The sequence below is a fragment of the Idiotropiscis lumnitzeri genome, chromosome 9, assembly GCF_059441095.1.
Source record: "Idiotropiscis lumnitzeri isolate Australia: NSW breed Sydney's pygmy pipehorse chromosome 9, RoL_Ilum_1.0, whole genome shotgun sequence".
In the NCBI taxonomy this organism is placed as follows: domain Eukaryota; kingdom Metazoa; phylum Chordata; class Actinopteri; order Syngnathiformes; family Syngnathidae; genus Idiotropiscis; species Idiotropiscis lumnitzeri.
The window spans coordinates 11,851,891-11,969,634 of NC_142399.1; the positions used below are offsets into that span (position 1 = coordinate 11,851,891).

At 43.0% G+C, this 117,744-nt stretch overlaps 8 protein-coding genes across 19 annotated transcripts; 4 read left to right on the top strand and 4 right to left on the bottom strand.

The window, feature by feature from the left end:
* Positions 1–5,715: 5,715 nt before the first annotated feature.
* Positions 5,716–49,850, bottom strand: srbd1 (S1 RNA binding domain 1). Of its 2 annotated transcripts, none has more exons than XM_088305053.1 (20): positions 49,436–49,850; positions 48,347–48,593; positions 48,065–48,280; positions 46,907–47,073; positions 45,586–45,703; positions 45,373–45,511; positions 44,956–45,052; positions 44,717–44,885; positions 37,781–37,884; positions 37,581–37,688; positions 37,356–37,513; positions 36,058–36,148; positions 35,839–35,946; positions 23,618–23,709; positions 20,082–20,164; positions 11,878–11,984; positions 11,315–11,479; positions 10,824–10,967; positions 6,939–7,123; positions 5,716–6,089 (listed from the first exon to the last, which is right to left on the bottom strand). In XM_088305053.1, the coding sequence occupies exons 1-20, from the start codon at positions 49,498–49,500 to the stop codon at positions 5,797–5,799; spliced, it is 2,856 nt and encodes a 951-aa protein (XP_088161179.1). In that variant the 5' UTR covers positions 49,501–49,850; the 3' UTR covers positions 5,716–5,796. The 2 variants fall into 2 exon arrangements, with proteins under 2 accessions (XP_088161179.1, XP_088161178.1); XM_088305052.1 differs by having other exon boundaries at positions 10,824–10,970.
* A 656-nt stretch (positions 49,851–50,506) lies between these two features.
* LOC148330252 (SLC35A4 upstream open reading frame protein-like) lies at positions 50,507–52,407 on the bottom strand. 2 transcript variants are annotated; one of them, XM_088305045.1, is made up of 3 exons: positions 52,278–52,407; positions 51,771–51,869; positions 50,507–51,323 (listed from the first exon to the last, which is right to left on the bottom strand). In XM_088305045.1, exons 1-3 carry the CDS (start codon positions 52,290–52,292, stop codon positions 51,126–51,128), a joined length of 312 nt encoding a protein of 103 aa, XP_088161171.1. In that variant the 5' UTR covers positions 52,293–52,407; the 3' UTR covers positions 50,507–51,125. The 2 variants fall into 2 exon arrangements, with proteins under 2 accessions (XP_088161171.1, XP_088161168.1); XM_088305042.1 differs by lacking the exon at positions 52,278–52,407 and adding an exon at positions 51,966–52,271.
* A 6,071-nt stretch (positions 52,408–58,478) lies between these two features.
* LOC148330253 (inactive phospholipase D5-like) lies at positions 58,479–75,082 on the top strand. 5 transcript variants are annotated; one of them, XM_088304169.1, is made up of 11 exons: positions 58,482–58,833; positions 64,106–64,242; positions 69,718–69,904; positions 71,520–71,555; positions 71,725–71,833; positions 72,196–72,323; positions 72,618–72,815; positions 73,597–73,733; positions 73,842–74,007; positions 74,076–74,166; positions 74,292–75,082. In XM_088304169.1, exons 1-11 carry the CDS (start codon positions 58,828–58,830, stop codon positions 74,765–74,767), a joined length of 1,671 nt encoding a protein of 556 aa, XP_088160295.1. In that variant the 5' UTR covers positions 58,482–58,827; the 3' UTR covers positions 74,768–75,082. The 5 variants fall into 5 exon arrangements, with proteins under 5 accessions (XP_088160294.1, XP_088160295.1, XP_088160296.1 ...); XM_088304173.1 differs by lacking the exon at positions 58,482–58,833 and adding an exon at positions 62,724–62,786 and having other exon boundaries at positions 69,705–69,904; XM_088304171.1 differs by lacking the exon at positions 58,482–58,833 and adding an exon at positions 62,725–62,786.
* Positions 69,346–81,729, bottom strand: trmt2b (tRNA methyltransferase 2B). Of its 4 annotated transcripts, none has more exons than XR_015845010.1 (4): positions 80,239–81,729; positions 78,298–78,896; positions 72,615–72,856; positions 69,346–69,896 (listed from the first exon to the last, which is right to left on the bottom strand). XR_015845010.1 is itself a non-coding variant. In XM_088304175.1 (4 exons), the coding sequence occupies exons 1-3, from the start codon at positions 81,019–81,021 to the stop codon at positions 73,560–73,562; spliced, it is 1,461 nt and encodes a 486-aa protein (XP_088160301.1). In that variant the 5' UTR covers positions 81,022–81,729; the 3' UTR covers positions 72,932–73,489; position 73,559. The 4 variants fall into 4 exon arrangements, 3 of the variants coding, with proteins under 3 accessions (XP_088160300.1, XP_088160301.1, XP_088160302.1); XM_088304175.1 differs by lacking the exons at positions 69,346–69,896; positions 72,615–72,856 and adding exons at positions 72,932–73,489; positions 73,559–73,638; XM_088304174.1 differs by lacking the exon at positions 69,346–69,896 and having other exon boundaries at positions 72,539–72,856.
* On the top strand, positions 81,205–85,862 carry dnajb12a (DnaJ heat shock protein family (Hsp40) member B12a). Its single transcript, XM_088304177.1, has 9 exons — positions 81,205–81,434; positions 81,571–81,748; positions 82,631–82,776; positions 82,873–83,043; positions 83,123–83,202; positions 83,358–83,467; positions 83,555–83,727; positions 83,796–83,938; positions 85,259–85,862. Exons 1-8 carry the CDS (start codon positions 81,302–81,304, stop codon positions 83,915–83,917), a joined length of 1,113 nt encoding a protein of 370 aa, XP_088160303.1. The 5' UTR covers positions 81,205–81,301; the 3' UTR covers positions 83,918–83,938; positions 85,259–85,862.
* A 557-nt stretch (positions 85,863–86,419) lies between these two features.
* On the bottom strand, positions 86,420–94,983 carry LOC148330256 (DNA damage-inducible transcript 4 protein-like). Its single transcript, XM_088305478.1, has 2 exons — positions 94,706–94,983; positions 86,420–87,115 (listed from the first exon to the last, which is right to left on the bottom strand). The coding sequence occupies exons 1-2, from the start codon at positions 94,863–94,865 to the stop codon at positions 86,601–86,603; spliced, it is 675 nt and encodes a 224-aa protein (XP_088161604.1). The 5' UTR covers positions 94,866–94,983; the 3' UTR covers positions 86,420–86,600.
* A 1,488-nt stretch (positions 94,984–96,471) lies between these two features.
* mcm8 (minichromosome maintenance 8 homologous recombination repair factor) lies at positions 96,472–109,425 on the top strand. Of its 3 annotated transcripts, none has more exons than XM_088305164.1 (21): positions 96,472–96,595; positions 97,599–97,808; positions 98,340–98,405; positions 98,480–98,562; positions 98,624–98,773; positions 99,600–99,697; positions 100,002–100,200; positions 100,281–100,366; positions 101,471–101,616; positions 102,437–102,511; positions 102,580–102,721; positions 103,485–103,515; positions 103,591–103,728; positions 103,809–103,869; positions 104,269–104,361; positions 104,571–104,766; positions 104,843–105,059; positions 106,481–106,690; positions 106,766–106,842; positions 108,229–108,418; positions 108,711–109,425. In XM_088305164.1, exons 2-21 carry the CDS (start codon positions 97,601–97,603, stop codon positions 108,801–108,803), a joined length of 2,559 nt encoding a protein of 852 aa, XP_088161290.1. In that variant the 5' UTR covers positions 96,472–96,595; positions 97,599–97,600; the 3' UTR covers positions 108,804–109,425. The 3 variants fall into 3 exon arrangements, with proteins under 3 accessions (XP_088161290.1, XP_088161291.1, XP_088161294.1); XM_088305165.1 differs by having other exon boundaries at positions 104,269–104,349; XM_088305168.1 differs by lacking the exon at positions 98,340–98,405.
* Positions 109,426–109,581: 156 nt separating this feature from the next.
* On the top strand, positions 109,582–114,499 carry crls1 (cardiolipin synthase 1). The gene is made up of 7 exons (XM_088305169.1): positions 109,582–110,128; positions 111,868–112,005; positions 112,356–112,485; positions 112,589–112,674; positions 112,758–112,826; positions 113,187–113,278; positions 114,111–114,499. The coding sequence occupies exons 1-7, from the start codon at positions 109,742–109,744 to the stop codon at positions 114,202–114,204; spliced, it is 996 nt and encodes a 331-aa protein (XP_088161295.1). The 5' UTR covers positions 109,582–109,741; the 3' UTR covers positions 114,205–114,499.
* The last annotated feature ends 3,245 nt before the right edge of the window (positions 114,500–117,744 follow it).

Sequence of the window (117,744 nt, forward strand, 5' to 3'; positions counted from 1 at the left end):
CAGCAGGAAAAATATTCCTCCTCCATGTCTTTACGAAGATAATTTTTTTTTTACCTTTCGGCTACAAGAATAATTGATGACAAAAAGCATTGCTACATTCTCAATCTTAGCAGAACAATTAAAATGTGTTTGGATCGTATAAAAGACAAGCCGACGCTAGCAGCTAGCGCTTAAACAACTACATGCGACGTGTAATGTGATTTTCTTTTTCTTTTTTACATTAGTTAATAATTGTACCTTATGTAATTGACAGTACAATTTAATTGGGACTTTTCTTTGTACTTTACAGAGTTTGTACTTATTTTGTTCTACCTACGTACAGGAGTACAATTAGAACTTCTACCATTACATATCTGTACTTAGTACAGATCCGCATGTGTGAGAGGACTTTTGCCACCTCTGGTTGTGTTCAGCAAAGTCAGCAGAAATTCCACAGTGACTCCAAAGCACACGGAACAGCTCTGAAATGTATTCATGGAAAAAAAAAAAAAAAAGGAACGGAGCCTAAAGGGATCATAATCTGGAGCTTTTGGTATTGTTTCATCGCTTAGCGGCGTCTAAGTGCAAGTGAATTCCCCCAAAGCTCCAACTTCCTTCCTGCCGCCCGACACAGTGTTGCTGCGTTTTCAGACTGGATGCCCCGCGGGATGAACATGAGATATGCATGTGAGATACGTTCTTCCATTTTGCGTTTATGTGTGTGACACAACCTCTCGACGTAGTGTGGGAGAATTCTCGCCAAGTCTTGTTGAGCCTTGGACGCGTTTCAAGCAACCGCCTGGCGGCCAATCCCCAGAGGGGACAGCCTAACCCAAACAGCAAGCTGTCAATCATGAACAGCCACCTATCGCGGTCACGACCCGGGAACAGGAAGAGGCCTTGCTGTCCCTGAACGGGCTTTGCTGGGCCACTCTGGAGGGAGCCATGTATGTGTGTGAAATGGTGAGAGTGGAGTGGTAGACATTTTTCATGTCGCTTCTGAAGGCGACCAAATAAGATCGGCTTACACTGAGCCCAAAAATGTTCACATCTAGAGTGGGGAGTGACAAATCCTCCCTTATCGAAGCCACATTTCCACAGTGTGCAATAAAATACAACTTTATTAATACAGCGCATTTCAAAACAGCTGGCGCTCTGACAAAGCGTTTTCCATACGGTGTCATACAATTAGCGGGAAATTAGAGCACAAATTAAAACACATATACAGCAGATAACAGAAGAAGAGCAGAACAGCGACAGTCTCGTACTGAACCAAAAGCCAAAGAATAAAAATGTGTCTTCAAATGAGTTTTAAAAGTGGACAGAGAGGGGGCTTGCCTAAAGTTCAATGGGAGCTCATTCCACGGGGAAGGAAGGCAACAGAAAAGGCGCAATCCCACGAATCTGCGCTTAGTCCTCAGCACCCCCAACAGCATTTGGTCGGCAGACCTGAGGCGGCGGGCAGGTGCGTAGTGGAGGAGGAGCTCAGAGAGGTACGCTTGGGGCGAGGCCATTTTAAGATTTGAAGACGAACAGAAGTATCTTGTAGCCAACTCTCAAGTGCACAGGGAGCCAGTGAAGAGAGGCCAAGTGATGCGTCTTCCGAGCTCCAATTAAAAGACGAGTGGAAGCATATTGCAACAGTTGGAGGCGCTTGAGGGACGACTGGCTGACTCCAAAGTAAAGTGCATTACAGTAATCTAGATGTAACCAAGGCATGGATTACTGTTTCTAAGTGCTGCCGGGAAAGAAAGGGCTTCACTTTATCTAGCTGCATCATACAACAGCACTGATTTGTCGATATAATTTAAAATCACTGTTCAATTCAAAACCCAAGTTTGAGACTGTTGGCTTTTGATAAGATGCCAGGGGGCCAGGTCAACAAGATTGAAAGCAGAAGGGCCACTGCGAGAGAACACCATAACTTCTGACTTCTTTTCATTGAAATTGAAGAAATTAAGTGACATCCAGATTTAGATTTCTTCAAGACAGGACAGAAGTGGTCTCACGGAGAAAGCGTCTTTTTGGGTCAGCGGGATATAGCTCTGACTGTCATCCACATTACAATGGAAGGAAATTCCATGTTCCAAGTGATCCATCCCATACTACATTTTAGGATCGTTCTACTCAGGTACCAACTACAGTGATACAGGATCTAGACACTCAGAAATGTGATTGACTGACAGAAGAAGGCAAATCTAGACATCCTTTCTCCACATCGTTTCATTCATTCATCCGTTCTCTCTGGCACATATTCAAATAACTAATTCAGTGCCATGGAGATTTATATTTGTCAAACTGGAATCCAACCATTTACTTACGTCAACTTACATCTGTCAAGCATGTTTTTCAAAATTCCGATGCCAATATTTCTAATCTTTTTAGAGAAAGTGAATATCGGCTCCAAATATCGGTTATTGGCCTCCTCGACCACTAATAATCAGCCCCGAAACAAAAAGAAAACAAAAACCTATCGGTATAGTTCTAGTCTTGAGGGCCAGTGCCCGAATTACCAAGCTCTGCCAGAATAAAAATTCAATTATATTTATTTATAAAATGAGTGGGTCGCATCAGGAAGGGCATCCGGCATGAAAAGTGAGCTGGGAAAAAAAAATCATGTGAGCGAGTCAGTGTGACAAACCTTAACAGGAAAATGCCAAAAGTCACTTTGTTCTTCAAGGTCAAACGTGCTTCTTCGTTAACATGCTGCTAAAACTTCAATCGCTGATCCCCATCTTTGTAGCTGCACATTATCTTGTCTCATTTGTTTACTCTGAACTAATTTGCAAGAGACACTTTGTAAACCGCATCTTTTGATGTCGTGTTTTGGTGCTGATTGAGTGAAAGCGAGAAGGACATGCGCTAGAGGAAAGATGGATGGAATGAGGCAGCAAATCAAAGACTTTCACCAGTTTCCCTCCCCGTGACCTCATCAGTGTGATGGTGGCTTTTATGAGCGTTCCCTCTCAACGCCCACGCACCGCCTCACACGTGCCAGGACGCACACACTCACACTTTCACGAGGCCGGCACACTGCGGAACTTCTGTTTTTTTTTGCCCTCAATTTTTGGTTACAATCAGGATTTCCAACCAAGACATCGCTTAATAACTGGGCAAGACCACAGCTTTGGCACCTGACTGTATGATTCCAACCTAATGGGAACAGTTTGTGGAAGGCCCTCGCCCATCACATTCTAATGTGGAAGAAGCAAGTCGAACGGCTTTGTGGATGAACTAGAAGAGAAACGACGGAGCGTCAGGTTCAACACAAGTGATTTAGAAACAGGCTTTCACTTCTTGGCAAAGTGTCCCGTTACTTTTGTTGATCGCTGTGTAACTCTTAAACGCACTCATTTAAGAAAATGCCGCCGCCCTCACGGCACAAACTCTGTACAAAAAGAACCATTGTGTTTGATTTTGAGGTTCATAAACAAAATCCATGTGTTTTCGCTCCGTGATACAGAGCCATTTTTAGTCAAAAGTGCCGAACATAAAATAACAATTTTATTACACAGAAAGCTCGTGTTTGACACCATTGCCTTTCTACCGCCGGAGATAAGTATCCTAGTGTTGCTTTGCCTGAACGCAGTACGGCGAGTAAACGAAGCATGGGGATGATGTTGAGAACTGCGTTTGTGCCGCACTAATATTCATGTTGGGTGTGACGCAATGTCAAACGAGTCTCGGTTAATATTCTGCCGACAGCACAATGAGGTCCACTGGCTCGAAATCGCACTGACCCCGTTCAAAAGAAACAAATACAGAGTTACAAATTAATTACAAATACAATCAGCGAAACGTTGAGTAGCATTTTAATCATTTGTTTTTAACTGACTGAATGACGCACCTTCCATACTTTGCTTCACGTGAAAACCTGTCTGTGGCACGGAAGGGAAAAAAAAAAGTTTGGCATTGTCTTAAGACGCATGAAACCAAAAGCTTTTGGGGTAAACGACAGCGGAACAGCCCCTGCATGGCCACAAACAACAAAGAGTCCAAAAAGGCCACTTAATGTCGCCAAAACCTCAAGGCACACCTGAGCTCACGCCATATCACAATCAGCGCGTCGAGAAAAACTCAAGAGGGGGCGGCGGCTAACCGGCCGTCAGATTGCTTGTCTCGTCTCCGTGCTCACGTTTAGACAGGGAGGAAAATGAAAGGCAGGGATGATGCTGCGTCCAATTGTGCAAACGCACGTTTGGCCCCGGGACAGGAAGAGTGAACCAAGAGCTCGCCGCAAACAAAACAACACAACTAAATGACAAAGGAAGTCATCGTCAAAACCAAATCCAATACACTCCGAAGTAAAAAGGATTGCACATTATCTTCCCCAGATCATCTCAGAGCAAAGTGTCGCATCCGATTAACCTTGATCAAATATTACTTTGCGTTTGCGTGTGGAAAATGTATTCTATTGGTAGCCCAAGGGGAGGCGGCGGCCAGCCCTTTACCATGATTAGGTATTCCGCTTTCGGTCTCAAGTTCGGCACAGGGGACCCGGGGCTTTCTCAGAACCTGTATTATATTTTCCCATCTACTATTTACTGTGGGGTTTTATAAAAACAAACAAATTAGATAATGTGAATGGGGAGTCTGGGATTAATTTTGAAGCAGCTGATTAGCGTGTGCGTGTGTGTCCTGGGATAATGATGTCTGGGACCAAGCCGAAAAAGCCTTCAGGCTACCAAATAGACGCACTCCCAGATTGTACCCAACACCCCTCCACCCTCTGGCACATGCTACGAATCTTCTTTGTGTTCCCTTAGAGGAGGGGAGGTCAACTTACGGCCCGGGGGCCATTTGAGGCCACGTGAGAGCATTTGAACCGGCACAGAATCTGAGAAATTTGAGGAGCCGTGAATAAAAAGCCAGAAAAGACTCAAAACACAAATAGAGCCATAATATACAACAAGAGACGCATTTAAAAAATGTCTTGCATTTTTCTTAAATACAGTGTGGAATAAGGCCTTTGTTGTCATTTTGATATAATTTGATCAATAAAGGTGAAAAAACACACACAAAAAGATCATCTAATTTTGCAATTTTCTCATGATGCCTAGCCTTCATGTGTGTAAATTTCACCCAAGTTGAAACAGCTACGCTTAAACTCCTATTTTCAAAATGTTATGGATAATTTAACATTTTAGGCATTCACAGAAAAGGCAATCCTAACTGTTTTTCACAAATGGTGGTGGCCCACAGAAATTCACTTTTTGTATCCAAGCTGGAATTCAAAACTTGCTAACAGCCTCAATGTCACACACTTCACCTTTAAAGAAAGCTTTAAGAACCTTATTATCATTCTTATTAATTTTATTTAGATATTATTTACAGGCTAGAACAGTAATACATTTTGCGATAATTTGCAAACTAATTATAAATGTGACAATTTGCTTTACAAGTTGGATAAAGAATGAAGTCTCATTTCTTGGCTCGAATTAAAATTGACAATTACTATTTTAACAAATTTTGCAATATTTGTCAAACTCCTGTCATTACAAATTATTTTTTTAACAAAGAAAATATAGCAATGTTTTGTTTTGTTACTAAATTAGTTGCATTTTCAATATTTTCAAACAGCTGATTCAAGTGACACTTCTACAGATAATAATTTAGTAAAATGTGTAACACTAAAGACACAAAAAAATTGTCCCTATCCCTGTTTTTAATCCAAGTCATTTTTGAGGTTTGGATTCACATACATTTTGTGGAAAAAGTAGATCACCACAGTACTCAGACAAACAAGACTGTCTTATTTATTGGAGGAACAAACTCTTCCAGAAAACATCATTTGGAAAAAAAAACTAAAATTGAAAGTCATTGCAGCACTCTGATCAGGTCCAGGCTTATGCGTCCCCTCTGAGTGTCCACATTTAACACCCGCACCTCCACCCTCTCCCCGGGTCCTAACGCCAGACTGCGGCGCCGCTGGCTAACGGGCAATTTGTCCAACGTAATTTTGCTCTTATGGATGAGTCCCGAGCGGCCCACGCCAATGTCTACGAAAGCCCCGAATAGACACGCGTTATTCACCCGGCCCGTCAGGACTGTGCCCACCTGTAGGTCGTGAATGGATACTATGCCGCGCTTAAAGTCCTCCTGCCCAAAATCTGAGGATGGCAAAGACAGAAGATGACATTATATCAGTTGGCTTTGTTCACGGCTAAGGAAAAGCGACGCAGGGAAAAATAAGAGGCAGGACGTGAAACGAGCGAAGGATTACATTTCGGGAAGTAACCAAATACACGTCTTTGCATACTTGCACATTTTTTTGCCAAGCCTCTTTCCATGTGATATCTTTCTTCCTTTCTGTCAAATTAAAACAAACATTGCAGGCAAGGAAACCGCCAGGGCCAATTATCCCGAACAACATCGGTAGCCTCGGCCCGTCTGTTTACTCAGCTGAGCACGACGTGGTGCTGCCGTGCAACACAAGATACTTGATGTAACTAAGGGCCTTCATTGTGGAGATTCTGGCAAAGGGGGCGTGGAGAGTCTTTTTACTTTGAAGTGACCAGGAAATCATCAAATATCACTTTTTACATTGTTGAAAGATATTTAATTTGGACTAAGAATAATAGATGGATAATAGTGGAAACTATTCTACAATATTTTGTAAGAATTTGCATAACTTTCTATTGATAGGCATATTATTTAATCACCATCTCAGTAAAGCATTAGGATGTCTTAAAAAGGCTGTGCATAGCATGCCTAACAATCACATTTTAAGAATATATGAAGTTTAAGTGAAGTGTTATGAACTTGGCAAACTGCAACCACTATGAATAAACTTTGAGTTGGACGTGGATCAGGTACCACTTGGGTTTGTTTTTGGGCATATTCGAAGCAAAGCATATCATGCATGTAAATAGGTGTCAATTAAACAAGGTTTTGGTGAATACGAAGTTAAAGTAGGAAGACTACCTCAGGGTGTGAGTGCGTGAGTGAGAAAGACTTACCTTGCCGTATGTCAAAGCCAGGAGGCTGGGTGAGGCCGTCGATGATGAGCCTGAGGGTCTCGGGCGTGGTGCCGACCGTTCTGGACAGCTCGGCGATGCCGCTGCTGGTAACTTTGTGGTCCACGCTCTGTTTGAGATGCGCACTCCCGATCTGGCTGGCACTCCCGCCAACGAGGGAAAGAAACCTGGAGTTGAAGATTAAATATACACTTCATTGAGTCGGGTTGGGAAATCTACTTTTACGATTTACGTCGTGATCAGTGGTGCTGTTGCAGTGACGATATATGATATGCGGGCAGACCAATGTTTAACTCATTCACTACCAGCCGAGTAAAAAAAATAAAATAAATAAATAAAAAAGAAAGTGATCTTTGACGTCTTTATCCGTCAATGGTAGTAAACTAGTTAAAATCCTGTCCAAACACATTCACTGGTTTCAATCAAAATCGGTGTACAAACTAACACTTAAGTCTAATTGCACTACTCTTGTATACGGGTATAGCCTGGAGAAAGGAGAAACGCAGGCCGCGGTGAAGGAGAATTAATACACGCAGACTGCCAATTTCCATTTTTAAATTCCGGTCAAACGCTCTTTGTAGGTCTCTAATGACAATTTATTGGAAGAGGGTGTCTTTGGTTTCTGAGCGAGTCTACATGGTAAAAATGCAAAATAAAAGACACATGGATTGTATTGTCGTGTTCAGGTAAATCCATCCCAGTGGGCTCCAATCGCTGTGAGCTTATCTCCACTTGAGGAGCAAGCCAGGAAAAATCGCCTGTCGTGGGGATGTTGACACCCATTAAAATTTGACCCAAACCTATTAACGTGACTATATTCTGCTGCCAACTCAAACTGGCATGAGAACCAGAGTGGCAAATAAAGCTTACGGAAAAACGTGTGTGTGTGTGTCGAGGCATATATTATTTACAGTACAAGCTTTTCAAAGCTGGTGATAGATGTGAATGCATTAGCCTGTGTGCGTGGACCAGCTGGGTGGTGTCTGTGATGGATGTCGCTCGCTGGGAGCCTGACGCCAAGCAGACTCCCCCCTCAGCTGTCCCACCCACTCGCCACAGTGATGGACTGAACAGGTGGGCATGCACACATAACATTGATTCATAGAAAATGCTGTTCAGAAATGCTTATTTGGCAGCGGCACGGACAGTGCGGATGTAAGAGGACACAGCTTGTGTACAAATATGTTCCAGACAGCTGTGAGACACACGGGGCAAAGGAATACATGTTAAATATGTCCAGATGATTCTTACTACTTTATGGATATTTAAAAAATATATATAATTAAAGTTATTTGATGCATGCTGGCATTGTAGAGGTGGCAGCTTGGTGGTCTTATTCACGGATCACGGTCAAACCAATTTGTACCTATTGTGAGAAGAGGCCAGACAAAGTTCTGAGTCTGCCTCGCGATTCATACTTGTGTATTAAGTCTAAAGAATTAATCAGATTGAAAATCGACGTTACATTATAGGAGAATACGATTTTCAAATCACAAGGGCTGCATCGGAAGGAAAAAAAAAGCATTATTTCAGATGGTCAGCAGCCTTTATTAATTTTTATAGTTACAGTATGTATGTTTTATGTATTGATATAGTGTCCAGATAAGTCCAGTTCTTCCGGGAAGAGCAGTCCACATGATTAAATATAGTTTCATGAAACATTTGAAGTGAGAAAGCCACAGACTTGTTTGCATGAATCTGATGTATGACTTACTGACTTATGCCACAATTGTTGGGTAGAATTTTGTGTTGTCATAGTGAACGCTTCAAAGACTGCAAGTCACACACTTTAGTAAAGTTCACAGCTGTAATTGAAGTAGATATACTGTCTTTCATGGTTCATTTACCTTTATTGTACCATAAGACGAACCTATAACACCAAAGGTTTATGTGTAATAAATCAAATATTTTGTAATATGGATTAATTTATTGCTTGTGTTTGTTCAATAAAACATGGGAAGAGAAAACAATATCAAATTATATTACAATTTTTTTGGGGTCACAATTAGATTGTTTTTCAAAATTGTGCAGCCGTACTCTGTAGCCTTGCGTGGGCTGTGAACAGTAAATGGGGATCTGGTTTCTCTAATGTGATGAACGTGATATTCCTTTCACACCTCACACAGAGATGCGTGCACAGAGACACACACGCACACATTCCTCTGCCATCCTCCCTCCTGTCAGCTTTATATACTATACTGTATTTGGGGATGTGCAGATTCTTGCGCCACTGCACAAACTAATTTACTGCATGCCATTGATAACCTTGACTGAGCATTTGACCAAATAAACACCTACCTCAAACACATTTAAAACCTCCTGTATATCTTCAGGGAAAAAAAATACCCGTCACACCTGGACGCACGAAGGTGGCCTCCAAGCGCCCATCATCCGCAATTGGAGAGCTTGCAGTGCTTTTTAAATGCACCATGAATACCACACGGTTCACTTTACACAGAATTTAAAGCAAATGTAGGGAGCCGCTTCAATGGGATGGGAGTTGGCTGCGTTCTCTCCACCAACGGCGCACACGCTCAGTTCTACCTGCGTGAGTCTAGCAAAAACGAAACAAAGGAAAGAAAACGCTACCTGTGCACACAATAAGACTGCGCTTTGCGCTAGACTTGTGCTGGGCACAATATAGGGACCTGATAGTAGTAGTAACAACGTAGCGGAGTGTCATTGTGTTTGTTGTTTGCACATTAACAGACATAATAATCTGCCAATGAAGCTTCACTATGTGCGGCTGACCTCGTTTCTTGCTGCTGATTTGAATCTATTTAAAAAAAAATCAGGTGTGAGACTCAAATGGTTAGCTTTTGATTAACTTTGGATTTGTATGCTAGCTTCAACTGCACAAGTGAGCAGCGACGCATTACGTCACCAGAGACACAGACAGAAGCGGCGTGTTGTCAAATGTAGATCACAATTATGTATTTTTGTTCGCTTTCAACCTTTTTGAGCAATGTGACCCATGATTTTTATATTTTTAAAATCCAGAATACCATGGGAGGGCCATTTACGAGGTCATGGCGTCACTGTATATTTTCGAGCAAATAACATTCCGGCTGTCACTGCTGACACTCCACAATGTCCGGTTTTACATATGGTGAACTCCTTGTCTTACTAGTTCTACACAAATGTTCCTCGATCTTGCCTTTTCGACTTATTTCTCCATGAAAGTGCTCTTGCTTTTTTGTTTAACATGACATTCTAATACACATCATTTTAAATGAGCTTGATTATCTGTGGGTGAGAAAATAATAATACATAATCTTGTTTAACAATATTGTCAAAATGTGTTTAGATACCTAAAAACATCTAGACGGTACAATAAACGAGGTGGTAAAATGATGGACTTGTATTAATCCTACACGCAAGCTACCTAGAGTTGCACTATGAGCAAATGTTCACAAATACGCAGACAGCCCTTGAGCTGCCATCTTGAACTGAGGCCATTAAAAAGCCACGACGGAGCCTCTAGTGTCAGAACATATGTAGACTAAACACAGCTGAGTGACTACAGCTGTAGCAGAGAGGGCTCCCACACTCGCAACATGAAACGCATGGTTCAATGTGCTTTGGATATAGCCATTATTCCTGTTAGCAATCATTTCTCCCACAAGGACAGAGGCTTACAAAGACGCACAGCGGAGCCCAAAGCCGACACGTCCTCTGTTGCAGAGCGCTTCTGTGAAAATCTAATCAAGAATCCCCACAGTAGAATAAGCAGCGCCATATGAAAAGGCGTCCAAATCGACTCCATCTTAGCCCAAACATGCTTCAGCTGGTGGGAGGACTGCTGCCCAAGCGTGTGTTTGTGTGTGCGCGTGTAGGTGTGCGTGTGTGCGCATGTGTGTGACGTACCTCTGCGCCACATCGTAGGACTCTGGGTGGATGCAGGTCTGGTCCAGAGGATTGAAATGTGTCGTTACAATGACATTGGACTTTCCTTTGACCTTCTTGGCAGCTGGTTTAGCTGGCATATCTGGAGGTGGCGCACACTTGGCGCTGCTGTGACATGGGGACAAAAATGCATGAAATCCAACTAGAAAGCACACATTTGCCACTAGTGCAATGGAGCCTCAGAATAGGAATGCTGAGGCGTGTACAAGTCAGAATTCAGCCAGAACAGAATTCTCATGAAAAAAAAAATATAAAAAGGCTTTAGCGGAGTCATCATGGTCACTTTATCCTTTAGTGTATATTATTAAGATTGTTCCAACTTGTTGTGTTTGCTGATATTTCCATGCAATAGATAGACACAGTGTATGCATGAAGCGCTACCACCATGAGGGAAAATGCTTTGTCTTTACGGGCACTCACTTTCTTTTCCTCCAACACTCATGGGCTTGTACCTGTGAGCAATTTGGTTGATTCTGATGAAGCCGGCGCACTGCTGGAAGCTCTTTGGTCCCATGCCTTTGACCAGTTTGAGCTGCTCCCTATTGAGGAAGGGACCGTTCTGCTCTCTCCACTGAGCAATACTGCGAGCCCTTCCCGTACTTAAGCCTGCTACGTGCCTATAAGACAACAAGAAAAAGATTTGCGCGTTTCATTCTGATCTGAATGAGGTAACACAAAAGAAGCACACAGGCCAACTTGGAGGGGATTTGACCAAGCAATAAATAGAGGCGATTTGGAGCGCCGTGACTCACCCGCTCGCGTCAACACTCGGCATAATGCTTCAGTCATCAACACGTCTGCGAGCACATGCATGCATGCATGCATACGTAGCACGACGTCTGGCTGCGCAGACGAGTAAACAGATGACCTGATGCCTGCCGGCTCGTTTTTGCGCTGCTTGTTTCGATAGTGGCCCACACGTGCCAATATGAGGGGCTGCAGCTTTTTGATGCACATTTGCGTGATTGTGCGTTTTTTGTTGTTGTTGTTTTTTTTTTTCAGTGTGTCCATGTACCTCATCAGAATCTCGGAGCAGATGTTGATGTCGACCCCAACGAAGCTCACACACTCCTGCACCACCCCATCGAGCGCCGCCTTCAAAGTTGTGGATGAAACGTCATGCTGGAAATGCACACACACAAAACCAATGAAATGTTAGCAGGTGAACCGATACGAAAAGAAAGTAAAAAGTGAAATGACAGTAACCCAAAACACTCTTTTGCGCAAACCATTTTTGGATACGCATCTGAAACTTTGTCGGCAAGAAGTCCCCTGGGAGGATTATTAAATTTCATCCTGATAAAGAGATTAGCAACAGCCGAGCCAAAACAAATCCTGCCATAACGAGGGACATTTGACTGACAACGACATGAAAAAGTGATCTGATTGACAGATGGAAAGAACACACAGAGGGTGAAAAGACAGTCCATGTTTAAGTTGGCGACAGTTAAAGATCCTCTCGATGAACTCCTCGTCTCAGCACACGTCTCAGTCAGCCGCCCAACAACAACTTGGGAAGAGCTTCCAAAAAGGCTTGGAATGTTTTCCCTATTAAGGAAGATCGAGAGGCAGGGCCGATTGTATCAAATTTGACGACCACCAAGTGCTGAGGCCAAAATCCAAGGAGGTGGACACTGGACACCGATACCTCGGTACTGCGGGACGATTAGCTGACAACTGAACTACTGTTACCGACTGTGAACGGGATTGAGCCCAGTTGACCCGTAACTCGATCAAGGTTGTAATAAACATTTTCATGTAAACAGATAACAACGAGCCAACAAGTCATCAGGACAGCGAAAGAGAGAAGTACATGGGCTGTTAGTAAAGTCATGAATACTTACAAGGCTGCCGTGCTAGTCATATTTATTTGTCTAAAACTGCCGACACTTTTAGGGTTCTATGAACTTTACATTGTGAAAGCATTGTGCACCAGTTGCGAAATAGAAGATATGATAATAAAAACAAACAAGGGATGATTTACAAAATTACCTTTTGAGAAAGAAATTGTGTCGTTTAACACTTACCGCATTGAAAATTTAGGCCCAATAAGGTTTTTACCAAAATGGGAAACAAGCGGATTGAGCCAACTATGAGCCTCAGGTCATGCAGCCTTCCAAACCCAAACCTTACCAAAATAGATTTTCCTTATTAATGGTGCTCTCTCTAATCAGTTCTGACTTCTGAAATCAGCATTAAAAATCAGTATGAATAAAATAGGAGCAAAATTCAATGCCAATTCAGGCTCGACAAATGTTAGAGGAGGATTAGTTTGTAGATTTGGGTTTCACTGCTGCTCCTCTGTACTGTTCAGGCAAATATCAATTGTTGGGAGAAATGGAATATTATAATAAATACTACATCCTGATTACTTTTCTGCCTAAATGGGTTGCAAAAATAAATAAATAAATAAAATATGCATATTTCACTTCAACTAATGTCAAAACCTCTATTGATTTTCCCAAATACTGAGGAGAATCCATCTGAATTCTTAGTTCAGAATAATCCTGAGATCCAACAGCCGGAGGCATTGTGAAGTGAAGAACGTAAAATGTCGCTTGAAATGACACAACTTTTCTATTTCTCATCAAGAAGAAAATGAATGATTTATGACTCAGCGTGAACGAGCGGATACACAAGGAGGGTGGAGACGAGTGAGAGTCCGGAGTGTCGAGGAGGAAATCACCTGAAATGTTACACCGGGGAAGAATGTTTTCACACGAGAAAAGGTGAAGGAGTAGGAGTCGGTTGTGGGCCTCCACCTGCAGTCAAGGCTCAATAAAGTGTTCTCACAGCCTTAATGGCTCTTTGGGGTAGCACACTTCCCATGACACGGAGAGAAACGTGCCCAATTTCTGAATCGAATGAAACTGCAGTACGTGATTCTTTTTGGGACCGTTGGAGGGCTGAAGCAAAAGCAAACACATGTAGGGAAAAGCACTCACGTGCAACTTCACCACTTTCAACGACGGACAAGAAGGTAAATCAATTTAAAAAAATAAAATCTACCCCAAGCACACCAGACCGGATTTGGCAACCGTTGAAAATTGCTTCCCAAGTACCAGGGTTCTAATACTTTTGGATTATTGTTATTTATTTATTTGAATCAATGTTACCATTTCATTTTTCAAATTCTGTTAGTTTTAATTCATTTTTAGTACAGCTTGAGGCACATTTGATTGAAGACTTTTTAATTGCCTTTGAAATGAAATTTAAGGGCTCCATGCCAACGTTCGCAATGTCCCATGTTGTGCAAAGTCGCCAGAGTACATAAATAAGACGCATCTGCTCCAGAGAGTCACCACTAAAACCACTTTCCTGTTTTGTTGGTTGCGCTATTGTGATTGCGCAATGTTCCTAAGAGAATGATTCAGTAAACAAGTTTTTGGAAGAATGTTAATCTATTTTGGCCATCCTAAAATGCTTTTGGGAGACTGATTAAACACATTTCAATGCCAATTAAGACAATTTTTTGATGATGAATACATTTTCAAACGTTTTAAAGCACCATAGGAACCCTGTATTAGTTTTAGTATGATTATTATTTTTATTTATTTATTTTTTTTAAAACAGGTCACGACTAAACTAAACTACAATCCCCACACAAATGTTCAATCTTCCTTGTTCTGTATGTCCACACAGTAATACAGAAATAAAATTAATCCTGAAAGCTCTTGAATGAACACAAATGACAAAGGTAGGTGCAGGTAGTTCCAGCTAGTTTATAAACGTCAATGTAGTTTCAGTTGGTTGTTGTTTTTTTAAACACTTATTTCTCTTACTTTTTTCTTTCCCACTTTCAGTTTTAGTTTTTTATCTATCCACAATAACCTTGCCAAGCACTGAAAAGGAACTTCAATCCAAGACATAGGTTAATGTCAGGTCGGACCATAGCTTGACAATCCAGTGCATCTGTGGCAGGAAGGTGAAATAATATGCCAAAGCCAGGAGTGGAGAAAAGTTAAACGCGCAGAAAACCGGAAAGTTCTGCCCAATTAAATCCATTCATTCAGTGTTTATGCCATGACAATGGAAGCTCACATGGCACTCGACTCAAGTTTGCAGTCAGTGACAAATGTACACTGCATCGTGTATCGCCAAATCTGTGCACGAAATTTGCAGCTCATCTCCGCCTTTCTTATTGGTTTCAATGTTTTACTTCCTTTTTCACTTCTACATTAACACATCTTAACTGGTACAAAGTGTAGCAAATAGCGTCAGATAAATGGCAGCGGGGAAAAAAAAAAAAAAAAAAAAGAAATCGACATATTTGTGTGTCTCAATAAAGCAGAGCTAAATATTAAGGGAGCACAAGATCCAAGACGGGCTGTCAACAAGCTCAGTTTATATATTTTTTTTGATCAGGAAACTGAAATTACTTTTCATTTTCTCTGTTTATCGATTCATTTTGTAGAAATTAGAAAATAAGTGACGACTTCAAAAACCCCTACTTTCCACCCCCTCCGCTCGCCCCATGCAAGAGTCACTAAAGGTAACGATTACAAACTCCCCATTGTAAATCATTGTACTTTCATTGCTCATTGCTAATTGCTGCCCCGGGAAGTGCTGTGAATTTTGACAACGTACTTTTGTTACCCGTGGGGCTGGGAGGTGTAAACATTGATGCCTGACTGCCTCCTCATACTTAACAAAAGATTAGCGAGGCTAAATGTCCAAAATGTAACCAGTCGAGGTTTGTGTGCACATTCTTGGTCTTGTCCGCTTCAGCCTGTCTAAGTGGAAAAGTGGTCGGGACGTAGGGCTGAACCGAAAATTTACCGTTACCGAAATTTATTACAATGACCGAAATTATTTTGCCCATGTCGGTAAATTCGGTGTTAAAAAAAAAGAAAAGTCTTTTCTGTCGCCGGCAATGTTAATGCCCCTTTAAGACGGCTACGGCGCCTCTAGTCACGTGACTCCACCTGCCTGATCGAGAAAGAAAACAGACGTCGCGGTCGTAGCTGGCGATTCAAATCCAGAAGCTTTTTCACCACCCAGAACACAACCATGCTGTGCTGAAAGTTCAAAGTGAGAAGCAAGGTTCGATCGACAAGTGACAACAGCCCATTAACGGAGGCGACACCATACGAGAGAACGTCTCAGAGGTGGACGCGATAGTCTAGCACATAGCTAAAGATAAAGCTCTTCTAGTTACAGTGGCGCGCACAGGATTTAAACGCTTCAAGAAAGCCGTATTTCCCGATATGGACTACATCGGGCCGGGAGCTTAGACAGGTTTGCATCTACATCCGACTTGTGGTCGGGTCACAACATTGATCCCTGATTGAGCCTGACTGTGCATTACATAGGCGACAAGTGGCGACTGCGCAACAGAGTACTCGAGACGGCACATTTTCCCCGATGATGCACACTTGTTTATTTGGCTTGCATTGGCATTTTCTTTCATTTTATTTAGCATTTTTTTTTGTTTGGCATTATTTACATCATGACAGCATCTTGGCGCAATCTATTTGCAGAAAAAGATTTTGCAAGCGGTACCCTTTTTCTTTGTGACATTGTTCAAGTCATGCAAAGCAAGCTATTTGGAATGTTTATACAAATGATATTTGTACTTTTATTTTTCATTGAAAGTAATGTGTACCAGTTGGTCAATAAAAAAAAACAGTCAATATGCATTTCCTGCATTTATTTAGATTTTAGTCCACGGGGGGAATTTATCGTGCATTTATCGTTATCGAGGTAAAATTGCTCAATTTCTCGCGATATTGATTTGAGGTCATATCGCCTAGCCCTATCGGGACGGTATTTTGGATTTTGTGGAAGTGATCGCATGTGCTCACGCTTGATGTCAATAAATCCAAACTATTGTGCAGAACGCTATTCTTGCTAATAAACAGCAGCTTTCTGCCCATCAGCCTGCTGCTAATAAGTGTCAGTGTAGTGGTTCACATGATGTGGCATCAATTCACCCTCAATACCCAAGTGACAATCAAAGACCACAAATGCAGATAAACAGATACATCGTAAGTGCCACAAATAGCATCTATTCAGCAGATGAATGGGCCATTCTGTGGTGCTAAACCTCAAAACCAGACTTGATCCTCCACCTTGTTTGGATTGGCTAGAAACCAGATGAAGACAGCCAATCAGTGGCAAAGAGTAGAGGCCAGACCTTCTGTCTGCACCTTGAGAGCGTAAACGCCACAGCGTTACCACATCAGATGGGGGGTGGGTGGTTATATGCACAGTATAGCACACCAAATCAAGCTTCTCCAGTGAAAGAGGAGATAAATACATGATCTACAACCACAAATTGGAAATGTATAGGCGCAAGAAAGACAAAGCAAAAAGCAAAGAAAGCAAATGCAGACATCTGAGGCGATGACAGACAACGATGACAGAAGAGCATAACAGCATTCATGGAGGATGAACTTGGCCACTGGAATCCGGCTGCAGTCAGACTGGCCAGTGGCCGCAAACGCCAAGAGCTCGACAACAGTAAGCGTTGTAGGAGACAAATGAAGCATCGAAGAGGCTAGACTTGTGGGACAGTGAGGTTTAGAATATTTGCCAGAATTGGGCCAGGTGCAGAAAGCTAAACGCTGGCATATTCTGTCACCTGGGGCGCTTTATCTAAATGCAGGGGGAGCTTTTCCAGTATTTTTCGTGAGCGCTCAACATTGCAACGTTTCGGGAAGACAAAATGGTGGCCACTTGATCAATTAGTAGTTCAACAATGACCTTTTATTGACTTCTCCTACTTTTGAAGCGTAAACTTAACCCTGACCGTCAACTTGGTTAAGTAACAGTCAATCGACTGCAAGTAAGGAATAACCATTTATAATAACTTCAACACATCTCGCCGCCCCGCTTGTCATGCAATCATTCACATCTGCTGACAAAAGAGAGGAAGTAATTAAAAGTGCCTACGATTGATAAACGTCTCCAAGATTTTTTTCCCATGCTTCAGAACCATCAATCTGTCAGCTCTTCACTCCTCTCACTTGTTAGTCTTCGCTCATCTTCCCCTGTGGGCCAAACCATTCAAGAGTGAGTGACGGCATCCCCAGGTACGCGCAAATGCACACCTGCCCTTTGCACTTGGAACCGTCTTCATATGTAACATGACTTGACTTGTGCTAGATGAAGACCAATTGGAACCACGCCAATCCAAAAGCTGCTTGCAGATGGAGTTCTTCGTTTCGGGAAATTTAGCTTGATTGCTGCGTAAATGAGACTATGAGTGGTTATGCTTCCTGGTTCCAGTACTGAGCCCACAGCATCTACACCACATTGGTGCAATCCCAACCGAGGTAAAACCTAGACTGAGAGGGGAAGATGGTGAAAATAAATGAGGGGGAAGAGTGACAGTTGGCTTAATATCCGGCAGGCAGGCGATGTTTTCTTACGCGGGAGTGTGTGTGTGCGCTACAAGAGAGTGACAGATGAAGAAGTCATCCAAACACCTCACCCTATAAAGCATCTCACTTAAAACCAAGGTTCTGACCAATTAAAGCATAAAATCAGAACACTGTTTTTTTTTTTTTTTAAACTCACTGTGAGCATGTTTTAAAAAAGGCATCCAGCCTATGGCGTGGTGAAAGCGTTCCCACAGCAACAGTTAAGTCCAATCTGATTTGAATGAGCCTCCACTTTCTTAGCCCTCAGCTCATTTCCTCCATTCTCTCAGACCTGTCACTCAGCAGCCCAAGTGGCGGGAGAGGCGAAGAGCGACCCCGCTGTGCCAGCTGGCTAGAGTTACACGTGCCCCCGGTGCATGGGCAATAATCTTTGCGAAATCTCACAGTGTCATGAATCACACATGCAGGAGGACTAACAAATAGAGCAAACAAAAACTTGTGTGGCACTTCCTCACACACAGGCGCACACTCGCGCACACACAGACACACAAAGAGAAATTCGGGGTAGCTGGCAGATTGGAGGGATGCCCCGTCTCGTATCTGTCAGCGCCCGGGGTTTATTTACCTGGTTATATTATCATTTGTTGACCTAGTCACATGATCTGAGGGTGGGAGGTGAGCAACCCCACCGGCACCCTGGAGAGTCATGTGATGAGAGACGCAGGGCCTGTGACCTGACAAAGCCAACACACACAGGCACTTACACAATATGACCTACGCCCTTCTTTCCAATTTCATTCCGCACTGAGTCGGCAGTGCTGCTGTCACTCTTCTTTCGCCACCTGCTGACTTTTCTTAAGGCCCCCCGTTTCAATACGGGTCTTCCCTTTGATCACCAGGGGAAATGATTAACGATGAACTCAGTAAATACAAACAGCTTGTTTTGGTGGAACTACTACTATATTTGTACCACTAATTGGGTGTGTAACAGGACGTGTGTTCACATTCTGATTTTACAATGCGGAACAGAGGTGTACATCGTGGTCACACGCAACATTTTAGTCGAGGGACAAATTGTAACTTAAACAGTGCAGCTCAGCTTTGGACTGACGGTTTGTGAAATCAATTGGCAGTATGTAAATCTGATCCTATTTACACACACACACACGCGCACACACCCCCACACACAAAAAACCTAATGTTGACTAAATAATATTGACTTCTCCTACTTTTGAAGCGTAAACTTAACCCTGACCGTCAACTTGGTTAAGTAACAGTCAATCGACTGCAAGTAAGGAATAACCATTTATAATAACTTCAACACATCTCGCCGCCCCGCTTGTCATGCAATCATTCACATCTGCTGACAAAAGAGAGGAAGTAATTAAAAGTGCCTACGCAACATTTTAGTTGAGGGACAAATTGTAACTTAAACAGTGCAGCTCAGCTTTGGACTGACGGTTTGTGAAATCAATTGGCAGTATGTAAATCTGATCCTATTTACACACACACACACGCACACACCCCCACACACAAAAAACCTAATGTTGACTAAACCCACAGGGAAAAAGGGGGGAAAGGATAAAGTATTTATTTGAGAATCTATGAGTATATTTGCGTTATTGAATGAGAACATCCCAGTAAAACAGGCGGGTTTTGTTCCAAAGTACAGATTGGGATGTCAAGCAAGCGCACAAACAAAAACACACGTCACTCCGGCCCATTAATTGAGTTAGCGGTCAGTGCTAGCGTCATGTGTTGACACAGGCCTCCACTGACTCGATCGACAACCTCGGGTGTCTCTTCTTCTTTTCTTTCCTCCCTGGTGTCCAAGGTCCATTATTACTATTTGTGTTTCCCCAGAAATACTCTTACACACGATGAAGCCTCTTACCTGGTACGTTCCAATGCCTATGTGTTTTGGATCGATCTTCACAAGCTCAGCCAATGGATCCTGGACGCGTCTTCCAATGGACACTGTTCACATACACAGACAAGAAGTCAGGCGTGAAGCCAAAAGCGCATCGTCGGAGACTCAATAAAAGGCCGTGAACTATCAGAAGCAGGTTATTGAATATTCACAGCTGCATTATTTATAATTACTGAAAATGCAAACGCTCTTATTATGGCTCAGACCTGAGGGGGAGGCCAAATCCAATTGTCATTCCAGCAACCCAATAATAATTAAAGTTGGCTTTAAATTAGAGCCCCTGCTGTGTCATTTAGATTTCAGATAGATGTGGAGACACACGCCTTTAGAGTGACAACTGGCCTGCACACACCATTTGTAGTTGTGTGTGCCTGAAGGCGTTAGTTCACCGGGAAAATTTATTTTTCCATGACTATGCCGGCATCGGCCGAGTGACAGGAATAGAAATGAAAACAGTCACAAACACATGTATTAATTTTAACTAACGTGCACGCACAGTAACACATGACATCATAACACCGGACACAACATGAATGGAATGCTAAACACACAAGCAACCATTCATACATTCATTTCAAATAAATGCACCAATTTCATTTTGTGGGCTTTTAAATATGCAAGACAAGTTTTGGGCGGGCATGGTTGCGCCTATCAGGCAGGAGCTGTTTAGTGCAGTTCCAGCATGCACACAGTTAAACCTTTCATGCATGAACCGTAAAACTAGAGAGATATCTGACACCTTTGGGTATATCCAAGAATACTTCATGTTTATGTTATGGAGTATGAAGGTCACGCTGAAAAGTTCCAACAATACATACATTCACAATAAATTTTTACCATTTTTTTTAAATTCAATTCTGAATATTACGAGACGAAGGGTTGCAACTTTGAGACCAATTGCGTAATATTACTGAAAAAAAAAAGCTGAGATTTTATGAAAACGCATTTGTTACTTTCCGACAATAAATGTCACTTCAAGAAAAAAATAAGTTGCAAAAAAGAAATGTAAATTTTCGTATGAAAGGAAGGTAACATTTTGAGAGTAAATTTGGAATTATGCAAGAAATAATGTGTGATTTACTGGAAATAAGTGTGATTTGATGGAAAAAAAATATCCAGAATTCTAAATTTAAGAGGAAAACTTTTTTGCAGTGCCATAACACACATTAGATGAAAATTGTGATTTTATGAGAATGACATTTACAAGAAAAAAAAAAAAAAAAACATTTTCAGAAATGCTTTTTATTTTTAAGAGAACACATTTGTAATCCCGCCCCCACCCCAAAAAAGACTGAGAATAAATTCCTATTGTTATAAGAAAAAAGCCACAGTGGTTGAGTGGTCATCTCCCAACCCAGAGGTTGAGGGTTCAATCCCTGGCTCTTGCGACCATGTCGATGTGTCCTTGAGCAAGATGCAGAACCCCCTTTTTCTCTTGATGCTGTATCATCAGTCGGTGAATGATGAGTCAGTGTGAAGCGTGTTGAGTGCCTTGTAGGTGGAAAACGCAATCCATGTGCAATGAGCCAACGAGTTTAACGTCCATCTCTCAATGGATACATTGAGCGTTGGATAGATGAAACCGTTGGGTTTTTTTTTTTTGTTTTGTTTTGTTTTTGCAAGACATCTTTTAGAGTTTATCTGGCACAGATGAGTGTTGATTAAGGGATCTCATACTGTGATGTCCCTGGCCGAGGACTCAGGAGAGAGGGGGGGGCTGCAGAGTGCATATGAGTATGTCTGGATTCAATGGCTCTCCTCTCCGTTTTTCTCTACTTTGTCGCTGCGGTGGGAGACTGCAGCCTGAGAAAATATTTAGACAGGGATGGAGTTTCAAACCTGCCCTTGGTCGGTGCACCCACCAAACCCTCCTGTCTTCTTCGCTCTGCCGTCCATCTTAACTCCACGCTGCTTATTAAAAGTTTATGAGCACTACAGTTTAGTGTTACTTAGAGCGAGAACAGGGGAGGGAAAAAGGGAAATAAGAGAGGACCACATGTGTTGAGGTCCAAGAAGAAAAGTGATGTTTTGTTTTGTAGTCGTGATTGATCAGCTAATACAATGTCAATGTAGAGTGGGTTAGCTTCCTCTGTCACCTAGGCAACCAGGTAAAGCACCGGGGAGGGAGTTCCTATCGCCATTTAAGAATGTTTCCCACTTCCAGATAAGTCAGCAAAGGCCTGATGGTAATGGTAAATGGTAGGAGTTAAAAATCTCAAATGTTAGCACACTGATAATTGGGCCAAATTGGAACATTTTCCCCACTTTTGCTAAAGTCAGTAAAGGCCTGAGTATCGGATGTTCCTCAAAGATTGTGTTGTGGGACTGACAATCAGAAATGCTAAAAGCCTGTTCAACAAAGTGGGGTGCTAGCATACAGACAACAGGCCCAATTTTTGACGTATTCCCTCCCTTCTCATCAAAGGGCCCAAATGTCGGCTTTTTCTCAAGATTATCCCGTGGCAAATCCCTACGTGTGTGGTCAACACAGAGTTGGGCTGAGCTACACACAGAGACAGAGACGAGATTTTGACACGAAACAGAGCAAGAGACAATGATGATGTTCGCGGAAGCTGGCTTTGTTGGGACACAAATTGAGGAGCAACTGATTGTGTTGAGTGCTTGTGTGATGTATCTCACAATAAAAACACCACAATCAAAATGACAAAGCGAAAGCATACCCAGAAGCAATTATGTTCCTCTAGATCCTCCTACAACTCTTTTTCTTTGAATTCTCTGGGAGTCTGGACGCCTGCGGCATTGTGCAGCCTCGCATAGGTCAATCTTGATATTACGCCAGACTTCAGATTTGGGGAGGGGGATTTACATTGTGAGTGGGGTGATGTGCTGTACCGCTGATCATGAGTCCGCCAAACAGTAGAAAAGGAGCAGATACACACTTGCAGTTTTTTGTCACGTGTGTTGTCCCGCATATTGAAAAATGATAATAATAGTTAAGATTCTAACAATCGGTGTGAGTGTGCGTATGTGCCTGTACCCCGCTTGAGGCGAGACTGAACACAAAAACAGTTCTCTTGCTGACTAGTGAAAATATCGTCTAATACTGCCACAGCCGTCCTTTATCGCACGACGACGGGTGGGAGTGATGGAAGCTCCATGCACATCACCCCTTCGTGGCCGCTTCAAAGAATACCAGAGTGACAGCGGCGGGTTGTCCAAAATGCTGGGAATGGCCGCAAAAAATAAGTGCTGCTGATCACAGGAAACGGGTGAGGAATAATTCAGTCTCGTTTGATTTAAGGATTTTTATAGAGGATGTCTGCTGGAAACATTTGTTCTCTGCAACAGTGTTTCAATGTTGCTGCTGTGCGTTCAGTGATGTAGTACGTGGATGAACGCCACAGAGACATAAGCCCATCTAATAGCAAAGCCAGATATTCACCCGTAAAGTGGCAATAGTCCTGCTAGAGTGGAAATATCATCAAAATGCCACAAAGCATCGTCATCCACCAGCATGGCGGCGAGAGGATGAATATTACCTGCACTTCGGAGGTTTGGGTCCAAATCGGGCATCTCTTTGACCGCCTCGGGGCTCACGCTGTAGATGGATGCGCCGGCTTCATCGGTGATACTTGGTAGGGGATAAACAAGGGGAGTCAAAAGCGGGTACATTAACGGAAAAGGGGGGGGGGATGAGGAACACTACATAATGGTGGCAGGTGGCAAGTCAAACAGGTTCAGCATTTCACTCGAAACTCTGCTGTAAGGGACAAAACAATGCAACTACCTCAATATTAACACCACAATTACATGTTGAGCTACATGTTAAGTAACCACGTACTTGTGGAGTATTTTTATTAGGGCTGCACAATATTGGAAAAATATCTCATATAGCTGTTGACTATAGCGCTATCAATATTATCGCGATATTTAACACCATCCGGTGCCTCAGCAGAGCTCACAAGATCATTAAGGACAATATTCAGCCAAGCTCACAACTCTTCGATCTGTTTCCCTCTGGCAGGCGCTACAGGTGCATCAAAACAAAGACAAACATCCTGAAAAACAGTTTCTTCCCAAGAGCCATCTCCATGCTGAACTCCTGAACACAACCACAACTGAAAACATAATGTGTCACCCACTGCACTTTCCTACATGCTTTTTGTTTTATTTTTATTTATTAGATTTAATCAATTAATTACTTATTTAAATATTTGCGCTGGAGAGGGGAAGCTCTCCAATCTCGTTGTACACTGAGTATAATGACAATAAAGGGCATTCTGGTTCTGATGTCCAACTATCGGATGGCGATGTGCATTTAAGTTTGCATCTGACTGGTCAAATTCAGATAAAAGCAATTCCATAAGAAAACTATTGCACGTCTTTGCGATATGCAAATGCATATTGCATAGCCCATTATCGAAATATCAATATTTTTTTCATATATATTGTGCGGACCTCATTTTTATTAGAATTATTTTTTTAACATTTCGAGAGAAAAAAATTGTTTCTATGACATTTAACGTAAAAATGTTTCATGATGATACACTGGTAGTTTTACAAGGAAAAAGTCAGGACATAAGCATACATTTTTTGTTTCGCATAACATTGTGGACTTGCATTCAAAATTTTCAGGACGAACTACAGCAATTACCTAAACTTTAACACCACATTTGGCACACCTTTTATGAATTCTAAGTACAGCTGTATGTTGACTAAGCACACATTTGTTAGCATTGCATGCTGAGTCAATAACTGCGAGGGAAACAAGGCAGAGATTTAAAAAAAAAAAATGAAATCACTAGTCCAGCAGTGACCATTCTGCTCGTGTGACACTACTGGCATCTAGAGGACATTGGGCTGTACTGCAGGCAAAGAAACATTTTTCGGTGTGATTCAGTTGCGAATGTTTGGCTGAAAAAAGCTGTCGTTTTACTAATACGAATAAAAACACAAAATTAAAGTAAATGTACTTGGGTACATTGTAAACAAAATGTCAGTCCTGCTTTAGTCTCATACCATTTGACAAACTAGAATTAGTATTTATGTATTATTGAAATATAATAGTTCAACCATCCATCCATTATTTGTACCGCTCTCTCCCCACACGAGGGGTGCTGGAGCCTATCCCAGCCGTCTTCGGGCAGTAGGCGGGGGACACCCTGAACTGGTTGCCAGCCAATTGCAGGGCACACAGAGACGAACAACCATCCGCGCTCACACTCATAGCTGGGGGCAATTTAGAGTGTCCATTCGACCTGCCATGCATGTTTTTGGATTGTGGAGGAAACCGGAGTACCCGGAGAAAACCCACGCAGGCACGGGGAGAGCATACAAACGCCACACAGGAAGGCCGGAATCAAACCCACAACCTCTGCACTGTGAGGCCATCGTGCTAACAAGTTGTCCACTGTGCCGCCCTAATATAATAGTTATTAATTAAAAGAAAAAAAAAGAGCACATATACATAATTTTTAAATGACGAGCATGCTTATTCGGTAGAAAGCCTACACATTAATGATAATAAACGTGTAAGGAATTTATATAATACCGACTGAGCTGCACAGTGTCATTATAAAGCAGTGTGAAATATGTGATTATTTTTTTTCACATGACATTCAACTGACGAGTGGTTAGAAAACTATGTGACAGAAAGAAATGTTTCTGTTCAGGTTTGGGGCAGACGACAAAGAAATATATTCTTCTTTGGACTCCAATCTGTTGATTCAAGACTACATCATGGATGTTTGCTACATTATCTATATACTGTACCCTCTACTTTCACGGAAGCAGCACGGCTCACAGTTAGGGGCCTTCCCGTGTGGCGTTTGCATGTTCTCCCCGGAACGATGTCGGGGGCCGACAATTTTTATGAATATGGATGGTCGAGGCCGGAACGGTATAGAGATCGCGGCTGGAGGGCGGGGACTGACCGGCAAAAAAGGGTCAAGTGCCGAGCTCTGCTATTTGATTATAATTTTTTTTTTGCTTAGGCTTTAGTTTGTTTTTCAGCTCGAGGGATACATTTGTGGTCCTACAACAGCACACAAACACAATAAAGCATATGAAGCACAACTTCAGCTGTCATCTCGTTAAGTCCTTAAGATAGAAAAGAAGGCGAAAGAAGAAGGAGGGGGTGTGCCCTGGGGGCTTTCTAACATGATGAGGTCAGTGCCTCCTCTCAGTGTTGCACAATTTAGATTGGGGCCTTCTTATCGCTCGCTCACTCACTCACTCACTCACTCACTCACTCGCGCACTATTACAATTCCCTCCCAGAGGCCTGCAATTTAAAAGCAGCTCATCCTCTCCTATTCATGGTCACCAGCAGCCCCCCCAACTCTGCCCCACTGTTCTTTTTGTCAGATCGCCACCCATCGTGCTGACAGCTGACATATCGCCGCAGTGACACTGCTAACGAGCAGTGGGCACATGACCTTCAAAGGGGTCAAGTCAGAGTTGATCATTAAGCCAACAATACACGCAAGACGTGCACCGAAATGGACGCAGAAAAAAAAAAAAAGAAAAGAAAGACAAGTCACACGCCTGGGTTTTTAACAATCAGCCGCGACACAAAATTATAACGAAACACACGCTTTACACTTTAATACCTTTTGATCACAAGTGCCCAGAATATGGTCGCTAAATTTGGCCACCGAGTCACAAGCGCAGGAAGCTAAACAAAGCAGTCTGTGTGTCACTTTGTGTGAATTTATGTCATTATTTTTGGTTTAAATCATGACTGCACGAGGCTTTTACATCCATTTTAAGGCATTATGCCACGATAGTTGTTTTCCAATCAATAAAAATTAAGGCAGGTGTAAAAAAAAAAAATGCTCATTCACATATTTACAATTTGTTTGTAAAGCATATTATCTGATTTTGACAAGCTTCAAGGAATTTGACCACAATAAAACCTGATACAGAGTCACCGGTTTAATCCACTTCAAAGGCTACGAAGAGCATGCAACGTATAGTTTGTGCAAATACATTCACACAGAACAAGACGAACCACTCAGCAAGCGCTGCACTTTTCCATTTGTTTTATATTTATGGCCTACAAGGGTTTTACAACCTTACTACCGCTTTTTGTTTAGGTTAGTGAGAGACTACAGTTGCCAGAGGAACAAAACACCATCACAAACTAAGGAGCCTCTGTAAGCACAAAGAAGGAGAGCTGCCTGTGACAGAAAGTCCACTAAACTTGGTTAACTGCATCATTGCCTCGTTCCAGCTACAACAAGGCGCAAAGGGTGAAAAGACAACACAAAACATAAGCCCAGTGGAGTCCTGATCACGTCTAAGTGAATTAAGTCCAGCAGGGGGGCCGCTGGGTAACGGCAGAGTCACATATCCAGTTCCAGCTCTGAGCCCTCATGGTCCATGGCATCACTGGCCGCCGTGGCGGCGGGGGCATCGGCCTGGCAGGCAGCAGAAGGTTGTCTGCTAGCCAGCTCCGAGGCCTGCGTGGGTCACACAAAGTCATTAGTTGCCTCTGCTTGGAAAGACATGACTTGGACGCCCTGTGGGGTGTTGGTAGAGGGGGAGGGCCAGCATTTTTTGCACCCCTCACTCCTAACTGTAAACACACGGAAGAAACACGGGTCCGCCTGTGAAGCCGTCCCTTCCCAGGGCAAAGACACAAGCTTGGTTCCCACTATGCTCCTCGATGTGACTGGCGGTCTTAGAGAAAGGCGTGCACGCGGACCGCCTTGGGTCGGACACGCAAAATGACTGACTTCCCCCCCCCCCGCTTGCTGTCCAAATATGCCAAGAGACGGATACACACTTTGATACCTCATTATAGCCTTCGAGCACATACACACACACACTGTAAATTATGAACAGCCCATCAGATCAGTCAGAAAAGACGAGGGGGCAATAATATCACCAACTCAGCTGATACAGAGAATAAAAAGTTAACGGGAAGGAAGCGGGGGAGGGATATCCACACGTCGCTCAAGTTAATGTCCAATGTGTTGTTGATCTACATTGCATGCGCCACATGCAGAAAGCCGCTACATTAGTTAAAAAAAAAAGTGCAGTTTGGCACCGTGGTGATGAAGTGCTGCTTCCACAAGGGAAAATGCAGTTAAACATTGGGGGCAAGCGATGGACAATGCGGTCTGGACAAGGAAGAGTGAACAGTCGTCCTGGATGAGGTCAAAGCGTCTCTGTAAGTCCCCAATCACATTGCGAAAAACAAAACAAAAAAATAATCAAAACAAAAGTTCATTCTTTGCAGCAGTTCAATTCAAAAAGGGAAGCTTATATTCGATAGATTCATGATCACGTTTTTGACCGTTTTGATGTTGATAGATTAACGTTAGCAAAAAAAATAACAATTATCACCTCCAAAAATTTGAACATTACAAAAAAGTTAATACAGAAATTAGGTGGGAATTTGTCTTCTGAAAAGTATATTCCTGTGCGTTTAACGAACCTATTAGAGTTACTCTCACACTTGACACCAAGTACCACCTCAGAAATACTTTGCAGGCACTGCATGAGCAGGCAAATAGAAAAAAAAACGATACGCACGCGCGCACCCTGTGTGGTGATTGGTGAAATAAAAACAATTTGGGACACATTGAGGTTATTTTTTTCTTTGACTGCGTGTCAGGCGAGATACCGGTAAATCTATTCTCGACACCTACTAGTTGGGCCTGAAATACTGACGAGAACTCACAGATGGACTAAACACTCACGAATGCCTACCTCGGTTAATCGCCAACATTCAAATAAATAAAAATAATAAAAATTAATTATTGAATTACTTTTGCAACTGTAATGTACCAGAAAATCAACAAAAATAAATAAAATAAACTGTATAAATGTTTGAAACTCAACATCTATATTTATGTATGTGCATGATTAAATGCAAATATATTGTAGATATAAATTAAAAACAGCTGACCTCTACTTAAATGTACAGTAATGGATTAAAAAAAGGTGAACTGCAACATGCACAGTTTACACTTTATTCTCCACAATTAGTACTTGTATCACACTTTGAGAAGTATAAAGAGTTGCACTTGGTTAAATGAACTGTGTACAGAAAAAAGTACTATATACAACTGAGAAGAGCTAAATGATCCAACAAAAAAAAAAATACATTATAACTGTAATAATTTCAACAAATGCACACTGAAATTAAAATGCGTACCCAAAAAAAAAAAAAAATCTGAAAAAGTAAAACATGGAGCACTATTTCATTGACAATATAAAACACAAAGTAATACCAAATACCTAGATGAATGAAAATATATTTAATGTTATAAACGGTCATTTACAGGACACCTAAATTGCTTTCTATCTGACTCACAAGCTTTTGTGTGACTTGGGCTGGCATCAAGTTGAAGCCGAGGAGGAGCCAATAGCTCACAAATTAACATACCATAATGTCTTCATGGAAAGAACACACAAAACAAACACACACACACACACACACACATGCAAGTTGCTCTGTCCCGGCTGCTCAAACAGCTCGCTTCCATTGTTCAGTCAGCTGCAAAGCTTCACCTCGGGGACACGCATTTGAGCGATGTCTCCTTTCTCCCTCACTCTCAAACACACGCTCACACACACACACACACACTAATACATACATGTCGGCTTTGAAGGCGATGACATTTTTCACAGAGAAAAGCGTCCAAATGGCAGGTGTCAAGGGCCGTCAGTCTCCAGCAACGACGCTAGGAGGCAGGCAGTGAGGGCCACGTGCACTCGCAAGCACACACACACAAACCCCAACTGCCAGTGTGAGGCACATCTGAAAAGAGCAAAGCCTCACAGACACTTCTGTCAATCCTTCTGCAGCAAAGGCCCATCCTGCATGCGCACGGATACACTGAAGCCAAAATATAGAAACGGCATTGGGACTCGGCACATTAACAATGGAGCCCTGAAGGAAGGAGACGGGCAGAAGTTGACCACCAGTGAGGCACGATGGGACAATGCATGTTGCTAGTGGAAAAGGCCGGATGATAAGAAGTATGGAGAACCTGCAAACGAGGTCCTGACACACCAAAAAGGACAAAAACACACTCACAGACAGAAAGTACAAAATTCTGCCGTTACTCTGTGCAAGGTGGATACCGTCAGACGTGAGCACTGCAGCTCAAAAAGGAGGAAAGTGAGTGGTGCTCAGAACAATATGGCTAAGTCTAAGGTCGAGTATAAAAAGATGACGCACAGGAAATCTGCTGTGTTATGATGCAACGTGAAGTGACTCCCCCCCCAGACATTTGGTAAACCCCCTCAATGATCAAAGTCAATGATGTGTCAACAATTGATTTAAATTATTTATAAGGCAGATAACTTGTCTTTACACCCGCTTCCTTCGCGTTTAGTGATATGACCTTTGAGCGTGCCCCATGTGCCCCTTTTGTCAGCATCTGAAATCAATTCCAGCCTCTCCAACTCTTCCTGTGTTAGCATTGCTGCATTGTCTGAGGCCCGGCATGCCTAGACGGGGGTCAGACCACGATGGTGCTGCCACTCGATGTTCATCACTCACTCGACCTGGCCCCTGGTAGCGAACCCAGACGCGGGATTTGACAGAGGATACACACGGTCATAAATACAGCCGGGCTGTCGCTGTCCCGCGAGCCAGTCCAAGTTATCTCATCCCACCGGGAGTGCACTGCAGGGGGAACGCGGTCAAGGGCGTATCGTCAAGACATCCGTGTGTCGCTCTGGGACAAGGGAGCCAATCAAGGAGAGAATGATGACTACTACTTGAAAGAGAGATAGTCTGCCACTTTGGAAAGCGGGCCACTACTTGGGGCAAAGGCATGATTGACTACCACAGTCAAGTCCATCGTAAGCCATACAGAAAATATCAGAGTCGATCAAAGAGATGAGCTGGATCAGCCAAGATTCAAAACCAAAGCACATCCGATGAGTTAGCTGACATTTGGACACAAATGGACATTTCTCCATTTATTTCCAAAGAGCGCATTTCATTTCACAGGCACATTTGCCTTTAGTGGTGACAAAGCAAGTGGTCAAGAAATGAGTCAGCCGGGAGCTGTTGTGTTTGTGTTCAGTGTGTGTATGTATGTGTGTATATCACCACCACTGCCCAGCAGCACCCCTCCCCATAATCTTGCCCTCTCATATCATTAGCATCAGTTCGTTCCGGCCAGACGTTGTCAACTTGTCATTCTTGGTGCACACGGCACGCACACGTTATTGACTAAGTGGGGGTTAGTGCTCATTCTGCAGGAACTCGTTCAAGTCTAATCATGTAATGTAAAGATGCAATCAACCTAATCTGAGGTCTAGTCCATTAACTAAAAAAATGGTAAATGTGATTATTTGAAGGGAGTCATCTGGTAAAAAAAATAATAGCATGCCATACAGTATATCATCATATTGTGGTAGGCTTATTATTCAGATTTGCAGGGTTTTAAGTGCGATTGTGTTTGTGTGTGTGTGTGTCGGGGGGTTCGCTTACTATAGTTTGGGTGAGAGGAGGAGAACACTTTGGACTGGTTTCCAGCTAATTGCAGAGCACGCAGACAACCATACAGGCTCACATTGATTGCTGGACTATTATCTCTTCAAAGAACCCAAAAATGTGGACGTAAGCACGAGGGACAAAACACAAACCTCACATAGGAGGGCCAGAGCCAAACATCAACCCCAAAACTCACCTCACTATTTGGTGGATGTACAAAAGACTATGGCACCCAGAGATAATCCAGAATGTTCACAATTTTATTCTCTTTAACTAGCAAGTAAATTGAATGTCATTTTGTGGCTGGAATCGGAAAAAGACGTATTGTATTGTATTAAATTGAAAGCCCGTGAGACTTTACCTGATTAAAACCACTGTTTTCCACAGCAGGTCACAATTTTAAATGTTAACATCAGTAATCATGCACTCCATTTATTGATAGAGAAAACATGAATACGCTATGAAGAGTAGAATTTGTTTTATGCCATTTTGTGGCTAGGAGCATGTTAAGCAAGTAACTGAAGTACCAGTAAAATTATAAATTTGCAAATAAAATTAAAAAAAAAAAAAAAAAAACACCACAAAACTGTCCTTTTATATCAGTGTTCGCAAGCATATGAGGAACTGATTTTAAAGGCCCTTTAAAAGCACACAATCCAATCGCATGCAATTTCAAGTTAAGGATGGGCGGCAGTCTGACATTTCTGGCCGTCATTCCAGCCGAGCACGAAAGCAGAAGGACAGAGGGAGAGAGATAGGTGGCTGCAAAAGATTAAGTGGGAGGGAGGCGGAAGACCCATGGAAGCCACAATGGGGGACGGAAAACAGACGGCGCAAATCAGGCTGCAGCGTTTCCATGAAATAAGTGTGACGGCAAGGGCTGTCTGTAGCGCATGCCGGCATCGACAGCCATGTACAGTGGATAGGAGAAGTCTGCACACCCCGGTTTGAATGCCACGTTAACATGAGGGGCAAGATAAATCATTTAAATATGACCTAAAACCTTTCCAAGAGTCTGCTGAACTTTGGATGTTCCACTGAGTCCCAATCAAGATCATAAAATATTTCCATCACTAACTTCCTGTCACCTAAATAAGGCAGAGTATTATATTTCATTACCCCAGTTTCGACAAGTATAGATTTAATGTCACGGCCAAGTAACAAAATGTTCCTGAAATAGGGTGACTTAATTATCATGAAGGCGGTCGCGGCAATAGGCAAGACGTCATGCTGCTCATATTACGTTCATACGCAGATAATGAAAGTGTCGTTGACAGCATGTTCGTTGATGTTGTAATGAGGACGGTCAGGGTCGACCGCGGGTCAGCCAGCAGGGGAGGACAAACACGGTACTTAGCGCAGAGGAGCAGTGGGCCCCAATCATTGTCGTCTATTGAGGAACTGTTTGTTGGTCCAAAGTGGCAGGCCAAGCAGCTGGATATATTCAGGGGCTCTTGAATAAAGGACACTGGCACATGCTGGTGTTAACATTACGTATATGGAATATACAATACTGGTATAGTACACTATAAGGACCAAAGTCCAAAGAGCCTTAATCATGCCAAAGTCCCTTCTGAGTTCCAGAAAGTATTTTACTATGCATTTTCTGTGCTTCACACAAACAGTGACGCAATTATGTGCCCGGAGAATATTTCTATCGGCCTTCCATGCATGTTTTTGGAATGTGGGAGGAAACCGGAGTACCCGGAGGAAACCCACGCAGGCACGGGGAGAACATGCAAACTCCACACAGGATGGCCGGAGCCGTGATTGAACCCACGCCCGATGCTGTCTCTCACTGTGAGGCCATCGTGCTAACCAGTCGGCCACCGTGCCGCCCTTCTTGGTTTCAGATTTTGTAAAATACATTTCCCCCCAAAACGAGACTAATACATCGGAGCAACTTGTATGTATTCTTTTCGTCTTCTCGATGCATTTTTTTTTTTTACACACTGGAGCGACTTACCTATATCATTATAAGAAACAGCGGTGTTATTGTTAATTCAGTAAATGAAGAATTCATTGAAGTCATTTATTACGATTTAATTCGAACAAAATATTCACGAAGCATAAGCTTTAGTATGTTTTCTAAACACAGGTGCTGCGACTGTTCGCAAACAGAAGCATAGTTTGTGGAGCGGAGCGATAGCATTTGTTTGAAAATCGTGTTGTAAAAATATCAGTTTTGATATGGATTCATACCCATAATAAAGCCAGAACCACATCAGAAAATTATGAAAAACGCCTTTTAAAGCCTAATAGCACCATTAAACGAATTAACAGGAGAGACATTATAGCTGGAGCAACTCGAAGCAAAAAATATATTTAATGAAAACAATCACATTAATGTCATAAACACCACGCATTCGAGGGGTCTGCTCTTGAAAAAAAACCAATCTTTTAAAAGAAGATAAAAATGTGGACCAATAGAGCAAAGGTGTTGTCGCCGATGAACTCGGGATGATACGCATTCCGCATACGTGGTTCTAGGCTGCGGTCCCGACACTAGCCTCGAGTCAACAAACAGAGCCGCAGCAAGCGCTGCGAGGGCGCTCGCTTGTTATGTTTGGAGAGAACTCCTGCAGTGTTGTACGTGCAAGTGAGGACCGGGCCCGGTTACAGACACAACGTGCACTGCAAAGCATCCCCCTTAATTGGCACAAAGTGAAACAAACTCCAGATGGCTTTAATAGACAATACTCACTATGGGAGTGGGGGTGGAATATTCTGGGCGGGGGGTCGGGGGGGGGCTGCATTCCTATTTGCCTGTGCACCTCCACCCTTTTCTCTCTTTCACCTCCATCTTTTGTTTTTTTTTCAACATTCTTCATCCTTCTGCTCACTCAACCTTTCCAGCCCAGACTTTAACATTCCATTTTAATGATTACATCAATCAGTACATTTTTGATTGACACTGTCAGAGAGCAGAGGTGTGTTTGGCGGTTGTAAAATCTACGAACATTGGCACTTGACCCTATTTTTCCGGTCCATCCCCTGTCCGCAACCTGGATACCCTTCCGTCATCATCCCTCCGTCCGTATTCATAAAGTAAGTAGTCCTCTAACCGTGTCTGTCCTCGTCCTTTTAAAGCGCTCCTGTCCTAACTTTTCATCAGTCCGTCAAACTGATGCTCCCCAAAAATAAGTAAAAATGAATATTGAATATTGGTTTTGATTTTTTTAAATCAATCGTGCCTGATCCCGCGGGCGAGACGCTATTGGCAGAAGTGTTCATGAACATTACATAAAGCTCATTAGCTGGCTAATTTCCTCTTCACATCCACTTACCTTACGAGTAACCACTTCTGGGTTAACAGTTTGACGAACTCACTTATATGCACTAGTCTCTCACAGAGCTAAATCTCACACGTCAGTATTTGACCCGGTTACGGATGATTACGGGACGGACAAAAAAAACACTTCCATGGTTGCTTAGTCCGTCTTTTTTCAAAAATACCCTTCTCTGAAAATCGCATAGAATATATTCGCTTGTTCATGTAGAAGATAATGAACTTTACACTTACTATTTAAACAATGTCAGATATGAGGAAGCATCAATGAGAGGGGAGGCCCTCATTTGTACAAACACATCACCTTCAATAAAGCGCGAGGAATCCATTTACAACATTTTCGTAACCAAAATGTAATTCGTCTGTGACATTGTTTCTCTGCGGTGGTGCTGCTCTTTTGGTTAGCAACAGAGTTAGCCGCCAGGCCAAAATGATCTCAGGAGTGAATGCTTTAGTTCGTGACTAATTTACTAACGGAAATAGACATAAGAAACAGGGAAATATGTTGAATTGAAAAACAGATTTGAAAACCAACTCCAAAAGTTGAATGCAGTGCAACTCACCACCACTAATGTTAAATGAATACATCCCTGAAACTTAGCATCATTATTATTATGATTAGGATTTAAGACAGAACCTTTGAAGCAGCACTCCTTTTGTAGGTGTTTGGCAAGACTACGTCAAATTGAGGTCTTGTTCCTTTTACGCATGGCTCAATCACAATTACATTGCATTTTCCAATGAAAGGGGAAACCTGTTTCCACTGGCGGGATGAAGTTATTTGAGAAGACGGTATAAGAAATGGTTTTGATAAAACTGAACCCCCTGGAGTGTACCTGAGGGACGTTCAAACTGAGATAAGAGACGCAAGCATCAGCAGAGCATGCGTTGTACAGTCACGGCTCTTTGTGCATCCAAATGAGGGTGAAAAATCTCAAAGCAGTTGACACTTTTCAACTTTACGGCGGACTGAACTCCATTTGTGTGCACTTGGGGGTGCGATCTTACCAGTAGGACACATCCAGGGGGTGAAAGTAGCACTTGGTGATGAGGTCAGCGAAGAAGGCCTCTGTCTCACGACATGCCGTCCCATTGCCGATGACGACTCTGCTGCAGCTAGTGTTGACAAGCGGACGGGAACGGAACAGTGAGTAAGCTAGACAATTAAATAAGGACAATCATCTTCCAAGCAAATCTGAAGTAAGTGTCAATAAACTGTGGCAGTACCTGTATTTGATCATAAGGTGACGCAATTTTTCCGCTTCTCTATCATTGCGGCAACCGTGCAGGTAGACAACGTCAGTGTGGAGGATTTGACCTGGGAGCAGAAGAGATTGAAACAAGTGAGAGATAGCAGACAATGCGAGACCAGTTTGCTCCAGGTGACACAAGACTTTGTGCATTTACCCGCATGCCCATATGTCATTTGCCAATGTGCCTCATTTTAAAATGAGGTACATTAGCTGGAAAATTAAATTACAGCACCAAACAATACAATACAACTTTATTTATAAATTAGAACTCAAATTAAAACACATAAAACCATATACAATAGGTACCATAAGAACAGCAGAACAGCAGCAGTCTCACGTTGAGTCGAAAGCTAAAGAATAAAAATGTCTTCAAACGGGTTTTAAAACTGGACAGAGACGGGGCTTCCCCACCATTCAATGGGAGCTCATTCCACAGGGAAGGACCAGCAACAGAAAAGGCGCGATCCCCCCTGAGGCTGCGCTTAGTCCTCAGCACCTCCAACAGCATTTGGTCCGCAGACCTGAGGCGGCGGGCAGGTGCGTAGTGGTGGAGGAGCTCAGAGACGTACGGTGGGGCGAGGCCATTTAAAGACAAACAGAAGTATCTTAAAAGCAAAACTCTAAAGTGCACTGGGAGCCAGTGAAGAGAGGCCAAGATTGGGGTTATGTGATCCATCTTCCCTGTTACAATTAAAAAGGCGAGCAGCAGCATTTTGCACCAGTTGGAGGCGCTTGAGGAAGGACGGGCTGACTCCAAAGTAGAGTGCATTGCAGCAATCTAGCCTTGATATAACAAATACATGGGTTACTCTTCCTAAGTGCTGCTGGGAAAGAAAGGGCTTCACTCTAACCAACAAGCATTTATAAAGGGTGATAAATTTGTTTTCCATTGACAAAGAAAATGTTAGATGGGACCAAACTCTTACTAGAAGTAAGGCATTTATTTGTTTTTCCCCAGCAAAAAATAAATAAATAATAAACGCAGTTAGAGTTCCAGGAATTTTAATGGAGAGGAATTTATTTTTAAACACTTGTGAAGCTTTCTCACCTGTCATTTAACGTGGATGGTGCACGGCGTCAAAGTTTGATCAGCATTTTGAGGATTTGTGAAGTTGGAAAAGATTTGCCAAAATTGGGTAATTGTGTCACTTAAATGACAATACACGAAAAAGGGTCACAATTTTTCCATCGCTCATTTGCTTGGTGTGCGGATCCCATTTGCCAACTGTTGTTTTTTACACGAGAGACCACATCACATCCTCATTCTCTCACCAGTCGGGGAGAGGATTGCCAGCTTGCAGCCGTGTCTGAAGCCGGGGTCCACCCCCATCATGGTGCAGCCTCGGACTGGACACATCAACAAGCGCTGGCGGAGGTTGCGCACAAACATGGCGACCGATTCCTTCTCGGCTGTTTTAGTAAGGCTCGTTCTAAAAACAGACGGGGAAATGAGACACGAATTGAGGGTAAGGATAAAGTTCAAAGAATAGGGCAAACCTGTACGTTCTGGTGAGAAAAGGCACAATGAGTCTTTTGTAAGAGTCCTCTACTGAATGCTTGATGAGCGCTTGAAGCTCTTGCCGAGCATACGTCTTTGGCTTCCACCTGCATTGGAAGTAAGGTTTTGTTTATCATACAAACTAGTGAGTGTGCGAATGTCTGTGTGCGCGCGTGCTAGTCTGCATGGATGTTGTGACCTGTTGTTGATGGACCACGACAAGAAGTTCTTCTTGACCCTGTCAGGGATGTTCACCTTCACTGTCAAAATCTTGAGACTCTCCCCTCGGTTGATGGCCAACGTCTGTGCAGTACATCAAAGAAGATGCGTTCAATTCAAAATACCCTGCTGTGGGAAGGAAACAATGAAATGGTGCATTTCATTTGACTTCTTTTAGGAATGCGGATCATTTAGGCGTGTTGCAAAAATCAAAAATGTGAAGAATTGTGTTCCTCACTCTGTTACCGTAATTTTCTCAAGTAGTCATTGGAATGAATCAAATGAATGCAATCATTTTTTGTTTTTTGCGTAAAATACATTATTCTAAATAACAAGGTTGCGCCACTGGTTCTCAACATGGTTGAGGGCAGGTGATGATGTTGGTCATGAGTTTTTCTCCCTTTACCTTGATCCAAAATTCCAAATTGTTAAGCATTTGCAGTTTTTATTCATTTTCAGCAATGCAACTTATGATGACTTTAAATGATCAACAATTAAAGATTCTTTTAGGGGATTTTATTGGGGGGAATCATTGAAAAAAATTGCAAAATTACTATTGTTACTGACATTCACCCTAATAGAGCTGCCTTTGAATAATGCTCCTTAGATTTTCAATAGCGTTAAGGACGGAGGATGATGATAGTGGCCACACTGAGGTGTTCTCCCCTGATTAAAAAAAAAATAATAATAAAAATAAAAACAAAAGGAAAAAATAGAAGGCAGTAGCTTTTTTGTTCATTTTCCTAAATACTGAGTGCAACTTATTTGACTGTTTTTGCCTAAATTAATGATTTTGGTTTCAATAATACAATGGAATTTAATTTAAAAAAAACACACACACCATGATATCAACAGACTTCACAAAGTTTTCCAGTTGAGTTTTTAATTAAATCATTTTTGTTGCAGTTTTGGACTATTCTGTCATCCAGCATCTTCCTTATAAGGTGGAAGATTCTCAATAGATTAGAAGTCAGGGGAGGATGGTGGCCACACCATCCACTGTTCGCTAAAACTTCAATGATATATCGTCTTGCATGAGAATTACTTCATTAGAAATGATGACAAATTTGAATCCACAGCCACGGAAAACTAAAACACTTCCTACTCTCCACACACACACAATTGAGTGATGAGCCTCCGAGTGTGTCCGGTGGCCAGGCCTGTTGTGCTGTGGCCCCACCCATCTTTGGCTCCCCCCTTCAGAGGAACTGTTACATGCTGTTAAGCAAACAGTAGTAAGTGTCTGACCTTTTCAGCGGGGAACCTTTAGCCCGCCGCGGCGCAAGGCACGAGAAACGAAACGTCAATCTGGAGCCCAAGTGGAAAAACCGAGCTGACAAATGCCACCACTGTGCCACCGTCAGCGGCGAGGACCGCCAGGCCTGCCCCCGCCACCCACGCACGCACGCGCCGTGCCACAACCATTAGACCTCAGCGGCACCCTTGCACTAAAGTGACAACGGCAACATGAAAAACACAGCTAATGGCATGTAAGGGGCGAGCTTGCGCGAATTAGGGTGAAATTTAGATTTCTCCCCGGATGGCATGTTTCCGCTGCGGGCGTCCACTCTGACTGCGATGACATTTCTCAAGTGATATTCATCAAATCGTACACCTCCCGACAGATGCCCAACATCTGCAAAAGCCCGAGAGGTTAAACTAGTTAAACGAACATAGCCTGGGCTAAATCCGTGCACCGTCATTTTTAAACATTTGGAAAACGGACGTATTTAGTCACCCAAAACATTGTCAATCTAGAACGTCTGCCTGACTGACTCCTTCAATTGAACACAGGGGGCCCTGGGAGTCCTTTAAAAAAATCCAAGGTAGGTAGTGAACTGCAATTTTTACTTTTGGTGACCCGGACTACCTAGTAGTGACACACCAAATGTAATAGCTGGTTACCACCCATTTTGACAGTTTCCATTTGAACTACGAGACAGAGCACTGTCTTCCTTTCCAGTTTAGATTTCTGCGACTTTTTTTTTTCTTACACGTTTGACAACCTATCCAATTACTTAAGACACCATCCAATCGAGGCAGACAGAGGCTTGGCTTTATTTGTAGGTGGAGTTTCCTTGGCCTCCGTTGCCAAGCACTATGCAATTCAACGCCTTCGTTGGCTTCCCCCCGTACCCCCTCTAAGTTTCTCTATTATGGCGCACCTGCGGATGGGAAGTGATGGCGCCCTGATGGCTTGCGAAACCTGCAGGAGGGCTCTAATGTTCAACATGCAGTACTCTTGTGTGTCGTATGCTAATTGTTGCCTGTTGGCTGAGTTTTATTTTTCAAATCCATACCGCGCGACCCCCCCAAAGGACTTCAGTCTGGGGATTTTCCCCACCCTCCTCCCTTATGTTCCACTGCCTTATATGCCCATGTGCTTTTTAAACACCATGTCTTTTTTTCACTGTATTTGATGATTACCTGCCCTTGTAGCACTTTGAGATTCTCGCAAATGTAAAGTGCATTATCGATAAAATCCATTATGATTATGTTTTTCTTTTCTTCAGCGAACACCGGGCATCATTATTCTATATCTCTTGGACAGGTTGTGTCTGTTCTAGTTTGTTGCACCCTGTGGTATAATGACAATAAAGTTATTCTGATTATGATTCACTTGGTCCTTGTTTAAGGGGAATGACTCTTCACCTGATCCTTATGTAACAGTCTTGACATAACATCTGATGTGATTTGGTGCAATATAAATTAAATGGACCTGAACTGAATTGCACTAAATTGAATGTAGCTTCTCCAAAACAATCCATGAAAAGTACAAGTGGGTGGCCCAAATGTCTCGCAACAAAATGAGACCACACTTCATTGCCGAGCCCGCATGTTCCTCACTTTCTCCCCAGCTTGGGTCACGAGCTGGAGACGGCGTGTGATACCAGGGGAATGGTGATGCGAGACACAGCGAGAAGTGTGTGTTTGCGCATTAAGTCGGGCCCAGAGTGACAGGTAGCGAAGTAGCGGCCAACGCCTGACAAGAGCAAACAGACAGACAGACCGACCGACCGCCGTCATCACCCGACCGGCAGCGGTAGAAAACCCCCCGCAGGGCAGGGCAGTCGGCCAACCGCTGTCCTCTCGTTATCTGTCTCCTTGTCTCTCTCCGTCTTTCTTTAGAGGAATACTGTCATCAACACATCCATCCACACCATGCATACACACACGCTGACCTGGATGACACAACTGGGACACAAGGCTGTTTCCAAACGCTCGTGCATTCAGTGAGGGTCAGGCAGCGAAGGTCAATAAAGTGTGTTATATCTTTTTTAAGGCCAATACCGATTCTGATATTTGGCGGAATATAATTTCAATAACCAATGACTCGGCCAAATTACTTAAAAAAAAAAGTTTTATAGTTTCCCTTAATGCTTACAACAATAACGTTGTGAAATACAGGCAAGATTTCACTGTTTTGTTTCGCAAAAAAAAAAAAATAACCTGCCTTTTTTTTTTTTTAATCTGGAATGTCATTATCTTTGTCTTGAGTGTTCAGGGGTGTCAAAAAAAGTTACAATTCCAGAAGAACTAATATCACCCAATTAAATCAATCATCTGATTAATTGGTTGGGCCCTCTTGTAAATGGGAGGCAAAGACCAGAACACAAAACATTTTTGCTCAAAACCACTAAATTGGAGACAAAGGCTAACAACCTGAAAGAAAATTTCAGAGGCAAATGGAGAAATTGATTATTTGACACGTAATTATCCTGCGAGGAGCCCATCTTAAATGCCGCTTGTATGTGAAAGGCAGAGCAAAACAAACTTGTTCCACCTGTCCATCAAAGCGGAGTGTTGAATTGATGAAGCAGGTCCATTTATGCCGAGCCCTCTGCAGGCGAGCCCCTGACTGCTGCGCTTAGCTGCCGATTGATCGCAGAGCAAGTGGCATCGCAGCCTGCAAATCCACCCTGGCGTACGCCGGCTGGTTATAGCTATAAGCTAAACGCGCACCCTTCACAAGAAGGCCCTAAAATCAAATCTGATGGGATTACCGCTAAATCCTAGCTCTGCATCTTGACGTGCGTCAAAAGAATTATGCTTCAGGTGGCGCGAGTTCTCAACAGATTGATATTGATTCAGTTATCAAACTGTTCAGTCTTCAAGTGGGAGTCACTGGTGTTGCCTTGAGTTACTATAGACTGAGGAGTAATCAGGGAAATACTTTCAAAGCATAAAAAAAATATATTTTTTAATCATTAACTTTCTGGTCCCATTATTTTTGGAAAGTTTTTTCACCAAATTTTGATTTTACTCTTGTAATCTTTATTGACAAAGTTATAACTATTCTCACAAATATACAAATGGACTTTTTTTCCCCTAAAAGCATGTCCTTATAAGATTACAATTTTTTTCTCACAATGTTATGACACGATTCAGTTACAGAGCAGCTAGAACTTTTGGGGGGAGGTGTTGCTAATGCCTATTCCTGATCGGAAACTTTAAGTGGTGATTACGTACATTGCCGATTGGGATTGCAGACATGTATATTATCTTTCTCTCTCTATTAAGGCTCACCGGTACCAAATAGGCCATGAACAGGTTGGTGAGTCAGCTAATTTCAACTAATTTGAGATACAATGAAATTGAGCCATGAGGTCAGTCATAGAACAGTTTCAAGTCATAAAAAAAGGTACTTGTGAAACTCACTCAATTTCAGACCAAACACTCAACCGGCGCAATTAAATGCAAAACGGATCATAGAAAAGGATGAAGTCATAAAAGTGTTTTTCTTAATAGATTTTGCTAATATCTCAATCAACCGATAAATACCTAATCAAGTAGCAACTCGAAAAATTGACATGATCTGTCTCTTTCTGAAAGCGGCCCAATCCTTCCCTCCAACTCAGGGGAGGCAGTCAACTTGCACCAAATGTGATAAAGCAAACGGTCTTACGCGCACACACGCACCACCTGTCTCCCCACCACCACCCTGCCGACTTGACGGCAAGAAAAGGTTCATTTTAGCCGCGGTCCGACAGCTAGCAGGGTCACTGTGGATTAACGCTCTGTGACAAAAGCGAGTCATCGAATTAAGTGGGCGGGAGAGACGAGGAGCTGAGGGGGGATAAATGACAAACGCGCCTCTACATATGTGCTGTCTTCCTTCCTTTCTTCATTCATTCCCTCCCTCCCTCCGCTCGGGGCAGCAGGAACTGTCAGGGCCGGAGAACGCCTGTCAGTCACGCGCTCTAATCCAATGGCATGTCGACGGGGGACATGTCACATATGTTAAGAGGAAAGAACGAGGGGGACTTGCTGGATGTGTGTGTGCACATGTGTGTGTTCTTTAAAGACTGTAGGGCAGAGCCCGTTTGCCAGAGCGTGTTGGTGTGGCACAGATGCGGGAGCGGCTGACGGGAGTTGTGGTGACATATGAGGCCCGGGACCAACTCTGAGTAACCCACCAGTCACTGGTGGGTGGCGGGGCACGGTGGGGGCGGGGTGAGAGCTGCAGAGCGGGTAAAGAGGCTAACCGCAACTGACGTGGTTTCGTGTTCGTCAGCGTCACGCACGGGGCACAAACACATGCCATGTGTTGCTACGGGTGTATATGACGGAAAAGTCAAAACACTTGCTGCGCATGGAAGCTAATCAGAGCTTTTAAAGTTGATTGGGTTGACACTGTTCATTACTTTACACAAAAACAACGGTACCTAATCAAACTTGCAATATGCTCTACAAGTCATTCAATAACATAAAACGTGCTTTTAAGCCATAAAATTGTTAGCTCAATAGTTTTAATTGAATACCGTTTTAACTAATCCACTTTCTGTCTTTGCTTGCTGTAGAGCAGTGCTTCTCAAATAGAGGGGTGGGCCACCCAGGGGGGGAGCGCGGTGCGATGCTGAGGGGGGCACGTGTGAACATGCTTTTTTTTTTCCCACCGTACTCCAATAAATTGTAATTGCACATCACTCCAGTAGTTGGCAGTGGCGCGTTCCTTGCCCATTGTGCGCAGTGAGTATTATTTATATGGTGTAGATTTGTTTTGCAACAAAAATGCTATTATTTATAGTTGCGGTGGAGAGTGGGTGGTGGTGGTGGGGGGCACGAATTGTTTTCTTCTTGCTAGGGGGGCGTAACGGAAAATGATTGAGAAGCACTGCTGTAGAGGCATTAACAAAAAGCAAACTCGTGGAGGTAATCTTAGATTCTCCATGGGATGTTTCAAGACATTTGCTGTGTCATCTTAGACCAAGAATGACAACGGTTTCATGTGCAAGTTGTATGCAACTTTTGAACTACATTTTTCCAGAAAGCAATACCATTTATGTTTCTGTCAACTTTGGAGGGTCCACCGTACTGTGCATACCACTCCCAGTTGAGATGTGCTGACAAATTACGTCAAACCAAGAAATGCACCTTGTGTGTTTAAAGCAACCACATAATCCATTTATCCTAAGGCTATAAAACAATGCAAAAGACCTTTAACTTGAAAAAGGTTAGCATCAATATTTGCAGTACTAAAAGCAACAGATATTTGAATACAAACAGTAGAGCAACACACGTAGAGAAATAAAAAATACTACTCACAGGCAGGTATTCTTTATCCTCTACAAAAAAAGACTAATATTACAGCATCTTACTGAGTCACTTGTACTTCGTTCCGGTGGTTAAGATGAGCGCACCAAAAGGAGCAGCACAATGAATTGAATTGCAGCATTGAATCATGATGCACAAACAGTGTAGGTCATCATATTCAAATGTAATTATGTTTTTGATTTTTCCTTATTCAAAAACATGCAAAAGGTTTTTGGCCGCGGGAGGATGGAAAGGAATAACGGCATTTCAGCGGTCAAAGATGATTTGGGATATATCAGATATAAGCATGGTCATCGAGCGTATTCAATTCGTACCTCAAAGCTACAAAGAACATTGTCACAATCAAGACTATCTGGCACACCTGGTGAGACTGGATGCGCCGGACTGTGCTGGTGAAGTCAAAGTAGAGGTGGAACTTGTCAACATCCAGCTTTTTGTTTTTCTTGTCGCCCAGGTCTGGCTTCTCTTCTTTCTCCTTGAGGGCAGTCTTGGTCACCGATGAATGGAGGCTGATGTCGTCATTCTCACACCTACAGGTGCAGCGCCATATTCAAAAAGAGGAACGATGAAGGGCTTACGTGTGTGTGGATGTGCTCTCACAATGTTTTCACATGGGCGAGTGTTTCGGGGTCTTTGGCGATGGTGTAGGCTAGAATATGGAGCACGCCTGTTGACACCTCTTCCACAGAGGAGAGACCTGACGTAAAACAACACAAGCAAAAGTGACTTCATGTTCATGTTCCCCAATGGCTCTTTTTCCAGCATCATGCTTTGATTTTGATGTCTCCCAACTTCTGTGTCCATGAGTGAAACTGGTGTCAGTGGCGGTTTTTTCCAAAGTCGCCAGTTACGTGAGGACTTTTGACCAGGATACATGAGCGTGCAAAAATTCTAGCGTGTTTGGGTCTGTCTGCCAAGAGGTGATTCAATTGTCGGATAATAAAAACTGCAATTACAGTACAAGACTCATTTCTGAGTCACTCATACTTGTGGTGTATATGGGTGTGTGTATCGCACCTTCTGTTTCAGGTTGAACCCATGTCCTTAAATCCAGCGTGTGCGGTGCCTCAATCAGGGCAGTGGCAGCTGCCTCGAGGCCCAGTGCTTTGGCCTTGCGCACTTTGGTCACCTTGCATCCTTTCTTGTAAGGAGTGTACTGCAAAAACAAGACAGCTTGACTCTGTGTTTTTTTTTTGTACATTTTTTTCAGTCCTTAGTCAATATTCTGACCACATGATCCAGTTCATCGGCAGACCGGCAGCTCTTCAGGCCTTTTTCAAGTTCAGCAGTCAAAACGCCATCTTTTCTCAGGGTGTTAACCACAGACTGGGTCTTCTTTGCCAAAGCACTACAATAAGATATAGATTAGGTTGCATGAATTGTTAATATTAATATTTGAACATGCAAAGTAGCCATTTAACTCTCAATTGTAATCGTCTCTCTAGCAAGGATGTAACGGTACAGGCATTGCATTCATATATTTCATGAAAACAAATACAGCACAGCTCTCCCTCTGGCTAGCAAAAGTCACAGCCACCAACAGTACTTGATTTTGGTGGTACGTCAGAGCACTTCTCTGCATCACTCATTCACTAAAAATGAGACAAACAATGGATGTTGCATTTGTAAAGAAAAGATTTAAGCTGTTAAATATCACTCAATATTTCATGTGTATTTTACAGTATTTTTGCTTGTTTATTTAAGAATCTTAGTTTGCAGCTATTCCTATACACACTTGTTTTCCTACTCTAAGCACCTTGTTGAACTTTGATATCAAAGACCAAAATAACATTGAAGAGGACCTTTCATTCCATCCACTCCAGAACTCTCCACTGTGTGTGAAGTGAAATTTCCGGAAATAATGTTCATTATGAGCAACTGGTTGTATGCATTGCAACAATGTTGCACATACTTACTCATATACCATAATGTACCTATACAAACATTTAAAGTCGTCGACAGTTGTTGTGGTTAAAAAAATATTAAAATAAATTGAATAAAAAGCCTCCAAATGTGCCTTAACTCAAGAAAGTACGTGTTATACCTCTTGACTTGAATTTAATATATAATATATATTAACATTATAAAGTAATAAAGTAGTAAGTACATTTCTTTTTTGTTGACTCTTGTATATTGAACTTTATGTGGGTGCACCTTTTTGAGTGAACATTGCTCGTGTCGTGACACCTTAAATGATATTATTCAAAAATATGGTTATTTGGCGCCACCTACAGTCACACATAAATTCTGCAGCCTGCATCCAAGTCTATGATTGTCTCAGCCAAGAAGTTTTGCTCCACTTAAATTTAGTTAGATGTAAACACAGTGACAACATCGTAAAAACACAGATATACATATTTAGAATGCATATTCTATAATGGATAACCCATATTTGTCAGAAAATGTAATTAAACAGAATTTCCCATTATAGTTTGATGCCATCAGACGTCATTAGTTCAGGTTGCAAGTTGTTGTTCTGAAGAAATTCTGAAAACAAACAAATGAGGCATGTGCACGCTCAGGCTCGGAGGATGTCGTTGACACTGCTCACCACATCTCTCCGTACACCAGCTGGACATCGCGCACGGCGTCGGCATCCATGTGGTTGATCATCTCCTTGCGGTAGCGCACCATGAAGGGCACCGTGTTCTCCTCGTGCAGCAGCGTGATCACGTTAGCGCACACCCAACGCTCCACGCAAGTCAGTGTAGACAGCACCTGAGCGGACGCGCGCGCATGTCATGGTGTGTTAGTGCACATCAAAATGTTACGATCATCCATTGAGCGGACATATGGAAAATTGAGTTTTAACTGCTCGTGCAATGCATAAAACATTTTTCACTTCCAATCTGATACCGATACGGCAGCCTAGAGTATCGTCCAATTCTGACAGAGAACGATACGATATCAGTAGGAATGATCCATGTAATTTTTCTTTTTGGCACGAATTGTTAGAAGAGACTTGATCAAGTTGTACTGTCAAACCAGATAACAAGAGTCAGCAACGGTAGGTATGAGAAAATACAACCCATTTATTCCAAACATTTGGGTTACATTAATTCAGTGCTTCTCAACTATTGGGGCGGGCTCCCTTGGGGGGGCATGGTGCGATGCTGAGGGGGCGCGTGTGACCCTGGGGAACATGCTTTTTTTTCCCCACCATACTACAATAAAGTGTAATTGCACCTCCACTCCAGTCATTGGCAGTGCCGCTCTCCTTGCCCATTATGCGCAGCGAGTATTAACTCTAGTTTGTAGGTTTTTCTTGTAACAAACTTGCGATTATTTATAGTTGCGGCGGAGAGTGGGTGGTGGGGGGCGGGGCGCAAATTGTTTTCTTCTTTCTGGGCTGGGGGGCGTAACAGAAAATAATTGAGAAGCACTGCATTAATTCAACCTCAATATGCATAATATAATGTACATTCAAAAAGCGGCTCTGGTTAACATGGCGTCGCACATCCATACATTTATTTTTTTACGTCGATGCACATTTTAAGCCGATTAAATCGAATATATATTGCTTTTCAATTATTCTTTACATCGCTCCTGATGAGTATTTGAATTATTGGCAGTTGTTATCATTGTGGAAGTATTAATGGTTTTTAAAAAAAATAAAAAGTAAAATTTCCCCAAACAAATTAAACACACACGTAAATGTTTTGTTTCTTTGCCGATTGCTGAAAACAGAAACAGCGCTGAGACAAAATACCTCAATCGGGTCCCAGTGCATATCGAGTTCCCCTTTCGCCGCGGATTGCGCTTGTTTGGACTGGCGAGCCGATTGGCAGCCTGTCTTCTGCTTCTTTAGCGCAGGCTCCTCAAAGGTGTAGTCGTCATTGTCTTCTTCTTTTTTTGCGGTCAGGCCGGCGAATGACGGGCCTTCTTGGGCCTCCACATCTGATTTTGAGATGGTAAATGACATCCTCTGCATGGGAAAGCAGATTCACAATAAGCAACTAAACAAAACAATGTCTTTTCAGTATGATCATACCTCCTCCTTCGTTTTGACCCTTGGTGCAGCCACTGTCAAGCCCGACTGTACATCTCCAGCCTGTACATTTGCTTTGCTTTTTAGTTTAGGCTGCTTTCGCCCAGGTTTGGGGGTTTGCGCGACACTCTTGGCAGCCTCATTTTTAGCCACTCTGTGTTTGGAGGGTCTCTCCTCACCTGCAGCTGTGACCTTGGGGATTGGCTTTGGCTCAGGGGGTTTCCATTCTTCTTCATTTTCAACGTGGTCACTGTTGGAGGTAAAAAAAAAATATTTATTGATTTGTCTTTGCTACTTAACACTTGACTTTATGTTGATCAACATGGAGAACAGCAAGCTTGCAAAGAGAGAAGGAAAACTTAAAAGTTTGACCATTAAGGTGGCTTAGCACAAAACTTTAGCAAAAATGCAACAACATTAAATGATGTTAAACATCCTCCATTCTGCTTCATTGTCACAATTACGACTCAGCACAGTGATCTACTCATTGGGGTAAATTTTGAGAAAAAAAAAAAAAACGTGCTTTCGGGCTGGTCGAGTTATCGCTTTTGATCAATTTGAGTTTGTCAGGATGACTTTTTTTAATAGTTCTGTGCACGTTCCGACTTGTGTGCACGGCGTACACTAACAACATTGGTCTTGAGCATTTTCACAAACACAATACACTAAAAGACAGACAACATGAGCGGAATCATTTTCTTCCAAATGTTTCCAGAGACATGGTGGCCATTTAGACAATCCAAAAGTGGAGCCCATCCCAGCTATCTCGGGGCAGTAGGCGGGGGACACCCTGAACTGGTTGCCAGCCGAACAACCATTCGCGCTCACACTCATTCCTAGGGGCAATTTAAAGTGTTCAATCGGCCTGCCATGCATGTTTTTGGAATGTGGGAGGAAACCGGAGTACCCGCAGGAAACCGGAGTACCCGCAGGAAACCCACGCAAGCACGGGGAGAACATGCAAACTCCACACAGGATGGCCGGAGCCGGGATTGAACCCACGACCGATGCTATCTCTCACTGTGAGGCCATCGTGCTAACCAGTCGGCCACCGTGCCGGAAATATGAACATGTTAACACCTAAATGCTCACCTGTCCTGGTCTGAAAACAAATCCACGTAGCTCACTTTGGCAGTGGTTCTTGCTCTTCGACTCATCTCTCACAGAGGATTGATTTCATATTAAAAAAAAACGACCTTTGGTACTTATGGCAGTGAACAACAGGCCAAATAATGATTATAAATTATTTTGTTTTGTTTGTTTTTGCTAGCTGGCTCGAGGCTAGTGTTGCTCTCATTCGCTAAATCAAACAGCCAAGCTCATTTCAAATTTGGCGCGTCACTATCTCAATTGTCATGACGGCAAACGACGACTTGAACTCGACGTTTTCGCTCGACGCGACGTTCACGAGCGAGAGAATAAGCCTTTTCCCTTTATTTCGCTGAGAAATCACATCATTTAATGGAGTAAATCGGCGGGTTGGAGAGAAACTCCGGTGGTGGTAGTGGTGCCCTAACTTCTTCTAACAAGTTAAACAAGAAGCGTCTTTGGTTTAATGTCGACCACTGTCGCCCCCTAAAGACACTGAGGGAAATAGCAACATACTAACAAGATACATTTCATCCATCCATTATCTTATCTATGCGCTTTTTTTCCAAGTTATTTCATTCTTAGAAAAAAACTTCGATGATAGACAGATGTACACTATGTGTGCGCTTCTATCACCCTATAGTTTATATAGTATAGTTCGCAATTTAGAAATAGAAATAGAAATCCCTTTATTGTCATTGTACTCAAGTGTGCAACGAGCTATAAATGCAAAGGAGGTTCCGTATAAACGAGGTGAATCACGGTCCCTCATACATAGCTTTTTATAAAGTTCCACCATTGCAGGATTTAGTTTTAATTTGTTAATATAGTATTTAGTTGTACTTGTTTCATGGATTTGGACTCGGTATGAAGTGTTTAAATTAAAATGAATTCTTAAAACTATAAAGTCCAGTGCCAACCTTTATCTGTCAAATGTGTTTTAATTTAAACATATAGAAAATCCTTCTGTGAATATATACGTTTCCCACATTATCTCCATTGAGTATCGCATAATAGTTTAGTGTCACCCACAGATGCTTTTAAAACTAATCAGAAAAAGTATCAACACCAGGACCGTATCACCCGTTTAATTGAAGTGACATGCAGCACCGTCAACCAGCGGATCAAAACTATAAAAATATTTCTATATGAAAAAGGCAAGCATGCAAAACACACAAAAAAAATTAAACAGAATAATTTTGTGGTCCAGTCACTAACATTTTTCTGACATGTTCAAGTCAAAATAGCAAAATAAAAGTGCAATATTTGACAATTCCAGCATCTTAAAATGGGCAAACAAATCCCACAGGGGAAGGCTATTGCACAGCAAACTAGAGAAGGCACTTATATTTATACTTTAGTGCATTTTTTGTGAACGCCAGCAACATTTTTTTTTACATCAGCACTGTGAGATCGCTTAATGTAAACACTTGAAATTGTGTACACATTTTATAGAAATGAAATTACTTTACAAGTGCTCCCCCCCCTCCAAAAAAAGAACTATAACAAACACCTGTATATTCCTACATAACTAAACAAGCAACTGACAGACCAATAAAGTTTGATACAGTCCCAAACGATTACATACTAAACAACCGTTGACTACCGGAGGCAGTCCCAAATGAGTACATGCTAAACAACCAAGGCAGAACACCCAAACAAGACACAGAGCCGACAGGCGTAACATCGTTTCTCATCTGCTTCCTCCTCGCAGACTGTTGATGTAGTCCTTAACCGTGTTCTCCACATTGGGAATCTTATAGTTCTGCGCCGCATAGATTCCTGTGCACGCCCCGACCACAGCGCCCAGCAGCGCCGACGAGCGGAACCTGGCTACCACATAGCCAGCCAGGAAGCCCTTCAGGAAGGGAGAAGCCAGTAGACTCCCGCCCTGGATATGAAGACAAGATGGGGAGTCAGATTTAGGCAAGTGAAATATGGATGTGGCTGTTGATTTAAACAGTGGTACCTAATCTTTCTCGTGATATATATTTTTTCACTTTATGGAGCCATCGCAAAAGTCCAACTACGGTGCTAACTTGGCAACACTAATTGTGCTTTCAAACTAACTCCTCTCTATTTGCAACCATATTGTTCATCGAAGCTGTATAAATCAAACATTAAATAAAGATGAAATAAAGAATCCTTCAGTTCCTTCCTATTAAACTGGTATATGAATATTTAGGTTAAACCAAGCAACTCTAATGGCTTTTCATACGGCTAATGTTACATTGTCTTACTCAGATTATGAAGGAATCCTTGGAAAATGCCATCCCTGTATCCCGTGGACCTAAAAAGTGTGAGAACTCCTGCTCTATCAAGTGAGTGAGTTTCTTACAGCAGGAACCCCGGCCTGAATCTCATCTTCCATGCGTTTCTGGATGTCCTCCAGTTGATCCTTCAGCTCCACCAGGTCCTTCAGCTGGCCCAGAGTACTCTAAATACACACACAACACACGCACTACATTAACTCGCATACACAACTCGGCTACGACATTGCACGTTAAAGAATGATTGTCTAAAACCGACTTACAGTAACAAATACAGCATGCAAAAACATCTCTTTGTGCTTTCTTCGATAGTTGAAAGGTAGCGATGCAGTTTCAACATGTAATGCAATAACTTTAGTGTGCTATGCAACATCTAGTTATTCATTTCCCTATAGTCGAGCAGCTGACTGTTCTGTTTGTTAGCTTAGGTAGCTAACGATGCTACGCTACATCGTAAACCAGTTTGCGAAGTCAGCAGCGAATTGTATTTTTATTTGGCCAATGATAAATGTAACTTGATTTTTCCCCAATAATAATAAATACCACCAAATATGTTGTTCTTGAAAGTTACCGACCTTGTCATTCACCATATTTGCGTGGGCTACGCTCTTCTTCGCTCATTTACAGCCGATTTGCTGGTAATGACGTAGCACGCTGCCCCCTAGGGTTTGTTGTATGTCATGAATGTGCATTTTCCAAACTGAGACCCTTACCCGGCCTCGTTGGAATAGTACGTGTATTGTAGGTATACTGGCATACGTCCAACCCTTGTTTTTGAATATACGATATTTGATGGCCACTCTACAAAAATAGATAGCGAGGAAGTCAAATAAATCCCATTCTGCCCCTTTGAAATAGCCACACAGACACTTAGTATTTCTCTACTCGTCAGACTACGGCCAGAATACAATGTCTGAAAGCGTATCATACAGAGGCCCTTTTGTGCAGGAACAGTCACAACACTCTCCTTGGATGCGACGCCCAGCTATAAAATCAAAATCAGAAGGTAACCAGATCTTCAATGACATTTGCTGGATGTACAGATAAGTAATAGCTTTGTAGTCAAGAAATGGGGCGGGTAAAATACTGTAATTCTTGACCATTGAGGCATTTCGACGACAGCACGTCACTTACACGTTAAGCAACTTGGGAACTGTTTTCAATTGTAACAAAACTAACAAAAACATAATGTGCCTTCTTTAAAGAGTAATTTCCACTTTCTGCAAGTTAAAGGCCACCAAGAGGCATCTAATTAAGTTGCTCCTCTTGTGCATGCACAGAGGTTCTGCATGAGTGAACGTAGATAATGAGACATTGGCGCTGGTGAGGAAAAGGAGGGAGAATTGTGCAGAGGCCTCGCAGAGTTGGTGACAGATCCATTCATCAGAGGAGATACATCTTGGTTCCTCCAGTAACTGAGCAAAAACTTCAGATTCTGTAGTTGGAAGCGCATTTGTGTCCGTTTTGTCAGCGCACAATGTGAGCCAAGTATAATATGTGAGCATTCATTTGGAGACTTCTTGTCTGCCTCACAGTCGAGAGGAGCAGGCTCCAGCTCACCCGAGGACACACAGTATGGAACGTAAAGGTGCTATGTGTACACAATCATTTCAGAAGATGAGTTTGCAGGAACGATTCTGTCTGCAGCACTTAAGTCTTTAATCCTGGTCGGGACAGAATGTCCATTAACCTCCTGATTGAAGGTTATCACAAAACTGTGCAGTATTTAGAGCGTGTCCAGCACGAGGACTCACACTCCTCTGCACTAAAAGTGGCCAGGAGTTGCGAGCAGCGAGCAATGGAGGTAAGATGTCTCTCATCTCTTATTGCTATTTATAACACTGATATTTTATTGGCTGCATCTATCAGCAGTTGATGTTTTACACTACTGTACAATATATTGTATGTTGTGACGGCCTGACAAAAACGATATGAAGTCACTCCAAGATGGGCCATGAATACTGGTTCCAGGTGGAATCTCAATACGGAGCCATACTGACTCGAACAAATACAGTAGTTGTAGCATCTTTATTTTGTTTTTATTTTAAATACCAGCTGTGACGTCATGCTGACATGGTAGTTGTTGTAATTTCCACCCCATGCCTATACTATTCATACGCGCATGCCAGAAATGTTGGCAATTTAGACTTGCCCTTTTGTCGAGGATACCTGTTGTCCATCAGAGCTAATTTGGGCAAATTCTTTCGGAGCTTGTCAGTATGAGCTTGGTGTTCCGTTCCAGGCAGGAGAAAGTTTTGATTTAGCGGATCGGTTTTGGAACTCCCTAAATATATTACAAGGATCATGTGCTTATGAATATTGATGAGTTTTGGAGATGTTGGCACCTCTGCTTACTGAAATTTGGGCTCGAACTTGAAAAAGTTTTTGGTGGCTGTGATGTTTGTTGTTTGGATTCACATCGGTGTTCAGACAGGCAATGACATCGTGGTCAGCAATCCTTTTTATCCCGTAACTGGTCCAGTGTCAACTAACTGTAGTTCTGGATGTTCTCCAATAGGGGGGGTGCTAACACACCGTGAAATAGCTGCGACATCCCGATTCGCATCTCATTGTATACAAACGTTGCAATAATTTGACTTTTTTTTTTATCCTCACCAACCACTTCGTTAGGTATACCTGCCAAATCGAAAGAGCTGTATGTACAAAAGTGGCTTTTACAACCATTTGGATTAATTTTACAATATGCTTATTATTGTGGTTGGAGAACGACAGGGCTACATACTGAGCTATTTCTAATATATTGATTGTGCTAAGTGAGGCAACCGAAATAAAGCTGCCTATGATCAATCAAAAATGAGCAGAATCAAATTTGTTCATACTGCTCTTGCTTTGGGCGTCATTTGATTGTGCTAGTGTACCTAAATAAGTGTCACGTGGGTGTATCAGCCCCACTGCACCCAAAATATTAAGTTTTGCTGCCAGTAGCGTCATCTCGGCCGTGCAGCAGCAGGACTACTCGGCCAGCGTTTGGCTCCGCAGGAGGGACAAACTGGAACATGTAAGTGAGGGGCCATGGGAGGGGATTGCAATCCATAATGTTGATAGTTACATAAAGGATTTGAGCGTGACTTTGGCTTTGGGCTGTTCGTTGGAGTCAACGTGTGACATTATTACAAAGATTTCTCCAAGAGGAAAATCGATTTTTTTTTTCGCATTTTTTTCACAATTTAACAAGTGTCTCGAATGAAGGTTTTGAATTCAGAAATGTGTTTCTAAATAAATACATTATGCATGTTTGAGGAGAATTTCTTAACACGTGTAACAACACCAACTATGAGTTACTACAGATGAGTGCAGGCTGGAAGATCGGTAGGGAGGGCTGTGCCGTTGTGGGAGTGGTTACATTAAACTACAATTATGGCCAATCAAAGCACACCTGCACTGTGAAGTGGGCACTTGGAGACCATCCCCACCCACAATTCGTTGTGCGCTGGCGTGGCTGCTTGAGAGATTTTTATTGACTCAACTGCATTAACTTTGGTGTTTTGTTTTTTTCCCTAAAATTGGTTAATTCAAATATGTAAGTGTATGCATGTATTCCTTATTATTCATTCATCTAATAAATCAAAGAGCTGCACTCTCAAACACGTTCAGCCCGTCGTTCGTACACGCGGACAAACCACAGGAACGTCACAAAAAAATTCTTTGAAAAACAGCATCCTTCATTTTTGACATTGCTACAGTGACACAAGCTCCAACAAGAACACAACAACTTTACTTTTATTACTATTCCAGCTTTGGATCTTTTCCCATCCCGCTGGAGTTTCCTTCACTTCCGTTGCCTCAGCACTTCTGTTGCGTTGTGCCTTATGTCATAGCGCCGCAATTCAATGTTGTTGTGTTGTGGCTTTTGCATTTCCATTTTGCAATTGCTGTGACCTTTCTCAGCCACCGTACCACCCTCATCTAATAAATGATTTGCAAATTCATTTACAGTTGAAAAGGACTATACTAGTGACAGCCCATTGAGTTTGCCTTGACCTTGGTGCCTTGGCCACCGCGGGGCAGCAAAACAGACATTTACACGTTTGTGTTGTTTTTTTAGCATTTAGCAAAAGTAGGCACAAAATGTGCTCGGTTTAAATACACAACTTGCAATTTTCTTTGTTTTATGACATAAGAACAGCAAGCACATATAATCACCACACACAGAAAGACAGGAAGCAGCTTCAAACCCAGAACGTTCCCTTTTGAACTTGCTTCACTTCCAAACGAGGTCTGTTTAGCAGCATCATAACAAGAGGGTTAGGAGCCACAGAGGATTGGTGATTGCAGGTAAATATAATAACAGCAGCACCGCTCCAAATGCCTGCGGGTATACAATAGATGTGAAAACCGAGGCTGCGTGTTGAATATTTGATGGTGGAAGGAAGCTTGGACTTGTCCACAAAGTTGCCATGATGTATTTGCCTTCTCAGAGGCTTCATCGTGTGATCTTGCACACAAAATTGCTCGAGAAACACATTTGGCACTGATGGATGCCCTGGCATGGACATGTCATATCAGTAAAATGCTTGAAAAGGGCCCATGTTATTGTATAGGAATACACGCACACACACACACCCCCCGCCCACACACACACGCACACGCGCATACGCACACGCACACGCGCACGCCAAATGGATTATGGGTAACAATATCCGTATGGATTCTCCATTACTCGGCTGTTATTGTTATTACCATTGTCAGCGGGCCTCCCAGTCACTAACGACAGATGACACATCATTAGGCTTGCAAATGGACATTTCGTGGGATTTCTCTTTCTCTCTCTCTCTCTATCAAATTTTCTAATCATTAGCAAATGTTAATTTACCGAAGTTGAGATCACGATTTACACCGACATCCACTACATAATTGATGCTCATCATTTTTTAGTGCATACTTTTTCCTCTGTGGCACTTCTGAATCCAGTCATAAAATAGATGAGTATAAAACAGGCTGTTAAACTTCCAAACGTGCAAATGGAATTGATTGGAAACCGATTAAAAAAAAAGATTTATGACCAAATGTCCAGCAGAGGGAGCCATTGCCAAAGGATACGAATATGACGAGTGCCATTGAATCGCAATCAGTATATTTTATCAATCCAATTTGTACATCGCAGAATTAGTTACTCAGGATTACTTTTATATAAAGTATTTTTTAACAAAAGGATAGTTTGTCTTGATCTTTCTCTTGGTGTCGCAAAAGAAATCCAAAGAAAAAGCACAACACGTTTCGCGCTTGCTGAACTGACATCTGACTTTCTAGGTTTTTTTTTGTTTTTATTATTTATTTTCTTTCAGGTGGGCCGGTGGTTTTCTGACAATGTTGTCAATTTCCAAAGCTCAGGGACGTTACACTCCAAAGAGCATCACTGATATCCATCTTGCAGCTTTTATTGTTGACATGAGATTCCAAACTGGCCATTTCATGACCCAATGAATTAATCTCTCTCGCACGTGTCCTCCACTTTTACTGTTTTGTATCAATTGCTTTATAAGTTCACCCTGTTGTCTCGATATGTAGGAAACACCACATCAAATCACATCCAGTATATGGTGGAAGGTTGAGGTGATGTCGCATAGGCCTGGGCGATAATTCATTATCAATATTTATCGCAGTAGTGCCGTGCTTGATATCATAAGAAAACGCCTTTGTTAAATTGTTCGCTAGAAAAAAAATATATTCTGCGTTTCACATTGAATGCAAAATATGGAAAATAGTAATAGACCGACATGCATTTTTTTCCCCGGGGCGATATTTGAAGCTGTTATTCATTTGTTGAAAAAAGGGGTAAAATGGTGTCAAAATTTCAAAAAACACAGATTCCAAACTTGATTTAGTTTAATTGCTTTTTTATTGTTTCTTTAACAACTTTAAACAACTTTAGTGATTTACAACATGTTAAAGCTTTTTTAGATCATACAAAATAGACAACTTAGTTTTAATAGTCTAACAAAAAGTGCACAGAGCTACCAGGCTCAGTTGCATGTCTTCTAGTTCAATGAAAAGAAACGGCAAATTGTTTTCTATTTGTTGTGAGTTTTAGTAGACTGACCTTTATTAACATTTCGGCAAAGTCTTTTGCCTCCTCTATGACGTGTGACTCGAGGAAACAAAGCAAACAGGCAGCTTGCTGCTGATTGGCTGCTACCCACTGCACAATGAACCAATCAGATGATGCTGTGGGCAGACCAATCCGCTTCTGCAGGCAGGACCACAAGAACATCAGAGAGAGAGAGAGAGAGAGAGAGAGGTGTGCTACAGCGAGCCAAAATAAAGCATCTTTTAATTTATTGGCCTTGAAAGTTACAAAAAAGAGGCAGATGACGATAACTGGCAAAATGAGAAATGTTGGCCGAGATAATCAGATTTCACTGTCCGAAGAGCGCCCTCTAAAGGTGCGCGGCTGCCAAGGGAGCAGAAAACATTTGAGAAGCTTCTACTTCATTCTGCCTCCACACAGCAAGCGAATGTCAATGTGGATGCATAAAAAAATAATTAGACGACAGTGCTCACCATATTTAATGAAGAGTGGGAGGAAACAGGATATCTTTAAGTGTGTGTGTGTGTGGGGGGGGGGTGTATATGTATTTGCTGACACTATCAAATAAGTGCAACCAATATTTCAAAATGCCGCACCTGCACTGTTTGACAGCACTTATGAGCAAATGTGAGGGTATCCTACGAGTGTGTGCGCGCGAGAGCAGGGCAACTCCGCATCCATGCGTGTGTGCGCGCGCACACAACACACACGCACACGAACGCGCGCGCGCGCAAGGATACAATGAGAGGAGACAAGAGGGAAGCAAGAGCCGGACCTTCTATTTATTCTCCCTTCCCCTCCTACTTTCAGTGTCCATAAGAGAGAAGCGAGAGAAATGTGAGCTTTCTATTACAGCGAGGGAGAGAGCGAGAAAGCGAAAGGGAGGGAGGAAGGAAGGATGGGAAGAGAAAGTGGGAGAGTTAGAAATAGGTGCACCAACACACGATGCGCAGACAGAGACACGAGATGAAGCGCAAGGGAAGGCTAAATGAAGAAAGTAGATAGATAGATAGATAGATAGACAGACAGACAGACAGACAGACTTCCTTTTATCAGCTGCAAGCGAGGGATGCATCATGAAGGTGAGCTTTTTACAGCGACAAATGACTTGAGTGAACATGCATGCTTCTTTGAAGCATGTGCCTGAAGTACACCACAGTACTGGACACCAGAAAAGTGGCCTCCAGTCCTGTAGGTGGCAGTCATGCATGTCATCTGTCCCTGGAACTAGACAGAATTATTGTGGATATACAAGTGGTTTGTCTATCATGAATTTGTTGTCATTGATTTGTGATTGTCATATCATATTCGAGGCAGGAACATTGCGTCGGGAATTCTATTCAATTTCCTCACAACTGGTTGTTGCTCATCAGATTGTGTAGGTGTAACTAATGCTGTGTTGTTCAATAATCATGTTATAGAGAATAATGTGTTGGACAATTATGTTATTCCCGATATCATGCCCTTGATACAGCCACAGTCAAAAATGAATTGATCGATTTAAAGCAAGGCGGTCTGAGAATGAAGACTTGTGGGACGCCGCAAACTGATGAGATATAGTCAATTGGGAGGGATGGAAGCGTTGACTTCCTGATTTGAATTCAAAGTGAGGACTAGTGCTGATTAAATAAGATTAAAACAATTCAAATGGGAAAGCGGTCAAGTCTTTTATGCTTTGCAAAAAATATGTGAGCGTGGTGGCACAGTGGCTGGTTAGCAGGGGTACAGGGTTCTTTCGAGCCCGGGTGCTGGTTTACATGTATGAAGTTTGAATGTTCTCCCCGTGCCTGTGTGGTTTTCCTCCGGGTACTCCGGTTTCCTCCCACATTCGAAATACATGCATGGCAGGTTGATTGGACGCTCTAAATTGCCCCGAGGTGTGAGTGTGAGCGTGAGTGGTTGTTTGTCTTTGTGTGCCTTGCGATTGGCTGGCAACCGGTTCTGGGTGTACCCCCCCTACGGCCCAAAGTCAACTGGGATCGGCTTTTTGGTAGGTCGTGTTGTGAGCGTGAGTCTTTTCCGCGTGTATGATTTTTATTTTTATTTTTTTGAGGCAGAGCTGAAAGATTTTTTTTGGGGGTGAATTTTTCAGATAGCAGTTGTGATGTGTGTGAAAGTTTTATCGTGAGTGTAAGAATATTTTACGCAATATTAGACTTGAAACAAAAAGTAATGTAATTACTTTCTACTTCAAACGGTGATGAGACATTTGTGGACAACTTTTCTTGATGCGGTTGTGTCTCCTGCTATTTCAAGCTAGCTCAAACCCACAGCGTCACTCCATGACACCAACAAGTCATGTGGGCTGAACTGGCCGTCGCAAGTGCAATGACCACTCAGCCTATGGCATCCATCTTCCAGGAGGGTCGTCATAGCGATGATGATGAGAGAGGAAGGAAAGATCCTTTTGTCATTCTGCTCACACACACACACACACCCTTGACATTAGTCAGGTGTGGACACGCACACACATTCCACACACAAATGCAGGAGTTGGCAGAGTGAAGTGAGCGGCGCCTGAAACACCTGAAACAGTGTCCATGGCAACCAGACGACTGGCTCCTGCACCATACGAAAAATACATCACAAGATATATTAAAGATCAAAGTCTACAGTAGACTTGTTTACGTAGAATTGCTCAATTGGGTGAAGGCCACAATTGTTTGGGCCAAGTTACTAGAAATATACATCATCAACACTGTGCAAAGTGGGTGGAGGGAAAAGTGGGCGGTGGGTCCATTGGTCCAGTCCATTGCCTGAGGAGGGGGTAATTAGCATGTATGAGCAGTAACGTGATCCAGCTGCCTGCTGGCATTGTTGCCAACGTCGCGGGGAAAAAATGCAAGAGTTGCGAAAACATCTGCTGCTCTCCCGAAAGATGAGAGTGAGCTCCTCTGGGAATTTGGTCTCCGATGTCGCGACAACAGCATTCACTTTGCAAGTCATCACCAGCTTGCTTTGTTGCGTCCATCCATCTTCTGAGGCACAGCGGATTGGTCGCCAGTCAATCGCAGCTGTGCTGTTCAGGTGTGACATTTCTTCAGTTTTGAAAATATATTCAAACATATTTTCAAAAAAAAATCTGGTTTGCCCTCCGAAATGTAGGCGTTATTTCCTCATTTCCATCGCAGAAACTTTTAGAGGACCTTTGTGTATTTCAACTATTGTCTAAATTTTGTTCTGCATGATTTATTGAGCGGCAACAAAGGGACCCTGCTCAGTGGATAGCGCTCTAGAAACGGTGCTCCTTTAAAGGTTGATGAGGACGAGGCCTTGCAGCATTTTATTTAAGGTCCTCACTTTATTGGTAACACATTACAAGTCAGTGCAATAAGTGACGTAATCTCAACAAATGGCTCGTTACGTTTCTCAGATGGAACAAAAATGAAATTAATCTTGCGGTCTTCCTCGGGTGACTGGGTGGGTTTACAGCGAAGCTCAAGCAGGCCTCGTTACAATTGACGCGGCTCTCATGTCATTTTAATGGCGCCTTCATTGATCTATTGATTTTGTTTGGAGAGTCTCGGCAAAATCAGCGCAGCTCTGCTGACCTTATCCAGGGGTGTCTAACTCATTCTCGTTATGGCTTCCAATAGAGGAGCTGACTCTGAAATCCATATAAATTTATATGCATGACATTGTTTTAAGAACAAATTCAATTTTTACGTTGAGACCAAATGCATGTCCGAACAGCGCCATCTTGTGGGCAAGGAACAGCGTTGAAGTGAGTCGTCAGGCAATGGCTTTGTCTTACATAAAAATGTGCTCTACTTCCATATTGGGGCATCTAACCTGCTTGGGTTTGAGTACAATATGTATTTATATTTTTATTTTTTTTTACCATTATTGCTACTAATGCAAACGGTAATTCATTCGCAGGATTAAAGTATCTAAGATGACCAGGTGGAGACAAAGCAACTCTTTGGAAAGGCCTTACCGGTTTCTGCGGATTTGTAGCCTGGTTGTTGCTGACATTCCAGCTGATCCTGTAACAACGAAGTCTGCCGCTTCACAGTCGCCCCCGCTGTCCACATCAATTTCTATTGCTGCCAAATCGACGGTACCTGTCGGGGCTGCAAATTGAAATCGTAAATTACACCGCAACAAACAAACTGCCCAGACGCGCAACAACCCACATGAAGTCAATCAGCCTCTGCACCAACAGCGTAATGTGGCCACGATGGGACCGTCCGTCTCTGACACTTTGTGTCTGTTTTAGTGGAAGGTGGAGGCATTAATAAAAGGATGAAACATGCGGTGGAGAGACGGAATGAGTCTGTTGCAAGACAGACGCCAACCAAGGAAGAAGTAACGAGGTTGCGGAAGCTTAAGAGTACTGCTCAATAGATCGCTCCTAGTCTGTCCGTCCGTAGATACATACATACACATATACATACACCATTTGTTGTTCTGGCTGAAAGTGGGGGTGGAGGGTCACCAGTTGGCATCGAAGCACGCACGTTTTCTTATTAGCCAAATGACTTTGACCAAAGTTGACCCTGAGAAGGCAGACGAGAAACCTAAGAAACATAGCGGACATGCTCCTTGCTGAGCTGGCAGTGATTTATAGTGGAAAATATTAAAAAGTCATCACACAGGTCTGGCCCAAAGCAAACGCCAAGAACTAAGTCACAAATTCCTGACTTGAATGCAGATGCCGTCACTGTGTGACGCTGACAAGACGACAGTTTGATCCTATTGGACAGAAGTGGAAAACGGGCCGCGGTCCAGACGCTTACTGAAGAACTTCATCGTCAGCTGCTTTGTAAACAACCCTCTCACCATCAGACTCCTTGGACCATTGAGCATCTTTGTAAACATACTCGAAGGCCACTTCCTCTCATAAAGCAGCCGTGAGTGTGCTTGAGGAAAGCCAGAACGCTCTTGATGCCTCTTCCGACGTGATTAGATCACATATGCTGAGGTCGACTGATGACAGATGCTTGTCCGTGCCACATTCAAATCAGAACATTTTCAATTGTAATTACATTGCAGTCTGGTTAACAGCCCAAATCGAGCAATCGAAACCTAAAAGGTAACTTCAAAGGCTTTTCACACTGCACTTAGTTTTTGGGTCGTTCACGCGCAACAACAACAGAGAAAAGAGCAAACGTGAGTTACTGCCAGCCTCTGCTCGACTTTTACTGCGACAGTCTGCTTTGGTTTGCATGCCCGTCACCCGAGTACCTGCTGAGCATTTCAACAGCCGAGTACACACCACACACGCACACGCTTAATTTCCTCAGTACCAGCAGCAGCAATGAGATTGTCAAGTGCCCCAAGCTAATCACGGATGCATTACAGAAATCACGATACCTATTCTATCAAAAGAACATCTCCCCTTCAGGAACAAATATAGTACATACACATTGAGAAAATATGAAAACGGAACGCTGCTTATATTTGTCCTGTATGTGGTTTAATATATACAGGAGAGAAAAGAAGGTTGGGGGTGAGATGCAGGCATCAGCTGAGACGGGAAACAAAGGGAAAAGAAAAACAGTGAATAAACCGTGACTCAAATGCAAAGACATGGCCATTTATTGGGAGGGGGGCTGCTTTGCCAGCACACACACATGCACACACTCACACAAATATTGTCTTTTCAGCACTTACTGTACATGCTTGACAGCATTCTGTGATGTGGTTTTCCTGTCACTCAATATGCACCTCCGGGATTTAAGTTAGTCTGCCTATGCATTGTGTGAGTGTGCACGTGGGTGTGCGTGCGAGCATGGGTGTGCGTGTGTGAGTGTGTGTGTTCTTGCGCATTATTAATCACTAAAGTTTGGCAATGTTAACAGCACGCGTGGGGTGTGTTAAACTTAGAAGACATTCACTCTCAAATGCAGTGTTTCTCAACCTTCATTGAGCCAAGGCACAAATTTCTGATTTGAAAAAAAAAACATGTATAATGTGACATCAATGTGAATCATATGATCATTTGTCTTGATTATGTTAGGCCAGCAGAGATCTTGAAGGCCCGCCACTGGTGTGTGTGTGTATATAATATATTATTTTTTTATAAAGCAGGACACCTGTATAATTATCCCCCTAATAATAAAAGCAAGTTTCTGTGCCTTTATAAAAAATGGTGGCATATGGAAAGATTTACAGTTGATAATGTGTGCAGCAGCGAAGACACGGTCTCATGGGTCGATTCGTCACTGAGCTTTATGTTCTTTACATATGAAGCAAGTGTGCGTTTGTATTGCTGTGCTACCAGGCTGAGCCATGCATTCAATCTGGAGTCTGACTAATGCAAGTCAAGGTTGGGGGGGCACGGACTGGCCTCTCTTTCATTTGTTATTGTGGGGGGAAAAAAATCAATGCTTTCTCTGTTTTTTTTTTTAGTCTCAGCAGAAGTGCATCGTGATCTTTGCCCTGCTGTGCTGCTTTGCCGTGCTGGTGGCGCTCATCTTCTCGGCCGTGGACATTTGGGGCGAGGACGAAGACGGCATCACAGAGGACAATTGTAGCCGGGACTGCAGGTAGGAGGTGGATGTGTGATTGCATGCAGACATTTTCATTCTCATATCTCAGGATAAAATAGTGGCATGTGAAAGGCGGAATGGTACATTGTTAATTGTATTTTAAAATAGGGATTCAAACAGCGTGCAGACATTTTCGCTGCTTGTTCGTTAGCATGATTGTGCAAAAACACAATCCACCAAACTTTGTCGAGACGTAGAAGAAGCAACGGTTCATAGGTGTGAATCTGAGGCGGGTAATTGTTCTAATCATTTGTTCATTAGCAGTCCGAAACTGGGAAAAAAATAAATAAATAATCATCACAAAGATTTTCATCCGGCACGGTGGACTACTAGTTAGCACGATGGCCTCACAGTGCAGAGGTCGTGGGTTCGATTCCGGCCTTCCTGTGTGGAGTTTGCATGTTCTTCCCGTGCCTGCGTGGCTTTCCCCCGGGTACTCCGCTTTCCTCCATGTTCCAAAAACATGCATGGCAGGTCGATTGAACACTCTAAATTGCCCCTAGGTATGAGTGTGAGCGCGGGTGGTTGTTCGTCTACGTGTGCCTTGCGATTGGTTGGCAACCAGTTCAGGGTGTCCCCCGCCTACTGCCCAAAGATAGCTGGGATAGGTTCCAGCACCCCCGCGACCCTTGTGAGGAGAAGCGGTACAGATAATGGATGGGCGGATGGTTTTGGTAATCATTGAAATCACGATTATTCAAACGATCATTTATTTTTTGGTACAAGACTACAAAATGTTTAAACCTAAATAACATCAAGACAAATGAAATCCCTCGAAAAATTCTAATTTTGCGAGTTCCTTTTGGACCCCCTAAAAAATTATAAAATGAGTTACTTTAAAATAAAAAAACGGCAAATGTAAACATTCAAGTACTTTTCCTTATATAACCACACAGTACAGATTGGACCAAACATTCTAGACTGGAATGACAAAACTACTTGTTGTGTGACATATTCAACAATAATACGTTGGAGAAGTTTGTGTTGGAAACCTCCTTATTGCCCTTGCATTATTACAATAATAGCTTGTATTATTTTTAAGGGTATATTGGCATTTTCTGTCATGTTTGTAAATGTAACTGTACATTGTGAAGAAAATCGCAAATTAAATCGAAATTGCAATATTTGTCCGAAAAATCGCAATACTATTTTTTCCTAAAATTGTTCAGCCCTTCTGGACGGTATTTATTAAGTATGGCTGTTGGTTTGTTTGCCAAAATTATGCATCCGATTTCCATGAAACCGCACTTAACTGGCTATCAAAAGCTAACATTTTACGATAAGTCTTGGCGAAAAATAGAGGAGCCCGATAGCCAAAAAAAACGCAAATGGTCTGATTTTGTCGCTTGACATTAAATTATTGTGTTTTTGCGTTGCTTTGTTTTGTCTTACAAATGAGTCAAGATGGAGTGTTTTCTTTCTGTCCTTCAACTTTCCGTTTTCTTTAAGGAGTGTTGAGTTCCTGAGTTGCCAGAGTTTCCACAATCTCATAATTTTTATTGGGATGCAAGGCGCGACATTGTTAACGACTCCAAAGGAGGCAAGGTGATAGATAATGTGCGTGCCTGACACGTTTTTCATGAGCCACGCAGAGCCTTACTTAAGCTGCCACAGGTAATCCATCAGTGGAAATGCGGCCTTTTTTTTGCTTTCATATATGCTAGTACAAGTTTGCCTGCTTAAGCCGACGCAGAACCTGAGATTTTTAGTTGCGGAAATCGGACGCAATATTACTGTAAAAACACTTTTTAATAATTATGTTACAAATAATTAATGATGTAACATGCTGACTGGTGTCTCTGCGTGAATTATGACCAAATTTTGTATTTTTTTTTTTTTTAAATCAAAATGTATGGCTTTACTAAAAGCAAAATGTGTTGGGACCATATATGCGAGAAATGTTCTTGATGTCTCGAAAATGTCAGATGGCAGAGGAATTAACTGTGTTTTTTTTTTAAATAGACAATTTCAAATAATGATGTATGATTTTGTGCTTTTTAGGTTATTAAGAGTATGCAAGAGATTTCAATGCAAATTCCGATGACTAAAGGACTGCACAAGAATTAGAAGGACTGGCACATTTTTGAGTTTTGACTTTATTTCCAACTAAAATGTCACTTGAGTTTAACATTTTTAAATATTTCCTGGCGATATTATGACTATTCTTGAAAAAAAAAAACTCCTTTTAATTTTGCATTATTGTCCACTTTTCTGGTCCGATACACTTCCTCTGCAGTACAACATTATCGTCTTCTGAGTGTGCATTCCGTGATACGTTGCGCCGAGTTTGGCCTTACAAGGCGGTGTGAAGCGCGTCTGGCGTAATCGCTCGGTGTCGGGCGGCTCGTAAGCAGGTTGCTATTGATCTCCAGGCTGCTGCGCAAAAGGGGTAGACGGAGGCCCAAAGTCCGTGATGCTTTTAGCACCTCATGAGCACCAGCGCCGAGTGCAGATGTTCCATTTGGCGGCTCAAACGGTCTGCCGAGTGCAACTCGGGACTTGCTGACAGCCTTTTTCAAGACAAGGAGATTAAACGCATTGATTTGGGCACCACTGTGAGTTGTCTTTAGATTACTGTCTCATGTTTACGATGCGTTAACAAAAAACTACCAAACAGTAGCACGTTAAGGTTAGTTTAGGTGGATTAAGAGCAATTCCAAGAGGCGGCTGCTCGTAATGTATCAAAATGCCAAATATATCTCTGAATGGCCCATCCTTTCGAGCTCTATGTTTTTGTTGTCCAAACCTTTTGACACTTGGCATTCACTCCCAGAATTCCTTGCTCGTCTTCACTAGATGCTGCAAATGCAGCAACAAAATATAACCAAGCCTCCTCCCTGTTTCTTAGTCGATCGGTACTAGTCGATTTTTGTAAAAAATGGTATTGCGATTTTCTGACAGATATTGCTGTTTCGATTTCATTTGTGATTTCCTTCACAATCCGCAGAGACATTTAGAAACATGACAGAAATGCATTAAAAACAATAAAAGCTATTACTGTAATAATGCAAGGACACAAAAGAGGTTTCGTGAGGGGGGGCAGTTCTTTCTCAACTTTTGAAAAACTACTTGGGGTCAAGTATAATTTGCGATTTATGTGTAATTGTGTATATGAAAATGCATTTTTTTAAACCCCAAAATGTTTTGCATTTTGTACTAATGTACATTTTCTTTGTATATAAATGACAGATTATATGTCAATAAATTCATTGTCCCCGAGCATAGCTAAATTGATTCAAATATATAATTTGGAGACCTATTATTGTGTAGATCTCAAAACTCAGTGTTCTAGGGTGCAAATATTTTTAAAGAGATAACTACTTAATATACGTTTGACATAGAACCTCTTCGTTATGTTGATGTCAGCCATTTACGTGTTCCGGTCAGAGAGCGCCTGCTAAAATGCTAATGTAGTCGTCATCTTATTTTATATCTTAATACATATTGATTGTAATACAACATTTCTGTTCATAGTTGCCGGCTCTCCGCCCTAACGCGGTTCTCGCCAGACTTCTGTTAAAAGCCTAAGCACTTATTTGGGTCTTTCCCCATTCTGTATTTCACTTTAGTGATCAGCACACTGAGTGACTCCTCGTTTGCCTCCTCGGTTAAAACGCTATTCGTTAGTGGGGTCATTTATTTGTCACCACGGAGGAGAAGATCTGCATCATGCAGCTCGTTGCTGATGCTGTGCACGGATTTACATAAAGTACGAAAAAAATGTCTGTGCTGCTGCGGCGCATGCTATCTTAGCACTTAACATTCAAGCAGCCTCGAAAGAAAAGACTTCCGGGATTATGGGCGACAGAGCGACGTGTTTTTTGTTTGTTTTGTTTTTTTAATCAGTACGACCTACTTCGTGAGCGTGGGGCACAAATCGCAACTTTGACAATCTCAAAAATTGCGATTTCTGAGATTGCGATTTCTGTCCCAAAATAATAATTCTTTCATCCCAAATTGGTACAGTGCTCATCGTTAAGGCTGAGATGAAGTCAGAGTGCTCGAAACAACATACAGTAATAATCATCCCAAGGAATAACATTCTGAGGAAGGTTCAACATCTCTGCTGCTTTTTTTTTGTGTGAATTCGGCATGTCGCCATCATGAAGCCGGTACACCGTCTGACCTTTGGCCACGTCCCAAAATCTGAGCAAGTTTGGCTTCTGCCAGGAATTTCAGCACGAGAGCTGGCCAGTGGCTGCAAATTGAAGCCACGCTAGCAAGTGAAACACGCTGAGGCCAATGTGCCCTTCAGTGAGCAAGCCTGGCGCTTGTGCTCATATACAGTCTGTTTGATTTGATAACACAGCCCTCCATAGGGGGTCTGCCAGAGTCTAATTGAATTCTAAGATCTCAACGTGTGTAAAAAAAAAATGGATCCCACTTTTTCCTTTCTTCAATCTGGATAAAATGAAGCATTCATTTGCTGAGGCTTGAGGAATGGTTTTAGTTATCAGAGTTTATTTAAACACAATTTCCAGTTAGGTTTTTTTACTTATGAATAAGATTGTGTACAATTTTCAAATAAAGGTTTGCTCATGATTATTCTGTCCAATTGTTACTTCAATTGCCTCTTGCACATTTTCCTTCATGTCGAACATTTTGTACAATAGCCAACTAAATTATCACTTGTGCTCAACAGTTTATAGAAATTTCCAACTGAATGTTCACTCCTGCTCGGACACCAAGTACAAATTTTCATGAAACATTCCTTCCTTTTTACTTTGCATTGGTGCAATTCCCAACCAAACTCCCCTACGTCTTTTAAATTTTTTTTTTAACAATTTCCAACAACATTATCTCTAGAGTTAAACATTTTCTGATTTTCAAGAAAATTCTCACTCATGCCTAATCTACAGGACCAGAGTAGAGTGGAGGTGACGCCAAAAATATCCTGATCTGATTTCCTGTTCCCTGAGCTACATGAGCGTTGAATGATTTTGATCTCTTTGCTTTTATCACGTGACTGTTATTACTACTCATCCACATTTCCCATTGTGAGCTCAGTTAGCTTCTACTGTACTGTATCATCATTTTGTTCCCCCTGCTGGGCCACAATAACAACCTGCATGTCTCTGCCCCTCGCCTCCCGCACCTCGACAACCATTTTTCTTATTTAATGGTCTGAGCACCTCTAATGTAACAACACAGAGTATCGAGTTAGTGCTGGTGTTGTTTTGCAGTTCCCGACATCAATGTAACCACATCCAGCGCTGATGCAAGCACATTCACCTTCGATTAGACTTACAGACACAGAACGATATACGATGATGCATAATAATATTTCTCGGTGGAACTTACGCGAGGATACCTTGACGCTCCTCATTAAGCCGAGCCAATTTGTCAGCTAATTGTTCCCACTGAAGACAGGACACGTGCAACATGTATCATCGCTAAGTCATTACGGTTAGGACCGAAAATTACCTTGGGTTCATTTCCATTCGCATGACGTCTTCAAGATTTCTTCCTCAGAGTTGTACTGGTGGAGAACATTCCGGAAGACGTCTCTTTCTCGAATAGCACCGCATGCCACCTTCCGCTCTCGATGGGGCTTTTCGGCCTACTGGATCGGGCCGTCCGCGTGGTGGAGATCGTTTCTCCGCTGTGGCTTCTCAACTCCTCCGAATACGAGTCCAGCTTCCAGCCAGCAGCTAGACAGGTACAAAAATCATGTCATTTTCTACTGTTTCCAGCTGAATTCTCTCTTTTTTTTTTTGTTGTCCAAATTCCAACTGAATTCCTCCTCATGCGTAACATCGTCAAGGCTTTCCAACACAATTCTTGCTTTCATGTTGTACAACTCCAAGTCCATTTCCATCGTGCATTTCCAACTGAATTGTCCTTTGTGTTCAGGGACGGCTCCAGGGTTTTTTTTTCCCCCTCCGGGGACTAAAGGGGGGCTTAACCCATAAATGGGGGAGGGGAATAATTTAGGAATACATTTTCAGAATAGAAAATTAAATGCTGAAGGGGCTCAACTGGGGCTAAACAGAACTCTGATGGGACTAGCGTCACAGTTGTCTGGTGTTTAAAATTTGATACAATCAGCAACTAAATTGTCACCTAAGGTCTCATCTCAATGTTGCTTCAGGCTTGGAAAAAGACTCTAAAAGGTCTCAGAAAAATTCAAGAAAAAACAAAATCGAATATGTTAACTGAGATGTCTCGTGACGAGAGTCGTCATCAGGGCAACATCTCGTCTCCAGGTCAGTGAGACAAGGTCGTGTTGTGACTCAATTCTCACCGCTGCTTCCAATTTGGACAATTTCCAATTGAATTCTCTCACGAGAGGAAGTTGCCGCAGCTGTTGTGTTGGTGTTTTGGCTGGATTAAATGTGCATCTCATTTGGGGTTTGGGATCTGATGAACTGTTACAAACTTGGCTTGAAAGCTTGTGACTCACACTAACACCGCAGTATATCAGATTCAGGACTAATAACATCTAAAGGCTGTTCATTAGAAGGTAATGGCTCCTCCTCTGAGGCTTCAGGATAAGAAAAGCTGATGGCCTTTTAGCTTGGAGAAACACAGCTGCATGGACGAGTGCGTTTGTGTGCGTGTACAGGATGTGTGTGTTTGTTCTCTGTATGTTTGTGAACATCAGAAACCATTTTGTCGATTAATGAGCTACATTAACTAACTGTTAAGGTTGCAAAATTCCTGAAACGTGTGCCGATTAAGCGCAGTATAGACAGTACGCGTCAACAACCTCACCAATTTGGAGTATTTTTCTCTTCATTGAAATCAACGTCAGCAAAGGCCTGATTATGGGATGGCTCCAAAGATTAATCTAAGCGATTATCCTGTGGTGTGGCGTGTGTTGGAAGTGATTTTTTTTCCTACTGGATCTGCTAGAAAACAGTCGTGAGTCGTGACCATAATGCAAAATGTTAAACCTGGTCAATATTTAAAGTGCGGTACAGGTAATTGGAAAATATTTTAGCCCGGTTTCCATTTTCTGATCAAAATGACCAAAAATCAGATTATCGGGAGGCTCTGAATTATGTTGAGCAATTATACAGTGGTGTGCGGCGCGTCAATCGGACAATCGTGACAAATCCTCGTGACGAACTCTGTGATTGAAACTGAGCGATAGTCACCCTGAAGCTTGAGATGTTGCCGGAAAATAAAAAAAAAAGGGGCAACAGCATGTGGTGACATTAACCACAATAAAAATGAGGAGAAAAGTTTGCAATCACAATGTCGTTTCTAAATAAGATTTTTTTTAAATGGCAAAATTCCTTCTTTCACAACTTCTCTCGTTTTTCCGGCAGTCTGGCTTCCCTGTGGCACCATGCTGCCACTCACAGGTCAGTCTCGGTACTATGACAAGCACTGTTGCTCTTCTTCTTTTTTTTTTTTTTTTCTTTCTTGTCTTTTAAAAATCTATTCAGGTGTTACAAATTGGTTTGCTTCCACCCTGATTGAGTCCATAACAAGAAACAAGGGCTGGCATTTTTTGGTGTGTCTGCCTCACAGGGCAGACTTCTGCTGTCTAGGCTGCAGGCATTGAAGTCCAAGAAAATCCAGCTCAAGGTCTCAAGTGGGATTGTGGACTCTGCGGAGCTCAAGATGCTCGCCGGACATGGTCAGCATTCAAGTTCTCATGGTGTCGCCATCTTGGCACATTTGTACTCACATGTTCAATAATCACCCACCGACTTGCGGTCACAAATTCACTAGAAGCAATATAATGGGGAGGAGCCGTTCTGTGAATAGCGAAAACCTAGGTTGTTAGTGGAGAGTGCCATTTCTTTTTAAGGGGAATGTTGTAAGCAATTATATAGAAGTGTTTTAGGATCATAGTTTGTGATCTCTTTAGGGTTTAAAATTTCTATATAAGCAATTTCTCTCTACTAGAGCAGTGTCAATTATTCACGTTTTTACGCAATTCAGCATATTCGCAGGTGAATTGTTGCACACTTCCTCTGACTTTCTGTGTGTTGGCAGGCGCCGAGGTGCACTACGTGAACACGACGGCGCTGACAAAAGGTCGCCTCCACTCGTCCTTTTGGGTAGTGGACAGGAGACACTTCTACATCGGCAGCGGCAGCATGGACTGGAGATCCATGGCCACAGTATGTGATACACCACTCTTCAGCGCAGACGTGCTCAAGATTTTGATCTTTATTGAGCAACTTTACTAGATTTAGAGATGATACACCGCAATCATTTTAAAGCTTTTCAATTGGCCCAAAGCGAAGATAGGGAGAAGTTATGTGTACGTGTTTTAATGGCGCGCCGGTTCCCAAAGGTAGGTGTGCTCTTTTTACTTGTTAAAAATGGTGACCCCTTTTGGAGAACCACTGCTTGAGCATGTAAATATGATCACATGGACACAAGCATGGTTTGTGTGTGATTGTGTTCACCAGAGGAAGGAGCTTGGCGTGTTGGTGTACAACTGCAGCTGTCTGGCTCTGGACCTCCACAGGGTGTTCAACGTCTACTGGGGGCTCCAGTACAAGGACTTTATCCCCTCCTTCTGGTCCAAACGCCTCTTCGCCATCTTCAACAAGGACTCGCCTCTGGATCTCACACTAAATAGCACCAAGGCCCAAGCATATGTCTCTGTAAGCGACAAATGCAGATGAAGTTGAGGATGAGACCGGATCTGAAATGAGATGGGACTGAGTATGAGATTGGAGATGACATTAAAACGGAGGGGGGGTGGAGTATGAGATGAATGGAGATTGAGGACAAAACTGATGATGGAATTGGAGATGAGACAGAATGAAGGCTAAAATAAGATTTGATTGCATGGAGGATAGGTTGTCCCAGCCAATTGCTTGGAAGATGAGATGTGATTGGGAAGATGGAGGACGGGGGTGGGATGGATGAGACGGTCTGAAAAATGGCATGAGTTGAGATGAAGGATGGGATGAGATAAGGACGTATTAGAGAATGCGATGAGATGAAATGGAGGACGAAAAGGCGGAAGAGGGATAGAGAAGATTGAGAAAGGGATGAAGGATGAGAAGAAATTAAATGGAGGGTGAGATGAGATTTGACAGGATGAGATAGAGGATGGGATGAAGGTTGGGATGGAGAATGAGATGTTATGAGCTGGAAGATGGGGGGGAGGGTGAGATCAAATGAAGCGCAGCAAGGAGGTTGACATTAGATGAGATGAAGGATGGGGTGAAAGGACGCTGAGATGAGATGGAGGATGTGACTAGATGCCTTTCCACTGGGAGCAGAGTTTTATTGACAGCTCTGATGACAACCGCCGAGCATCACTGGCTACCTGGAGGGAAGCGATGATGTCATCATTCCCAATTAGCACACATTCATTTAGGTGCTGACTTGTACTCACTTTAGTAGCATGAGTTGACGCGTTTGTTCTGCCCGCAGACCTCCCCAGACGTTTTCATCCCCAAAGACCGAAGCAGTGACCTGGAAGCCATTTTGTGGGTCATAAAGGATGCCAGTCACTTTGTGTTCATCTCCATCACAGACTACTTGCCACTTCTCAACACCAGCGCTTACAGGTACGCACAGTCCCGTTGGCTGCTCCTTGCTTGTCTTTGTCATTTGACTAGAAATCAGTTGGCACCCCCTGATCCGCAAAGAGCTTATACCAGTGTCTATGGCCCAAGGTACTGGTCCCGTATTGACGGTTTTCTCCGGGAGGCTCTGATCCTGAGGAGGGTACGCGTACGCTTGCTAATAAGTTGCTGGGAAAACACTCATCCGCTGACGTTCAACTTTGTGTGGTCCCTGAGGAGTCTGTGCATGGAGCAAGCCAACTGCTCACTTGAGGCTGTGAGTTAAAACTCTCTAGAACAGTAACGAAAGAACATTATAACGTGTGTGTGCGTGTGTACAAGCAGAAGTTCTTCAACCCCAGAGTGCAGAGGGATGGCAGTCTCGGAGGTATAAACCACAACAGGTTCATGGTAACAGACAGAGCCATATATTTAGGTACGTTTCTTCTTGTCCGCGGGAAAACTATTTCAAATAGCAGGACCACAATTGGTGAGCCGCGATCAGCGGGGATGCCTGTACGGCAAACGAGCCCTGACTCTACCCTCATTTTTCTCCGGCAGGTAATCTGGACTGGGTGGGGAACGAGTTCACCTACAACGCGGGTGTAGGGCTGGTGATTAGTCAGCCCGACGGCATCGAGGAGGAGAAAAACTCCACCGTTGTGGATCAGCTCCGGGCGGTCTTTGAGAGGGACTGGTTTTCAAGCTACACCCGCTCCCTACAGGCCAACAAGATGCCCGTCTGCAGCAAGCAGCAGATGAACAGGGCAGGACCGGCCAAAGACAGACAGCTGAATGGCGGGCCGGCGTCGGTCAGGACGGGTCACCGCGATACCATTTCAGCACCCATGGCAAACAATCCCAAAGATGACGGACCACGCGGCATAGCAAAGCACAACGATCCAGTCCAGAGCGAGACGAACAGACTTCGTCTTGAACATTTCGAGGCACAAATCAAAAGGACTGCATGGGACCACCCAAAGGAAGGCAATAATCGGTCACCTCAGAGCAGGCAGATCTCGACTGGATCCATTTAAACGACGATCCATGTGGGAAAGTCCATTGTCTTTTGTACTCACTGGCCCTTTTGTAGCATTTTTCTATAACACTTTTGGGGTAAGAGTAGCTATGGCGAGACACCTGGATGAACTCAGTAGGTAACCTCAGTGCTCCTCCCGTGCTACTTGGTCTGATCAGGTGAGCTCGGCTGGATTTACACTGAAAAGATCAAGAGACCAGCACTGTGGACTTCGCACGTCTCCCTCACAGTTCTGAGAAGTGAGGTTGGAGTCTCAGCTCCAGCCTCCCTATGTGGAGTTGCATCTTCTTCCCGTTCTTGGTTTGGGCTGGCGACTGCGCCAAAAACAGGATGACTCGGAATCAGGGGTGTCAAACTTTTTTTCACCCTGGGTTGTCTTTGCCCCAGTGGGCCAGTCAGAACGGCCAAACCACATACGGCACAATAATCCCTTGCCAACATGAGGTGCACTATTCGCAAATTCACCAAAAGGGATTATTTTCAAAAACAATTGAACCCTTATTTACAATGTCATGCATACTTTTGTACCTTTTCGGTAAGATGTTACAGGATGGCATCAAAGCCCAGTTAATGGAAAAGTAGTAAATCAGCAAGGAAATGACACATAGCAACTGTTTAAACTCTTCGTATGTCGGCCAAAATAATGTGTTGAGATGAATTTGATGAGCTCTAAGTTGTTAAAGTAAAAGGGGGGGGGAATGTATAATATGTGAATCTGCAATTACTGAACCCCAAATATGCATGGGATTATAGTATTCTTATTTTCAAGGCAAGTATGGGAAATTTGTTACATCCCTGTTGTCACTGCACAGTGATGACGTGAAATTTGGTTCACGTGTGGTTTCACTTGTTCCAAACAAAGCCTTATTGGGTATGTGTCTCTACAAACGTAGATGGAAAAAAGAAATTGGATATAGGCTTTCAATCTGACATGCAGTGTGATACTGCAATGATGTGACTTTTCCCATCAAGATGATCAAAGCTGAGCAATGATGTCATGGCATTACCTCAAAGGATTTAGGTTTCATGGGCAACTAATCTACATGGTATCTGCGGATTGCGGCGATACGATGTGACGTTATTTCTAGGGCTGCCAAGAGTAGTCGACTAATCACGACGACGTTGACGATTAATTTGTGTTATCGACGAGTCATTGTTTTTCTCTTGAAATAGCCTCATCTTGCCGCCGGCTGTATGCCAGTCCAGGGTGCACATGCACAGTCGTTGTCATCCGTGGAAGCATTGTGGATAATGAGGCGGGGTGTATTGGCCACAGAGTCCTAAAGTTATGGCAAACATCACATAACAATAAAACACACTTGTTGCAATAGATTATGTTACAGTGCTAACAAAAACAAAAAAAAATGTGTTCCACGATGGCCTCACAGTGTAGAGGTCGTGGGATCAATCCCGGCTCCGGCCTTTCTGTGTGGAGTTTACTACATGTTCTCCCTGTGCCTGCGTGGGTTTTCTCCGGGTAGTCCGGTTTCCTCCCACATTCTAAATACATGCATGGCAGGTTGATTGGACACTCGAAATTGCCCGTAGGTGTGAGTGTGAGCGCGGATGGTTGTTCGTCTACGTGTGCCCTGCGATTGGCTGGCAACCAGTTCAGGGTGTCCCCCGCCTACTTCCCGAAGATAGCTGGGATAGGCTCCAGCAACCCCAGCGACCCTAGTGAGGAGAAGCGGTACAGATAATGGATGGCTGGATGGTTCCCCAAAAGCAATCTGGAGACTTATTGAGCAAATTTTCAATGGGCAGTTGAATACAAATCAATATAAATCAATGAATCACCATGACGTGACGCTCCGTTAATGCTCGTCCCACAGTACGTTAGGAAAAAAAAGCAGACAATTCATTTTCTTGTCTGAGCCATTTTGAAAACTTGCTTTAACATATTTTTAAAGGACATGCAACATTTTGAAGACATCTGCAATGCGGCAAGCCCATTCTGTAAATCCTCAGTTGTCCTATCCATTATGTTTGCCATACATAAAATATATATAATCACCATAAAGTCACTCTAGTGGTGCCTTGATTAACGAGTTTGATTCATTTTATTTTTAGCCACGGCGACTACATAGATTTTGAAGACAAAAGTCACACACACTCTTAATACTATATTTGTGTGTTGTGCCTTTAAAAGGCGCAGCCTAGAGAGTGACTTGAAGATCTCTCTCGCACTCACTCACTCTCTCTCTCTGTTTCTCTCTCTCTCTCTCACTCTCACTCACGAACCTGAGTCAAGGTCCCACTTTTGACGTTTAACAGGCTTTTTCAGAAATGAGACTAGCGTGACCTAGTGGCCACTATGATAAATTCAGAATGTCATTCTCTTCAAACGTGGAGGCAACCGACATTAAGATGATTGTATAAATGCATGGTTACCACAAAAAAAGAAAAAAAAAAGCATACCAAGTGAACGCAATTTCAAGTGTTGTATTGTTTTTCCATATCCATAATCTTGATTTCTGATGATGAAGTCATTTTATCAGTAATAAATCACGTCAATCAATTGTAATATTCGCATGCCTTGTACTCTTGACAGCTGGTCTGTTTTAAAGTCACTTCAGATAAACACTGATGCAAAATAAAGAAATAGAAATAGAAATAGATCATTAAACCTTGAAGGGAAAATGTGTGGTTTTGGCTGTGCTTTGCAGTTTTTCAATTCCAGATATGACTTTTTAACTTTCAAACGTCGCCTACCTTTACTCTGTTGAAATGTTTTTTCAGCATGACTCCTGCTGCCTCGCATGCCCTGCCTTCACTTGTGCACTGTACATATGATCCTTTCAAGTCACAACAGTGTAGACCTTTATAGCATAAGAGGAATGCCTATTTATTTTAATACCTTTGTTAAAGCAAACATACACTGGATTATAGTCGATTGAGTGCCGCATTTGTACGGATAATAAAAAATACATATACTCTTTGTTGTGATGTCCTGTTTGTATATGCTGTGTGCATTGCAAAATTCTGTAAATTTTTCACTCATTATACATGCATTGTTCGGGCAAAAATAACAACAACAAAAGAGACAGTTCCTTTGCAAGAAAAAAAGATGAGTGATGACGGGGCAAAAAAAAAAAAAAATCGAATGGACAACCATTATTGATTATGGTGCTTAGTCCAGAAGATGCAGATTGAACCTACCTGGCTATATCAACAAACTAGATTATAGGAACTGTTTGCATTTGATCGATTCACATTTGATTGGGGTTAAATCCTTCCTGATCGGCCTTTGTGGTTTCTGAAGTCAGGTCGCTTGTGTTTTTTTTTTATGTTAGCATAAGCTCTGTTAAGCTTCTGGTCAATTCTCATTTGAAGTAGTACCCGACTACATGGAACAATGTCAAAACTTTATTGATTTGCCTAAGTGCTTCTTATGCTCAGGTTGCTGTCTTGCTATACACTATATTTACACAACAATTAGTCAGCATTTCAACAATATTTGCTGGAAATACTGCCCGACTGCAAGGTTTGATGAAAAACAAGAGATGTATGAAATACGCCATTTGTTACCTCTCAAAGAGAATCACCAGTTCACTGTGATCAGTATGTGGGAACATGTCCACAGGCACAGCCAGACTGGGAGAAAAAGCGTCCCCGGTGAGTTTCCTCTTTGAGTCGGGTGCGCAACAAAGCTCCCTGAAGTTCCTCATGGCCTCCCCGTCCGGCTTGCAGGACACGTAGACCAGGCGGCGGATGGCGGGCTGGTTGCGTAATGCCCGGATCACTCTGTGATGGAGACCGGCGCGGGCAGGGTTAACGACGACCGTGAGGCGACCTACGTCATGCGTCAACTGCGACACGAGGCCAGGGAGGACAACCTCTGCCTTTCCGGCAATGAACTCGCACTTGTCAAGCTTATTGAAGGCTGCGTTGTGTCTGGCGTCTTCCACCGCACGCTCCATGAGCTCCACTCCAATGAGTCGCCGTACTCTGGGAGACGCCGTAATGCCCATGGCGCCTGCCCCACAACACACGTCAAGGAGAGTTCCTGATCTGTCCTCAGAATTGGGGATGCACAAGTCCCGTACCGTACTGTACAACACCTGTGCTGCGGTATGGTTCACCTGGAAGAATGTGTCCGGGGAGATGAGGAAGCTAAAGCCCAGCATCTGTCAATGATAGTCAAGAACAGATGTGTGTGGTAGCTGTGACTGGCCAACCCAGAGGTGCCCAATCCAGCCCACAGGATAAAACACATCAGCTGCAATTTTGTCAAGAAAATCAACTGTTGTTGCTAATTTTGTCCGCTGGAGGGCACACTAATGACCACTTTCCACTTAAATGACAACGTGACATTATCTGCTAATCAAAATTTGAGTGATACTTAAAAGGCTAAATACGGAGCCCCTCTGGTGCCAGGGTATGAGTTTACTGTAGCTAAAAGATATCAAGTCTATCATGTTCGAGGGGGAAAATAAGATGACTTCATTTCAAATGCTGCTGTGCCACCGTGCCACCTTTCCACCCGCAAATAATAGATTTTCTGGAAATCCCTAATGGAAAAATATATTCTAAGCGACTTAATATAGCAAAATAACAGGCAACTCTAATATTGTGGAATAAGAATTAAACAGACAAATCCAATTTTTAGCCGTCTCAAGGGGCCGCCATTTTGGGTTATATCGCCCACCCCAAAAAATAAATAAAATGTTAGACTCCCCTGCGTGTATGCTGCGGTAAGTGGCATAACCATGTGTTCATGACATGATGGTTTGACCTAAAAAAATGCTAGTTATTGCAGTATTTACAGGTAAGCTGTTTTGAATGTTTTCTGGTTTTGGTCTTGAGATGTCATAATGATTTATGTTTGTATAGCGCTGTTTCCAGCAGTGGTAATTTTTTTAAAAGCTTCACAAATAAAGTTCACAACATAGATGCCTGAAGAGAAGTTAACCACAGTGTTCTGCAAAACAAACTACTACCCTTGTTACGTTGGAGTTTTAAAGTGCTATACTGTCACCTTGTGGTGATTTGTAATAACTGCTGGCATGAGTGAGTGTTGCCTATCCGTCAAAAACTGCGCATCAACCTCTAAATTCTAATAACTTTTAAAATTCAGCTATGAAGGTTCCACTGTAGTATATGACTTATTTGAATTATTTTAATTCATAATAATCATCATAATATTTCAATTCAATGAATGTTTTCCCAGTAACTTCACTCATAAATAAAGTTGTATTGTATTGCATTGTATTGTATTACCATGGTTACATATTGCATACCTCTATGGCCTAAATTTAATGATACATTTAACAATTACTGCTTTTTTTTTTGGCATGATTACATGCAAAGTCATCTCTGTTTTAAAGTTTTGAAATATTGAAAGACTGAGTATTGGAAAACATTGAAATGATTTGCCTGTAATCCATATCTGTTTTGTTATTGTTGTAAGTGTTAGTCAATTCAATCAAGTCCAACAAACTACATATTTTCTGCACTTGTGTTCATTACCTGCTCATAAATGTGTGTCTGACCATACAGGAGCTGGTAGGGCGAGTTCTCATGTGTACAACGGGTCATGGTGCTCTCCTGGAAGTAAAGTGAGTCCAGCTCACAAGCTGACCTTGCGAAGAACTCTGCCAAGTCTTCCTTGTGGGTCGCCACCTCCTCCCGGGCGAGATCCTGCGGGTGGAAATATACGACAGCCATGGTGTGGCCTGTTGCGTTGGTCCGCACCGTGACCTCTCTCCAGTGACCTCCCCGGTGGAAGAGGAGGCATGGCTCCAGGGAAGAGCGGCGGATGAATTCCTGGTAGGATCTGGCCACCTGTTTGTGCTTCTCCGGGATGTTGGGAAGGTGGTCTCCATTGATGCACACAATGTTACCATCCTTGCCTTTGCCCACGTAAAACCCAACTGTCTTGGGGTTCCCGTCCACTCCTCTGTTGACGGAGAACGTTGACTTGTTTCGGTAACCGTCCCTAACTGGGGACGGTAAAATAGGCAGGACAGGGAATGTGATCTTTACTCCACTACAAAGATGCTGCATTATCTTCTCCAGGTGTTTTTGCTTGACTTCAAGTTGTTCATCATAAGAGAGCCTCCACAGCGGGGTGACCACTGAGGACAGCCTGTCCTCCCAGGACAGATCACCAGCCCAGGTGGTCCTTTTGTGGCGTTTCCTCGTTGCCTGAACAGCATCTTTTGGGTCTTTCGATGAAAAAGACAGACAGGACTCCCTCCTAGGACGTGCAAGAACCCTTCTAAAAGGCATTAATGGCCTACAGTAAGTCATCTTGGCTTTCAAAGATGCCACGGAGGCTAAAAATGCTAGCTGGGGTTACGCTATTAACGCCTTTTTAATAATTGTCTCTCCTTCCACTTTCTATTTCTTCGGCTGCACACACCTTTAAGGTGCCACTTGTAAAGAGCTCTCATGAGGAGTCAAGAGGCAAATGGCGGAAACCGGCAGTGGTCCCACGGTTGTGACGTTGCGACTAATTTAGCGTTGCCTTTACTGACGTCGTCACTCTGCGTCCAGAGTTGGGTCAAGTAAATAGTTCCGCCGTGTCGCAATGGATTCAAACAAGGACGAAGCGGAGCGTTGCATCAAAATCGCACTGAATGCAATCAGTAACAACCAGTCGGACAAAGCCAGGAAGTTTCTGGAAAAGGCCCAGCGCTTGTTTCCGACGGACCAAGCCCAATGTAAGTCGAATAAACCGGGTCCTGCTGACGGCGGACTGCCGCTTACCACTTACATTGCTAACCGTTAGCATGTTTTGATTGAGGCAAATTGGAATTGTAAGGTTCGTGTGGCATCCGTCCTTTTCTCCCCGAACAGGCTTACTGGACACAATAGCGCAGAATGACAAGCCTCCGGACCAGAATGGCAGACCTGCTAACGGAGAAAGACCCTCCATGAAGCACCGTCATCACAGAGAGGACGCAGAAACGTCCGCGCAGGGCCCCGCAGATTCGACAAAACCTTACACCGCCGAGCAGATGGAGGCGGTCAGGAAGTCAGTGTGCTTGCTTTGCTTTTGGCGTTGTCACTTCTCGGCTCATGTGTACGAGTTACAGCCAATAAATATGCTAATACAAAGACATCAATGCTCCGCTCAAATGAACACTAGAAGAACCAGGTTGCGTCATCCGGAGACATACCGTAATATTTAGATTTAGATTTCTTTATTTTTTTGGGAGCGGCCAGAATGTTAGTCGAAGCATAATGCGAAACCGGTTTTCCACTTCTTAAATTGTAATACTATTTGTCAATGAATATGCCTCAAGTAAACATGGATATTTGTCCCGCCAGAATTGTATTCAGTGTAAACAATCACGTTCTTTTAACTAGGAAAATTTAAGTCGCTCATTTTTTAAAGATTTTTTTGGGCAATTTAAAATTGTTCCCAGATGTTTTAATAACATGTCAGTGGTTTATATCAAAACACCATGACATCCAAGAATTATAGTACATTATATAGTCATTTTATTTTTATTTTTTTTATTATAAAACATAAAATCGACTTCAGTGTGTTTTTTGTGGGGCAGTTTTGAATGCTTAATGCCTTCATTTATGAGCCTACCATCAGAACTTAAGCAGAGAGGGCTTGATGACGCTTTGGTGTTTGTTTGTGTTTTATTTTTGTTTGTTTTTTTACTCCTGTATTACGTGACCAAGATGAGCCATTTGACATGTACAGAGGACAAGCGGATGCTCCTAGTTTTCAAAATTATTTCAAACTCGAATCGTCATTCCTCTTTCAAGTGGCACATCTCGACAGATAATTGCAGTAAAAATATTTTTAAGGGAGGCGTCAATTACTCCTGTAAGGGCTCGCCTCCATGCAAATATTCTGCGTCCCCCAAATCTGATCATCATATTTGTTTTATCCATGTAGGATTAAGGGCTGTAAAGATTACTATCAAATCTTGGGGGTAGAAAAGACTGCCTCTGAAGAAGATCTCAAAAAAGCATACCGGAAGCTGGCTCTGAAGTTCCACCCTGATAAAAACCACGCGCCCGGAGCCACTGATGCATTTAAAGGTACACCAAGGGCAATCCAGACCAGTGCAATACCACAAGTATGTTGCGTTCATTGACCTCGCTGATGATGCTTATCTGCCTGCCTGCATCATTCAGCCATTGGTAACGCCTATGCCGTGTTGAGTAACGTTGAGAAGCGGCGGCAGTACGACCAGTACGGGGAGGAGAGGACGTACCCTAGCAGACAGCGGCAGCACCGTGACTTTGAAGCTGATATTTCTCCTGAGGACCTCTTCAACATGTTCTTTGGTGGAGGCTTCCCATCCAGTCAGTAAATTGTAGCTCAAAGTACAGCTGTCAACTGTCAGCGTTCCTCTCTTTAATGCCATTCGCCCGTTACTTTTAGGTAATGTACATGTTTACAGAAACGGAAGAATGCACTTTGCGCACCACACCAGGCAAGAAAGACGAGAGCAACAACGAGACGTAAGTCGGCATAATTTGTATTTCAATAAATTCGTATATGGCTTGACTTGCATCTCAAGGTGCCTATGTAGCTTGTCAATGCCCCAGTACGTCTGTATTTTTCCACTGCTATGTTTCCTGCAATCTAATGGTTTTGTTTGTCTCTTTATGAGCAGGGAGGTCTGGCTCTGTTTGTCCAGTTGATGCCCATCCTAATCCTCATCCTGGTGTCTGCGCTCAGCCAGCTGATGGTCACGCAGCCTCCCTACAGCCTTAGCTACCGCCCGTGAGTGGATCTTGGCCTCCGGCCCGGCCGGCTGCCATTTTAATTGTCGCCCAAGTCATAACCGCGCCGTGTCGTTCGTCCCGCCAGGTCGGCGGGTTACATTCACAAAAGGCATACGTCCCACCTGAAGGTGCCTTTCTTTGTTGGTGAGCGCTTTAACGACGACTTCAGCGGAGCCAACCTGAAGAATGTGGAGAGGACAGTTGAGGAGGACTACATCTCCAATCTCAGGAACAACTGCTGGAAGGAGAAGCAGCAGAGTGGGTGCACTTGTCCTGCAACACTTGCACTGCAAGAATTGCATCTCACACTTGCTCTGCGCTTTCAGAGGAAGGCCTAATGTACCGCGCTCGCTATTTCGGGGACTCTGAGTTGTACCAGAGGGCGCAGAGGATGGGGACTCCCAGCTGCAACCGGTTATCCGAGATTCAGGTCATACTGGACGGTTAGAAGCTGTTTGGACTATTCCGGGTATGTTAACATTGACCTCAATTTCTTTGTTGCTAATTTCGCCGGGCAACTTTTTTCATTTTAAAATCAAATCTGCATTTATGAATTATAAAGACCATTAGGCAAGGAAACACTACATCATATTTGAGTTGTGCATATTTTGTTGTTGTCCTTGCAGTATTTTGCTTTTCTTTTCTCCACTTGTTTTCTTTCAGAAAGGTTGGCACTTTTTTGTTTTCTCTGCATAATATGTGTGCTTGAGATTTTGAATAGCCACTCAGCAAAACAAAACATACACATGCTGCCAAGACTCTCTGTAATTTTCAGTACAAACCCAGGTAAAACGTAGCTCCTCTGCAACCGAAGATCTTTGAACAATCAAAACGTATCACTTCAATTTACTTTCGAGACACCAATTACTACTTTTCTTTTAGCCAAGGCTTTGGTGCAATGTTGTAGCATCATAGGGTGTTCCAGAAAGGACACAAAAATTCCCCTTCCTGAACCTGATGTGCTTCGTTCAGCAAAGAGCTAACACTTCTCCAAGTGTGAGGCAGACTTTTTACTTGGAGCTGTTTCACTGTCAAACGTTAATTCTACATATTTCGTAAAACAAAGACAACTCTCTGCCATTATCATTAGCCTCGCAAAAGTCCGATAATTTAATGCAAACATACAAAGGGAAAGGTTCGTCATCATTTGAAACCAACTTTATATCACGCCCAACTTTACTCGAAAGCATATCCTCTTTGCTGTGTGGAAACAATTAGAACTGCTCAAGTTTAGCTTAGCTTATGATTGTCAACTTCCTCTTGACATAATCGATTAACTCTGTGTCAGGCTACTGCTCCCGTCAAGCTAAAGCATGCACATCAGCAGGGGTGGCACACTATGCGTAACACGGTAACCCTTCGTCTGTCACCAGGGTTACATTCCAGACTAACTGCAATAGACAAAATGCGTCATGTAAAACCAATATTGATGGTATTATTTATTTATAATTTTTAAAATATTCATCACTAACAAACAGTACAGTATGCATGTGAGGCACATGTCTTAAAGTTTAATACAAAACTGAATGCGGGGTAAAACATGTTTATAAATAAAAATAGTCAGGGGGAGTTTTCTGCGTTCATGATCAGGATGTGTATTATATAGTTAGATAAGAAATGTATTTTAAAATACATTTAATGAAAATAACCCAATTCCGTTAAAAGATATTTAAAGAAAATTACATTTAAACAAAAAAAAAAAATCTAATTAGAATAAAATAAGTGTTTGGTACACCCATATAATGGTAAATCTTTTCACGTTTTTACTGCCACATATCTTCTCTTTTAGGTTCTTTTGGTACTTGAATCGTTTTGGAGAACTGCTTCAGGAGCCTCATCCCCCTCCCCACATATTGGAGCGCATCTGTGCAGCAAACCCAAGAGAATCAAACCAGGCCTTAAGCACCGTGGGCAAGAGACCTCATCCGGGAACCACTCCGCAGCTTCCTGTCGACCGGCTTCCCATACAACAAGCAGGAGGCTTTGGCTGACCTTTTCGTTTCCTCTCTCGGCCGTCTTCGGGATGGCGAGGGTCCGCAGGTCATCCGTTTTGAATAGTAAAAGAAGCTGCTAAGATTTTGATTTTCTCACACCTAATCCTTTTTTTTTTTTTTTTGGTCTTCTCATAGACACGTTTGAGCCACTCATTTGTTTTGCTTTTGTTTGTTGTTTTTTTTGTTATTTCTAGTGTAAATATTGACTTGACTTTTTAACAGTGCTGAATTTATCAAGGGTAATATCACATTTATTAATAATGTCATTAAGTGACTTTGCTCGTAGCCCGTCAGATCAAGATCATTGAAAAAAATTATTGCACAAGTAAACATTATTTATTAAATTAACAAGTGAAGAGTTGTATAAGGATTTCCTTTTGAAATAAATTTTGTCTGAAATCACTGTTTCATGCTTGGTCAGTTACAAAGTTGATTCAAGAAAAAGTAACATTATATATAATACACATGTAAAATACGCATATATATATATATATATATATACATACAAATATATCTATATACTGAAACTTGGTATGAATTAACGGTAAATATTTTACATAATTTCCCATGCCTCCATTTTATTTTTACTTCATCTACAAATGACCTGGCCCCTTATTCCTTAATAAAACTCAAATCTGAATCTTTACCCTAACTTTGCTCTAATCAGTGAACTTTTTTCAAGGCAAAGAAATTGAATGTTCCACAATCGCCAAGCCATTCGGCGCCATTAGAACAGTCACCACACAAGACAAGTTATTGAAAATAATTTATTTTTCTTGAGTACAAAAACATAAAAATGCATTTTGGTTTAAAAAAAGAAAAACAGGTGAGAAGCTGCCGCAGATGACTTTTTTTTTGCCAAGCTGGGATTGTGCATTGTGCGTGGTTCTAACTGTGCAGAGGTGTGCTTGAGATGATGCTTTTAATTCCGTAAATGCACGCAGGTTACGCAGTTGACGTAATCACGTCTATTCAAAGTGGCTCCTTTCATTGCCTTTAACTCAGCAACCTTGCACTTTTATGAAAATTGGCATCCGCCAACATTTGTACCACCTCACTCTTGTGCCATTTACAAAAACAGCCCTTACTGTCATCTAGCATGTTCATTTGAGACTTGTTAGTCAAAGAGAGCTTTGGTCAGGAGCACTCTTCAATCAGCAACTCCCCTGAGCAGTACAACTTCTTCTTCATGGCCCTGAAGCCAGAACACAGTCTTAGAGAGTGTCTGTGACTCGCAGACGTCTCACACGTCTGCTCGGACCGGCTGCTTTTAAAGAACCTCCGGACTTTGGGCCACAGTCCGGTCGACTCAGCTCTCAGCACCAGGTTCACGTGGAAGGTGGGCACCAGTGCAGCGTCCACGGCAATCTCGCCCACGTTGCACGGGGACCACGGCTCACCCCTGTCCACGCACAGCTCGATGAGAGCTCCTCGCAGGCCGCACGGCTCGCTGGCTGCCAGATGGACCAGCTCCTGAGCTACGTTGTCCACTAGGACATCTGGTACGAGGAGACGGGAGCAGCCCAGGAGGTGCGCGGCCCCGTGGAGGGATTCTTCGATGGTGGCCACCAGCTCTGTGGCCAGAGTCTCCTCAGAGGGGTAACAGAACAGGCTGCTCTCAGAATTACACATGGACATGTCTGCTACAGAACCTAAAAGAAAGGCCATTGAGTCATTAAAATGCTCTCGGGTTGGCAAAACCATTTTCAATATCCTCATCAGGATCGCAGGTGCTATCCACTAATTCACTGTGCTGCCCACTACGTGAACATGGAATGAAAGTACGACAAGCTGTTATACAAAATAACGATTTGGGTGTGTACATGTACATTCCAAGGACATGATCCAATTGGGTGAAGGGGTTTCTCACTTCGTTCATTTTATTTTTTAATCGTTTTTAAAAACGACGAAATACGTATTCTTAGATTTTTTTTTCCTAATGCTTCACTTCATTCAGTTAGCAATCAGCAACTTTATTTCCTTTTTCCATCCATCCAGCCGCTTACCCTTGAATTTGACTTCTATCACAGTTAAAATGCTAGGCATTCGTGTGAGAATCCAAATGCAGCCTGGTATATTATATTGTGAAGTTGCATTGCATTTAATAGAATAATACATGCATACTGTAATTCAATAAATTTTATAATTGGACATTTATACACAATAATTGTTCTACAGAAACATGTAGTTGATCCAACTTGATTTGGGATTTTTTTTTTGGGGGGGTGAGTCTACCTCTCGCCCAAAAAAGCTAACTTCCCATTTTAATATATTGTTACCTTCCGGATCAGGTATGCGTCAGCCTTTTCAGCTCCTAACCGTGGTGAGGGCGAACTGACAGGAACCAGCGTGGGAAACATAGACGACGATCACTTCGCTTAGCACAACGGGGTTTATTTTGTGATCATTCATTCTCTCATCTGTCATACAAGCAAGCACACATCCGGGTCCTTCCTCCCGCCTCCCAATGCACGTCACATGCCACCTTGCTGTCCCAGGCTGAGCCTGTAACACTACCCCCACTCTGGATGATGATTAAACCCTTAACATCACTCCAGGACAATACTACAATGCTTCATCCACACTACAACCGCCCCACAACGCGTCATGCAAAAAGACCCCTAAGCAACATTTTTTTTTTTATCGAAAAGTGCAAAACGCAATATAAAAAATAATTAAACAAATAACACACTACAATTTACTGGAACTCTTTTGGTTTACAACATTGCATTAACAATCTGGAACTTTTTTTTTTTTTTTTTACACGAACACTGAGGAGGGCAGCGATCCGCCTACACCCTACCTCAGGCAACTTCAGCAATTAGTGATGGACCCAGTCACCAAAGTATGTTGGGGGTCTGCGGGCCCTCCGAGGCATCTGCACAGGTGCAGAAGAAGAGCGATGAGTCGCAGCCTGATTGCTGGGCGAGAATACAGCCCCCATATCATCCACTTGAGGAGGAACACCACGTGTAGAAGGGGGACCGCTGTCCTCTGCTGCAGGCAATGATGAGTCGGCGCGGCCTGAAGTAGCCTCTACCGGAACAGGATCCTCTGCCTCCGATGGTGTGTCCAATAGGTCGAGGGGGCCGACTTCAGGAACAGATGAGTCAGAGTCAAGAGGAGGGGACTGTACCTCCATTGGAGCCCAGGAGTCGGCATCCTGATGTGCCCAATTGTTGTCCAGCGTTGTTCGGGCGTGGTAAGGCTTCAACTTGTCGTGGTGAACCACCTTGGCGCCGGACCGTGGACTTCTTTTTATCCTGTAGACCAGGTCATCCAAAACACCCACAACAAAGTAGGGGCCCTCATAAGCAGGTAAGAACTTCTTGACTCTATTCTTCACTCTTTTGGTCCCTTTGACCAGGTGCCACACTGCATCCCCAATTTTGTACAGTGCTTGGCAAATGTTCTTATCATACTGCCTCTTAGCTCGTTCACTTGACCTTCCGAGCACGTCACGGGCTAGTTGGTGGGAAAGCTCCAATCGCTCCCTGAGCTGCATGACATACTCGGGTGGAGTGTTATCAACGTTGTCTGGGGGCGGACCGACTACCAAGTCAATTGGTTCAGTTATTTCACGCCCAAAGATCACCATATTCGGGGTTAGTCCAGTAGAGCTGTGTCTGGTAGATCGGTACGCCATCACTGCATATGGAATCATCAAATCCCAGTCCCAGTGGCAGCGCTCTGCAGTGGTGGCCAGGATCTTCTGCAAGGTGGCGTTGAAACGCTCCACCTGGCCGTCCGACTGGGGGTGGAATGACGTCGTGCGAGTCTTCTCAATTCCCAACAGTTCACACATTCTTTGAAAAACTGCTGACTCAAAATTGGTGCCCTGGTCACTGTGCAGGCTGTGCGGAGCGCCGTACCTACACACCCACTCAGTTACAATCTTTTCAGCGATCGTTGATGCACGTTCATCTGGGACCGGATAGGCCTCCACCCACTTACTGAAATAGTCCTGTACGACCAATATGTATCGGTTATGTCTCTCCGTCTCGTTCATCGGTCCCATCAAGTCAACTGCTACTCTCTCCATGGGTGAACCCACCCGCACGGTTCCCATAGCTGCTCGAGGCGTTTTCTTTGGCCGTGCCTTAGCAGCGCAGCTCGTGCAAGTGCGGCACCACAGGGTAACATCATCCTTCATATTGTACCAATAGAACCTAGTCTGGAGTCTGGTCAGAGTCCTCTCCACCCCAAAATGACCTCCCACTGGGCCATCGTGCATCTGCTCCATGAGGGCATTTCGGAAAGTGCGTGGTAACAATGTCTGAGAGTGGAACTCCTTCCCATCGAGAGAGTAATACTTCCTCATCACAGCCCCATCTTTCAGATATAGTCTCTTCCATTGTGTCCAGTATGCTTTGGTGGCTGGGCTATGCTGAGCTATGTCAGTCCAAGGTGGCCGACTATCCCCCCCATCTAGCCACATCTTTAACGGGGCAATGTCTGCGTCTGCACTTTGTGCGTCGACTAATTGTTCTGGGGTCCAACCGCTGAACAGGTCGGCAGGGGACTGCTCGCTCACACGGTGGACACTCGGGCAAGATTCAATCTGATCATTCACGCGCGGGGGATTCGGCATCGGGATCATGCTTGCTTCAGGGGTTGACATAATTCTATTGTCCTCAACTACCCCCACTAGGGAATGCGGTGCATGTACCCCACCACCTGTGGTACCCGCCGGACTGCCGTGGATCGCATTACTCCGCCATCGATCGCCCGACGCAGGCTCCTGCACCGCACACGGGCAAGAAGAACGACATGGCCTTCTAGAGAGTGCATCCGCATTTTGATGGTTCTTGCCCGGTCGGTGGAGCACTTGAAAATCATATTCGGCTAATTTCTCTAACCACCGCGCGAGTTGGCCTTCTGGCTCTCGTAATCGAGTTAACCATCGTAAACTACTGTGATCCGTGCGAACCTTGAATGGCCTTCCAAGCAAATACTGCCTGAAATGGCTCGTGAACTCGACGACAGCCAAAAGTTCGCGTCTTGTAGTGCAATAGTTTCTCTCGGTGACGGACAACCTCCTACTGCCATAAGCCAGAACCCTCTCTGCCCCGCCCTGCACTTGGGAGAGGACCGCCCCGATACCCGCATCGCTAGCATCAGTGTCTAGGAACATTTCACCACCGTCGAGGGGGTACCCTAATATAGGCGCGGAGGTCAACCGCCCCTTTAGTTCCTCAAACGCTCTTTGACACTCATTAGTCCAATTGAATCGCGCGTATTTCTTGGTTAACTCGTGAAGTGGTCTAGCTATGGTGGCAAAATTTTCCACAAAACGCCTGTAGTAGGAAGCCAATCCAACAAACTGGCGCACCTCCGAGATGTTTTCCGGCGGGGGCCATTCTACTACCTTTTGAATCTTTCGGGGGTCAGTGGCAACGCCCTCGGCCGACACTACATGACCCAGGTAAGCCACTTTCTCCCGGAAAAGACAACATTTCGAGGGTTTCAATTTAAGATTGGCCTGACGCAGCCGGCCAAAAACTTGATTCAACCGCTCCAGCATTTCAGTACAGTCTTTACCGAGAACGATGATGTCATCGAGGTAAACTAAACACGTCTCCCACTGCAATCCGACCAACACTCGGTCCATCAACCTTTGAAATGTAGCCGGTGCATTGCAGAGACCGAACGGCATCACGTTCCACTCAAATAGACCCTTGCGGGTGCAAAACGCAGCGGCCTTACGGGCCCGCGCAGTCATTTCCACCTGCCAGTATCCAGAAGTTAAATCTAGGGTGCTAAAGTATTTGGCTGTGGACAAGGTGTCCAGGGTGTCCTGGATACGTGGCAGAGGATATGCGTCCTTAATAGTACGTTCGTTCAGAGGCCTATAGTCCACGCACATTCTTGGGGTCTCATCCTTCTTTTTAACCATTACAATTGGTGCAGCCCAACTACTGTTGCTGGGTTGAGCCGCCCCAACAGCTAAACTCTGCTGTAATTGCTGGTCGGCAGCAGCCTGTTTTTCACTCGACATTCTGCGCGGAGGTTGCTTTATAGGGGGACCCGGCGTGGTTAAAATGTCATGTTGAACTAGTTTGGTACGACCTAAATCATTCGGACCCGTGGAGAAAACGTCTCCGTGAGACTGTAACAAATGTGCCAACCTAAGACGGTCTGACACACCGAGGTTGACACAGCTCTCAGAGTACAATGCTTGTAAGTGGCCGGGCACTATTGGAAATGTATGGTTAGAAGATTCAGATTGTGCCACTAGCGGCTGTGGTCCACCCTTCTCCAATACCTCGGCCGGCTGCAGTACCCCAACCACCGCCCCTCTCTTTAGAGTGAGTGGCTCCGCGCCTAGGTTGAGAACTCGAATGGGGACAATCGCGGAGTTGCGCGGCCGGACGACTGCACGAGCCACTAGAACCTTATGCTTCTCAACAAAACCTTTGGTTGGGGTCATCATCATATCACCCGCTCCTACATGGCGACGGCCAATTACTCCCGGAACCACATACTCGCAGTCGGACGCGAGCACTGTGGTGCGGGCTACTCGAACAATGTAGGTCAGGACTTTGCGGTTCGGATTACAGCGGGGCACGCTCTCACCAAAAAGAATAGCTTCTTGACGGCCATAATTTAGCTGTGCCTCAGCTTGCCGAAGGAAAGGATGCCCGAGGATAGCTTCGGTACCATCTGTGGTGTTAGCCACAACAAAATTTACGCAAACCGCCTTCGTACCAACATTCACGGGCAGGTCTGTTTCGCCCAGGACAGCTACGCCACCCGGACCGATGCCCTGCAAAACCTGGGCACTGGAGGGCTGCATCTGAGGTTTGCATTCGGGAGAGATAGTGTTATACAGGCGAAGCGGCAGCACATTTCTCCGAGCGCCCGAATCCAAGATAGCACACAATTTTATCCCGTGAATTTGTATTGAAACACTCATCTCGTCCTCGGTGTCTTTTACGCGGCTAACTATCGTAACAGAATCAGGTGATGGGGTCACACCAAAACTTGGGGAAGTGTTTTTGGGCTGGCGGGGCGAAGAGCAATTTTTCCGTATGTGTCCTACACCACCACAGTTGTGACACACAACCCTCCCACGGTTCCCCTTCACACTTTCCCCTTTTACAAGCTGCAAGTTGGGAGTTTCTGGCACCCCCTCTAGCTGGACAAAAGAACGGCCGGCCACCCCCACTGCTCCCTGACCTACCGCCAAGGAAGGGTCCTCCGGTGCCATTGCCGCTCTGATGCGTCGCTCCGCTGTGACTTGTGAACTTGGTTGCCTTTGCTGAGTGACAGCTCGGGCAGCCCTTCTGGTGGTCTCGTATCGGTGGACTATGCCATAAGCCCTGCACAGTGTGCTCGGCTGCTCCTCCAGAAGTTTTTGCACCAAGTCAGCATCCGCGAAGGCGTTGGTGAAGATCTCCACACTTATTGCCTCCTGCTCCAGCTCCGTGCGGGCAGCATATGCGATGGACACTTTCTCATAGATGTCATCTCGGAGGCTTTGAAGTGTCTCACCCGGATGTCTGCGTCTCCGCCGCAATTCAACAGCAACGGCGGCGGCATGCTCCGAACGCGGACCATAGGCGATTTCAACTTCATCAATTATTTGTTGGTAATTCCACCTGGAAGACCTTGGGTTTTTGTGGACAATGGCGCCGGCTGCACCTGTCAGGCTGAACCTCAGCTGGACAGCCATTGTTTTCTCAGACCAATGATTTGCTTGGGCACAGCTTTCAAACTGGTGGAGGAAGTCTCTCCAGGATCCCGTGCCATCAAAATGGCCTGGTCGTAGCGTAGGTATGCGCTCCCTTTGGTCGAAATACTCCTCATCATCATCACCAAGATGGCGGCCGTCATCGTATAAAGTCATTGAGCGGTGTAGTGAAACGTTAGCACTCCTCCCTTTGGAAAGGTCACGTTCACAGTAAGAAGGCAGCGAATTGCTTCTATGCATGAAAGGGTTACCACCATTAAAGAAAGCATGGGCTTGTTCACTTTCACGACAGCTACAGTTTATTTGAAAGCAGGTGTTACTGTGGTCGCCAGCATTACTTTTCTTCCCACATGAACGGCGCATAGGCGACGTGGCACGGCTCTTACCACGCGTATAAATTCCCTCCACTGCCTCCGCGGGCTCAGCTTTTGGCGCCCGCCAATCGTTTGTTGATGTTACGAATGGGTTGGATGACGATGAATATGGCGGGGTAAGCAGCCATTCCCCTACGGCGGGTGGCGCCGCTCCGAACGGCGTACTACAGGCGAATCGTTGGTTTGTGCCGCTGGCGCCGACACGATCGTCGTCGGCGGTGGTCCCAACAGTCCCAATTATGTCCATCAGGAATGGATTAGTAGGAGAGAATGTGTGCCGAACATGGCCGCTCCCCGTAGTTTCCCCGCTGCAGTCGCGCGCTGACATCTTCCACGTCTTTTTCCGCGCTCGTTAAGTTTGATCCCGGACGAGCCCCCAATGTTACCTTCCGGATCAGGTATGCGTCAGCCTTTTCAGCTCCTAACCGTGGTGAGGGCGAACTGACAGGAACCAGCGTGGGAAACATAGACGACGATCACTTCGCTTAGCACAACGGGGTTTATTTTGTGATCATTCATTCTCTCATCTGTCATACAAGCAAGCACACATCCGGGTCCTTCCTCCCGCCTCCCAATGCACGTCACATGCCACCTTGCTGTCCCAGGCTGAGCCTGTAACAATATACTTATCTTTTTAGATTTTTCTGCATTGGAATTTATCGTGTTTTTTTGTTTCCGCACAATAGAACTGCTCTTCAATTTCATTCCACATCGTGGTAAAATAATTTATATTCATTTTAGTTAAAAAGCTATGTCAAAGTCTTTTGTATTTGTGCAGGAAACATGAAGGCGCCCTCGTGTCTTTTTTGTGAAGTTGTATTGCATGTACTAAAAATATACACATTTTTTAACTCAACTAGTTCTACACAAACAAATTCACTTGATTTTTTGTGTGTTCAATGAATAAAATGCTGTTGCATTTAAATAAAAATGTTTTTAGTTTTGAACAATATGTCTTCCCGAGCCCAACAGATGCCTACTGGGATTTGATTTGTTAAAATGCGTTTGTTTGCTTGCTTGCCTGTTTGTGCAGGAATCACAAAGGCAATGGATCCTGATGTTATTCTGTCACGGAGCATTGCACTTAATAAAAACGTTTTTCTAAAGATAATAATCTGTGGACTGCCCTAGGAAAATAGTGTCCTGAAACAAATGGGGTTTTCTGCAGCACTCACCGGCGTCACGATTGTTACACTGCCAATGATTGAGCCCCTTGAGCTCGCCGAGCCTCTGCAGCAGGCAGCCCCAGGACAAGCGCTTGGCACCGCCACGGTTCAAGGCCGGCGTCCGCGGGGAAGGTGGCAAGCTTCCGTCCAGGGAATGAGCGGAAAACATTGTCAAACAAAAGAAGAAACAAGCAAGCAAAATGATGATTAAGTGCCAAAAGGGTCTCTCAAGTTGCGTCAACTGTCAGTCAGCCTCAGCTGAAAAACACAAGCAGGCTGTAACTATAGAAAGCATTAAATAGGCGAGTATCGAAGCTCCGCCCATTAGATTTATCCACCAATCGGGAGACACCTCACGTCCTTGGCGTCCTACCTTGCCTGGTAACATTTCAGTGTAAGACACGCCCCCAGAACCCCCCACCGCATCAAAACTTTGCATTCTTGTGATTTTACTTTTTAATTGCCATCCATTTATTCCTCTTTTTTTATACACAAAAATAGCTCAAATCAGCTCGCTTGTTTAGCAACACTGACAAACAACAAAACATTCCAAAAATAAAGCAAAACGTTTTTTCCTCCCACTTTTTCTTCACGAAAGTTGCTCAATAACACGCGCCGCACGAGCTTCACGTTTTGCACGTAGGCTGCGAATTTGCAACGAAAGCAGCGGAAGCAGCAGTGACGATGAATCACAAAACACTCCCAAATGTCTTTTTGGCCATGCGTTGGTCGTAAGGAGATGAGCCAAACAAAACCCTTTCTCCTTGTATTACAAGCGTTATCAAAAGTTTATTACTGAACTTTTGAGAATCACAATATAAAAAAAAGTTTCTAAAAGTTCTGATCATACACTTGTAATCATACCCCAGTCATGTGTTCCATTTCTTAATTGCAAAGACGTCATTCTGCACACAAACTGCAGTGGCGCAAAATGTTGTTAGTCATCATCATCATCATCATCATCATCATCATCATCATCATCATCATCTCCATTACTTCACGTTTGGTTTTATTGTGCTTAGTATTGATACTTTTTTGCATCATCATGATCTGCGTCTTATCACACATGGCGATATTAGTTGGATGTTCTATAAAGTACTATAGCTAATGCAGAGATTTTATGTGTGTACCAGTAGTGACATGCAAAAGAATCAAAAGGAAAAAATGCAAATATGATTGACAACATTTAAAACATAAAATACTAGAGTGAAGCATGAAGCTGCCTGTTTGTTACCATGGAGGACTAAAAGTGACACAATTAAATAAATTTACCATGAAATGTTTTATTAAAATTGCCATTAATTAATTAATTGTTTCATTTATTTGTTAAATATAGAATTAAATAAATCTGATTAATAAATAAATGCACCTTTATATAATTATTCTCTATTTTTTTTCATTATTCTCTATTGAATGAGCTTCCATTAAATGTTAGGCAAGCCTGCTCTCTGTCCACTTTTAAAACTCGTTTGAAGACATTTTTTATTCTTTAGCTTTTGACTCAACATGAGACTGTCGCTGTTCTTCTGGCATACATGTAAATGTGTTTGTGTTTTAGTTTGTGTTTTAATTTCTCGCTAATTTATATTCCACCATATCGAAAGCGTTTTATTACAGCTCCAGCCGTTGTGAAATGCGCTTTTTAAATTAAGTTGTATTGTATTGTATTGTATTGTATTGTATTGTATTGTATTGTATTGTATTGTATTGTATTGTATTGAATTGAATTGTATTGTATTGTATTGCGTTGTTTTCAACTGCAGTACGATAGATGTCCTCAGAGGGTCAGTAGTAAGTCGGAAAACTCGAGTCACCACCGAAGTAAGGCGAAGAAGAAGCTACGACTGTATGGAGGGAAACTTTGACAGTTCGTCGAGTGGAAACGTCGAAATTTCATCGGTAAAGTCAAGACTGTTTTTTTTGGGGGGGGGGGGGGGGGGTCACCCTTTTTATTGTCCAAAGTATGTGTTTGCTGTTGTTTGCATTTCAACAGTGTTTAATGCATTGCGCTTTCTATTCAGGAGTGAACTAGTTATAATGTAAGCCGTCCGAAGTATACAGCACTTAGTGTTGCAATTGTAATTGTGTCCCTAGAGGTTCAGTTGTACTAACATAAGGTAATTCTAAAACACATTTGAGTCGAGCGGTCCTACATTCATTTGACTTGTCATTATCAAACCGTGCCTTAATTGTTTTTCCTGATACCGAGCTTTGAATAATTTCCCTCATAATTAAGTTGCATCAATATGCACAGAAATAATTGAAATCAATTTTGTTTTCATAGCTAATCTGAAAATGCTTTTGGAAAAAAAAACAATGACTTGCTTATCTTGGCTCGTCAGACCGTGTGAGCATCTTTTCTCATGTACAGTTGTACGGTGGAGGGAAGGTGACCTAAGCAAAGTATTTGCGGCTTAAATACACGTCTCATTCCAAAAGTTTCCAACATGTCGATAAACAGCCATTTTTGCAGCGTATAAATGAGCACCATGTCTTTGGAAATGGTCAGCGCACCTGGCACAAGCTGGATATGGCTCTTGAGGAACCGGAGGTCTCTACCCTTACCCTAGGCGTAAAAAGCAGGATTAAAGAAAACTTGCCATCGAATAATTAAAAACTGGACTAGACTGTAATGCAAAAATAGCGTGGCGTCATCTTGCTGGTCCACACTAGAATTACACCCAAAATAAGTAGAAGCCAGAAAAAAAGAAAAAAAAGATTTCTGCAAACTAGCACTACCTGGAAAACCGCAGATGGAGCAGGGTATGCTGTTCAACACATATGCAACTTGAGTTTACACGTGTCCTCTTTCTCCCAGGAATGAGTGAACATTACTCAATAAGCAGGGTATGCTGTACAACAAATATGCAATTTGAGCTTAAACGTGTCCTCTTTCTCCTAGGAATGAGTGAACATAACTCAATAAGAGGCCCATGGAGGGGTGGAAATGGTGGTTGGAGAGGTAAAGGTGGAGGTTGGAGAGGAGGAGGAGGAGGATGGAGGGGTAGACCTTATAGAGGGGGTTTAGGTAGTGGACGAGGAGGACCATACAGAGGAAAGGCTGGAGGTGACAACAGAGCTTCGGCAAGTCACAGCTTTGGCACACATCGGGGTGAGTCTATTAAATTTGGTTTTGAAAAAAAAAAACAAGAACATCTGTTGAGAAAGGAATTCACTAATTGAGGTTGAGGTTTTACCATTCTTCTGCACCCATGTCTTGTCCTGAACCCAGCCTGATTTACAAATGATTACTTCTCACCAGTAATACAAATTGACTGCCTCTAATTACCCGCACTTACAACTCTCTCACCTTGAAAAATATTCACTTGTTTTTGCTCTGAAACCGCCCCCAAAACAAGTTTTTTTCCTGAGCAAAGTGGTGTGCCTTTGCCGTTGTGATTCCTGCACAAATCTAAAGCATTATAATGTAGCAGTTTAAATGATAAAATTAAATAAAAACGTTGAAACCAAACAACAACAAAAAACACAATAGCATTGGATTCATTGAACTGCAAAAAAAGTCAAGGTTTTTCAACTAAATATGTTTGGTGAACTATAACGAAATAGGCACCAGTGGAGTTGGCGGCTTCCGAATTTGACCTGACTAATAAAAGTCCAATTCTAATGTCAATTGCCTTTTCAGCCCTCCATCAGGCCACGCTCGATGCACTGTGCCCTTACAAAGGATGGTCACTCTACTTCACTGATGGTATTTTATGAAGATTACTGTGGGCCTCGTGTTGACAAGATTCACACGTGAAAATCAGGCTTGTCTTTCGGCAGGTTTCATTGAGAGCTCGCCAAATGTGGAGAAAATCAAAGTGTTTGAGAAATACTTTGCCTCCAAGATTGACCTCTATGACAAGGTGGGGTTGTGTTTCTGTCGCTGTGTTGTGGACTGGAGTGGTGACTCGCTGTGCGTTACAGGATGAGATCGAGCGACAGGGCAGCGTACTAGTGGATTACGCGGACCTGATCGCAAACGAGACTGTACTTGCGGCGCTTCCAGCCCTGACTGCCGAGTTGAAAGAGCAACCAGAGGTGATCCTCAACTGTTTGGGAGTGGCCATTCAACAGGTACATGCACGCACAGATGCTTCTTTGTGATTCCTCTGTTGAATGAGAATAATTCTAGCCAAACATGACTGGTAATTGATAATTTACTTGTGCCTAGTTGAAAATGTATCGCAGAACAGATCTATAAGTAGAATAATTATTGGCCCAAAACATAACAAACTACAGTGACTGAGGACATTGACTCAACTGGTGTGATTCAAAATTGGGTCCCAGGGTTGTTCCTAGAGTGTGTCTAGGACAGCTAATGGTGAATAAAACACTGTACAAATAATGTTGATCTTTTATTTTATTTTATCTTGCTTGACAAAGCTGCTAGAAGCGCACCCATGGAAGGGGAAAGAGGAGAAGCGGCAGTAAAACAGGCCAAAATCTCGATGTTAGTGGGTGGGGTAGAACATGAGACATACTTGGTGCGATTTAAACAAATGCGAGAGTTTAGAAATGTGTCTGAAAAGGAGATGTAAACATTTCTACAGGGAGCTGCTCTATTTTCTGCAGGTGGGGCTTTCTAGACTCGTCCAAATAAAGACATGGGAAGACCAGAAAAGCAGCACTTAGCAATAGTCAGGGACACAGCATTTTCATGTTTCTGCCAGAGTTAATGCAGCAGTTATATTGAAGTTCTTTACCCAATATGATACTAAAATCTTGTTATTATGATCAATGTGTGAATTTTCTAATTCAATTTGACCGGTGTCCTCATGCATTGGTTCTGCACGGCATGTTGACTGGCATGTGGATCTAAATTACGCCAAGTATCTCTTCATTTGGTTCATTTAAACCCTATTATTTTGTAAGGCCTCCTTCTCTTGTTGGGAATAAACAGGTGTTAACTGTCGACTTGGAGAAGAAGGCTGCCGAGCTGTCGGCGGACGAGCTTCCTGTGGCTGCGCCGATTACCCACATCCCTCACATCTGTGCAAGGTATGCGGCAGCGAAGCCGTTTCCAGTCGACAGCCACTGTGAATAGAAAAAAATCGACACCCTTTTCAGATGTGCGCTTTTTCAAGAGGCACCCTGAGTTTGAATGAATTCTGAACACAAATAATAAAAGGGTGTGCACGCTTGTGTTTGTAACCACATTGTCTCAGTAGTGTATTTTACTTCCACTCTAGAACAATTTTTTGTTCTTCAAGATTTATTTATTTATTTATTTTTTTTAAACACAAGTTTGAAGAAGGATGTGCCGACTTTTTAATACACGCTATAAGCGTGACTTGTATTGCAGGCTGTACAACTACGAGCCGCTGACGCCACTCCGCACCTTGCGCGCCAGTGTATTTGGCTGCCTGGTGTGCGTAAGGGGCACGGTGGTCCGGGTGAGCAACATCAGGCCTCAATGCACTAGGCTGGCCTTCCAGTGCCTGACGTGCTCCAGCACGCTCTCGCTACCGCTACACCATGGCAAGTATGCCCCACCCACCAAGGTATGGAGGACGCATACACTGAGGTCTTCGTTATATTGGTGGTGGAAGAGTGTCAGACGTGTATGCGTGTTGTCTCGCAGTGTATCCAGCCAGATTGCCGCAGTCGTGCGTTCAGTGCCAGACGGAGTTCCCCTCTTACACACACTGTAGACTGGCAAATCATCAAGTAAGCATCGTACGCGGCACTTTTCAACCCTATGTTGTGTTGTGTATGTATGTGCACCAGGCTTGTAATTGTTTGGGTTTACTCATTGGAGTTGTTTTTCATTTTGGCTTTTTTTTCAAAGCAATTTCCTTTTTATTTTGTTAATGAAAATATGTTTTCCCATTTTAATTGTAGTCCTTTTGTTTTACTTGGTTGACTATAAGAATCTTGTTGTGGATAAATTTGCTCTTTAATGTATTACTGTTTTAAACAGGAATGTTATACAATATGTTGAGATCAGAAATGAACACAAACATTTATCCACAAAGTTGTTGTTTTTTTTTTCCTCTTCAGAAATGGAGTAAATCACTATTTGAAATTTTCATCAAGAAATCATGATGTTCGCTATTTGTTTGTTTTGTTATTTGTTTACACTGAATTAGAAATTCCCTAAATGGCATTGAGACACCACAGTCAACTAGTGGTTAACTTAGCACATATGTGTAGCTAGTGTGTGTGTTGTGGAGGCGAGCAGCAGCATTTTGGACCAACCGGAGACGCTTGATGGAGGATTGGTTGACTCCAAATTAAAGTGCATTCAGCCGAGATATGAAGTACTGTTGAGAAAGCTTTATTGAAATAATACCTGATTAATACCTTTTATTGAGGAAAGAAAATCCCACTACACACCACCAAACAAAATTGCCACATATTACATAATGTACAAAAACGATCTTGTCTCAATTTAAAACAAACAAAAAAAAACAGCCAGTTTAGATGAACACAAAGCTAATATGTTATTTTATCAATGGAAACAGGCAGATACAATTGTGAACCTCTGCCTTCCAGTGGAAGTCTGTTTCATTGTTCTATTTCTTACTTCGCATTGAAATTGAATAATTTCCCAGAGCTCACCACCAGTGTGCTCTGGATAGTTATTGAAAATCATCAAATCACCACGTGATGTCCCACTTACCTCACTGTAACCTCAGCGGAGACTCACTCACAGCAGACTGACTGCTGGCATGACTCATTGCCGTTCTGGTCTGTTCAAATAAACATCAGAATGTTGACAAAAGGCTATTGATGGGTCTGTTAAGAATGTATTTGCTTGTGTGATGGCAGGGTGCAGGAGTTGGTGTGCGGTGAGCAGAGGGAGGCCGGACGGATCCCACGCACCGTAGAGTGCCATCTGACCGCCGACCTCTGTGACAGCTGCGTCCCCGGCGACACGGTGACAGTCACAGGAATTGTTAGAGTCACAAATGATGGTGCGCGTATACGAATATCTGTAATATCTGTACCATTTGTGCGTCTCTTTTCAAACCCAAATTCGATCGCAGTACTCTCTACCGCTCAAAAGTCTGGTCGCGACTCTGTGAGACAATGACGAGAATGCGCGTGATGTCACATCCGCAGTAAGAGCGTGGGAAATTCGAACCTGACTCCAGTCTGACAATTATTTTCCATAGGCTTGCAAGAATAACCACAGAGTTAATCTGCTATTTTAATGATGTGTGTGATAAATGGCTCAACATGGCTTTGGTGCTAGTGTGGAGCGACCCAACCCAAAAGTTGTGGCTTTGATCCTGAGCTCCTGTAACAATGTCCAAGTGTACTTGAGCAAAATGGAGAACCCCCAATTACTTCTGATTCTGTGCCATCCATCAGGTGGTGAAATGAGTATACAGCAGTGGCGGGCGGTCAAGGCCTTCTCTGCTGGCCTAACATAATGAAGAAATCATGATCATATTCTTCACATTGATGTCATATTATATCCTAGCTCAGTAGTCTGTAAGTGTCTTTTGTTCATTATTTTTCCAGCCATGATGTCATAAATGATGCTAATATGAGGGGGATTTATTCAAGTCAGGCTAAGTAGTACATCACTGAAGGCCTACGTATAAAATGCACAGCCCACCACTGGTGAACAGTGTTGAAGCGTTTTGAGAGTAGTACCTTGAAGTTTGAAAAGCGCCATGCGAGGGAAAGCCCATAAAAGCCCATATTAGGCATTAAATGATATATAAACTGCTGACAATTGTGTAGGGGGCAACAGAGATAAGCATTAATATTGCTTTTGTCATCCAGGCACCTCCAGGTGGAATAAGGACCAATGCATGTTCCTCCTCTACATTGAGGCCACGTCAGTCAGCAACACAAAAGGTGCCCTTCTAGTTTCACTTTCAAGTTAGGCGTCATCATCAAGCGGATCTCGTGAATGTTCATTGCAGGTCAGCAGTCCAAGTCTGGAGGCGCGGGGGCGTCCAGCGGCTCGCCTGAGGATCGTCGTGGAGGTGAGGAGTTTAGCCTCAAGGAGCTGTATGCCATCCAGGATATCCAGTCACAGCCTGACCTTCTCAGACTCATAGTGCAGTAAGTGTGCACACCTAAAAGTGAGAATCTGCAGTTAACCTCGTAGGCTTTCTTTTAATGAAATACAGCAGACGAAGCTGCATTTTCAGGCCAGGCTCCAGAGTCGGCATCAGTGCAGGGGCGGCACATAAACTGGTGCTCAATAATTGATCTAAAACTAATTTACGACAAAGGTCAGTCAATAAATAAGATGGTTTTTTTTTTCTGTATAAGGACTTTTAATACAGATAGAAGCTGACTTTTTTTCCCTGCACTGTCCCACATTTTTTCCATCTGTTCACAAGCTTCCGTATTTCTTCAGTATAAAAATTGTTGGACTGATGTCTCAGCCAGTCGCTCACAACACTTTTGACTTTCGTCACTTTCAAACTTCGTGCCTCTTGTGAACGCTTTCAAGGGACCAAAAAGGTTAAAGTCTGAAGGGGGAAAGCGGTCATTGACTGATTCGATCACTTCAGGAGACCTCACATCTTTTAGGCCTCTCTTCATCCTCAACACTGCTTTGTCCTTCTTTAAAGGGACACTTGGATGAGCTTAACATTGGTACTTATATAATAGGTTTGCATGTAAAAATGACATCAGTACTGAAAATTGAGCTTTAGATGGCTTGTTTCTTTCTCGGGCCCAACCAAAACCGTCAACAGTAGCAACAGTTTATATACCATCCATTGAAAACATGTACCTTAACTTGAAATTCTTCAATGTCTTCCTGCTGCTTTCAGATGTTTTTTCTAAATTTGTTGTCTCCTTTCGCCCTCTCCAGCTCTCTGTGTCCTGCCATCTACGGCCACCTGGTGAGCACCACCATCCATTTTGCGTCTTTTCTGCTTGGCCTGTCACTAAGAAGTATTCCCACACGTGCTTTTTAGCTGGTGAAAGCGGCACTTGTGTTGGTGTTGTTCGGAGGACGGCAGAAGCACATGGGCAAGAACAGCGTCCCGGTCAGAGGAGACCCCCACGTCTTGATGGTGGGAGACCCCGGACTGGGCAAGAGCCAGATGTTGCAGGTCCATACAATGCTTGAGAGGATGACACATTCCTGCGTTTTGTTAAAACTGTCACTAAATAATCATATTTTCATTTGTAGGCAGTTTGCAACGTGGCTCCCAGGGGGATTTATGTTTGTGGCAACAGCACCAGCACTGCAGGTAAACTGTCACACCAATTTTACGTGCAGCTCTCGCATTAAGTTTGTCAACCTTTATTGATTTGGGCCTCATCTAAATTGCCTGCAAAAGCCTGCATTTTCCACCTTATTCCCCATGTTTGTTGCTACTCTGTATGAATGACACTGAATGTGTGTGTTTGTGTGCGTGTGTGTGTGTGTTGGGGGGGACAAATTTCCACCTTCTGAAGTTGGTAACAGAGGCCGTAGTAGAGCCAGGACATTGCCTGTTTGTAAGGGAATTAAGTAATAACGCAACAGGGGTGTGAAGTTGAACATAATTCTTGTCCATATTGTGTATCACACTTCTTTTTTTATTTGGGAATATTTTAAATATAAAAGTAGTTAAATTACACTTCCAATATTGTGTTTATTTCTCCAGGTCTAACAGTGAGTTTGTACAGAGATCCAGGAAGTGGGGATTACGCTCTGGAGGCCGGGGCCTTGGTGCTGGCTGATCAAGGTGGGAATGCAGGTGCAAACATGTAAACTCAATTCCATGGAAGTTGGGACGTTGTCTGAAATATAAATATAATAATAAATAATGTTTGACGGTGGCAGAAAACAGTTTGGATTCCAGTGTGCAAATATATGGTAAACATCTGCTGGAGGGAATGGATTAAAAAGTCACTTTCAATATAATGTATTTCCTCTTTCAAGTCATCACACGTGTCTTCTGTTCAGGTTTATGCTGCATTGATGAGTTTGACAAACTAGGCAGCCAGCAGCAGGCCCTTTTGGAAGCCATGGAGCAACAGTCCGTGAGTCTGGCAAAAGCAGGAATTGTTTCCTCTCTGCCCGCCAGAACCTCCGTCGTTGCTGCTGCCAACCCCATCGGAGGCCATTACAACCGAGGCAAGACCGTCTCGGAGAATTTGAAGTACGGCATCGCTCAGTGGCTAGTCACGTTTTCGTGGATTATCACCTCTTTTACACTGTGTGGCCTCATTTTTTAGGATGGGCTCACCGCTGCTCTCCCGCTTTGACGTGGTCTTCCTACTCCTGGACATCCCCAACGAGTCTCATGACCGCCGTTTGTCAGAGCACATCATGGCCAACCGGGCCGGCGGAGGCAAATCCAGAAGCGCCGTCGTTGCCAAGAGCAGCAAGAGCGATGCGGAGACATCTATCTTGCTAGAGCACGCTGACATGCCGCTGTCTGAGCGTTTGCAGGTGAAGTTTCAATCCGATTTGATTTCTGGAGTTCCATTTCACAAAAGAAGTTATCTCATCTCAATCCACTTTACATATGAAGCACACGCCTCAGAAATTAGGTGAGCAGGAACTAAGTCACAGCACAGGGGCAGGAAGAAACCTCCAACATACCCGTAACTCAATGTGGTGCGGCTGTCTTACTCAACCTGTTGGGTTGAGAGGGATTGTGGAATGTAACGAAATGCTGTAAAATAATAACCATTTAATCAATTTGGCGTAGTGATGGGTGATATGACGATATTAGATGGTTAAGGATTTGAACTGGTTGACGATATCACAAAGCCGAAAGATCGTGAGATTCTATATAACAATACAACTCGTTTTCTATAGCGCATTTCACAACAGCTGGAGCTGTAACAAAGCGCTTTCCATATGGTGTAATATAAATTAGCGGGAAATTCGAACACAAATTAAAATACAAACAAGAGATACCAGAAGCACCGGCTCAGAGCCGCTCACGCGTACGCAACCAACCGATCACAGCACACGCAGTGCACCCCACCTGACATTCCCTCCTCCCTGTTTGTTTGTGTGTCGGCAAGCCATGGCGGAAAGTCACCACAAACCAGAACTGGTTCCCAAAAAAAAACTCAACATCCAGTGTGGATTTGGTTTGGCTTTTCCCCGGAGGACAAAGCGCAAACCAAAGTCATTTGCAGAGACGCCGTTCGGATGGCAACACGGCGAACCTGTTTACGTGATTACATGCGGCGGCGGCGGCGGCGGCACCCAAAACACTACGGCGACAGTCAAACCAAACGGAGACCAGAACACACAGCAGCCGTCGGGGCCAAGCCAACACAACTCACGGTTACACAACTGGGGCACTCCATATGTTTAATAAATGCAAGCGGTGGAAAGAAGTAACTGAGGCAGTGACTTATTACTTTGCTAAAGACTGGACTCCTTTTAAAAGAGTCGAAAGAAAAGCAGGACTTTGAAAACCGTTCAAAGCACTCCACCCGTGCTATGAGCAGTAATCTTACGCTGGCGTTATGTTAGCTTTTATGTTTATGTTCACTGCACATGTAATTTAAACTAAAACCTGTTCAGAAAGCTTAGTTGGCTTAAAATATCAGTTTTTGCATGATTTATTTTAGGGTTTTATATACATTTTAGATATGTTGAAAATGGTCAGAAATTGTCTAAAAAAACGATGTAAACAAATCAATACAGAATCGTGATGAAATCATGATTTTATTTATATTTTTGCCATATTGCCCACCACTAGTTTGGCGGAAGTTGTGTTGGGATCGGATTGGCTCTTGGTAACCATGAGCATTTTTGGATGGAACACTTCAAATGCTACGATGATCTGTTCCCCCAAGCGCCCTGCTTTCGTCTAAATCTAAAAACGGCAAGTCCTTTTGTGTTTAAAGATCCCAGCAGGTGAAGCAGCCGACCCCATTCCAGCGTCCTTGTTAAGGAAATACATCAGCTACGCTCGCCACTATGTTCACCCCACGCTCTCGGCGGAAGCAGCGCAGACGCTTCAGGACTTCTACCTGTCGCTCAGGTCCCAGTCGCGAGCCGCTGACACCACGCCCATCACCACCCGCCAGCTGGAGTCTCTCATCAGACTCACTGAGGTAGCCAACAACATGTCATTGCGGATGTCGAATCGTGTTGAATAGAATAAATTCATGAGTGCTTTTTCTGTGCAGGCGAGAGCCAGAATGGAGCTCAGTGAGACGGCCACCAAGAGCCATGCGGAGGATGTAGTTGAAATTATGAAACACAGGTACAGCAGGGGGTGTCACGGTGGCCGACTGGTTAGCACCATGACCTCACAGTGCAGAGGTCGTGAGTTTGATTCCGGATTTTGCATGTTCTCCCCGTGACTGTGTGGGTTTCCTCCGGGTATTGTGTACTGTGAGGTGCTGTGTACATTTAATATGTATTATTAATTAATTGGCTAATTCAGGAGGTCCTTGACTTACGCGGTACTCGACTTCATGACGCCCGAGTCTCTTCCACCCTTTCCATACGTATCAGATTTTTTACAATATGACCGCAATCTGAACGGCTAGGTTGCATATAGCCCTTATTGGCGCCGTCCAAAGCCCAAAATGCGCACCGCATGGGCGGAGGGAGAGTGCTTGGAGCTGGGAGATTTTTGTTGAAATTTGTTTTGAGTAACAGTATTGACTTTATATTTGACTTTAAATGAATCCCAATTAAACCATAATTCACAATTCAGACACAAAGATCAATTAATTTTTCACGGACGGCAGTGACATAATCTTTAGTGACGTCATCTCCATGAAATGAAATCGAAAAGCCTCGCCTCATCATTACCCCCCAATACTATATTTCTAACTTCTATCGAATTTCTCCAATGTAGAAATGCCCCAACACTCTGAACCACATTTACTTCTGTAAACACTACACCCTGAGTGACATTGTCTCTTCATCTGATCTGCTCATGTTGGTCACTTTGTGGACGCACATGTTCACACATCAGTCGCATTTAGAATGTTACTTGAACGCTTACGCAAAAACATTTTTTCACATAATGACCCCACCTCTCTCAACATTTATGTTAAGTACTTTTTTTCTAAATTTATTTTATTATTATGAGGTATAATGCATGTTTTTGGATATTTATTTTGAGATTTAAGGGGTATTAAAGGATTCATTCTGACTTACGTGGAAATTCAGGTTGCATCGCCAACGTAGGAACGAAGTTCGTTCGGAACTTAAGGACCTCCTGTATAGTATTTTTGAAGTAAACAGTTTGACATTTTCTCTCCACTTTTTCCCCCTTGTCATCTACAAATAGCTTTGTCTAAATCTTCCCTTTTTTTATACTTAGTCTGTGCGCTGTGCGATTCTCAGTCATCCTTAATAGTGTTAGCCCACACGTTAAGATTTCGAACCCAAGAGGCCATTTGGATTGAAGTTGAAACCTCTTTTAACAACCAAATCACTTATCAACCTTATCACTTGCTTATATTCAACTTGCGTGGATCTCCCTTTTAAAAAACAAACAAAAGTTTGCTGACCCCTGGTCTTGTGCGTGCTTTTCTGTGGGGTTTTGAGACAATCAAAAGGGTAATTAGCTAGCAAGACGTTCCTTTCTTGGTGCCTTCACACCTCTGTGCTGTTGTGTGTTTTATTTGTGCAGCCTGGTTGACACATACTCTGACGGCCTGGGCAATCTGGACTTTGAGCGCTCGCAGCTGGGAGCGGGCATGAGTCAGCGCGGCGCCGCCAAGCGACTCATTGGCGCCCTGCACACGCATGCACAGCAGACTAATCAGAAACAATTTGACCTGCAGACCATTCGATCTGTGGCGGAGAAGCTGAACATAAAGGTACACTTTCCAATAAACTAAGCAACACACATGTAAACCAGACTTCCCAAATAAAAACAGCAATAAAACTAAAACAAACACACATTTATCATTCCAAAATTTTACTCCACAACAGAAATATACATATACAGTCATTTCATGAGTGCTTCCAGCTTGTTGTTGTACAGTGAAAATGTCTTTTTACATTTAACCACTTCTGCCTCAATGTGATTCTTCTTCACTTCTGTTGCACATACATGCAGTCATTGATATACACTGTAATTCTTTTTTTTTTTTTTTTTTTATTGGGCAGGTGATGGACTTTGAAGGTCTGGTGAGTTCTCTGAATGAACAAGGTTTCCTTTTGAAGAAAGGAACCAAGCTGTACCAACTTCAGACCATCTGACAACCCAACCAGGCTTTATGGTCACTCAATTTAGAACTGTAAAACTACTGACAGGCAGTCTGTTCTTCAATCTGGCCCACCATGCATTATCATTATCAAGAATCTTGTAATATTTGTTGCTTTAATCCAGAGGCTTCTTCTTGAAATTGGTTCGTTACAAAGTATTTATTAGAATGATTGGTTCATAAGTGATTTATTGTAAATATAATAAAAGAAAATATGCCAACTGCATTAATTTATATGTAACTAATTCTGATTAAATTATACTCAATACAATTTAAAATAAGTGTCAATTTACATACGCATTTCATTTATTATTAATAGTAGGAGTATCAATTTCCTCATCTGCAAATCCTTCTGTTTTCACAATCTAAAGTGGCCTTGAGCATAAATTTTGCTAAGATTCCAGCTATTTCAACGACATGAATGTGAAATTAATTTCTATGGATTGTTGTTCTTGAAAGCATTATTTTTTATTTGACTAGCACTATAGCACTGTTACAATTTTTATGAATAAGACCAGAGGGTCGAGGCCGGAGAGCAGCGAACTGACCGGCAAAAAAGGGTCAAGTGCCCAGCTCTGCAGTAATGTTTTATTAAAACGTGTGTTCCTTTCTTGTCACTAAGCAATTTGATGTTGTTTTTTCCAAATGGATTATCACATGAATATTTCATTTAACCATATAAAATATTTTTACTCGGCACCAACTAAGAATGTAGGCGTGTACCGTTAGCGGGTGTGGCGTCGAACACTTCCTTATTGCGTGGTGAATCTTGTTTTGCGGCTATTTTGCAATGGTTCTACGACATTGCCTGCATGCGCATCGCTTTACGGCAGCATGGCGGCACGCTTGCACTAGTTGGACCTCGGTCGGCCTTAACCTGAATTTCGACATGGTCCGACGAACAGATTACTTGCCGACCGAGTGCAGGTGAATATGATGATTTTGTGTTTGCGGAGCACTCCCGTGCCGCTGTGCCGCAAGGCTGCCGAGTGTTTGCTGTCCGCGTGGCGCGGGGCTCCGTGTCGGCTGGAAACGGCGACGACACGGCGGATGCGCCGGGCAGCACCTGTCACCACGGCTGGGGCAAGCTCATGGAACCTCAGTCTCAGAGGGGCGGACCGCCGCGCTCCCCGTCAATTCGGCCCGCTTCCGTCGAAATGGTGGAGGCCGTGCCGGAACCTGCTCGTGCTACACGGAGGTCACGGCCGCTTGGTGATTAACTCCCGGGCTCTCCTGTCCACCAGTGACCGAGGGCTCAGCGGGAAGAACGACCAGCAACCGGACGCGCAGGGGGGCGGGCTGTTTAAGTTTAAAGAACTGGTAAGCAACAATGTGTGTGGAATTGTTTAAAACGGCCTTCTCCAACTTTTGGCATTCAAGGGGACATTTTTCTCAGGATTATGACATGATGGCAACACCAATGAAACTTGACTTCCATGTGTACTCCAAAATGTCAAGTTGCCTGTTTTCAAGAAAAGAAAGTCAAAATGTTGTGTTAACAAATTCTTTTTTGTTGATTAATAGATTAAAAAAATTTAATCTTTCCAAAAACAAATATGTATTTTTTAGAATGAACAGTTGCATTCCTTTTTTAGATTTAAATTGGAATCTTTACATTATAAAGTCATACATTACCCCAAACTTTAATACACATGTTTTAATGGCAAATTGACTGTTTGTGGGAGAGGAAAAAAAGCCATAATGTTATGGTAAAAAAGTTAAAAAAAAATGTTAACGTCCAAGATTTGTATGAATACAAATTCGCACTGTTTTAACAGCTATTTTTTTTTTTTTTAAATAATGCCATGAGATGATACTAATTCACTAACAAAATCCCCCAAATTATGAAGTAGTGAATAGCACACTAATATTTTAAATGCATTACCATATAAAGGAATACACAGCAGGTTTGGTTCATCTATGAAGTTAATTACTGCCTGACAGAATATGCATCCTCTCCGTTTGTCTGGAAAAGAGGATACCTGCTGAAATTCACTACACTTCACATTCACTGCTATGTTATCAATAGCTATTTCTTTGCAACACTTTTTTATACATCAATTGCAAATGTGCATAACTAATGTTTTAAATTATAGTGATTAATTTCCTGAATGAAATACAGTTCTGGCTAGTGCAAGCATTTTTTTTGCCAAACATTGTTGATAAGAAAAATAAAATCAAACACAAACATGCATCTTCTTTTCTTTGGATGAAACAATCACGATTAGTAAATGGCCCACCGTGTTAGAAAGCCTGCATTGTTAAGCAGTTTGTGGTTTCTTGCTGTTTGATCCAATGAAAGCACAGTTATTCAGATGTCGAACTTTGTGAGTGGTTTTTAAATGCATCTCAAGTCCAATGCAGAACGCGTGTGACTTTTTGTTTTACTTTTGCTTCTGCCGACAATGACCAAAAAAAACAACAAACAAAAAAACGTAATCAGTACGTGCTCTCTAAAAGGAGCCCACCATCTGTAAGTTGCCACTTAAATTTGATCACACAGGAAACATCTCACTTCCTCAAGCCTCTTCCTTTCATATCGTGTTTGATTACTTAAAATTCACAATGGTCACGTCATTAAAAAAGATTGTATTGTAAAACATTCATAATATTACAAATGCTGAAATGCGAATACTTTTCCACCCGTTTCGCCTACATTTAATGTGCCCTCTGGCAATCGGGTTACAGATTTTTTTTTCCAGTGAGTGCTCATGCAACCGATTGTCACAAAAAAATAGTGCAAACGGCATTAATGTGTAATAATAATGCGTTAATAAAAATGAACTAGTGAGTTAATGAAAAATTAATGCGTTAAATTGCACAACCCTAAATTTAAATATTTAACAAGGAATATAACTTGTATAACATCTTGTGTTCTAGAATACTTAAAAAAATAGGATTTTTTTTTTTCCAAATGACACATCATTTGTCATTAAAAAATATATTAATCATTTATTGCCCTTTTTAATTTTTTTTATTACATACCCCACAAGTTGTTCCGGCCAGTAACACCTGTTTGAGAAGCACTGATCTATTAAATGTCAAATTTCATCACACAGTACGAGAACCCGTGGACCGTTCCCAACCTGCTGTGCGTGTGTCGGATCGTCTTGGCTCCTTTCCTGGGTCACCTGATCATCCAGCAACACTTCCACATCAGCCTGGCACTCTTTACCTTGGCTGGAGCCACTGACCTGGTAACATGCACGGGCATGGCGTACAAAAACACAACTGTGCCTGTACATAACGTGAACCCGCTTCGCAACACTACTAAACACAAGGCCATTCAGGAAAACAAAATATTTTGGTAGTTTTTTGCTTGTTGTTTTATGGATTCACACAATGCAAGCTGTGCCATTTAGTTTTTTGCCTCTCAAATGCAGGTCATTTGTAAGTCGAGGTAAGACAGGAGAAGCATGTCAAAAGCTGAGGTAGTTGTGGCACTCCTTTGTTGATTCTGACAGAAAACTGTGAATTCATCTATAATTATTCAGCAGATAAAACCAATTGCACATATTTGTTGATTGTGTGTGTGTCTCCCCCTCAGCTGGACGGTTACATCGCCAGGACGTGGCCTACGCAAAAGTCGGCCTTGGGAAGCGCCCTGGACCCACTGGCGGATAAAATCCTCATCAGCATTTTATACATCAGCCTCACATATGCAGACATCATACCAGGTTTTAAGTCACGTATGCCTCGAGTTGATCAGATGTGCCGTGGTGAAATGAGGTTGAATCAGTCAGCCCATCTTGTGCCTAATGTTTGTTCTCTCTCCTGCAGCGCCACTGACAGCGCTGGTGGTTTTCAGGGACATCGGTTTGATTGCTGCAGTCTTCTGGGTCAGATACAAGACGGTGCCGCCGCCGGTGAGACTTTTTGACTTTATTTAATTGTTGTTGCAACTTTAAAAAAAAGTCTTGTTTGTATGTTGTCTCTTTGCCACCTGCAGGTGACCCTCAGTAAGTTTTTTAACCCGTGCTACACCACAGCTCAACTCAAGCCGACGCTCTTCAGCAAGGTGACACTCGCTGTGTAAATTGCGTCACATTAGTTATTTGTGGCTTTTATGTTTCATTAATTGAAAGTAATATAAGGTGGAAAAAATGGATTTTTTTTGTCATAGTTTTATCACCGGTAGAGAAGTCTGTGCCCCCGTGACGGATTTAGATGAAACCAATAAAATCAAAACATATATATGGTAATAAATTGTTTCTTCATTTCCATGCTTTGTGCATTTGCATTAATTGGCTGTTCATTTGTTTTGTTTTTAGCCAGTTTACAACATTAAATACCGAAAGAGATTAACTGACCTTCGGAGACTTCAAATAGACTTTCCACATTGCTTTTCGTGTCTTGATCTGTTTTTATTGATCGGTAGGTGAACACGGCCATCCAGCTGGTTCTGGTCGCGGCGTCGTTGGCGGCTCCAGTCTTTCAGTACACCGACAGCATCCTGCTGCAGGGCTTGTGGTAAGACTCCAACAGCGCCACCCACTGGTCTCCACCATCCCACCTCAACTTCTGATTGCGTTGCTGTAATCTACACCTCGTGTGCTGAGGCACTTTGAAGGAATGTTGACCGTGCATTCTGCATGCAGACCTAGCTGTAATTCATCTGGAGCGTCATCCTCGACCTTGTCTCTGGGAGCAAATTTTCAAGCATATGGTCTTCCAGGGAAGAGCGCTTTACCCCTGTTTTGACGGTCCGTCCTCCGTCCGCCACCTTTGTTCCATGTATTCGCGTAGCACAGTTTCTCCCAGTCAATGCTACGACAGCCTTCGCTTCAAGAATAATCAAAGACAACGTTTACAATAAATGTACAAAGCCGCCTTCTTGAGTACTTAGATGCGACAAACTGCAGCAAATTGTGATGTCCGGGAGGGATGGACTGTTTCGTCCCTGTGGCGGGATGCCCATTTCTTCTATACCTGTCTTCTGGGAAAAAAAAACAAAAAACAAAAAAAAAACGTGCACGACAATTTCAACTGTAAGTTCTTTGACCTAAGGCTGGGCAAGATGGCTCAAGAAGTGTATCAAGATATAAGTATTTAATACTGGTCAATATATATATATATATGAGTAAGAATCCAACTCAGCATCGAGCGCAAATAGTCAAATTCCCTAGACTCTGCTTTGGCTTGTTACCAATATTTTTATTGGTGATTGGAGGGAGGACTGGATCGCATAAAAGGAATTTCAATTAATTTTAATGGGAAAAGTTGGTGTGTTTACAAGAGTGACCATGGAACAAATTCAATTTTATAGGAGTCTAGTACTGTAATTTGTATCTACGTGTTGCAGGTTTGTCACGGCTGTGACCACCGCGGTGTCGGGCTACAGCTACTGGCACTATGGACGTAAGACCGTCCAGGTGCTGAACACTAGGTCTCCATGATGATGGCAAAAATCACTCGCTAACTCAGATGAATGAGAGTCGGCGGAGTTTGCCGGAGGAATGAGCCGAACACGCGAAAGCCGGATGACAGCCAAGAGTAGTGTGAACAAACAAGTGGCTGCTAAGGCGTCGCCATGGCAATGACTCGCCGCGGATGGCCATGCAGCAGCCAATCCACTGGACATACTGTATGTAGAAAGAGCTTCTTCTATTTTTACACAGTCACAGCGATCGCAGCCTCATCATGTATGAATGTTTGATATTTCAATAAAATACAAAATATGTTCAATGTGAATGTTGTCTTGAGTGCAATTAATACCTGATAGCTGAGAGAATAACACAACTTAAAAAAACACAAAAAAAAATGTTTTCCAGTCAAACTCTATACACAATTAAATAAAACATGCTCCATTACTCTCTCTTGTTTTCAGTTTAGCCTCAATACTCCTAATTGATTTCATCCATGTGACTTTTGGATACATTTTCCAAAATGGATGGCCCTTTTTGTAGAAGCAGAAAAAGTACACCTCTGCCTGGACATTAGCCACCCTGGAAGGCAAGTGTGTTGGGAGACACCTTGAATTAAAAAGTAAACTCAGAAGAAAATCAGACCGTATAACATGTTGCGCAAGATTGTATAGGTAAAAAAAAATGTGATGTTATAATTAAAATCGTGATGTGCTAGAAAAAAAGTTTTTTAAGCATCTAAAACACATTTCGCGATAGGGGCACAAAGCTGTCACCGATTACGGTTTGCTAGTGACCAGTACAATTTAAATTTAGATGTATTAATTTCATGGATAAAAGGGAGGCTGCCTTTCAAAATATCTGGTCAAGAATGTTTTGGATTCCACAAATAAATCAACCTAACGTGTATATTTGTATTCTGTTTGTATGCTTCTGTGTGTGTGTATGTTTGTTTACATGTTATGTTTACATGTTATTTGTGCGTATATAACTAAACAGTCACAAGAAGCATGTCCCTTGAAATATTAATGAATTTATTTTATTTAAATGGGATGGAACTGGGCACTTGGGCCACCCTGAGAGATGAAAAAAAGTTGACTTCACCTGTCCTCATCTTTCCTTGTTTTAACCAAATTTTATTTAACAGTGAATAGGTTTGACTTTTTCTCCAATCGGGTTGTCTGCGTAAAACAAAAATGTATCATATTCAATATAGTTCATGTTTTCACACCAAGTATAACAAAGCTATGGAACACCATGATGACATCTGTAATGCACACAAACAGAAACATCTTTGGAAGATACCAAACATGAGATTTACCTTAATAAAACCAAATAAAAAAATGTCCATTGACGGTACATTGTCAACATTTTATATTTGCAAGAAGAGTTGTGGATGATAACCTTCAGAAAGTGTGGAAGTGTGAGCTCTAAGAAGGACTTATCATGGAGTCAGTTGACCTCTTTTCCATTCCGCAAATCTCCTTCAGGTCTCAGCCAAAACCATTCACACGCAAACAAAAATAAAAAAAAAGGGACTGTTATTTGTGCCATGAGACTACTTCTAAATGCGTTTGAAATCATTTCCGTTTGCCTAAAGCCTCTTCTGTTGGCCCTGAGGTCCGTAGCTGACACCCCCAGAAGCCCTAACGTTGAATCTATCACACACATGCGGCGCTTGACTAAAAGTACCATCCTGCAGTACGGGCTCATCTCCAAGGCCTCCTTTAAGAAGCGCCAGGTATGCTTCCAAAGGAATACTCTTGTTGCCTCTGTCTGACATCTCCTTCCTTTTCAAGGGCTCCCTGAACACATCGTGGCCGGGGGCCGAGGAGCCCAACAGTCCTCCAAACTCCACTTCTGCTTATGAAAACCAAAATGTGATTCAGATTATTTCCAGTTCCTGCAACGGTCCTGCGCACGCACGCACACACACGCACACCCATATCCATGAGGGTGCTACACACACTTACACACACCAGCGCATACACTTTGGTCTTTCATGGGCTTGAAATAGCACTCGGCCTCCCACTCTGCCTTACATAAGATCCCAACACAGAGATTTGCTGGTGCAGATGCGGTTTGTGTGTGTGGGCAGTGGGAGTGTCTTGAGTCCTGTGCGTATGCGTTTCGCACTGCAACATGGCAAATTTACAAAGCAGCTCTGGTAAAAGGTTTGGTTGGTTGTTTGTTTTAATGACTATCAGATCGTATGAATTGTTGACCTGCCGTTGATGAGCAGAAGTTTGAAATAAATACAGTGAGCGACTTCCTCCTTGGTTGAAATCTGGGCATAAGCGAGTTTAGAACACCAGCAAGTACTAGCCAACATTAAAATAAAAAAACACGTGCCACTCCGCGATGCACACCATTCAAGAAGACCACCTCCATGGTTCACAGATGAGGAGTTTATCCGAACTCAACGCCAATTCACGCCACTCTGCTGACAGCTTCATGAATTGGCTGCAAGCAGTGGTGCATGCCAACGTGCATGAGCGGCAACAGCCAGGCATCCCCAGGCACCAAGAAGCTAATTTTGATGCGCTAACGTCATCTGTTGAGCGACCAAAAACTAATTGCTGCCCTGAGCAGTGCTGTTGATTTTAACAACGCCGAAAAACGTACTTTTGTTACTCGTCGGGGTGGCAGGTGTAAACCTCCTCACACTTAACAAAAGATTAGTGTAGCTAAATGTCCAAAATACAACAAGTCAGGGTTCAGGTGCACATTCTTGCTTGCTTGTCAGTGGAGAATTGATCCGCATGGTGTATTTGATTGTGGAGGTGATCACATGAGCTCGTTTGATGTCAATAAATCCAAACTATGGTGCAGAACGCTTTTCTACTTTCACAGGTTGAAGTGGACAAGAGTAGTAATGTACATTTGCATTTTGGTGGCGATCGGTCGCCAATTTATCGTAAATCTCACCCCCCCCAAAGAAAAACTTAAATCACTACACAATATTTTTTTTTTTTGGGGGGGGGTGTAGTGGGGGAATTTTAGTACTAATGTCATTTTTACATGCAAACCTATTGCCTAAGTGCCAATGTTAACGTCAACCAAGCGTCCCTTTAAATACAACAGAACTGTATGTACTAAATCGAGCATTTTTATTGATCCTTCACAACCCACAAATGGTTGTGTGCTGTTGCAATATCAGCACAGAACCGACCAAAAGAAAGAGTTGGCACTCTTCTTATCTCAGGAAAAAAAAAAGGTTGTCTCCAGTTTGTTCTGCTCGTTTGTAATCAGCTGTGAAACTTGAGTTGGCTTCACCAAAGACACCAGTTTATGACCTAAAAGCGGAGAAAATGAGCTTTTTATGAAAAGATTATATATAGATGGGCACTTTAACCTATTTTGGCGGTTCGTCCTCCATCCTCAACCTGGACGCCCCGTCTTTGACTCTCCGTCCTCATTCATAAAGAATAATCGCGCTCAGCCATGCGACAAGCTAGTTAAGGTAAGGCAATTTTAGGATTTAAAATAAAAACTTGAACATGGTTTTTAGGTCACTGATGGTTTAGTGGTGAACTCACATCGGCTTGTCACGGATGCATGTATCCATCCGGA

Excerpts from the sequence above, each read along its gene's own strand:
- srbd1 (XM_088305052.1), bottom strand. The coding sequence starts at position 49,500 with ATGAGTCGAAGAGCAAGAACCACTGCCAAAGTGAGCTACGTGGATTTG. Across the intron at positions 44,886-44,955 it reads CTCGCCCATGTGAAAACATT|GTGTGAGAATGACGACATCA; the intron begins GTGAGAGCACAT and ends CTGCACCTGTAG. Across the intron at positions 6,090-6,938 it reads TGGCTTTGACATACGGCAAG|ATTTTGGGCAGGAGGACTTT; the intron begins GTAAGTCTTTCT and ends TGCCATCCTCAG.
- LOC148330252 (XM_088305042.1), bottom strand. The coding sequence starts at position 51,992 with ATGTTTTTGCATGCTGTATTTGTTACT. Across the intron at positions 51,870-51,965 it reads TGCATGCTGTATTTGTTACT|AGTACTCTGGGCCAGCTGAA; the intron begins GTAAGTCGGTTT and ends GTGTGTATTTAG. Across the intron at positions 51,324-51,770 it reads TTCAGGCCGGGGTTCCTGCT|GGCGGGAGTCTACTGGCTTC; the intron begins GTAAGAAACTCA and ends CTTCATATCCAG.
- LOC148330253 (XM_088304168.1), top strand. Across the intron at positions 72,816-73,596 it reads AGGCCCAAGCATATGTCTCT|ACCTCCCCAGACGTTTTCAT; the intron begins GTAAGCGACAAA and ends TTCTGCCCGCAG. Across the intron at positions 74,167-74,291 it reads AGACAGAGCCATATATTTAG|GTAATCTGGACTGGGTGGGG; the intron begins GTACGTTTCTTC and ends TTTCTCCGGCAG.
- trmt2b (XM_088304174.1), bottom strand. The coding sequence starts at position 81,021 with ATGACTTACTGTAGGCCATTAATGCCTTTTAGAAGGGTTCTTGCACGT. Across the intron at positions 78,897-80,238 it reads AGACACACATTTATGAGCAG|ATGCTGGGCTTTAGCTTCCT; the intron begins GTAATGAACACA and ends TATCATTGACAG. Across the intron at positions 72,857-78,297 it reads CTGGTGATTCTCTTTGAGAG|ATCCGGTCTCATCCTCAACT; the intron begins GTAACAAATGGC and ends ATCTCATTTCAG.
- dnajb12a (XM_088304177.1), top strand. The coding sequence starts at position 81,302 with ATGGATTCAAACAAGGACGAAGCGGAGCGTTGCATCAAAATCGCACTG. Across the intron at positions 81,749-82,630 it reads CAGATGGAGGCGGTCAGGAA|GATTAAGGGCTGTAAAGATT; the intron begins GTCAGTGTGCTT and ends TTATCCATGTAG. Across the intron at positions 82,777-82,872 it reads AGCCACTGATGCATTTAAAG|CCATTGGTAACGCCTATGCC; the intron begins GTACACCAAGGG and ends TGCATCATTCAG.
- LOC148330256 (XM_088305478.1), bottom strand. The coding sequence starts at position 94,865 with ATGTTTTCCGCTCATTCCCTGGACGGAAGCTTGCCACCTTCCCCGCGG. Across the intron at positions 87,116-94,705 it reads GTGTAACAATCGTGACGCCG|GTTCTGTAGCAGACATGTCC; the intron begins GTGAGTGCTGCA and ends CCTTTCTTTTAG.
- mcm8 (XM_088305164.1), top strand. The coding sequence starts at position 97,601 with ATGAGTGAACATAACTCAATAAGAGGCCCATGGAGGGGTGGAAATGGT. Across the intron at positions 100,367-101,470 it reads GTAGACTGGCAAATCATCAA|GGTGCAGGAGTTGGTGTGCG; the intron begins GTAAGCATCGTA and ends GTGTGATGGCAG. Across the intron at positions 101,617-102,436 it reads TGTTAGAGTCACAAATGATG|GCACCTCCAGGTGGAATAAG; the intron begins GTGCGCGTATAC and ends TTTGTCATCCAG.
- crls1 (XM_088305169.1), top strand. The coding sequence starts at position 109,742 with ATGATGATTTTGTGTTTGCGGAGCACTCCCGTGCCGCTGTGCCGCAAG. Across the intron at positions 110,129-111,867 it reads TGTTTAAGTTTAAAGAACTG|TACGAGAACCCGTGGACCGT; the intron begins GTAAGCAACAAT and ends TTCATCACACAG. Across the intron at positions 112,827-113,186 it reads AGCCGACGCTCTTCAGCAAG|GTGAACACGGCCATCCAGCT; the intron begins GTGACACTCGCT and ends ATTGATCGGTAG.